Source organism: Xiphophorus hellerii, chromosome 18 (assembly GCF_003331165.1).
Source record: "Xiphophorus hellerii strain 12219 chromosome 18, Xiphophorus_hellerii-4.1, whole genome shotgun sequence".
Lineage (NCBI taxonomy): Eukaryota > Metazoa > Chordata > Actinopteri > Cyprinodontiformes > Poeciliidae > Xiphophorus > Xiphophorus hellerii.
Genome location: NC_045689.1, coordinates 29847787 through 29969682, shown reverse-complemented (window position 1 = coordinate 29969682; position 121896 = coordinate 29847787). Strand labels below are relative to the sequence as shown.

The following is a 121896-nucleotide window of genomic DNA, read 5'->3' as shown; positions in this document are numbered from 1 at the left end:
AAATCTGGAAAACTCTGGTTTTCTGACTATTTCTTTTTTTCCAGCACGATCAGCTTTGCCCTTTGACAGGAAAAGGTTCTTGATGTCACCTACAATATTCTTCAAGTTAAAATGAGGTGCACATGGACAGTGTGGACCGACCGGTGCAGCCGAACCCTCAGCCTTACAGTAGTGAAGGTCGTCGATAATTGTTTTGCTGATTCCGTCTGCAACTTCATTCACTTCGAAACTATCCGTTGACAGAGAAAACCCTGCGTCATCGCCTGCCCCGTTGCTGGTGCCTGATTCGTCTGAATATTTCTCTAATATTTCAGTGACGCTCTCACAGACGGAGGCCACAGAAAAGATGGATCTTACATCAGCAGAAACGCTTTTCTCTGAAAGGTCAAAAGCAATTTCTGACTCGGCTGCAGGTCCGCCTGAGATTCGCTTTTTTGTGAAGGCACACCAGTATCGTTCGGCGCATTTCGACCTGACTATGTTTATATGGTCTCGGAGACACTGAGATGTGTTGGAAACCATTTTGTTTAAATTTTTCAGGTTAGAAATGCAGCCACTCGCAAATACCGCAGGTGATTGAGGAATACTAGAGGTTTCTTTGATGCCGTTTGTGATGGACGTTACTTTTTCAGAGACCTCCTGCTCCATCAACGAGTTTAGCTCCACGCCATGGTCACAGACCTCTGGTGGCACCTCCAGGACGGTGGCCATTTCTGTGGAAATCATGTTGGTCAAATGCACGCTGATGTCTTCATCCGGAATTTCGCCCTTCATACCCGGCACAATGCTTTCCTCCATTACTGGCACCAGGAGTGTCAATGAATTTTCCACACAGTGCTGGAAAATGTTGTTAAGTATGTCAGACATAACGCCGGTTATATGTGAATCCCTTAAGCCCTGTGAAAGCAAGGTCCACTGTGCTGGTGACAGTGTGTTTAAACGAGGTAATATGATGTCCTCCAAATTGTCGATGGAAATGTGGATGTTTCTTTTCTCTTGCTTGTTGGACTCGGCCATTTTTCAAAGTTTTTACTAATATTATTATTTCAATGTTTTCTGTAAAGATATGACGATCTACTCACTATGGCTTCTCTTTTCGGAATGACGTTTAACTTAAAACTAAACAATAGGTCGCATTTGCCTTTGACAATTGTTCACGTCACAATCCATTACGACGTAGCCCTCCTTTCCACAAACCTTATCACGCATGCGTATTAGACAAGACTTGTTTACCGAGCGCCCTCCTGGGAACAGCCGGTGGAAGCGCATTCATGTCTATGGGTGGAAGATTGACGCCTCCACTGTCACGTGGTCTACTTAGCTCTGTAACCATAGAAACATAAACTGCGCCTTAAAGCTATAGCGTTCTTTCTGACCATTTAACGTATCAGCCTAGATTGTGAACCCATAAACCAAGTTGTATAATTAAATTGACAGGTTAAAGTTTCTACCTGCTAAAGTTCTCCACATAAAGCGTCAGCTGCTGCCTCCGATTATAAACTAGTACGCGGGAAGTGGAAGGAAAATATAATATAAGGATTTTGACTTACAAAATACCCAAGATGGCGTCGCGGCAGAAGCGCTCCAAAGTATAGTTACATTTCTCACACACAAAGAAAGGAAGGAAGGAAGAGAAGATGATACCAGGGCCAGTTGCAACATGTGCAGACCTTTAATCACAATAAAATGTAAAGTGTTTCATACGTTGCTTAGCGACCGTGGTGATCCTCAAAGGGGGCAGTGGGGCGAGGTTTGAGCACATCGTCATCCACAAGTGATGAAGGGATGGGAGAAACTGAGCACTCAGGCAAATATTGTGCCGTCAGAACGTTTTCAAGATGACTGTATAAAAGCGCTGTACAACTGAGCTGTTTTATATGTCGTAGTTCTTTAATTTAATGTTACAGCATCAACAATCCAATTTGTCTTTAACACATTAATTTATTCAGTGCATTTACTCATATTCACTTGGTGACATTGTAAAGTAGAGCTCCGTATCAATTATAGTAACTTACCTTACTACATGTTATAGTCGTGCAGATAGGAAACAACAAGGGCCCCAAGATGGAACCTTATTGGCTCCAATGAGAAGTTACCTGCTGAGTCAAAGAATCCCTGTTTTTCAGGTAAAAACTCCAACCTGTCGAGTACCAGAGAGTCCAACCCACACGTAAAACACTCGTAACTTTGCGGATGTAACGTGACAACATGTGCGAAAGACGAGGAGGTTTGAATACTCCTTTTTGGTTTTGGATGGAGTCGGCTAAAAGACAAAGTTGTTTTCACATCTGAAATCTCTGGCCTGTCAGCGGGGTTTAAAGGTGAAGTAATAGACTCGGACATCCAAAAGAATACAAAGCCAAGTTTATTAGCAAGTCTCATGAAAGTCCTGAAGTGATTCTCCCATGATCCTGATTGCCCTCTGACTCATAACAGGGACACAACAAAGAGTCTAGTGTTCAACAGTCTGCTCACGCAGGCTGGAAACTCCCTCCAGAATGTTTTACTTACATAAAATTAGTTTTCTAAAGGTTCTTTTTCCTTTCAGCAACCATGATCAATACATACAAGCTGTCATATTTGACTGAAAAAACTTGCAAAACATAAAGCCAAGAAATTAATAATAAAGCTAATAAATAAACAATAGTTTGTAAGTTTTCCAATCGATAAGGCAGACTTCCAAGTAAGTGTAAATTTATGCAATATCTCTAGATATAAACTTTACATAAAGGAACCTTAGCTATGTACAAAATCTGAAGAAAGATGCATGGTTGTCTGTTGCAGCAACGGCATGAAATGCTGAAATTGTCATAATAGTGGAAAATAGCAGTTTCACATTCTTTCTTGTACTGTTAATATGGACATTTATGACTGTGTATTAGGGATTTTTGTAGATAGAAAGGAATCTACTTCCTTTCTAAATCACTGAACAAAAGGAAAAAAAGGAATACATTTCTGCCAAAACATTTCTGAGCTCCAAAATGAAATAAAAAAAAAAATCAAAACTTTCAATAATAATCAAATAAATTTTCTAGAAAAAACATGAAAATTTCCTATGTTGTGATGACTTCCTGAAGGCGGAGTTTCAGATAGAGAAGGAGCTTCTTAAAGAGACAAAGGCCCAATTTCAAGGCAATAAATTACAAAGTCAATTTTCTTTAAAGTCATATTTGAAATATTTATGTAGCATTTTTATCAATCAATCAATCAATCAATCAAATTTTATTTGTAGAGCATATTTCAGCAACAAAGCATTTCAAAGTGCTTTACATCATAACAAACACAAAAACACAAAGTCATGCAACATAGAATCAACAATCTAAACATGACATTAAGTCAAGTGCCATAGTTAAATTCGTAATTGATTACGTTTCAAATACAATCCTAAACAGGTGGGATTTTAGTCAAGATTTAAAGGAAGTCAGTGTTTCAGCTGTTTTGTAGTTTTCTGGAAGTTTGTTCCAGATTTGTGGTGCATAGATGCTGAACGCTGCTTCTCCTCATTTGGTTCTGGGGATGCAGAGCAGACCAGAACTGGAAGACCTGATTGGTCTGGAAGGTTGATACAACAACAGCAGATCTTTAATGTATTGTGCTGCTAAGCCGTTCAGTGATTTGTAAACTAACAACAGTATTTTGAAGTCTGCCCTCTGAGCCACAGGGAGCCAGTGTATGGACTTTAAAACTGGTGTTATGTGCTCTATCTTCTTGGTTTTAGTGAGAACGCGAGCAGCAGCATTCTGGATCAGCTGCAGCTGTTTGATTGATTTGTTGGACAGACCTGTGAAGACGCTGTTGCAGTAATTAATGTGACTGAAGATAAACGAATGGATAAGTTTCTCTAGATCTGGCTGAGACATTAGTCCTTTAATCCTGGAAATGTTCTTCAGGTGATAGAAGGCCAACTTTGTAACTGTCTTTATGTGGCTCTGGAGGTTCAGGTCAGAGTTCATCACTACTCCCAGGTTTCGGCCTGATCGCTAGGTTTTAGTTGTAATAACTGAAGCTGTGCATTGACTATAGATCGTTCCTCTTTATGTCCAAAAATAATAACTTCAGTTTTATAACAACTGAACTAACAAAGTTCCTTGATTATGTTATGAAATGATCCTATGTGGCTAGAAATTACTGGCCCTTTAACAATATCGGAACATTAGGAATTCTTTATGAAGTTACCTAATTTTACCGACTTTAAAGTCCAGCTCAAACAGCAGAGTGAATCTGTAACAGAGTCCAGTCCCACCCACCAGCCCCAGTCGCCCCTCTGGAATCTGAAGAGGGGCGACTGTCTCATTCCCAGTCCGGCTGGTTTTCTTCTCCAAGTTTCTCCCTCTGGCTGCACAGACCGCAGCGTCGCATCTACTTCAGATGGACGTGCTGGATGTTCCCGCAGACCGCCAGAAAGGATGGTACCTTTCACTCATGGCCCCCAACACAAAAGGACCAGAGTTCGCCTGGCTGGACCCGTCCAGACTCTACTGCAACTCGCAGGTCCGATAAGAGAGAAGCGGCGCGCGCTCCGGTCTGTAGCTGGTGGTTTATTAACGCTTTGCATGGTGTGAATTCTCCCTGTCGTTTTGGACCTGATCCAGGCTCTGGCAGACTGCGTCAAAGACCTTCTGGGTCCGTTTCACAGCGACCCCGTTGACCTGGTTGCCGGGATCGATGCCATGGGATTTATTCTTGGTGAGAAAACAAAGTCGTTTATCTTGAATGGGGAAGAGGGACGGTGGGGGTGAGGGAAGCAAACACAGTTCAGACCGATCTTATTCAGAACGGCTGCTACTGTGTGACTGCAGAAGACGGGGAAACCTGACCCCTTCAGGGTGCAATGCTAAATTTAGATATAACTAATATAAAACTTGTCTCTCACACATGGTGTGACTGTGAGGGTTTTCTGTCTTTCTTTCTTTCTTTTTTTAAAGGGGCGTCTGTCGCCACGACTCTTGGAAAAGGTTTCCTGGCCATTCGTAAAGCGGGTCATCTGTGTGTAGCGACCCGAAACCAGAACTACACAGACTACACAGGAAGAGAAAAGACTATGGAAGTAAGACTGGATGTGCTAAAACCAGGTTAATCATCACATTTCACTTAAGTTACACAATCACTTCTTAGAATAATGTTTAGAGAAAAAAAAAGACAACTAAAAGATTTTAAACCAAAAATTCAACCAAATCAGTTCAGTCATGTCAAACGAACAATGTTTCACAAAAAAACAGTCAAAAATAGCTGCTTAAAATTTGAAAGGAAAGCTTTATGTATTGTTTTCTGTCATTTATATGACCATATTAATGCTAAAGGGAACATTCAAAACTAATGAGCACTATTTGATGATTGTTAGGGTAAGAAAACATCCCACTAAATCGGTGGTGGTCGCAGTAAATCAAAGTGCAGTCATCATTCAAAAATGGCGGCAAAGTTGTAAAAAGTGAAAAAAAATGCTTTTTGGTGAGAAACCGAGAAACACATTTTCATAACTAGAAATTTTAAAGCACTAAAGGAATTGAGATATTTACGTTTTTATTCCATAACCAAGGATTAGTTTGACTCAGAGCCGTAAGTGGGTCACGGGAAGTGAAGAATGCCGTAATCATTTGCATGCCGTTGTTTGCCACAGTGCCATCTAGTGATGGTGAGAGTGTATTGCAGTTTACATATACCACATAGACAAGTTTACCTTTTTTCTAACTGCCTAAACCTGACTAAAGGCAAGTCAGAGCAAACTTCTTGTTTTATGTCAGTTAGTTACTAAATTATTTCTATTTTTAGATGTGTGAACCTCTAACTTGTTGACAATCAATAAATCAAAACTTTTAATTTGCAACACTTGACCTAATGTAGTTTTTCTACACCAGGACTGGGCCAAAATCATACTTGTAGGCCAAATAAAATAAAATTTTTAAAAACTGAAAAGTTTTTTGTTGTTTTGTAATTTAAAATTTTTTATTGTAGGAACAGGATTGTAGATCCAAAACCTCAAACGGTTTCTGTATGTTTTTCTTGTGAAACAAAAGGCTTCCAGTTTTCTTTTAATTTTGGGATCTGGAAAACAGAAAAAATATTTCTGTCCTCAGCAACTAAACCCATGTAAGTCAGTCTTCATTTGAAAACACTATTTAAATATAAATTTAAATACACTAAGGTGTTTTTTAGAATACAGGTCAATGAGTGAAACCAGAACACTCACTTTGTGTTTCATCTAACATTTCTGTATGTAGATTTTGATTTAAAAGTTGTAGTTTTGTCCCAATCTATTCTTGAATTCTGGTCCGGCAAAAGATCGGCCCAGGGTCTGCACTTTGACCACCCTTCTGCTTCAAATGCTAAAACTGAAGATCCTTTCGGACGTGTTCTGCGGCAGGTCTGAGGGTCTTGCTGGTGGACCAGTGGATAGAGACGGGCGGCACGATGAGGGCCGCCATCCAGCTGGTGGAGAACCTGGGAGCCACGGTCGCAGGTCAGCCGGCCGCGGAGACCTCGGTGACCAATCAGAGCTCGGCAGCTGAATTCGAACTTGTCTCCTCGTTTGCTGTGCAGGTGTGGCAGCCGTGGCCATCGAGAACACGGAGGGAGGGAAGTGGATCAAGGAAAACTACAAGTTCTCCCACTGCATCCCAGAAGGGCTGCAGGGCCAAGTGGACGGGAAACACCTGGACTCTTTCAAGAGCCTCACCAAGTAGAGGCGACCCTCAGCGAAGACGACTAAGACGCATTTTACCTGAAATGCTTTAATTTGCATAGAGATACTGTGACGTAGTAGGTTTAATTTTTTTTTTTTTTTACTAACTAAAATTATTTGACATGATTGTATTACTGGCATGAAATAAAAGATTAAACACTTAATGATTAAACAGCAACGACTAGTCAATGCAAACAGAAAACAGACGCTACAACAAAATTCAGTCGCTGATTTGATAGAAAGTCGTGTAAAACGTACCCATCAGGATTCCTGGAAATGTTTTTAAAGTAGGGAGCAGCGAGCAGCATGAGGCGTGCCAGAGAAGATGGTGATTATCAAAGAGTGTGGTTTAGAAATGAATTTAGAAATGAATTTATTCACTATCAGTGTTTACAACGCTCAGCCTAAGTCTGTAATAAATGCTGAAACGACAGTAGTGTCCCTTTGTGACGACTTTTATTGTAGTAGCATAATCTCACACTGATCCAACCTTTAATGTGAGCACATTTTTGTGGAGGACAAAGAATGTAGAGCAGTAACAATAAAATCACAAGCCTTATAATAATTTGAAATTGTGTAACATTGTTAAAAATAACATTATTTTGGTAACACTTTGACGGGTTTGTGTAAGACATTCCACTTAATCTTAATCATGACATAACACCTGTCATGGTGATGAAGGAGTCTTCATGAATGTTTACAACTGTTGTCATAAAGTGTAATTAGGTAAATAATGACACATTTAATGAGAAGTTGCATTAAAACTTTCCTTAAAAGTCCATTAAAATGGTCAACTTTGCATTAAAAGCGTCATAATTGACCAAATGACACTTCATGACAACAGTCACAAACATTCCTGAAGACTCCTTCATCATCATGACAGGTGTAATGTTATGATTGCGACAGTGTCATGTCAGTCTTATGCATGTCAAGTAAAGTGTTGCCATTATTTTTTCTTCTGTGGGGGTCAGCGTGTTCACACATCCTTTGCGAAGTCTTAAATGACTTGAAGAATGTGTAAGTTGGCCTTAAACACATTAATCACAGGTCTGACATGTTCGTTGTGGCTATGAAGGTTTTATTCTTACGAGACTTTTATGTCAAGGTTAGTACAGTTAACAAAACCTAACAAAATAAAGAAAAGTGAGATTGAGAAAACATTTTTTGCCAACTGAAATAAGTAATGGTAATTAATGGTGAAAGACTATAACCAACTGGAACTATATTGTTTGTTCATAAAAGTAACTAAACACACTGAAATTAGAGAAGTTCTTCGTTTTAGTGTTTTGTTTCAGTTGTCGGCAAATTACAGCACTCCGTGACCCCAAAAAAAAACCTAGCAAACACACTCTAAAGACTGACTAAAACTAACTGAATTAGGGAAACAGAAAGTCGCAACAAAATCAAACTAAGCTACAAAGAAGAACCTAAACTTATTACTTCTAAATTATTGCATTTTTTTGTCGAAATGCCCTGACTTTAAACGACACGTAAATATGGCATCTCTGTCCTTTCTTTCCTATTTTGAAGAGAAACTAACAGAAGTGGGTGTATAGTGAGGCTTCAGGCAGACAAGTACTCCCAGGCTAGTAAGTAAACGTTCACAGCCACTATAAAAATGAAAAAAAAAAATTACTGAGAAAAATGAATAGTGTCATTCAGTTTAAAGTAAGGGATTCCAGTAGTTTTGTATAAAAAAAAAAAAATTCGCCCACGTAACAATTGCACTTAAATTAAAGGTTGAATTTCGTAATTTTTTCAGTATGAAAATGTGCCACAGCCTTAAAAGGTGCATTCATACTAAGACGATTTACACATTTTTATCAAGTTGCCAGAACATCTAAACGGCAACGAAGGAGTTGAGGGGAAGAAGTAACGATCTAAAAAGCGGGAGTTGGGAAAAACAATCAAAACTTCACCTATGTGTTTGAGCTAAAAACGCAACAAGTAATTGGTTGTGAAAAACTCAGCAGCAAAACTGGAGCTATAAGCTGAGTAAGCATCTGAAAACTCTTTGGCAGTTTGATGGCAGCACTATCGCTCTGTGTTTAAAGTCCACCACAAATATTCTCACTTTTCCTGCTGGTCAGGAAAAAAAGAAAAATAATAATACAGATTCTAAACATGCCATGAAATGCTCCCCTCCTTTTCTGGCCACAGAAATCCTCCCAACTAAGCTGGACGGCAGCCACACTCATCCACCGCCGAGGAAAAAGTCTCATTCAGAGTCTGTGCGTTTGTTGTTTTTTTAAAAAAAAAACCTTTATCCCATCCTTACTGACAGCAGTTGGCCTGCTTCTTCTTTGTTGTGGTGCACAGATTGCTAGAAGTGCTGCTAATTCCTAAACGCAACAACAAAGAAGAGCGTTAACTTGTGGGACGTTTGTTTAACTTCTCGAGACAGTTCACATCACATACTCACTGACAACATCGCCAATCTGTCTCGATCCGCTTTTCTCCAACTCGGCGAGAACGTTTGTCTCAAAGGCCAAACCGGCGACTCGAAAGAAGAACTCTTTGACGTTTTCCCCTGAAGAAAAGTAGCCACAGATCTGTTAGAGGCTAGTTAGAAACCACTGCAGTGGCTAAGTCACACTTCACATGTCTCTTTATTTAGAAATATTTTTCCTAATTTCCTAAATCTTTTTTTAAACTGCTTTTGACAGAAGCCTTAAAGTGTCGGAAATTATGTTAGCATTTATGCGTCTGTACTCTGCCGATATTTAAATTATTCTGTTAATATGACTGGGTTCTCGTAGTATGATGGCTTTATTCTTGTATATTTGAAAATAAAAATCTCTTGTAGCTACTTCTACTGGCTGGAACAGGCAGCCTGTTGATTAGTTTGAACACTGCTGCCACCTAGTGACCGGAGGCTTGTTTATCAGTCAAGTATGAATAAAGACAATTATAAAGTCCTGCTTCTTGACACTTCGCCACCACTATTTGAGAAGTACTGCATAATGTATATTATGTATTATGGTATATCTGGTGTTTGATTTATTATAATATATTACAAGCGTTTTATGAGTCCTCTTAAGTGTTCAGAGTGTCGCTGTTCATAGACAGTTGTGCTTTTTCACCCTCAAAACAGTCAGAATGTTAAACTACTAGCATAAAAGCTAAACAGTTAGCATGATTACTAGAATACTAAACTCAGAGGTATTATTACTAAATTGGCCATTTGACTTTGGATTCATTATAAACTGTTGCTTGTTATAGATGCTAGTTGTTTTATGACTTGGAGAAAATAAAGCTATTTTACTTATTGTCAGCCACAGATTACGCTAAACATCATAAAGGGTAGACAGAGACTTGGTGTTTTATCAACAAAAACAAAGTCAATATATTTTAAATACTTTTATCTTCGTGTTAACCCGCATGCCTGTCTTCTGTCACGTTGCTGCTGTTACACCTGAATTTCCTCCCAAGTTGGGACAGTAGAGCATATTTTTATCCCACTTTTTGATTTATACAGAGAGTGATTGGCGAGCTGTGTATGCAAAGGTGGAGTGTCAAACATGAAAATAGTTTTCACAGGAATGAAATGCATCGACTCACCCGTCAGCGATGAGACAGCCCAGTACTCGGCATGAATCTCTCTCGCAAATTTCACGGCATCTTGTTCGATCCGGGAATACTGAGCAGGAGACTGTTTGAAATGGCAGGAGAAACCAGAGACTGCTTTCTAATATGTATTAAAAGCGTGCTCATTTTCATTGGAAATATGTACAGTCAAATTGAAAAAGTTACAGTATCCGCTCCAAAGAAGCTTATTTGTTTCAAAAGCACCACTTGAAAATCAGAACGTTCAAGGAGGTATTAAAAATACTTTTCATTAAGTCAATGTTTCTACGCTATTATTAATATTATTGTTAAATTGTAGGTCTGTGTGATAATCTAATATTAAATGTCATGTTTCATTAGTTATGAACAGAAAATCATGGTAATTAACAAAACGTGAAGGATAAAGACCAAAAGACTGTTAAATTAATCTATATGACATGTTACTTAGTGAACTCATTTACTGAAATATTCAATTCAATCCAATTCAAACTTTATTAAAGAAAAAGTATTCTGATTCATAGTAGAGATCAAAAAATAAAATAGGGAAATAAGAGAGAAGAAAATAGCAATCAAATAAATGAAGTTTTTGATATGATCCTAACTTATTGAATATATATTACTGTGTGTATTTGGTAGATAATTTGATATGCCAACGTTTCTTGAGTGGAGAACTTACCAAGAACTCCTGCAATGCAATGTAACTAGATGAGTGACATGTGAGAATACAGAAATTGCCACATATTTGTGCAAATTATGTATAAAATTGTAAAAAATTTTAAGATTGACAAAACATCCATAATTCACCACTAGCAGCAAAGTAAAAGAGGAACTTTTACGAGAATCAGGCGGAAGTTGAAGAGCTGAGACTCATCTCAAAAACAGCCAATATTCCTGCCTCAGTCAGAAAAGCTTTTGGGGTTTTTATGGGGAGGACGAAACATTCCTGAGGTTTCAACCAGAAGAAGAGCACAAACTGTGTGTGTGAGTGAGAGTGGGAGTGTGTGTGTGTGCCTGGCGTTGACCCAAGCACTTCCAGAAAAAAACCCAACATAACACATCCACAGGCAGTGTCCACTTTAAACAGCGTTAAGACTCACACTCAGGTCCTTTTTTGTGCCGACGAGGAAGAGCTGAACGCTGGTGGGGTCGTTCTCCTTCAAGGCGTCCTCCAGCCACTGCCTGCAAGCAATAAAACATGGCAGGACATCAAACCGAGCGAGACAGAAATCATGAGTCCAGCAACACTCCCGCGATCAGAGAGCTTACCTGGCGTGGCCCAGAGAGGCGATGTCATTCACGTCAAACGCGATTATCACAACTGAGGACAGAAGAACATTTAATTTGAAGCCTTTTTGAATTCCCCCCCCCCCAAACACCTATTTCCTGTTTAATCCGCGGTATATTTGGAAAAGCTGGACGGACGAACCCTGAGCTCCTCTGTAGTAAGTGGAAGCGATGCACTTGAACCTTTCCTGGCCTGCAGTGTCCCAACTTTAAAGGAGCAAAAACTCAGCAAAGTCACAGCAAGCGGATTAAATAAATAATAATAAAAAAAGAAGAAATAATCAGACTCACAGCTGCAGGCTGAAAGGGACGCCGAGCACCTCGAAGCGCTCCATCTCAAAGTCAACACCGATGGTCGCCTTGTAGTTCTTATCAAAGGCATCCTTGCAAAATCTAAAGCAGAAATCTGGTTTTACTTTCTGGATCACTTGGTCACGTTGCTCACACTTTTTCTTTTCATGTAAATATCTACTATTAAAAATGTGTTCTCACATTTATAGATTTCATGTCTTTTGTTATCCAATTTTTTTTATATACTTTTGCTTACATTTTTATTTCGAAAGCAGGACTTCATGCCTTTCTTCTCAAAACTTGTAATGCTTGTACTATGTTGTCTTAGGCAGGATTTTGTTCACCCAGCCAAAGATCAGTAGCTGTTAGCGATCAGTAGCACACTGCTGGCCGATGTTTAGTGTACTACGGAGAAGAAAGCTGACTTCGTTGTTTCTCCCTACATCCAGTGGGTGGCGCAGGTTGCTACAATCGATAGTAGCCACACAGGCACACCACTAGAAGGAAACAAACACACCCAGTACAACACTTTCATTCTATTGGCTGAGAGGTTACCAGGCGACTGCGCCAAAAGGCAGTTCTATGTTTCATAGAACTGTGAGCGCAAGGAGAAGTTTTGAGTACAAGCGTTACAAGTTTTGAGACGAAGTCTTGCCTTCAAAGTAAAAATGTAGGCAAAAGTGTTAAAAGTTTTGAGAACAAAAGACATGAAATCCTGTTTTCAGACTGAAAATGTGCGCTCTTGGATTATGGCAGAAACATTCCTCCATATTCCTGGTTACCAGTTATGTTTGACTGGACAACAGTTAACACAGGTTCACTCTCCTTCCTGCTATCTTTAATAATTTAACTACAAACACAGTCACACTCACTACTCATACTCAACAATGTTTGCAGATATTTTCAGAGGTAACAAAAATAACATCCAACTCTTAATGTTTGCACATTAGTAAATATTTTAATGAATAAATCAAGCTTCATGCATTCATTAGCCTGCAGCGTTTACCTATTAATCAGGCAGGTTTTCCCCACAGCCAGATCACCGACCACGATGACCTTGGAGATTTTAAATCTGACACAAGGAATGGTAGAAGAGTCCGCCAATGAAACATAAATAATCACGTCAAGCCGAGCTCACAGAGAGTTCAGGTGTTCATTCTCACCCCACAGTGCCGGTCCGCTGCTCCTGGCAGGCCGTCCTCACTTTATTGTTGAATTCTTCCGTAACGTGAAGAGCCGCCTCCTTTCTGAAAGCCTAAAATCAGAAGAGAGGAAGAGAACGTGAGAGCGATATTGATTCTCTAAAACAGTAAAGTTGCTGCTGACGCTCCCGCTTTTGATTGTCACCTGAGGCAGCTGAGCGATGATCCGGTCCCGGCGAACCGGAGGAAAAACGCTCATGCCCGAAACTCTGAGAGACATGAAGCCTCGGGGTAAACGACGTCTGGACGAGAAAAACACAAACGTTTCAACTCTTTGGGTTTGTCACATTATGTTGCTGTAGTGCAGGGATAATGAAATGGGTGTGTGTCGTGTGGATCAAATAAATTGACAGATTTGACAGTTTTTGAAGTGCATGTGTCACTTTTGATGTCATCTTGCTCAGAATAGTGAATGTATATTGGAATCAACGATGTGGTTGCAATACAGGGTATTTGCAGGTTACAGCAAGTCGAATTTAAGACTTTTTAATGCCGCGCCGAATGAAATTTAAGACAGAAAATGCTTTAGATATACAGTGTTCTGGGGGATCCTTTGTCCTTCTCACACTGCATATGGCTCTCTACACACTTAACCCCCATACTGCCAAGCTTAAAAGTTTATTTTGCATAGAAAGCACCCAGACTCACATGGGTTAACAACACAAGTGAGACAGTGCCGTAAACAAGCTGTTTGTCGGCTGTTTTTGCCCTTAAAGGGGCAGGAACATAGTGCCATTTCATAGCACAAAATGTCATGGTCAGGCTTTATGAAAACGCTATACATATCAAATATGACTTAGTAATTTAATGCTTTAAAATTGGGCCTCTTTAAAAAAAAAAATCCAGCTCTTTGGATTTTTTTTCTTCTGTTGAATAAAATGACTAAAATCAAAGGTATTTTTTCTACATTTTTCAGTGGAAGACAATGCTACTGCAATAAAAATAGATTTTAAGGCTTTCCACATACCTTTACCATTTTGGACGGTGTGGTAAATTATTATATTTGTAAACTGGGTATCAAAACACTATCAGAAATACTTTAGTGTGGCACTAGGTTATAACTTGTAATGCTTTTTTTTTTTTTAAGTAAACAAAAAACGTAAAAAATATGCAGTGTTAATTTTTTTTTTTTTTTTACATATATAACATCAAATTCCTCGAGATTAGTTCATACAGTAAATAATTTGAATCAATATTTCTGCTTCTAAATTCGTACATCTTTACTAGGTACTATTGCAGCTTTACACCCAGAGGCTATAGAATACAGGCTCCTACTACTACACACATATCCCGAGACTTCCTAAGAACTACGGCAGCCTAAAGGAGCCAAAGGTTGATTACTCATGAAATGAAAGGTAGCCGGGGCAACTGTAATCAGTCCCGAGCCACTCACTGTCTGTTTTAATCCTATTGTTCATCAAAGCTGCGACTGAAGACAAAAGAAGTACAATTTACTTCATTCAGTTTCCTTCTACGTTCAGCTGTAGCGACTTTTTAAACTTTTACGTACCAACAAACCGTAAGTGAAAAGCGGAAAAGAGAGAAGGTCGCTGTGAGTTTTCTGAAGTAAACTGTAGAGAGGTAGCGTTTTAGCTGCAGTTGATGTTACAGGATACCTCAGCGGTTCAAGATGGTCCTCTTCAGTCTCACTCCCCCAAAAGACGCCTCTTGCTCCGCACTAACGCAGTTCACGCTTTCCGTGTTAAGTAAAAAAACAGAGTTAACATTTATTAATGGGGCTTAAGTCGAGCCACGGAAGTTGTGGGGAGCAGCCGAGAGGGATCACAGCAGCTGCTGACTCAGTTCCCCTGGATTCATTCTTTCCTCCCACATTTTCCCCTGCTCGGCCCCCTGCTGGACAAAATGAAGAACTGCCAGGAATCTGTTGATCTAAAAGTCTCCACTACTGCATCCCTGACAAAAGCTCAACTTTAAAAGAACAATTATAGTTTATTTACTAAATTTGAATAAACAAAAGAAAATCTGGCTTCAATCTCAGATTTCTACTGACTTTTGGCTCTTTTAGTGCCATTATTTGAGACAGGGGTGTGTAACACAGATTGACCAGAGAGCAGAGCTGGAATTCTGACTTTTTAAAAGCCCTATTCTGAGCAAAAAAGTTAGATTTATGAGATGAAAGTCTGATTCCATATGTAGTAGCATAATCTTACATTGAAAATTTTAGAGAAATCCAACCTTTAATCTGAGTCCTTTTTAGTAGACATTCTGATGTTTATATTGCTGTTTTCTGACACTGAATTGGCCGCACAACAGGATATTTAATCATCTGTAGCTGCATTTCCACTGGAAATGTGCTCAAAGCTTTGTCTGTATTCCCTAACCCTAACCCAAAACCCCCAACTCTACCTAACACCTAAACGTTTTATCAAAAGTCGAGTATTCTTGAAATTGCCATGTTTCCATCCATCCGTCCATTTTCTTACACCTTTACCTCATCGGGGTCGGGAGGTGTTCCGGTGCCTATCTCCAGCTGTCAATGGACAACAGGCGGGCTCAACCTGGACAGGTCGCCAGTCCATCGCAGGGTGTGTTTCCATTGTGCGAAAAATATTTTTGTAATGTAAAATTACGACAATACTGAATTATATGGTCAATGGAAATGCTGCTAGGAAGCTTTTTTGATTGTTGTCAAGTCAAGGTTCTGATTTGTTATATTTAGCATCCAATTGAACAACGGTATTTTCTGAGCTGAACAATTCATTGAACTCAGTTGTCTCAACTTTTGGCTTCATACATTGGATGGGCAAATTTTCAAGATTTTATTGGTAGAAAGTGCTGTGAACAAGAAAGTGCTTATTCAGCTTTCACACGCAAACTGAAACACAGAAAGAAATCATGACCCCTGTGATTTTAAACACTTTTTTTATTCACTCAGTGATTCGAAAGACACTTTTAATACAAGAGTCATTTACATTATTGTGCTGATGATCAATTGAAATAACTGTCGCAACTCCTTCCCTTCATTGTGTGGGAAACTTAGAGTTATTGTAGACTCTGCTTATGTTCAAAAGGCACTTTGGTACAAAGGCACAACAGCAAAGGTCAGACGCACATCAGCTCCATCTATGCCTTTTGTTCTTGCCGTTGGTTGAAATATAAAATAAAGTTTACATCGATCAGCCACAACATTATGACTATTGACTATTGGTAAAGAGAGTTATACGGGGGTTGTTTTGTTATGCCCTGATGATTTAGTACTTGCAACGTCCTCATGCCTTTTTGGAAATAAATCAAAGGTTATATTGCTAATGTCTCAGGATCCAAACTTGTCCATGTTTCTCTCCATGAGAAAGACTGGAGGGCATCTAATGTTGTGTCTGAGGAATAAACTTGTCAGTAAAATTTTACTGTCATCAGCAGTTACGACTTATGCAATGATCAAGTCCACTTAGAGCCAACAAACACGTACATCTTTAAAAATGAAAAAGACAAAAAGATCTAAAGGAACGTGCACTTGAGGACAAATATTTACAAAGTGTTTTACATCCATTTCTCAGGAAATAAAAGAAAGAGGAGACATACGTCAATCAGGTTCAATCTTTAAAAGTTGATCATCTCCAAAGTGTCGCTATTAACCAGACCAGCAAAAGAGATACACAGTGTCTGACCACACAATTGTGCTGCTGCCTGCTTGGTATGAAAGATTTTTTTTTCAGAGTTCCTTGTGAACAAATGGCAGAAAGATCCGGTTTCAGCTCCACTGGAGTCAGTTAGAAACAGATTTGATCAAAGAGTCATAGAAGAAATGATCCTGCATCATAGCATGTTAGCAGTTCAATTGGTCATGAACAACTCTGTCCGGTCCAGCATCTCTTCAGCCATACCTGGAGACATGGCTTCATAGAGACAGAAGGATTGGCCCACATACAATATTAAAATGCAAATTCAGAAAATTCCAAGTGTCAACAACATTAGTCAAAAAACCCTATAAAAAAACCAACACTTTTTCTTTATCCAGATGTAAAATATATTGCAACATACCGTATAGTGAGTGTGCTGTACAAAAAGCAGCAGACGAAACGCGATTACCCATTTCAAATACATACTGAAATATTCTTAACATACACTTCAATGGACAAGTGTAACATTACCACAAGATGTTAGCATTCCGGCAGCAAATAATATAGTTATAAATAATATCAGTACCTCGCTTGTATCCAGCGCCCATTTAAAGTAGCAAGCAACAATCAACCTACCTCAAAACATTAGCAACATCACGTTAAATAAGGAAATCCGTCTAGCACCTATGAAGGTAAATTGTAACTGTACTTAAATGTCTTTTACTTTTTTTTTTTTTGCTTTAGTTATAATAACATATTGATTCTGAGAGAGATTTTAATGAAACTATCAGTACCATTCTCATGCTTGTAAGCTAAATAGGCAGCTCACTTGTAGCATTTAGACAGGGAATGAATAAGAAAAAAAATGCTTTTTGAAAAGTAAACAAAAGTTGTATATCATCTGCTTTAAACATACTACCTAACTAATTAACTACATTTCACTAATTAGTGTCATATTAAACAATAAAAGAGAAGCTAGCTACCTGTAGCTTTAGCGTTTAGCTCAATAGCTGCCAGTATATACATTAATAGTGTCAGGAATGCAACACTTTTCTTTAAATTAGCCAAAGGTTATTATAAAATCAATAACTGGATTTTTTTTTTTTAAAGTTAATTTCTAATCCGCAACCATTAATTCTGTAATCTCATATGGGCTATGCTAGCTTCTGTGTTTCATTCACTCACTGATAGTGAGTGACAATGGTCACTCTGGTAGAAGTTGTCAGGGTCTTAACATAATTTATTTTTATTCATTTGTTTTCTCTCATTGGTATGTTTCCATTGAAAACTAGGCGGTACAAGTTGTTTGTATTCTTGTCCTATTGCTGACATCCCAACTAGTTCCATCCTTAGTATTAGTACAAAGGAAAGATCTGTGGCATATTCTTTATATTTAGCTTACAGACATGGGATGGTCATCATTCTTTTCATTGTTAAGTAAGGCTAATGAATGCATTTTACAAGCATTACATTATCAAACGGTTAATAACTTTAAAGGTGTTTTTTGTCACCTCTACATAGACGCCAGTGGATCACTTTTTAAAAAAGAATTACTGCTCATAGAAAACTAAACAGACCAAAATCTATTTACATCACACTGCTTGTTATTATATTTCCATTAATGTTTTGTATGTCAATTTAAGAATCCCATTCCGTAAAGCCAAGCTTCCCCTACTTCTTATGTATGCATACTAATCAATAGCACACAATGCTTATACACAGTTTGATACAGAAGTTAATCCCACTCAGTGCTATCGCTACTTAGTCGACTCTGTACATTTTATTTATTATGTAGTTACTTTATGCTTCATATGAGCTGGTCAGAAAAATTGATCTAAAGGCCAAAAGCTTGAGTTCTTCCAAACTTCCATTTTAACCTTCAGTAGGAAAGTGATCAAGAGAAATGCTGATCACATTTTTACAAAACATCTAAGAAACCCTATTGGTATTCCAACAAATAAAACATTGTCCGTTACGCCAAAACTTGTACAATTTCAAGGATTTGTCAGTTTTCACTTAAACTTGTGTTGAATTTAGTTGAAATTTCCTACTTTAAAATTTCTGTGTAAAAGCAGCCCCCGAAAAAGGCTACGTGTTTTGGGGAGCTTATTCTTTGGCAGTGAATCTGTTGTCAGGAGCATATGTTAGTATGAAAACACAACAAAATCTGTAAACTTTCCGTCTTAAATTAAGTACGTGGTGCAGTCCTGTAAACCGCTCCCCCCGGTCAGTCGCTGAGAAACTTCTTGGAGTTGTTGTTGTGCGTGCCGTTCTGTCCCGCGTACCTCTTGCTTCGGGGAAAGAAGTCAGTGCGGAGCAAACGGTAGAAATAAATCACCATCATGATGTTCATCATCATCATGGAGACGAGGAAGTACCCGCCGCGGTCCATCTGCGAGTAGTTGTCGACGATGTACCAGGTGAGGTAGAACTGGGTGCCGAGGCGAAACATGACGTAGGTGAAGAGGTTGGCGATTCTGTTGTTGTGGTACATGGAGGAGGACTGAGCGTTGGCCAGCTTCAGCATCAGCCGCAAGTGCAGGGTGACGCTGTTGACCTCCACGAAGAGGGCGATCAAAGCACCGGCAATGTAGAGCTGGGTGTAGAGGGCGTACAGGAAACACCAGATCACCTGGAGACAGGACACCACGGTGAGGGTGTTTGTACTAACGGACGGCTAACCTCGGGTTTGGTTTTGGACAATAAATCATTAACAATATCAATCACAATATCAATATCAGTATATAATCTGATAGAACGCTCAATAGCTTCCCTGAACTCTTATCCAGAACCGCACGGCATTCTGGGGGATGTATTCAAAGGAAAGACTATAGCTGCTCAACCTTTCACGGCTAGCTAAGCTAGGTTGGTGGTACCAACAGACCAACTGACTCTTTGGTTACCTAGCAACAACGTGTTGAGTAACTTGTGGAGACGCAGTTAAATGTTTGAGAATAAAGAAAAACAGCAGCGTGGAGTGAAAGCTGTGGCTAAAAAAGGAAAGATCACGGCACCAGTTTACTCTGGAAGTATTTCAGATATTTAAAACAAAAAAATAATCAATAATTATTAGGGCTGTCAACATTAACACATGTGATTAATCTAAAAAGTTTAACGCATTAATATTACATAATACCAATTAATCGCATTACCTATAAAACATCTCTCCCATGGAGGGTTACCTAGTTCAAAGCAGTAGGCCTTGTGCTGCGGTCAGCAATGTAGAGTCGTAAACGCGAGTGAAAAGATGAGTGAGGAGATTGAGACTGGTGTGCCAAGTAGGATGTACTTATTGCAATGATGAATTAACCTTCCACCGAAGCACAACCAGTTTATTGTTGACATTTCTAAGTTACTTTTGAAACAAAATGACTTCTTTTAAACCATCCTGAATTCACAACCCTGGAAAACTGAGATGTTTGGTTTGAGACAAAAAAAGATTTTCGTGTATTTTTACATTTCAAGCTTACATGGTTAAAGCGCGGTAATAAATCGTGACTAGTAAACACGTAAACAGAAACACACGTAAGTATGACGTCTCTGTAAACGAAATTGTTCTATAAAAAAAAAGGGCTAGTTGAGACCAAAGCATCATCCAATCTTTGGTACAAGGAGAAAGAAAAGAGAAAACCGATAAATCACACAAATGGAAATTATTGCGTTTGTTTTAATTGATCAATTAATTGATTCATTGTTTATTGCAACAGGCCTAGACAGCACTAATAATGATCTATGTCTACTGATGTGAAACCTTTACATCGTAATACATTTTTCAGCCATATCGTCCAGCCCTATCTAAGAGCGCCACAATCTGTTTAAAAGTTGACTTTTTCATTTTTTCGGTGTGAGATTATACTATTGCAGTAAAGGTTGAATGTGTTAGCTTTATTTGACACATTTTGAGTAAAAATTCTACTAGCATTCCTTAATATTTAAAGAAGAAAAAAAAAACATTAAGCGGGACAAAAGTCTAGCAATGTTTCTGCATCAATGGAAATCCTGTTTTCTTTTGTCATCTACACCTTGTTTGATAAAAAAAAGAGGAAAAACGAAGCTCTCTCTGTTAATAACCTATCAAGTCAACTTCAACTCTCCTATTTTTTTTTTCCATGTCCTGGGAACCTGTCCAACGCATTGCAGAACTTGTTGTTATCTTTCTTTTGTCTTGTGACTCAGATATTCTGTCGGAACCAGAAACGCCAGCTTGATCGAGTTAAAAACAAAAGCACGAGCACAAACATCTTACCAACGCATGATGGAGCAGGAACTCCCACGATCCTCTGCCGTGTCCCGTCAGAATGATATCGCCTGCATCGTGCACGAAGTAACCTGGGGGAGGAAAAGTAGTTTTGTATTAATGTGGTGTGAGGTAAAGACATGGACCTTCCATTAAAAAATAACTAAAAAAGTAGCCACTGCTTGGTGCGCAGCAGTCTTAATTTTGGACTTAATACCCCTCCGTAGTTTACTGCATTGGATTTATTGCTTTTTAAAAAAAACAATTAGATAACATTCCACTTTTTTGTGTGACTGTTAAACAAAATGTCTCCAGTCATCATATTCCAGACATGTAAACTAAACGTTTCTCATTTGGTTATTAAACTGTGATAGTCTGATTCAGCTGAAATATTTCCACTGCCTGGGATTTTTTCATTTATGCATTTATTTATTTATTTATTTATTTATTTATTTATTTATTTATTTATTTATTTATTTTTTACGAGTGCCACTCTGAGGTGAGCATGACACACAAACAGCTGCTCTGTTAATGCGCCTAACCTCTCATTTCATTTGTGTTTGGGCTCTGAGGAGCTGTTTGCAGTTGTTGGGGTGGGAGGGAAGCTCTCACCAGACTTGTATTCTCCTAGAGACATGAAAACCAAACCACACACAACAGGGAGACGCGAACAGACCACCGAGGCTCGAGACGGTTGTTTTCGGTGGCCATAGCGTTCACCTGTCAGGATTAAAGGAGGAGCTGCCGACTGCTTCAAACGACAGAAAGTGAGATAATTACACGCTTCTTTTGTAACAGGAGGCAAATGCAGTTGAACTCCTCCCACACTCTGCCATGGGTGCAGTAACATTTCAATATTCTCACGTACAGATCAAATAACTTGGCTGTTTTTAAGTCAAAACCTTTCTTCTTTTTTTTTAATTGCATCACCTTCTCAGATATAGACCTCCCTTCGTATTTTAACACAACGACAAACGTACGGTATTGTGTTGTGATCTTATGTACATAATTGTTGGGTGCCTGGAAGGAAAATGATCAAAGGAGTTGGAACATAAAAGTCTGAAAAGTGGCCTTCAAATTTCAACTGCAAATGGAAAACTACAGTCATCAGCTTTAAGTTTCCCAGAAGATCAGCAATGATAACAAAACAAACATCTAGTCAAGCGTTACAATTAGGCGCTTGTGTAGGAATATGGAAAAATGAGTCATGGCTTCTCCGGTAAGTATGAAGCCAGATGTTAAATTTAAAAAGAAAAATGTTCGTTTCTCCTCATGTTTTTTTTTTTTTCACATTCAAAACGACAATAAAAAAAACACTCTTTTTTTTTTTCCTTTTTGTTCCCTTTTGTTCTGGAGAAAATCCAACTGGATTTGGTTTTCTCTTCATATTTCACAAATTAAAAACATAAAACCAATTGCCAAACGTGCACAGATGATAAACAATTTATATTTTCACATTTCACCAATAAAATATCACTTTGTGAAATTTTAAAAGTTTCAACTTTTAAAAAAAAGCATCAATCTTCCTTAATGAAGTTAGCAACAATAATATTTGCGTTGCTTGATGTAAAGCATTGCGAGGCATGAACAGACTTTTAATTTGATCTCCAAAGTGAAATCAAATTCTCCATAAATCCAACCTGATTAACTAACAGGTTAGATTTATGTTTGGTGTGGTGCTTCGACTATGGCTCCGTGCCCTGGGCGACACTTTATCGGGGGCGCAACGAGGCTGAAAAACAATTATAACGTTTGGTTTTTTTTTTGGTAGGTTTCCATCTAGATTCAAACACAGACTATATTTAACACCGTTGGAGTGCTTTTGCTAATAAAGTGACTTCTGAATTCAATCGTTTGAACTGCTTCTTTATTTTTTATATATATAATGAAGCCTAGGCGCAAATTCAAACTGGAAGACTCTTTTATCCCCACCGGGACCCGTTAATTGAAGCGACCTGCCCACAATCGTCGACCTATCAACGCCGGACCAAGCCACGTCACGTCCAATCATCGACCAAGTCCCAGCTGATAAGGACCTTCATTCATGGTGTCCTTCGCTCTCCAGCCGAGCTCAACCCACCACCACCCCTTCTCCTCCATTCGCCCGGTCCTGAGGCCCGCACCCTTCTTCAACCTCCACCACCAGTGCCGGGCCCTGGGGGATGACGTTCCTAACAGCATCGGGGATGCTCATCTGAAGCCTATCGCTAACGCTGCGATAACCGTTATCCCCAGCCGGGGCCTGAGCGCCAAAGACTTTAAATTCTGTTTGTCAATAAACTCTTCTAATTGTCTTCTTATCTCCGTCTGAGTCTCTCCAGATTGAATTGTTTATATATATAATTTATATCGATCTTCTGTCACTGCACAATTATATGCTACTTATGTTGCTCGAACCAAAAATCAAACTAATTAATTACATTGTTTATGTTTGTAATGTGACAAAAAACAGAGAAAAACTATAAGCGACATGGATGTGGTTTTGGCACATAAAACAGACAGAGGTGCGTTTACTGACCTGTGGAGACGCAGATGAGCAGGTAGGACAGAGGGGTGTGAAACGCGCGGATGTTGCTGAGCGTCTCGGGCCAGATCACCACGCTGCGGAGAGGGACACACACAGGACGGATTAACGACTCTGAATATTCACCTGAGTCAGACAGGCAGCGGCTCGTTTGCGGACAGAAAACCCTGACTAAGCAGAGGCGTCGGTAAGAAAGGCCTTTCAAAAACCTTCTTCCCCCAACAACAGCTATCAATGCTTCCAGGGGATGTTTTAAAGGTACGGCGCCTCTCTGAGCTGTATACACCAGAGGTTTTTTTACTTAGAACATTTTGACAATGAGAAAACATATTATGAACATTTTTCCACACTTGATGTATGATTATGTTTGCATATATCAAACATGGCTTTAAAAATTGACTTTGCAATGTAACGCCTTGAAATTGGGCCTCTGTCTCTTTAAGAAACTCCTGCTCTTTCTTCTGACACGCCAACCTCACAACATTGCTCCTCCATTAACCCTTTAGCCAGCGCGCCACTGAGAAGCAGCTCCTACAATGAGCTCAGCAGATGCACAGTCCAACAAATGTTTGCTAATTACTGCTGGCTAGTCTGAAGGAGCTGAGTGGTGTAGTCGTAGGGGAAAGGTTCTCTATGGATTACAGTCTGGGAAGGTTAGATCCTCCAAAGAGGCAAAGCTAGGTCCAACCAGGCGTTTTGCACAGCTAACTGGTTGCCATGGAGATTAAAAGATTTCTCAAACATGCATGGAAGAATCAAGGCAACACTCCAGGTCTGTTTTTGATGAGGGAACAACATTATAACTCGAAGTAAAAGCTCAAAAAAGTCCATTTTACATGATACCGTCCCTTTAATAGCCCAACGTTTTGTGTGTGTGTGTAAACACCCCACAGTGAAAGCTTGGTTCTAAACCCTGCCATGCGTTACTGAGTCATTCCTTCACATTTCTGATTCAGAAATTAAAGAAGTATTTACTTTACTGTTGACTCTTAATGTGGGGAGATAAGTCACGTGCGTGGATTCCCCGCCCATCTTTTGATGCTTTCACAATACAAAATCAGGTTTTTCCAGTTGATTTTTTTTTTTTGTCTTTTCTTATTCTGTCTGTAGCTCAACCGCCGTGCGTTAATTCAGCAACAGAAGCAGCTCCGCGTGTCCCTCCCCACCTAAGAATGCCATTGTCCCAGTTCAAGCATGCCCTTCTTCTTCTTCTTCTCCCGACTGCCACAGACTGTCACTGCTACACACACACACACACCCACACACACACACACACACACACACACATACTCCCACACGTTGTACTACATCATGTGAACCGGGAACAAGACAATGCCACCTCAGTGTGGAGCAGCGGGTGGATGGTTGGAGCTGTCACTCACCAGGTCAGAGCCCAGGTCCCGGTCAGCACCGAGTGCACCATGGACACGGACAGGTTCTTCCACTTCCAGGAACGGAAGGCGTCCTGCCGGACCACCGTGGGGACGGGCAGCCTCTGCAGCAGCTGGTGGGCCACCCTGAACAGCAGAGAGCAGAGCAGCACCGCCGGGCCGGGGTGGCTCTTCAGCACAGGCAGCAGGGCCTCCATGCTCTTCTTTACGTCCCTGCTCCTCTAGAATTAAAACAGTTGTTTTTGTTGTTGGTGTTTGTTTGTTTTTGTTTTGTTTTTTGTTTGTTTTGTTTTTGTTTTTTGTTTTTTTTATGAGATAGATTCCCTCCGTATGTGATGGGGAGCGTCGTGCAGGAGAAAAAGAAGAAGAGGAGACGATCCTCCGCTCAAACCACCGCGCAGCGGATGTCTGGCTGTTGCCGCGTCTCGCGTTTTTACGCACAGGTCCAAGTCCGGGTCCGGCAGGGGGAAGGAGGGGGGATTCCGTGTCGGATCATTCCAGGGGGACGACGGTGGTTTTCTCCACGCCGCGCTTCGTAAACATGACGAGGCGAGCCGCGCTCAGCTCGGCTGTCCGTGCAGAATGACGGAAGAAAAGGAGGAGGGAGGAAGGCAGTGGGGGTGGGTGGTGTCGCGGCTGATCCGTCGGCTCGCAGGAACAAGGAGGGGCAGACACACCAAGATTATGTCACGCAAAAAAACAAACTCCCAAAAGCCAGATCTGCTGCTGGTGCTGCTGGAATGCGGTTCGGAAATATGCTCGTCACAAATAATAATAATAATAATGATAACAAAAAGAAAGAAATGGCATCAGTGGAGACCGTTCAGAAAGAATGATCCCCGGTGATCATGGGCCGCACGTGACGCGCTTACCAGGTCCGAGCGTGTTTGGGTAATTGGGTTTTCTCATCAGAAACAACACCAAGCTGCGTTTCCATTACAAATGCGCGAAAATCCTTGTTTATATTCTGATAATGTAAAAAAAAAATAAAAAATAAAAAAATAGAAGAAAAAAACAAACAACAAAAAAAAAAACAATTTTGTAGATGTGGCGTTTCCATTAAATAAGAAATTACACTAAAATCACATGTAAATAAGGTTGTTCACGCGATAAGCCCTTACAAAATCATGGCAGCGACAGACGTAAACAGTTACACGAGATACATTCATAACTCAGCTGTGGCGCTAGCCAATCAGAGGAGACTTTGGAATCTTATTCAGGTGGATAAGCCGCTTAGGCCTTGGGGGAAATTGTAGTGATTTTGCAGAGGAGCTATGGATTCAACACTTTCAAATGACTCTCTGGTGGAGCCAGCTGCACGTTGACGAGAGAAAAAAAACAAACCTCATGCTATTTCTTCTTCGTTTTCGGAAGTAGCAACATCCGGTTATACATCGCCTCATGTGATGGGAAAATGTGTTTCCGATGGCTCAGAAACCAGCCCAAATCTAAACTTTTATCGAAAAACGTGGACTCTCCCCCAACCCCCCCGAAATTGTCGTGTTTCTATTAAGCAAATTTATTTTTCGTAATTTCAACTTGGAAATGACAAATTAGAAACACAGATAGTGGCACAGATAAAGAAATGGTTTTAAAGAATTTTGTCAAATATTCTTAAAATATTTGACAAAATATTTCATCTATGCTTGTTTTTCTCCTCACAAAACAAACATAGACGAGAATTGATCAAATGTACATAAAAAATTCATAAGAGGTTTGGAGGGGAACGGTTCCGATTTTTTTTTTTAACTGATTGAAGTCCATCATCCTGTAAAGAAGAATGAATACTCCCAAATTCTAATTTATTAACAACTTATGACATGACTATTTCAATATAAGTCATTCATTTTTGAAAACTGGAAACATTACAGAATTGATTTACTAAATGTAGCCGGGTTTAAGGTGTTCTACTACAGCAGCAATGCTATGACATCATTTTGTTTTGTTTATGTGATTTTATTTGCCATCTGCCTGTTCCGCACACTTCAACCTGCCCATGTAGTCGGTCTCTGGTGTTGCACATTTTGGCCACTAGAGGGCAGCGCAGTGCTTAAAATTGTTGACCGTTTTCCCGAGGCTGTGCCTCAAATGTTACGGCTTCATTTCAAGAACATCGTTCAAACCGTCAACTTCGCCCATCAAATTCAGCGGGCGGGACGAGAGGAACGTTCTATAGAACCTGGCCTCTGATTGGCTGTCAAGACGACTTCTTCCAAATTTGCAATGACTCTGAGCAGAAACAACTTCATCCACGTAATTAAATCGCTCCAATTTGTTTACCACAAACGTAACAGTAAAGACACATCTTATTTATTGATTGATTCGTTGTGATTTGGCATTCTTCACACGGGCAGATACATCAGTGTGATGCTTGTACAGTTCTTTGGATTAAATTGGATTTTATGAGGAATGTTGTCACGCGCCTATTTTACAAGAATACAGATTACTAAATTTGTGCAGTGACGTCAGAAGACAGTTTGCTTGTGAAAGATAAAGTGTGGAAGATGCCAAAAAATTTGCAAATGACTTTGGTAATTTTATTTTTTTGTTTCCATCTGAAGCCAGTAATGATAGCACAACAAAACATCTAGTCAGGCATGATCCTACCTGTGTAGGAATATGGAAACATTGGTCTTTTCTTTTTTCCAGTAAGATATTTTAAGTAAGATTTTAAATATGAAAATATTTCTATTGCTTTTCTTAGTGCTTTACTTACATTTCCGACCACTGGTGAGTGGATGCCCCCCTGTGGCAGTGTTGTATATTTCAGTCCTTCATGTTTCTGTTTCCCTGTAATTCATACAGGAATCGCCAGTGAAGATACTGGATAAGAAAGCTAAATAATTCTTTTGCAAACCCTTAGAGTTTATTATTTCAGTTTCTCATTAAGATTACACTATTATTAAAGGTAGCTATGGACAATGGTGATTCTGAGAACCTTCAGACTTATCTAGGGAGTTCGGAAAAGTGTTTACAGCCTTTTCATTTTGAAACACTGTAAAATTGTAATTATTTTTCCTCTCATTTACCCATCAACCATTTTTTTCTGTTGTTATGTTTCCCTCTACGGTACACAATACAAGTAGAGGGGAAGCATCCTATCAGATCACATTAAGCTTCATACAAACCTTGGAGGCAATGAGACTTCTTTGTCATAATCACATTTCGAATGATTGCATTTTGTGTTTTATGTGTTTTCATGTTTGTATTTTTTTTTTAATTACACACTCTGTCTTTAACTGAAACTTATCTGCTTCAGGTCTTGACAGCGTGCAGCCTGACTGCACAAACTCTAAGGTGTGTCTGGAGTCTCTGAGTCAACCGGAAGGGAGCGACAATCCTTGAGTATTAGCCCTGGATGGCCTTTCTGCTGTCTGGTGATGCAAGGAAGTGCACCTCATCATTAATGAAATAAATCAGTTTATGGGCAGAGGGGTTGTAGAATTTTTTTTCTTCTTTCTTTCTTTCTTTCTTTCTTTCTTTCTTTCTTTCTTTCTTTCTTTCTTTCTTTCTTTCTTTCTTTCTTTCTTTCTTTCTTTCTTTCTTTCTTTCTTTCTTTTTTTACTTTAAATCATATTATAACATTATTCCCTCATCCAAAACATACTAGTGTTGATTTGATTCTTCATGCGTGTTTAAGAAACCCTTGAATCTCCCATGGCAACCATTCTGGGGTGTCAAAATGCTTGCTCTCACAAAGCTCCTCCTATTTTCACAAAGCTCCTCTCCAGTCAGGCTTCTGCCTCACAGAGTACCTCAGCTCCTCCAGACTAGCGGTAGCAGAGTCAGCAAACACCCGGTGGGCTCATCTTATGAACTACTTCTCAGTCAGTCTAACAGTCCTAAGAATGGTTGCATACAGCAAAATGGACTGTTGTGATGACATGCTAAGGGCAGGGTGTCAAAAAGAGCAGGAGCTTCTTAAAGAGACAGAGGTGCTAAATTACAAAGTCAAATTTTTTTAAAGTCATGTTTGATATATACACAGCAATTTTAAAACCGCTGAAGCTACCATCCTTACTTGATTGTGCTAAAAGAAAATGACACTATGTCCATGGAAAATACAAAACACCGCCATCTATCCATCTGTCTGTCTGTGTCTATTATGGCAGCCAGATTTCCCTTGAGAATCACACATCTGCATCCACTTAGTTACCTATCACACCACCAGAGGGCGCCCTCCACTTCAATCTTCTTCTGTGACTTACTAGAAAACTTTTTTTGAGGATTTCTTTAATTGATTTCAAAACAACCTATAATCGCTTGGCTTTCCAACGGCTTCAAGTAATTCATGACATGTAACCGTGCTCCATTAGACGGTGTTTGTAACCTCTGCAGATGTCAGACCTACCGGAACTCCAGGCGTGAAAGACGTGTCATGTAACATCCTCAGGCCCCGTGGAACAGAACAACCTGCACTAAATGTAACTCAACACTGAAGACTCGGTTTCCTGGCCGCCTCGCCGAGAAACGCCAAAGGACTTTAGCTCTCTTTGTCCTGTCGAACAACAGAAACTTGTAATTTGTCAGGATTTCTATGAACCTCCAAGTCTGGAGCAGAATGTTTCAGGACAGGCGCTGTTGTTCTCGGCTCGAGACGGTTTGATCTGTTGAGGAACCCGTATGTGTCCGGCTGGTTTGTTTTACTTCTTTGTGGAGGCTTTGATTTCTAAATAGAAAGAAAAGGTGGACAACAAATTTATACAAGCAATTTATCGGTTTTGTGAATATAAATAATTCGAACTTCGATTTTTAATTGATTTTGCTTCGAATTACTTCTGATTCGGATTCAGTGGCACCCCCAAAGAAGGGTAACGGGGGCCGTAGCCCCCACTTGAAATCTGCTGAAAAATGTCTATAAATTATAGATTTCCATTATTACTATTATTATTATTATTATTATTATTATTATTATTGTTGTTGTTGTTGTTATTGTTATTATTATTATTATTTACCTTTTTTTATTTTAGCTGTCCTCCCCTAAATATTTTAGATATTTAAATTTTCTGAGGCTGCCACCGTTCTGATTAGGTCTGAAAATTCTGATTAATAATCTGTTTCATTATCAAATAACTATAGTAGAGTTCCTCAATATGGCTAACTTAATATCTAATGCTATTTATAAGCAGACAGTAATTTAAATTCTTATTTGAATTCCTTCTTAAATGATAAGTGATTACAAAGTTACGTTAAGACAAATCTGATCGCTCTTATTGGTCTGTTGTTGCAAATCTCAAACCTGAACTCCTCAGCAAACTGAACAAAATTATGTTCAGTTAGCGCTCTGATATCTCCACCACACCCATGCGTCCGGTGGGGTTCTCAGACATTTGGGGGGGTCAGCTGCTCGAGAGGAAAGAAAGGGTATTTACTGTGAGAATGAATACAGGCAGAGTTAAAAATGTGGGACACTTGATATCATTTTAAATCTAGAAAATGCTACATTGAGACACAGACCACACACTGTCAAGAAAACAAACTAAAAAAGATTTTACAAGGGCACCTTTTTTTGTCCAGAGAAAACGGAGAACAAACCAGAATAAGGGAATAATGAAAATAAAAAAATCCAGCCAAAATAAAATAAATCAAAATTTGAGTTTGTCACCTGACAAAAATGAGGTATGAATATTTTCTCCAAGGCGCTGTGTTTGCACACGTTCCCAACTGACGCGCGGGCACGCGTTCAGAAGGCTTTCGTCACCTTTAAAGTTCACGGTTCTGATTTATCTGCTGCTGAAACCTGCTGTGTCAAATGTCAAGAGGGACTTTGTGACGTGTAAAAACAAAACAAAACAAACAAAAAAAAAACCAGCCACCCACAGCTTCCTGTCATTATTTTTAAGAAATCTCCAGAGATTAAAAAGATTAAGCTCCTCAGGCGTGGGCTCATACCTTATAATCGGAATCGGTTTCTCTGCGCCGCTCGCTCCATTCCTGCAGGATGACTGAGCGGCGGGCCTGCTGACAGAAGGTTAAATATGTGACTGAGCGGGTCGGAGGAGTGGCACGCCGAGACCTCGAGGCTCCTTCAGGTGCTGCCATACTATATTCCTGAGAAAGAGCAAACCATTGTTTGTGAAACCGGCGACTAATCTGACTTCCATCGGAGGAGCTTCTTTATTGAAAGAAAAAAAAAGAGAGAGAGAGGGATTGAAGAGAAGGTTCGGTTACGCGCAGATGATTGTTTGTGGCAATGCATGATTATTTCAGATTGATAATGACAGAGGAAGCATGTACTTCACCACACAGAGCGGGCTTTGTCTCTGCACAAAGCATTTATTATCCCATCGTGGCAGACAGAAGACACAGTGGTCGCAGACCCTCCTTCCTGCGTAGGAAATGGGGAGGATGCTTAATAATTACCAGGTATATGGAAGCAACACTGCAGCACTTGATGCCCCACTAATGACAAAATGACATCTCAACCTAACTTTTCACATACCCTGTTTATGTCCGCGTGGGTAAAGAACATATTTCATGTTGTAGACCTAACGGCAGTCGATTGGAAGGTTAAAATAATGAGTAACTTTAGAAAAATGGCAGCTTAGGTTGACGACATTCTGAAAAAAATGTAAATTATACGTTCACTAGAGTGAAAATACTAGGTTTTAGAATAATACATGCTTTTATCTCAACTCGTCTCGACTATTGCAAAGCTGGTGTCAGTCAGACATCTGGCACGATTTTATCCCTCCTATTTATAGCTACATGCTCCTGCTAGCATGTAGCTTGTTTCTAGCTTGCTGCAGCTAGAAAGAAGCAATAAGATTACTTACCATAGCTATGCAGATGATACACAGGTTTTCATTACGATGTCACCAGGTGACTCCAAAACAATCTATGCCTTGAACAAAGGCTTAGAACAAATCAACGTGTGGATATGTCATAACTTCCTCCAGCTGAATAGAAATGAAGATTAACTTGTTTTCTTTGGCCCTAAAGAGGAATGATCTAGATACGTAGAAAGTCCAGAGAAAACTTATTTAATCTCATCTAGCAACCCAGAAGACCAGAGCATATTTCTACTTACTTACACTTATTTAGCAACCCAGAACAGGGATTAGAACAAATTTAGAATCCAGAAAACTACCTTAGCAATTACGTTTTAGACTTCTATTCTTCCAACCCAGAAAAGGAATTAGACCAGAGGTTACGTACTTATACTTATCTACCAACCCTGAATAGGAGTATCTAGTTTATTTAGTTTGGATCAACATTATTAGACTACTTTTTAGACTCCTGTTCTTCCAACCCAGTCATGGAATTAGACCAGAGGATAGTTAGTAACGCTGAACAGGAGCACCTAGTTTATATACTTTAGATCAGCATTAGATTCTTTTCCTTCTTCTGCTCTTTCCTTTGGTTTGTTATTTTGCTTGTATTTCCTTTTAATTCATGTAAAGCACTTTGTATTGCCTTGTTGCTGAAAATGCGCTATATAAATAAAATTACATTTACCTTCACCTCTAGAGTCAGCTCGCAGCTTCAGCTTGATCACAAGCCAGAAACGTGTGATCAGGACCAAAATCTGGGTGCAGTGATGGACTCAGATCTGAACCTTCAGAGTCACATGAAGGCAGTTGCAAAGTCGACCTTCTATAACCTGCAGAACATTTCCAGAAATAAAGGACTGACGTCTCAGTATAGATAGGTTATAAAGTTTCTCTGCTAGTTTTTAAATCACTGAACGGCTTAGCACCAAAATACATTAAAGACCAGTTTGTCGGGTTTGTCTGGGTTTTGATTATTTGTCTCCAGCTCCATTATTAATCTGTGTTCCTTTGTCTCTTTATTTGATTATCAGCCTTGTTTCTGTTTTTACTTTAGTTCTGTCCCTTCTCAGTTTATTACGTCTATTTCTACCCCCCCCCCCCCTCCCTGTGCCTTTTCCTCTCTCTCTCCTCAGCCTTCCTTCTGCTCTCTCCCCTCACACCTGCAACCCATTTCTAATCATCCATCTGTTCTTTGTTCTAGTAATCAAGCTCCCCAGTACATATGCAACTCATTCTCGGTCACACCTTTCTGGTTCCTCCTTTCAAATCCTGTTACTTTCCTGCTTCACCCTGCTGGTTTTTGTCTGTGGAGTCCTGTTTTTTTTCTCTCTTCTCTGACTCCATGAGTTCTCCAAGGTTTTTGTAAGTTTTGTTCTTCCTTTTTTTAAAATTAAACTGCATGCTTGTACTCTGTCATTTTACACCATGATATTTTTTGTACTGTAGCTATCGCAGCCTTATAAAGAGTATCAGCTGACACTCAAGGGAGAGGCAGAGCCAAGTGATGGAAAACAGCAGGTTTTAGTTTCATCGATGGGACAAGAGGTCAAGCTTGTGCTGATAAAATAGCAGATGTTCCTTGAGTTTTGTTCTTTATTGTGTCTACAAAGGTTTAGACCACACTGTTGTGTAGCTTTCTTGGTGACGTTTTGTACCTTTAAAATGAAAACAACACTACGTGGATATCTAAATGAACCTTAGTAGACATTTTTGTTAAATGTTATTTAAATCATAACCTGATGGACCAACGTCTATTCCCACTCTATCTCTCTTTCTTTCTTTTTCTCCTTTTCTCTTTTTCTCTCTCCAGGATCTGTTTCAGAGAAGCTTCCGGAACACGACTGTGAACATTGTCAGAGACTCCTCACACCCTCTCTGTGAACTTGATGAACTGCTGCCATTATGAATAGTGTGATTTCATAGAGGCAGAACCACCAGACTGCTGTACAACTTTCTACCTTAAGCTGTTGAAGTTTTGACACACACTCTATATTATTGCACATTTTGTTCCAGCTATTTAATACGTTTTCCACAAATCTGTTGAGCATTTCAGAGTTGTTCTGTGTAATTCTAAGTTATGCCATGAATGCATAACTAAAAGCAGAGGTGACCTTTTTTTTTTTTTTGGAACAAATGTACTTTTAGGAGTCTTTTTCTCTCCAAAAGAATATGTTTTACGTTTACTTGAGCAATGATATCAGGAAGTAGCTAAACCAAATAAAGAACAAACATGTTTGAGACATTGACATCTAATTTTAACGTGAGATTTTTCTTTTCTTATTTTTGTTGTTTTTCCACACAATATTTGTTCTGTTATTTTCTATCTGCTGAGCCCGCTTGAGCCATTTTGAAGTTGTCTATAAAGTACGCAGAGTACTTTATAGACCATAAGTACTTTATTCTGTTATAGCATATTAGTATATGTTTTAGGTTGAAGATGATTGATTTGAAAAAGTTTCTTCTGCCTGAATTTTTATAATCATGTTAGTGTTTATTTGATTCCATAAATAGATAATAAATCAGATGTGGACAAACTGTTAAAGTAATGCTTCTCTTATTTGAGTACAATCTTTGGTTACTCTATACCCGCCTCTGGAATAATGAAAGGCAGTAGAATAATGAATTATTTATAAATTGCTGTACTTGCAACTTGTTAACTGCCAAACCATAAAGAGAAAATGAAGCAAAAAACGAGCCTCTGTTGTTGCCAGTTTAGTTACCTAAAAAGGAGGGGAAAAAGTATATCTTTTTGATTTTAGTCCCTCGCTGGTTGCCGTAGTGCCGTCGCTCGGTTGCCAGGAGACGGGACTGGAGACGTTTGAAGCGCAGCGACGATGGAGAAGTATGAGAAAATCAAAGTTGTTGGGAGAGGAGCTTTCGGGTAAACTCTGCTCTTTCACACACATTAACATTGCTTCGTGTTATAAACTTTTGTCTGCCTGAAACAACGCGGCTGTCTGGAGTTTATTAAGAGAGCCAGAAGTCGGTAAAGGTCCACTTTTTTTCTTCAAATCCAACGGAATGTCTGTCTTCTGCTGAGAGGAAAAAGAGGGAGGAGATAACGGAGCGTCCGGACACTAAGAAAAAAGTGAATTATAGTAAGCAGCCGTGATAAAACATGGCTGTCTTTATAGCTAAAACTGCCGTTATGTATGTGGAAAAGTATTCACACCCCACTCTTTGACGGCACAACACAAAGTACAACATAATTAGGCATTAAAAGTAAAATGGCATGTTTGTTTTATTATTATTTTCCACAGAATAAATTCAGAATTGCCCCATTTACTCACAAATGGAGTCCCAGAACAACCAGAAAGGGACACAACAACAGCAACATCTTAAGCTGTCAAAAGTTCATCCAAAGCTGTTTAGTGGGTTAAAAATGGAGATTGCGGCATAAAACAGACCTATTTATGGGCCAGGGGAAGGACCAAGACAAGAAGGAATTTGGTTGTCATGTAGAGAACAGCAGGCGTGGCGGAAGAGACGCAAAACGCTTAGAACTAACACTCCACACAAGCTTGGTGGCGGTAGCTTCATATAGCGAAGCCTTTTATCAGTAGTAACAGATATTGGTCAGAGTTTATAGACTAAGTTAAATACAGGGCAAACCTGGACAAACTTGAATGGTTTCGTTCAGAGAACTGCCCAGTCAAAGTAAATGTAGGTAAATATTTGCTGTCCATCCTACTGAGCTGAACTTGAGGTAGTGAACGGGCAAAAATGGCCCCTTTGTGTGTAAAGTTGGAAGAGACACACCCCCAAACGGAGAGCTGCGACTAACTAATATTTTAGTATTCGATTATTCGGAGATTATTTGGACGATTAATCGGATAAAACAAAATTGGCACATTCTGCAGATTTTTCAATTAACCACTAAGCCTTATTTCATACAATATTAGTGTCAGGATCTGTGTTTTTCCGTGTTTAGTTAGAGTTTTTTGTGTCCTTGAGTCTCTTCGTTGTCCTGTCCTCCCCTTGATTGTTCCCAGGTGTGTCTCGTTCTGTGATTACCCTCCCGTGTATTTAACTCCACCTGTGTTCCTTGTTCCTCGTCGGGTCCTCGTCAATGTTTCGTCAACGTCAATGTTAGCTTCTTCGTCGTTCTGTGTTTCCTTGTGCCTGCTGCTTGTTCCCGGACTTATTTATCATTAAAATTCATCATTCATCATACCTGGGTCCGCTGCGTCTGCCTCACCACCAACACCGCACCGTAATTCATGACAGTAGGACCCGACCAGACCGATCGGTGAGGCTGCTAACATGGACCCAGCACTCAGGAGGTTACCTCCTAAAGGGCAGAGCGGCCCGAGGCGGAGGTCCGGCAGGGAGGACAGGGAGCTGGCTGAAGCCCTCGCCGACCTGCAGCGGGAGCTATTCCGGGGGACAAGACTGGTGTTGGCACCCCCCGGATATGGCCCCCGTCGATACCTCCGTCCGGGAAGCCAGCGACCTGAGCCGCCGGTGGAGCCGGCCCCTCGTCGCTTTCCGGAGCCGCCACCTCCGCTGCCCGCTCGGAGACAGCGACGTGAGTCGCCGGCAGACCCGGTCCCTCGTCGCTTTCCGGAGCCGCCACCTCCACGGTCAGCCCGGAGACAGCGACGTGAGCCGCCGGTGGACCCGGCCCCTCGTCGCCTTCCGGATCCGTCACCTCCGCTGCCATATCGGAGACAGCGACGTGAGCCGCCGGTGCACCCGGCCCCTCGTCGCTTTCCGGAGCCGCCACCTCCGCTGCCCGCTCGGAGACAACGACGTGAGCCGCCGGTGCACCCGGCCCCTCGTCGCTTTCCGGACCCGCAGCCGTTTCCCAGGCTTCGCTCCGGCTCACCTCCGCAGCCGTTTCCAAGGCTTCGCTGCGGCTCGCCCCCGCGGCCGGTTCCAAGGCTTCGCTGCGGCTCGCCCCCGCGGCCGGTTCCAAGGCTTCGCTGCGGCTCGCCCCCGCGGCCGGTTCCAAGGCTTCGCTGCGGCTCGCCTCCGCGGCCGGTTCCAAGGCTTCGCTGCGGCTCGCCCCCGCGGCCGGTTCCAAGGCTTCGCTGCGGCTCGCCCCCGCGGCCGGTTCCAAGGCTTCGCTGCGGCTCGCCCCCGCGGCCGGTTCCAAGGCTTCGCTGCGGCTCGCCTCCGCGGCCGGTTCCAAGGCTTCGCTGCGGCTCGCCTCCGCGGCCGGTTCCAAGGCTTCGCTGCGGCTCGCCTCCGCGGCCGGTTCCAAGGCTTCGCTCCGGCGCACCCGAGGCCGAGTCAGCCGGCGTTCCAGCCGGCGCACCCGAGGCCGAGTCAGCCGGCGTTCCAGCCGGCGCACCCGAGGCCGAGTCAGCCGGCGTTCCAGCCGGCGCACCCGAGGCCGAGTCAGCCGGCGTTCCAGCCGGCGTTCCTTCCGAGACTCCCAGTGTTCCTTCCGAGACTCTCAGTGTTCCTTCCGAGACTCTCTGCGTTCTGACTCAGACTCTCTGCGTTCCTCCTGAGACCCTGACCTCCAGCGTTCCTCCTGAGACCCTGACCTCCAGCGTTCCTCCTGAGACCCTGACCTCCAGCGTTCCTCCTGAGACCCTGACCTCCAGCGTTCCTCCTGAGACCCTGACCTTCTGCGTTCCTCCTGAGACCCTGACCTTCTGCGTTCCTCCTGAGACCCTGACCTTCTGCGTTCCTCCTGAGACCCTGACCTTCTGCGTTCCTCCTGAGACGCTGACCTCCAGCGTTCCTCCAGAGACCCTGACCTCCAGCGTTCCTCCAGAGACCCTGACCTCCAGCGTTCCTCCAGAGACCCTGACCTCCAGCGTTCCTCCAGAGACCCTGACCTCCAGCGTTCCTCCAGAGACCCTGACCTCCAGCGTTCCACCCGAGACCGAGACTCCCTGCGTTCCACCCGAGACCGAGACTCCCTGCGTTCCACCCGAGACCGAGACTCCCTGCGTTCCACCCGAGACCGAGACTCCCTGCGTTCCACCCGAGACCGAGACCCCCAGCGTTCCGACCGAGACCCCCTGTGCTCCACCAGAGACCCTGCCTCGGGGGGCTCGTCGTCGCCGTCTGTGGGCGGTCCCCGGGACTCATCGCCACCTCCAGCGCCGCGGACGGCCGCCGGACCGCCTCCGTGGTTCCCGCCTCCAGCGCCGCGGACGGCCGCCGGACCGCCTCCGTGGTTCCCGCCTCCAGCGCCGCGGACGGCCGCCGGACCGCCTCCGTGGTTCCCGCCTCCAGCGCCGCGGACGGCCGCCGGACCGCCTCCGTGGTTCCCGCCTCCAGCGCCGCGGACGGCCGCCGGACCGCCTCCGTGGTTCCCGCCTCCAGCGCCGCGGACGGCCGCCGGACTACCTCCGTGGTTCCCGCCTCCGGGGTTCCCGTCTCCGTGGTTCCCGCCTCCAGCGCCGCGGACGGCCGCCGGACCGCCTCCGTGGTTCCCGCCTCCAGCGCCGCGGACGGCCGCCGGACCGCCTCCGTGGTTCCCGCCGCCGCGGACGGCCGCCGGACCGCCTCCGTGGTTCCCGCCGCCGCGGACGACCACCGGACCACCTCCGTGGTTCCTGCCTCCTTTGCCTCCGCCCACCCTGTGGGTAGTTTTTTGTTTGTTTATGGACTCTTGGCCCTTCTTGTGTTTCCGCCCACGATGGTGGGTAGTTTTTTGTTTTTCTGGACTCTGGCCCCCCGTCCAGCGCCCCTCCGCCCACCCTTGTTGTGTTTTTGTTTTTTCTGGACTCTGGCCCCCCATCCGGCGCCCCTCCGCCCACCCTTGTTGTGGTTTTTTTTTTGGGCGTCTGGTAGCCGCCCTTGAGGGGGGGGTACTGTCAGGATCTGTGTTTTTCCGTGTTTAGTTAGAGTTTTTTGTGTCCTTGAGTCTCTTCGTTGTCCTGTCCTCCCCTTGATTGTTCCCAGGTGTGTCTCGTTCTGTGATTACCCTCCCGTGTATTTAACTCCACCTGTGTTCCTTGTTCCTCGTCGGGTCCTCGTCAATGTTTCGTCAACGTCAATGTTAGCTTCTTCGTCGTTCTGTGTTTCCTTGTGCCTGCTGCTTGTTCCCGGACTTATTTATCATTAAAATTCATCATTCATCATACCTGGGTCCGCTGCGTCTGCCTCACCACCAACACCGCACCGTAATTCATGACAATTAGCAATACAAAGGTGCAAATAAACAAATGATCCAATTCTGTTTTTAAATAATAAAAGAACAATTTTATTGCCTAAAGTAAAATAACAGAGCATTCCTTTAGTGTATGAATAATCATTTGTAGATTAGTTGGCTAATTTTAGCATTACCCAATTAATAATTGGACAGCAAAGCTGCTTGATAAGGGACTTTGGTTTTCACAGAATTTGAAGCAGGTGAAGTTAAAACTAGGAGTTCTGGATAGAATATGTTTGCATATTTACATTTTTTAAAATCTTAAATGCAAAATGTATATATTTTTTTTGCACGGTTTTGGCTTAGTTTCTGCTCTGAGTGTGATGTTTTTTCAGCAAATGGGCTTCTTTTTTTGGGTCTGTATTCCCCATTTAACAGTTAATCGGTTACAAAATTAGTAGAAAGTCATTTCAATAATTGATCAATCATGATTAATTCAATTCATCGTTTCAGCCTAAAACTCCGGTTCTACAAACTCACTCAGGCGAGGTCGACATACACTTTACAAAACTTTATACTTTTCCCGGTCGTTTGATAAAATACTTTAAAAATTATATTTCCCTTTCACTTAATATTTTTTGCTTCACTTTCGCAATGCATTGCAACTATATTTGCAATGCAAAATTGTCCAAAGATGGATTTGAAATACTTAAAGTTAAGTCAAATTTCAAATATTTAATCTTGTAATAGATGTGTGCAAAACTTTTTATTAACCCAGTTAAAGATTCTGAATCTACATTGGAAATCTTAGTTCATAAAAAAAAAAACAATTGAGGAACTATTGACTCCATGATAACAAAGAGAAACTCAACCCATTTTTTTTCTAAGTGAGATGCATCTACTTCAGCTACATTAAGTCCCGATGACTTCACCAAAACTGAGCTGCCACAAATTATCATCTCTCTTGTTATTTCTTTTTTTTTTTTGGTTTTTGTTTTTGAGGACATTTTTCTCGTGTCCTCTGGTCGGTCAGGATCGTCCACCTGTGCCGCAGGCGCAGCGACGGGGCCTTTGTCATCCTGAAGGAGATCCCGGTTGAGCAGATGTCACGGGACGAACGCTTGGCGGCACAGAACGAGTGTCAGGTGCTCAAGCTGCTCAACCACCCAAACATTATCGAGTACTACGAGAACTTCCTGGAGGACAAGGCCCTGATGATAGCCATGGAGTACGCACCAGGTTAGCTCGCTGCCGGATACGGTTACACCGTGCTCTTTTGTCTGGGCAAACCAGTTTACTTTTCCCATGCCTTAGGGTTCCACACACAGACCACTTGAGTGCATCTTAACATCTAAGTCTGTGTGAAGTAGGTGTTTTTCAGGACTGTGTAATAAGGGAAATTACATAGCTTTGCACCGGTGATTCCACAGTTCTTTGCCGTAACTAACTTCTTTACCCCCTGAAATCATCAGATTAAAAGCTTAAACTGTCTTCATTTTCAGACTAAGAGAAAAAAAAACTTTGAATACGCTTTAAAAAATGTTTTATTATCTTTCTGAGCACTTAAATCACTTAATTGGGATTTTTAATGTTGGTCTCTTAATGATACCAAAATAATTTTAAGTATTATGTCCCCATGTGCGGATCACTTCCTGATTTAGCTTCTCGTCAACTGTCTTTAATATTAGCTTGTCGTTGTGTGTTTCTTTTAATTCTTTTAAATAAAGTAAATAAGCAGATTATACATCATTACAAAGGATGAATATGTGGAAAAAAAAGTATTTTATATCCACTGTAAGATATGGTGGAGGATCATCTGATGCTGCGGACTTGATTCTTTGCTCAGATCCTGAGTAGTTTATTGTCTAAGTTGTGGTTTGTTCAACACTTTGGCCTGTTTTGAGCCCCAAACCCTTGTGAAAATTTAGGCCAATTTGGATATCAGACATTAATATTCTTGTTATGCCCGATAACTTGCCAATAAAAAAAAAAAAACACTCACGTTTTTTGATAAAATGGTGGTTTTTCGGCCGTGTCTAGATGGACACATTTCTCAAAACTGCGACCGAAACACTTTTTTCACACCCCACGAGTTATGTGATCAACAGTCAACAGTGAAGTGGTAGTGAAAATGCCGAAGACAAAGACAGGAAGTAGTAGGAGGACGAGGGTTTGTTTCTCAATCAATGGAAACACCACAATTTAGAAATTTGTGTTTTTTTGACATTAGAGGAATATCAACAAAGACGCGTCAACACACTCGTAATTGAATCAGAGCTACTGATGACTACAAAACACCACGTGATCAACCTCAGTTAAAGTGCCAGATATTCATGTTCTAGATTCTATTTCCTCTTAAGCTGACATTAAGGCTTCCCTCACAATATGAAGAAGAACCCTGTTCTGTTCTTATTGTCTGATTTGATTCGTTATCCCTCTCTGTCATACTCCAACAACATTTCACCTCTACAGTGTGAATGATGCGTTTCATTCGTTCCCCTGCAGGTGGGACGCTGGCTGAATACATCCAGAAGCGCTGTAACTCCCTCCTGGACGAGGACACCATCCTCCACTTCTTTGTGCAGATCCTGCTCGCTCTCTACCACGTTCACAACAAACTGATTCTGCACCGCGACCTCAAGACTCAGAACATTCTGCTGGACAAGCACCAGATGATCGTCAAAATCGGAGACTTCGGCATCTCGAAGATCCTCGTCAGCAAGAGCAAGGCGTACACGGTGATCGGATCTTTCCTCCTGGTTTAAGAACGTAAATGAATGAATGAAACGATCGATCAAGTTTATTTGTCTGCCATATTTCAGTAACAAGGCAGTTCAATTTGCTTCACATCAGTTTCATAAAAACATCATGCAGTCACCAATTGTGAAACCAGTAACAGACTTCACATTTTGTCAATTGCTGTCATTAAAATCATTAATACACATCAAATATGTTGGTCAGTGTTCCAGTTATTATGGTTCAAAAGCAACTCTGATCATTTAATTTAATCTAATTTAATCATCAAGCGCTGTTCCCAAATAGTCTGGAAAAGTCTGGAATTTGTTTTAGGCATTTCCTGTCTGTCTGCCTGTCCGTCCATCTGTCCATCCATCCGTCCGTCCGTCCGTCCGTCCATTTATTTTCCCATGTCTTGTTGCTTTTTTGTAAGTCATAGATATGTTGGGTAAATTTGCAGTAACCTTGTGTTTATAAAAGTTGACTGAATGCTATCTGACTTTGGGAAACTTTGATATAAGCAATATGTATGAAGGCTGGTTGAAGGTGTCAGTTGATCCTACCGCCGCTAACAGTGGCTGCTCTGTGTGTGTGTGTGTGTGTGTGTGGGTGTGTGTGTGTGTGCAGGTGGTGGGGACTCCCTGCTACATCTCCCCAGAGCTCTGTGAGGGAAAGCCGTACAACCAGAAGAGCGACATCTGGGCTCTGGGCTGCGTCCTGTACGAGCTGGCCAGCCTAAAGAGAGCTTTTGAGGCTGCTGTAGGAAAACAATCCTTCATTCTGCTTTACTTCTGGCTTATGCAGTCACAATAATCCTACTGCTTTATAACACTGTGATACAGAAACTCCTAGTGTTCGGACAGGACAGGAATTGCTCCTAACCAACATGACTGCTACGCTTTTCCAACTGTACACTGCAGTTGGTCTTGCTTTCATTATTGAAATGTTTCGTTAAAGCTCAGATCTGTCTTCATCTAAAACCTGTTTTCTTTTTTTCTTTTCCCCTTTCAGAATCTTCCCGCCCTCGTCCTGAAGATCATGAGCGGAACCTTCGCTCCAATATCGGACCGCTACAGCCCAGAACTCCGGCAGCTCATCCTCAACATGCTCAACCTGGACCCATCCAAACGGCCCCAGCTCAATGAAATCATGGCTTTGCCCATCTGCATCCGGCCGCTGCTTAATCTCTACACAGACATAGGCAATGTGAAAATGCGCCGGTACGCAACGGACAAATGATTAAAGTAATTGTACTCATTTGTGACAAAGACTCATGAGATTTTTTTTTCTTTTCTTCCAGGATTGAGAAACCGCTGTCGAACGTTCAGCCGCGAGGCAGACCAGGAGGGAGAGTTCCTGCTAACCGGACAAGAGGTTATATTAGACTTTGCGTAGGCCGGCTTTCACTCTGTGATTCTTATCATTCCTGTTTTTTGTTCTTGCCGTTAAGCAGACGCATCTGCGGGTTTGGGATCAGGGAAGGTGCATTCTCTCCCGCTGTCCTCCGTGTATACCTGGGGAAGTGGGATAACGGCGCCTCTCCGGCTGCCGATGCTGAACACCGAAGTGCTTCAGGTCTCACTGGGCAGGACTCAGAAGATGGGAGTCACCAAGTCCGGCCGCCTGATTACCTGGGAGGTAAAACAGCATTTTCACACTTCCCTCACATCCTAAAGGGACAAAATGCTTCACAGAAAGTCCTCTGGTCAGATTTTTTCCCCCCTTCATTTTCCTCCTTACAACCGGAAACTCCAATGTGTTTTAATGGAATCATCTGTGGTAGGCCATTGCAAAAATAATAAAAAATCTGTTAATTTATGTTCAGCTCTGTTAAATCAATACTTTTCACTGCAAGGGCACAACTACAAACTAAAGTTGTTTCCCTTGCTTCTTTGCAAAAGAGTTCATGTTCTGTTAGATTCTCAATTTGATCCAGATTTGGACTTCTCACACAGGGAAACTCTTTAATTTAAACCCTTCTGTTTTTCCTCTGGCGATACCTTTAGGGTGGTTGTCCTGCTGGACGGTGAACCCTTCGCTTCAGTCTCAAGCTCCTCTGCCTCCTCTCAGTGATCCAACTGCCATCTGCAGGAATACTCCAATTTGAAGCGACCAATCAGGGGCAGGAGGAGGTTCTTAACTCTGTCAATCATGTTTGTCTACGCTGCTCAAGATTGCCAGTTAGCTACTCAGTGTGGCGTAAAAAAAATGTACAGTTCCAGGAAAATCATTTGTCTGCCATCAGCAGTGGCCATGCTAACGAGACGTACAGTAGCTTTAGCAGAGAGCGAAAGGGAGGCTGTGAGCAGCACATTACAGCAGCAAGATTGACAGCGCTAAGATTCTCCCCCTGGCTCTGATTGGTTGTTTCTCACAGAGCGGTATATTTCTGCAAATGGAATAGGAGCACAGGGAGGAGCCAGAGGAGCAACGGTTTTAAAAATGTTTAAAAAAAACATGTTTTTTTTGTTTTTTTTTATAAGTTACCTATTGCAGCAATGAAGCAACACCTAAGTAGGACCAAAATATTCCAGACAATGCGTGATGGCGTGCGTGGCTCTGTGTGTGACCTGGTTCCAGGCTCCCTCCGTTGTGTCTGGAGAGGCCAGTCTTCCAGGCCTGGTGGATCAGATGCAGCCGCTGTTCATTTCCCGTTTCCTCGAGGGTCAGTCAGGGGTCACCATCAAGTCCGTGTCCTGTGGTGATCTGTTCACCACCTGCATGACAGGTGGGTCAGCTCTTTTTGCTTTGAACCCAACAGAGACAAACTAAAGGAAACTGGTGATTGGGTTGTGGTCTCTTAACCTCTCAGGCTGCAGGAAATACTCCATTAAAACTGAGGCACAAACTGGAGGGGATTAAAAATTATTTTCTTAGTTGTTTTTTTTTACCCCCTTTTTTCATTATATTTTATTAGAGTGACACAGATAAACATTTCCTAAAAAGGGATTATGAAAATTCTGTTGGTCTGTGCAATAGTTCGTGCCAGCTCATCAACTAAAAGTGCCGTTAATCTCCGGTTTTTATTTTCCCTTTGCAGACAGGGGTATTATCATGACATTTGGAAGCGGAAGCAATGGTTGTCTGGGACATGGCAACTTTAATGATGTAACACAGGTACGCCCTCACATTTCTGTCCGCATAGTTGTTCAGATACATTAGAAAAATCATTTACCACTAAGTGAAACACTCTTTTTTTGACCCTGGGTGTCAAAGGCAATCAAATCAAAAGTACTAACTTGCCAAAAACTGTAACTTTTTTAAGAGCAAACGCTGTAAAAAAATTGTCAGTTTTCTTTTACCTCTTCAACAACAAACTGAGCATGTAACATTTTAATAAAACAAAGTCGTCCAATTTTTTGTAAATTTGATGTTTAACTAAATCTTGAACCAAAACCTAAGAAAGAAGTTTTGCATTTTTTCCTCATTAAAAAAAAGGCATCCATCCATTTTCTAACACTCTTGTCCCTAGTGGGTCAGGAGGTGCTGGTGTCTGTCTCCAACTAACGTTCCGGGCGAGAGGCGGGGTCACCCTGGACAGGTCGCCGGTCTGTCGCAGGGCAACACAGAGACAGACAGGACAAACAACCACACACACTCACACCTAGGGAGACTTTAGAGAGACCAATTAACCTAACAGTCATGTTTTTGGACTATGGGAGGAAGCCAGGAAGTACCTGGAGAGAACCCACGCATGCACAGGGAGAACATTTACGAAATGCAGATTTGGGTGCGTTAAAGTTTGCCTTAGATTAGAAGTCACTGGTTCAATGTGGTTAAATTTACTATACAATTTTTAAAAAATTTTAAAGGCTGGGTATTAAAAGATGAACATTTTTGTTGTGCATAACTTTTTTTGTCTAGTGTTAATAAAATAACTACTATTTCTGTCAACCACTCACCTTTGCTGGGAGTCCAGATTTGTCAGATTCTGAAATTGCAGTCAGGGTTGATAAAAAATCAGTTTAGGGGCTGGAAATGACCCCCAGGCTGCAGTTTGGACACCCTTGATATAGATTAATTACACACAGATGGATGTTTGAAAGCCTTTATTCCTGTTAATTATAATTCTGATGATTTTCCACTTATAGCTAATGAAAATATAACATTTAATATTGGAATATCACATCACACCATTAAAAAAGACATTTGTAATACAGGAATATGTTTAGTGCCTGGGCAACTGTCGTTTTCCAACGGTACTTTTAATCTAACAAGCTTGCTCTGAACGTGTATTCTAATTTATTGAATGTGACTGTAAATTATTAATTGTTCCCTGATTTCAGCTGCTTTTTTCTTCTTATGACAATGAAACTTTAAACACTCCACTGGGGAGTCAGACATATATACACATATAGAGTATTAGAAAAGTAAAAGTCCTTTCAACTGAGATTGTAACATTTCAAGCCCATTTTACCGACAAGTTTCACCTCAAGCTCACCTGTTCACACTCGATTTCACTTCGTTACTCTACATCCACACTCAATACGTTCCGTTTGCTTCAATTTACCCGCTTTGCTTGAGCTTCTTCTTCACATCAACTCAGTCATTCAGCATGCAGCATGTGATACCTGCATCATTTCTTTTTGTGTTTGTGTGCGCAGCCTAAGATTGTGGAGGCTCTCCTGGGCTACGAGTTGGTCCAGGTGTCCTGCGGAGCTTCTCATGTCGTCGCTGTGACTAATGAAAGGGAGGTGTTTGCTTGGGGGAGAGGAGACAACGGTACAACAAACGAACCACTTGTGTTTTTTTTTGTTTTTTTTTAAGGTTGTTTGAACACCAGCGATTTACGACGACTGATTGTTGGCTCTCTGTCCTGAAGGTCGCCTCGGCCTGGGCACCCAGGACACACACAGCAGTCCCCAGCAGGTGTGTCTGCCTGCAGAGTTCGAGGCTCAGAAGGTGGTGTGTGGCGTGGATTGCTCCATGGTTATCAGCACGCGGTGCAGCATTCTGGCATGTGGAAGCAACAGGTTGGTGCTCTGCCTCCCTGACACGAACAATGACTTGCTAGTTTTACACCCTGCAGACTTGTGTTTATGTTATGAGGGTGTGTGGGATGGCGATGGATTAAAGGTTTAAAGAAATAGTTCATCTGTGTATAACCTGTGAGACGGCATTCTCCAAAACTTTTTCTGCTGACAGGATGTAGATAAGTGTATTAGTAACGGGGAGTGAGAGCGAGGTCTGGTGTAACGCTTAACTTCTGTTACATCTTAAGTCTGTGTTTAATGTCTATGTTTAATAATCACTGTGAGTGTTAAATGATTTTTGGACATTTAATGTGTGTTTAAATGCTGATTTAACCAAGGATCAGAAATAGACAATGAAAATGCTCAATTCTGAATTTTTTTTTTTTTTTTTGCTCAAATCCAATATTTTTTTTTATTTTTGCATGGTTGTTTATCCATTTATGCATTAATTATGATCTTTTATGTCAGGATTTTTTTTTCAAACTGTTTTTGATTTTTTTTAAAGCATAAAAAGAAAAGAAAATTTGGGAATTTAAAAAAAATATATATATATATAATTTTTTAGGATTTTTTGGTGATGAGTTGTAATTGTCTCCAAATACAAAGTTGCTATTTGGAAAATACATAAGTAGTATTAGTTTTTAGGGGTTACTTGATGTCGCAATAGTTTTTCACCTGTAAGAGTCTTCTACAGTGGAAGGAGGAAATGTTCATTCCTGAGTTGCTTTTTCGTCTGTCTGCCATATTGGATTTAACAAAAATATTCTTCCACTTGCAGTGGATGGACAGTAGCTGATAGTGTATTTCATGATGCACTAGTGGATTATAAAAAAATACATTATTTAATGTATTTGCATCTAGTTGTTGTTTTTAAAACTATTTAAAGATTTTTCATAAATAATCATTCTACTCTAAAAAAAGAAAATAAAAAAACAGATCAAATTATTACAAAATTCATGCCTGTGGTGCATGTTACTTACATGAGACTCTATATAAGTAACTTTTGTTGTAAACTGTTTTCGTTTCAGGTTCAACAAGCTTGGTCTGGACACGATTACAGCTGGGGAGGAACCAAATCCTGTGAATCAGGTTGAAGAAGTCCATTCTTACACTCCAGTTCAATCAGCCCCACTCAACTCTGAGAGGGTAGCTTACGTCGACATTGGAACGGCCCATTCTGTTGCTGTCACAGGTTGAGAACTCTACTATAATGATCACATGCCTGAAACAGATTTGTTCCTGCAAGCGTCTGACCTGGTTAGGTTTATGTATTTCCCACAAAAACGAAACCCGATCACTGTTTATTGAGTATGAAGAAGTTTTGATCTCATCTGTTTATTTAAACTCCTGCCTTTTCAGCTGTCCACTTTGTTAGTAATCATTTCTGCGTTTTGTCCGTTTTGCTCTCAATATGCAGAAGAGGGCCGGTGTTACACGTTTGGCAGCAACCAGCACGGTCAAACGGGCTGCAGCTCCCGGCGCAGCAGCAGCCGGGTGCCCTACCAGGTGCTCGGCCTGAAGGACATCACCTTGGCCGCATGCGGTGACGCCTTCACCCTGGCCATTGGAGCTGGTGAGTGGATGATGTGTAGCATCTTTAGCGTGACAAAAATCATAAACTACGAGCAAATTTAACAGCAAGATTTAAACATTTGTTCACTCCCAGGATTAAGAGTTACTCTTTATAGTGTTTAGGGTTTAGTCATACTGTAAGGAAGGCTCATATTTCATCTTGTATATTCTCGTACTTTTTTTTTTTTCCTTGTGGGACTTTTCCGTCAGGCGAAAGTCTGAGTCGTGCTCAAACATCTTCATTAGGTTCTATGGCTAGAAGCGGTTGAAGCTACCTGTAACTAGTGGCTAATATACTGTGCCATCTAACTGGGCTGCAGCGGGACTCACTTTCAGCCCTGTAGTTTCAAGCCTCAGACCGGCCCACTTTGGAGAACGACCTATCATCATTAAAATCATGTAATCATAATTTTACATGTTAACTCCACAGTAAGGTCTTGAAATTCAGTACATTTTTCTATAGCATTTCTAATTCAGTGCAGATACTTCATTGACTTGATTGAACATTTCATCGTCCTCATTTGACGTCCTCGTTTTTGTGAAAAAGTTGCAGTGTACATGATCAACCCATGAGTGCACAGCAGGCCGATTTTTAAAAAATCGTGGCCAAAATGTCATATTGACATACTGGGATTTGCCCAGAACCTCCCAATTAGCCAATTTGTCTCTGTTAGCTAGCTAACTAGCAGTTTGTGTCTGTCATGGGTGACGGGCTGGATGGAAGACAGTGGCAGGCAAAAGCCACATGGTGTGAAACCCAACACAGAGGCAATGGTTTTAACATTTTTCAATTTTCTTGCATCTTGTCTTAACTCAACTCCAACTCAGAACAACAGAGTAACGGAAAGCGCCAAAAACACACACAATCTGTAAACCGTAACATCCTGTAGTTGAGTGAAGCCCCCTAGTGGTTCACCACAAAAATGATATAAAAAAATCTGTTTGATATGAAACATTTCAGTATATTCTAAGATTAAAACTGTCCCTGCGTGCAGATATTTAGTCATTCACCGGCAAACTAACACCACCTCCAAAACAAAGGCGATTTGCTGAAATGGACAAAAGAACCACTTTCTTTTTCTCCCTCTTCTGTTGTTACTGGTCTCTATGTGGCGCACAGGGCTTGTCAAACCTAATTAGATAAATCCATTTATACACTGGAACTGCCCTTTTACCTTGTTGGCCCTTAGATGGGTAACAGATGTCTATTGTTTGTCTGTAAGTTTTGTTGTTGCAGTTGGGTGTAAAACAGTAAAAAGCTGTATGGTGACAGTGAGTGGCTCCCTGTGGAGAGGCCAGCAGTGCCTGTAGGTCTCTCTTTGTCGAAGAAGTGCTTTGTTCAGCTCAGACCTCCTATAGATATAGCCATTATGAATCCAAGACAGAGCTGTCAGTTAAAGATTTGAGTGGATTAGCCCCTCAAGAGGAGGTTTTCCTACAAATTTGGTGATTAACTCGTTTTTTTTGGTGTTTTGTTTTTTTTCTGGCAGAAGGTGAGGTGTACACGTGGGGGAAGGGGGCCCGCGGTCGCCTCGGAAGAAAAGAAGAGGACTGTGGGATACCGAAGCCGGTGCAGCTCGACGAGAGCCACCCGTTCGCAGTGACATCGGTGGCCTGTTGTCATGGCAACACCCTGCTGGCAGTCAAACGTAATATTTTTTGCTTATTGCCCCAACTTAAGAAACGGCGTGGCGAAATGTGACTAATCCGATGAAAGGTCGTCTGAACTGCAGACAAGCATCTTCGGACGGAGCCAAGCGCGTGAATACTTCTGCCGCATCTGCTGCTGCTGGAGTTCATTTTGCACTGAAAGTATCTGCAGCGTTGCAGCGGCCAACTGGCCTCCAGACCGAGCAGCTTTGTTTGAAACTCTGAGACACAAACACAGTGACCTCTGGAAAAGACTCTGACAAAGAGTCGATCCATGACCAGCCTGTTTTTGTGTGACATGTGAAAGAGAACAAAGCAGCAATTAGTGTAAAAGGGGAAAATAAGTAACAGGGTTTAATGTATAGAGCATTTTTACAACAACCAAAAGTAACATATGGAAAATTCAGAATACCGTACCACCCCTTTAACATATTTTGTACCAAAAAAACTGTATTGTCCATCACTACATCGTTCGCCAGCTTTCCTCAACCCCACCACATGATGTCAGTAAGAGGGATTGGATCCAAATGAACACCACGCCTTAAGACATTTATTGGTTAAAAGAAATTAAATATATCTAATCATGTTCTTCCATTTTATAGTTAAGTGATTTCTGTGTTTGTCTCTGATTTCAACTTTACAACTGTGGAAAAAAAAGTGAAAAACTCTCTGGGTGTGGGTATAAAAGTATTCAACAACACACTGCATCCATACAAATCTCATTTGTCATCTAAATATAACTATATATAATATATTTTTTAGTAATTATATATCTTTGTTCTTTAATCAGTGGTTCCTAGACACACATAAAGGTTTTCTGGGAAATTCTTTTAGGTCTTGCGCAGAGACTTGCCAGTTGTGCTTTTTTGAATAGTCTGTTAAAAATATGATTCCTCTTCCTTCCACTTCAAAATGATTCACCGTATTGTTTTGGTCTGTCTCATAAAACCCTAATAACAGGGTGTCTAAAACCTTGTAAATACATGCATCTAAAATGAAGGTCTTGAGATGTCTTGAATTCATTTAAAAAATGTATGTTGGCCTTAACTAGGTTGTTCACAGGTCTTAAATTTTGTTGTGACAGGACTACTTACTCATATATTCTGTGTAGACTATTTTTCTTGTGAGACTTTCCTGTCAGGTAGAAGTTTGAGTTGGACACAGACATTTTGTGACTCGAGGTGGTTGGAACTACCGCTAAATAGCTGCTAATAAACGCTTGCTAACTAGCTTTTTTGCGTCTATAAATGGTAAGTGTACGTTGTTGTCAGTTGGCTGGACGATGTTTGTCTTCGCCACTGGCTCACTTCTGTTGACAATCCGTACGGTGCTATGTACATACTGGTAAAAAAAAAAAAATTACAAATCGGCACTACGATATAAGATATGCGATTTTCTTGTCATGATACAGGTCTTAAATTTCATTTCAAGTGGTGTTAAAAAGTCTAAAATTAGAGTTGTGGAAACCTGCAGAAACCCTGAATAAAATACACTCAAGTTTTTGGTTCGAATGTGACGGAGATTGAATGCAATTAAGGTGTGTGAATACTTTGACAACGTAGTTTTGACATTTTAGTCCTTTTGAATTTAGTGTTTTAAGATGTTAAAGCACCCTCTGGTTTTCAAACTCATATATTAGAAAGAAAATGTAAAAAACTTGATGCTCATATCTTCATCACTTGGCTTCTTTCAGATGTACTAACTTTACCTCTTTTGTGTTTCAGCTTTGTTCGAGGATCCTGGTTCCAGATGACTTTGAGCTGAACGCTTTCGATGGAGACCTTCCCTACTCCCTCCTCGATCCTCCTCTGCATCCGGTCTTTTTTTTTTTTTTGCTAATGAACAAATATTCGTTTTGGTTGGCGAACACACACAGAAAGGTCAGTCGGAGGAAACAGGCGCATCGCACTCCAGACACGCCAAAGGAATGTCGCAACACCGATACCGAAGCTGGATTACTGCAGCTCATTAGGCCGCTTCTCATGTGGTGAGCGATTGTCTTCCCTCGCGCGCGTCTTTTCTGCCGTCAAAAGCCAGCGAAAGTCAAACAGGTTTTGTTCCCTCTTAAGACGGCCGGGTGAATGAGACGACAAGAGTGAAGGATGAAGTCAGGAGACGAGAGCGCGAGGAGGGAGAGTCGGGTTTTTGGGCTCTTTATTGGATTAGTGCTGCAAACACAAACAAGCAGCGTTCAAACTAGATAATGAGGAGGGAGTGGGGGGGGAGGGGGGGGGGGGGCCGTAAGGGGACATGTTACCCCGCTTGTTCAGACACATTCACAGCTTCTTCAGAGTGGAGAATAGCAGCCTGTAGAGTAAACAGGCAGCTATTCATGCCACCGCCAGCGGTAAACAACGTACTATTAACGCCGTTGTTTTCGTTCCACCGCAGGAATTTTTACTGGCTGAACAGCTGAGACAGTTTTCACGCCATAGAAACCGAAAATAGCGAGAGGCATATAACGACGTCTTTCCGGCTTCAAGTACATACCTCCCATTGAGTTGAAACAAGATATTTGCGTGTACTGAATAAATAGGCACAAGCACTTTTTTGTGTGTTTTTTTTCTCAGTGTCTAAAGTTAAATCAGACCAAACTGTACTTGTTCTAGGCTACTTAGAATTACCCAAATTATTTCTATTTGCTCAATGCCAGAAAGCTTGGCGAGAACATTTTTTAGACATTTTTTTTTTGGTTTGTTTTTACTTTCTTCAAATTCAAAAATGTGCGTACATTTGGTCGCAGACAACTGTCCTTTTTAAAACTGTACAACTTAAATTTGAAGAAAGAAAAAAAATCTAAAACGTTTTCCGGCATTTAGCAGACACAAATTATTTTGGTCATTCTAACTAGCCTGAATCAAGAAAAGTTTGGTCTGATTTAACTTCAGACAGTGATGAGGGGGAAAAAAATGTGTTTGTGTCTTTTTATTCAGTGTATGTAAATAACTGGCTTCAACTGGATTTGTGGTAAAAAAAAACAAAAAAAAAACCTAACAGATTAAACAGAATAAACAACTTTGGTTTCTGTAGATCAAAAACATCAGAATTTATAAAGACAATTCCCCCCCCGGGGCAGAACGAGCGTCGAAAACTTCCCGTCTTCATCTTATAAGAGCTGATTAGAGACAAACGGAAAAGACGTAAAACATTGTGAAAGAATAGGGTGCCTTGTTATTTAATGAGGCTTCAAATTAGTTAAATAAAACTCACGACCTGATTAATTTGACAAAAAAACAGCAATAGAACAGTGTGGAAACTATCTATAATACATTAGATTACCACAGAGTCATATTTATTATGCTGGTGATTAATGTTTAATACGGCTGCAGCTGGTAACAGTGAGTAGATTAAAGTTTCATACTTCAATCTTTAAAGGTGAATTATTGATTCCTAGTTAATTATGTCATCATATATTCATTCGAATGCTGATTAGTGAGTTAAGCAAAGTGAAGAAAATCTTTTTTTCATGTGAAGTAGAGCATGAGCAAAAAGTAGAAAACAGCATGTTTTTTGAACTGCGCGATTAAAAGTGACTTTGAACATTGGTGCAAATGAGGCATTTTTGACTTTTTTTTAAATAAAAACTTGAGAGTAGAGAAAAGAGAAGAAGAATGTGAAATGTCAAGTTTAGTGGTTTAATAAAAAAATAAATAAAAAAAGCACCATGAGAGAATTTGTTAATAAAATTTGCTTTGTTCAAACACATTGCACTGCAAAGTGTTTATTTATGTATTTGGTCACTTTAAAATCACAAATTGTAATTTTAACAACGAAAGCAGTGCAAAACTGTAACTCATATTGCCCAAAGTTGTTGGCTGATGGGAAGAAGAATCTCCTGTCTGTATTTTGGCGGATGTAAAGAATAAAGATGCTTAGAACAAATCGATTTGTGGATGTGCCATAACTTTCTCCAGCTGAACAGAAATGGAGATAAAGTTATTCTCTAGAGAGGAACGATCTAGTCAGCTTCAGTTATTGCAACTAGAAACCAGCGATCAGACCCAAAATCTGGGTGCAGTGATGGACTCTGACCTGAACCTTCAGAGTCACATAAACACAGTTACAAAGTCGGCCTTCTATCACCTGAACAACAATTCCAGGATTAAAGGACTAAAGTCTCAGCAAGATCTAGAGAAACTCATCCATTCGTGTTGATTACTGCAACAGTGTCTTCACAGGTAGACCTGCCAGGTTCTTAGTAGGAAGAGTTTCGGGGGGTAAAGGGGTTCTGTCTAAGGCCCCATATTACCTTGGGCCGGCCCTGCATGAACAGCCGCTGTGATGCTCATCTCTGGAATCCACCTGGAATCTACCTGGAATCTACCTGGAATCCCCCGGTGGCCTCTATGTCAGTCCCCCGATGCTTTGGGGACATTTTGGTTCATTTAATTGTGGCATGTTTGGCTTTTTGCTGCGGTTCTACTTATTGCTACACTATTTTCTCTGACGTTTATTTTGTGAAGTAAACTTCTTAATTAAATCCTAAATGTACTTTTTTTCTCAGCTGAATGCATTAAATAAAATTTAATAACATTGTCATTCTCTATAAATGATGTTACAGGTTTAGATCTACGGTCTGTGTTACAATTAGACCATTTCTAAGGGGCCCCGAAATGTCTGGAGGCCCCTGAATGGCCCCTACCAGCAGCTACTGAGTTTTCTTTGCCTTGATATCTCAGTCTTCAGAGGTTTAACATCAAACTATTATATAGTTTTAACCCCTTTGAGCTTTTTTGATCTACACATCAGTCTGCACTCTGGTCTGTTTAACAGCTACAGTCTCAGATCAGCTCAGACCTCCAGGACTGTCAGCAGCAGAAACAGAAACTTTATACCTGTTGGGGAAAATATAGACTAGATTTGCTTTGCATTGTCCCCACATGATGGCAATGACATAGTAGGATCTAATTAGATTCTTGATCAATATGGTTGTTGCTATGTTGTTGTACGGAGTTTTTGTTCAATGTGCCCCTTTTTTAACTTTGAGCCCCTGCCCCTCCAAAGGTCTCTGCACGGCCCTGTCCTAATACGACAAAGGTGAAAAAGTTCAAGTCGTATGAACACTTAAGCAACGCATCGGAAAAATTACCACAAAATTTTTATTTACTGATCCTAAGCTTGGGGTGTGTGTTTTTGACCAATATGAATTCTTTCTCCCAGCTATCAGGCTCATGTTACTCTTCGGAGACACCTTCTTTTTGTGGGGACATGGCCCCGCTGCCATTGTTGTCCTTGTCCCGGTGATGTAATGGTGATGTAATCCGGAGCCAATGCAGCAGGTGAAAGAAGATCCAGATGTGTGGGGTTGAGCGCTGGTCTGCCTCTGTTCCTCCACCTCACAACTGCGGTGTTCGTGTTTTAAATCCGCTGTAGCAATGTCAGCTGGAGGGGATTTAAAGCGCACAGGTGCTGGATTTTAACCGAAATCACAAAGATTAATATTTAGTTTGTGCATTTATCCGCCACCAGAGGGCGTAGTTGTCCCTCTTTAAAGTCTGCTCAGATGTATTTAAGTCAAAACCCTGCTTTTTATTTATAATCTCTCACCTTTTTTTTTGCTACGTTTTCTCACAGGTGAGCGTATATGACCCTGTACGTCGGGTGAATGTGAACCAAAAAAAAGTCTAATTGAAGATCCTGGAGAGGAGAGGCAGCGGAGGTACAAGGCGACTCCTCCCGCTTGGAGGAGGAGGAGGAAGAGGCGGAGGAGGAGCTGCGTGTGCACCTAAACAGACGGTGAGGGTAATGCATTGTGTTCAGTGTGTCAGTCCTGCACGCAGCGCAGTCAAGAGAGCGGCCCAGCCGGTCAAAACAAACCCAGCGGAGGGGAGGTGTCGTTCCTGCTGCTGCGGCTGTCCTCTATCGGGAAGGAGCGGCGGCGGAGGACGAGTGCTCCGTAGCTTTGACGTGAGCTGCTCTTCGCCTTAAACGGCCCCCCCCCCCCCAAAACAGCTCCCTGCTCCCAGAAGGGAAAAACAAAACAAGAGGGCATCAGCTGTATCATTTTTTTTTTTTAACCCGAAGGCCCCGAGAGAGGGATAAAAAGCGACCGCGAGCCCCGCAGACATGCCCGGCTTCGACTACAAGTTCCTGGAGAAGCCGAAGAGACGCTTCCAGTGTCCGCTCTGCAGCAAGGCGATGCGGGAGCCCGTCCAAGTGTCCACCTGTGGACACCGGTTCTGTGACACCTGTCTGCAAGAATTCCTCAGGTAGGGTCTCCGTGTGTGTGTATATAGCCTATGTGTGTGTGTGTGTAGAGAAATATATATATATATATCCAGTTATCTGCAGGTGATATTGTACCCTGCTTCTGTTTGGCGCGAGCCAGGGTAAATAAAAGCTCGTGAAGGTGTGTCCTGCTCACCTATTTTTATAGTTAGTCTTTTGTGCTTCTGCTGCACAAAGCATCTGGACAACCCGAGGCCTGGTGAGCAAGCAACCGACTGTAATTTCACTCTATTTTTTTTTTTTGATTGATTTTTGTTTTTCCACATGTGCAAAATAGCTGGAATAAGCTATTTTTCTGAGTTATTGTGCGCTGCTGCAGGCCGGGGTTTTTATTTCTGCCAATATAATCTGTAGGTTGAGGTGATTCTGGAGTTTGCAGCTCTCTTGTTGTGGTGCTCGTGTCCTGCAGAGGGCCCCTGTGTCCTCATCCCTCGCAAAGGATGTCTCAGTTAGTAGTCCCTGTGTCTGAAATTAGACAAGATCTTTTCTCTTCAGGAGGGGGGAGTCAGCGGGGGCCACTCTGAGGGGACCTTTCACTTTGGGGTCATGACTACAAGAGACCTCCTCACCCTCCTAATCTGCTCCACACTGAAGTCTGTTTTAAGACTCCTACAAAGACAGCCTTTGTTTTAACAGTTTTAAGATGGCACCGTCAACAATTATCTCTCTACACTTAAAGGAGACTCGCATTACGCCTAGAACTAGAGCCGTATAGTTCACGTGTCCCTTTTCACATTAATCCGCTACATCGGTCCATCAGCACGTCTCTGCTATAGATGGAGCACATGTGACTCCTTGTTTGTCTTTATGGAGGTTTTAAAGGCTTATTTTTTTTTCCCCCTCTCTCCTTGCATGAAGGCTCGGTTTGGTCTCTTTAAAAACTCTTGGAAAAGCACGACTTTGTTGTGGCTAGAATCAAATATTCTTTTCCCAGAAACCAAATTTTTGAGTTTGAGTTTTGCGGCTCAGGCTTTGACCTGTAGATACAGATTTTGGCTGACACAAGGACATTTAGGGGTTTTTTTCCTCATGAAAAGCAGAAGTTTGCGGTTGTGAGAGAACAGCTGCTCTAAAACAAAACTTGACTTAAATTTTCTTTGTAATTTTCTTCGTAAAATTACAAAGAATGATTACAAAGTTTGACAGTTTAAGGTATTTAGCGTTTTGTAGTGTTGTAGTCAAAACCTCTAATCTAATCTGAGTCAAAACCAAAGACTTTGAACGTGCGGTCTTAAGACAGCTCTAGAGTACGACACACTATTTTTAATAGCAAGACTAATTCAGCTAGCATTGCTAAAATAGTTGTCACTGCTTTGGATAATTTTGAAAATGTTGAACCTGACCTTATCTTTGACATATGAAAATGTCTTCACAATTTAACAAGCTCCATAACAAGTACAGATAGAAAACTCTAAAGAAGTCTTGCTCTCTCTCGCTCTTTTGCAGCCTGAACGAACCACAGGGCATCGAACAACTTTATTAACGTCATTAGCATCCACTCGGATAACAAAGTCTTTATTAAGAGAACACTTGATCGTAGAGTTGTACTTTAAGTGTCTACAAGTTGTTTTTATTGAATGAGTGCCGACGGAGTAATTTGAATCATTTTATAAACAGAAAATCTTCTCGTATGAAAGGAAATGCTAACAAATCGCTACCTCCTGATTCAGTTAATTACTTTAACTTTGAATTCCACTTTAGGAAGCTCTTTCACTTTAAACAAAATGATAAGTTCTGCATAATACATAGGGAGATACCACCAACTGAGTCATGGACCTCACCTGTGCTGACTCATATCTGACTGCCAGTGATCAATTAAAAGGATTAGCCTAGAAAACATAAACCAGATGTTTACAGAACTGATGGATGTTAAATTTGACATTTTATTTGTAAGTCTTGTTTTCTTTTTCTATTTTTTAAATACTTTTTAGTTTATAATCTATCAATAGGCTAAATACTTGGCAGAGAAATCGGAATATTTGAGTCTGGAAAATTATTGAGAGAGCATTTTGATGCAAATGATCTGCAGTGTCATTTCAACTTCACTAAAGCTGAATATCGTAATGTTTTCGGTTTTGACTTGATGCAACGTGAAGAAAAAAAGCTCATCAGCAAACAGAACTTTTCTTAAACTCCCCACTGTCTTTTAAGAAAAACAGGAAGATCATGTTTGGTAATAATTCTCAGCAAGTGCGTCTGCCGGTGGAGTGACGCTGTGAATACATTATCCGGTCGTGAGTTCCCAGTCTGCAGTGGTTTTTGAGTCATCAGGAAGCCTCCTCTTGTTTATTAAACAGCAGCATCGTGAAGCAGAAGTGGAAGAACCAGCGAGAGCGAGGGAGGAAGAGTTTTCTTTTGCTTTTTTTTCCCTGATCAATGAGTTTTGCCCGACGCTTTGTCTGCATCATCCTGCTCGCCTCCATGCGCCTCCTCCTCCGGACTACGGTCCATTTTCTCCTCCCACGCGCTGACTGAAATTACAGTTTCATAACTTTGCAAAGTTTTAGTATATAGAAGTTGTGCTGCTGTGGGGCGTCGCAACAGACACGACCTAAAGAAGAAATGATTTGGTGAGAAGTCTGTAACACTTTTTGATTACAATGCAAAACTCTATCTTGGCCTCACTACCGATTAGAACAGTCTTTGAGCAGCAAAATTGGGCAAACTCCTACTACTACCTAGGGATGCACTAATCAGTCCAGCTGTGGTATTCTTGTTAGGGAGCACAACCACTCACAAAAACTGGAAATCCTCAAATACATAAGACCCTGTCTAATGACACTAATAACTGCGTATTTTAATAGTTCAAACACCAAATATGTTTTAATATGCATTAATACACAAGGTGGAAATCATTCTAGCACTGCTGCAGAAGCTAACGTCTACAGTCTGTCTTATCTTCGCTTTTGTCGCTCCAGCCAGTTGATGACAAGGAAAATAAATGACGCTCCTGCATTGGTTGCTTTGTAAATGGCAGCCAATAGTGTGCGAAGTAGTATTGTGTCTGTGTAGTTCAGTTTCCCACAATGCATTTAAAGAAGGTAGTCACAGTATAATTGCAGAGTTGACATTTTAAACTGTCTTTCGCATCTTAGCACTAGCCTGGTAAAAACCTACGTTTTGCTCATACAGAGTGTGTGGACCCTCTGTACGAAGTCCAGACCCTCGTACAGATTGAGAAACGATTGTTTCCTAGAGGCATGGAATCTGATGAATTTTCAATTTAATCTCATTGCTAATGTTTTGATCATGACATGTGTAATGATTAGCCAGCTGACAACGCCAAAAGTTGAGGTGAAGTTTGAGTCATCAGGAAGCCTTATGTTTACCAGGGAACTCAAGCTCAATGGGAGAAATCCTAGTAAAGTAAGATGAGACTCCAGCGGAATTGCGTAGAAAGTCAATGGTCATGCTAGCTTAGCGCTAGCTTAGGACAGTCAGCATCACAAAAAAACAATCGTCTCTTTGTGTTTATTGTAGAAAAATAGATCCTTACCTGAACTCAGACTTCCTAAAGGTTTCCAACATGTTCCATGACAGACGTCATGTAGATGTCTATTATATACGTGGATCTACTGGAGTGAGAATTTATGAGGAACAGAAAATCTTGGTGTATGACAGAATGGAAGATGGCTTGAAAGTCTCTGACCACAGCTGAAAGTCTTTCTTCCACTGTCATTTAGTAGCAATAAACAGGTTGAAAACATCAATAAGAAAATCAGTGATAGTTGCTTTAACATTGTATTTCCTGGTTCACTTCGCCAATGTATTAAAAGCAAATAAACATCAATAACGGCAGCAAACTCGTGGGCGCTGACAGATCCACTCGGCCGCCTTCGTTTTCACCTCTTTAATTAACGAAGTGTGCCGGTCGAGGCCATTGAGCCGGGGAGCGCCCATTGTGAGCGGAGCTCAGGTTTATTGAGACTGACAGACAGTAGTTGGCTAATGCCGTGCCCATTGTGCAAGCACGAGTTGAACCTCTTTCCCACTAACTATTAAAGGTTGTGTCACAACCAGTCCAGGCCTGCCAACCCAGTCAGGAAACTTTCACACGTGCAACTGATTGTGCACTTGTTTTCATAAGCCTTTTTAACATTTCTTCCATGTTACAACCTTACATTTGAGAATTTGCATTTTTCTTCAGCAGGGCCAAAGAGCTTGTAAAAACAAAAAAAAAGTTGAAATGCCTGCATCCTTCTTGCCATTTCATAATTATACACTACTTTTATGTTGGTCTATCTCAGAAAATCGTAAAAAAAAAAAAAAACAACAATCTAAAATTAATGGTTTATATTTGCCAGAATGTGAAAAGGTTAAAGTGCTATATTTGCTTTAGCTCTCATTCAGTTTATTACATGACACAAAGTCCCTGTAGTTTGGAGTACATTCTGAAACTCATATCACTTCAAAATAATGTCTTTTCAACTTAGTTCCAGCTTCAAAATGCTAAAGAATAACTTTTTTTTTTTTTTAGCTGATGTTTAGCTTGATTGGGTCTCGGGAGGCAGCACGTGAGTGGTTTCTCCGTGTTCTCGCGCCTCCGTTAGCATGTGATGCTAATGGACGGCGTTTCCTCCCGGAGCAGAGCAGAGAGGAATGTGCAGCAGCAGCAGTCCTGCAGGCTGCCCCCGCTCCCAGGGAGAGTTGTGGGGTAAGAGCGGGTCTGCCTCCCTGCTTCAAATATGAGTCACATGCTTTAGCGCTCGTCAGGGGCGGGCCTTTGTTTTAGCTCCTCTGCCTTGCTAAATAAAGGACAATCGATGCTTAATAGCCGGGCTTAGCTCCGGGCCATGTACGCTGGGTTCGACGGAGACGCGGTGTGACAGCGGTGCCCGTTGTGGGTGCGAAGGCCTGGACGGGGGACGGAATTGGGTCGCTCAGCTACTGCTGACTTTTGTGCACTGAGACACTAGGAACCTTTCTTATGCCTCAGTCGCCCTCTGACCTGGAATAAGTGGAAGATTCAGTTTCATGTTTTAACTTTGCAGCTGGTCTTACATGCGGTGCAACGTTTGCATCCATCACTCATGCTGCTTCCATGTTCTGGTGTTAGAGGTACGCAGATGGGAAAAAAAAAACTGCTTGTTCTTTCCTTCTTCTGCCTCTATATTTCAGTGTCTGTGTAATAAATGAAATGGGATGAACTGGTTTTGTTTAGATGAGATTTTCTTTTAATTTGTTCAAACTCTCTTAAAAAAGCATAAAATGAGCTCCAGGTCGACAGTGCCAGAGTTACAACAGTTCTGATCAGAAGTTTGCATACAGAGTTCAGTTGAATGAATGATGATACAAGAGATGAACATAATCCACTTGAAAACAGCAATTAGGTTCATTCATTTCAATTTTGGATTTTATGTAACCTCCCACTGTGTCAAAATTACAGATAACAGTTTATCTGTTTGTCGATCCATCTTTCTGGCTGTCTGTCTGTTTTCCTGTCATTCTAGCTGTCTTTATCTCTGCATTTCTACATCTGTTTGTCTTTCTCTCTGTCTGTGTGCCTTTCTAAATGTCAGTATTTCTGTTCTGTCTCTATATATCTTTCTGGATATCTATGTTCTCTGTCTGTCATATCTATGTTCATTTGTTCTTAACTAGATTAAGAACAAATGAACTGCACCTGGAAGCCATTCTTGGACAAGGAAACCAACCAGTTTCTACAAATCCCCCTCAAAAATCGAGTCACAACTTCTCCAGAAGCTCGTTTGCAGCTCCAAGACGCTTGCAGTTGAGGCGCTACTTTCTAAAAGGCGTTCAGCCAACTATTGGTGGGGGTGTGACTATTTGTTTATGACTGTTAAATCAAAATTAGCCATATGAACGTCCAACACAAGTCCAAATTTGCTGAATGAAACCTCAAATGAACCAAATAAGGAGACGATAGCTCTTCTTCCTCACACACCAAAGTGCTGTGCGGAAACGTTGTTTGGGCGTTTCTCGAAGTGCCTGAATGGAGTTTGTGTTTCATCAGCGCCCGGTGTTGTGTAGACGTCTGCCACTTCGAGGCAGCTGGGCCTTTGAATCTCAGTGGGTATCTGTGTCTAGATGGCGGCAGCGCCAAGGAGGGCTGATGAAAGACCGCCTTCTCATCCCTCCCTGTCCTCACAGAGACGCACAGAGCCTCCGCAGGTGTCCTCGGGCGTCCCAAGTCCAGATCCGGAGAGCTCTGTCCTTTTCTGTCACAGAGAGGCTTTTTGGGCCTCCGTTCGGCACATCGGGGCGACAGAGCTGGAAGTGGCCCAGTAAATCTCAGCGCAGTCAATGCAGCAACAGACACATGCAGAGATCAGAGAGGTTTGGGAACAGAGCGGTGCTTGTTTGAGGAAAAGAGGTTTTAAGATAAGTGGGCATCTTTTTCCTTCAAGAAGCCTTAATTTACCTGTAAAGTTAAAGAGGGGAACGCTTCTATAATGTCAGCAGACTGAATGGACTTTGCACTGCAACGTTCCGTTGATGTTTACTTTCTGAACTGCAGCCAAAATAGCATAAAAGTTCACTCAGTTTCAGCTTTAAGGGCTTGATTTGGAGCAACTTATTTGCATTTAATGTCATCATGTTTCACGGCTATCATTTCTTTTTCTATGAAGTTCTTTAATATATAACTTGGAGCCAAAAATAGTCCGTTTGTTTTGAGAGAAAGTCCAGAGAAACAACCGGAAACACCTCCAGATTACAGGGTTTTATGGAGTTTGGGAGTGGACGTTTATCCCCGTTACCCTCGTTTAGTTTGAAAAAAACTGAACCTGCAGTTTGAACCTGCAGCATCTTGTTTAAAATGGAGGGTTTTTTTCTTGCCAGTTTTTCTATCTGAACCGTTGTGCTCAATGTGACCTTTTGTTTCCATGCCTCTGCATTTCTCATAAGCAAACTCTTCTCAGCTTTTTCTGGGATAAAAACTGGCTTTTCGCAGAATTAACTCATCTCGACGATGTACCTTAAAAAGTCTGGAATATCTCAAGGTTTTCCAACATAGGTCTTTAATGTAATTTATTTGCGTAAATTGAAACGTTTTCAAACCTCATGTAAATATTCTTTTTCTGCGTTTTGTAGCTCTAGCTGTCGAATTTGTGTGTTTTAATGCTAGTAGCTTGCGTCGGTTTTTAAGGCCTTCAATGTAAAACTTTGCTAAAGCCTTTCTGGACTCATCGACATATACTCCAGAGACTGGCAGATGTAGACCGGCCAGCTTTGGGATTAGATGATTGTCTCCTGAGAGGAAGCAGAGAGGCTTCAAAGATGCAGCTGCATTGATGAGAGAAAACAAACCCAAATATTTCACACAGCTGCAGAGACGCTCCGAACACAAGAGCGATGGCCAATGCCCTCTTCTGCCTCGGATGTGAACGAATGAGAGCAACCTCACACAAAATTGACAAAACCTTCATGTCAGACTCATGCTGGCAGACTCTGTGTGAACCTTGACAGTCCAAAGAACCGTTTTTGCCCTCGGTCCAGCCAATTAAAACTCATTTAGAGCCACAAATGTTGCGTTACTTTTCGGGGTGGAAAAAAAAGACGGCCTATAATCTTTGCTAAATATCTACCATGGGGATTCTGTTGTCAGTTTTAAAAGGAGCACCATTTTACTACTAATTTTAGGTTTTAAAATATTAACCTAAAACCTAAGCATTTTCTTTTGCGGGATGTTGATATTTCTGGAAAATTATATATATATATATATATAAAGCAAATTTTCAACCCAATGACAAGAGAAGTCGATCTAAAAAATATTGCTGTTAATTTCCACGACATTCTGTTGTGGAAATTAAGTCTAATTACTGATTGAGAAGCTTCTGTAAGCTGTATTAGTTATTATATCTACGTTTAAAAACATTAGTTAGTTCTTTATTATCGCTAGCCAAAGTTATCGAGAGCCATTTTGGATGGTCCGAAGAGCCACTCGCGGCTCTGGAGTCTACATGGAAATACTTGCAGCCTCTGCCGTTTGTTGTAAGTAGGCATAATGAAGGCAGTTAGTGGTTTACAGGAAGAATGTGAGTCAGTCTTTACACCTGGATGACATAGATTTGTTTCACATTACATGCAATGAAAAGCTTACGGAAGAAGACGAGTCAGGCTATTTTTAGTTCGTTTTGTTTAGTTTTTAATCAATTGATACTAAACACATCTGACGGGTTGAGCCAGTTCTCCGGATGTTTTCTGATTTGTCCCCATAAAGTTTGCTGTGTTATGCAATTAGGAGGCAGTTCAAGGTGTCTTGTTTGTCTTGAGCATATTTATTGGTTAAGTCTTTTGTTTTTAGCTTTACCTTGTGTAAAATCTTTAAAATTTAATAGTAGTTTATTAATACTGAAGGTAAAGAAAACAAAAATTCCCCAGGAGGACATTGTACTTTAAAGCCTAGACTGAAAAGTGTTTTTATTCTGCTTACTGTTTTTTGTAGTTTTCAGCAGATTGATCCATCTCAAACTTAAAGGTATAATTGTGAATTTTTGTAATGGTTAAAAAGATTCCTCCCAATTTCTCATGGCGTATTTTCTTGGCTTAAATCCAAATTAATTGGTCACAGATGTCAAAGTTGGTTTGAGGCCGGCAGCAACCAAAGCATAAACTGGCTACATGTTGGCACTGGTTGCAGAGACTGCCGATTATTTTCTCTGGAAATCCAACTGAGCTGGTGCAGCACCAATGAGCCTCCCTGTGAAACAGGTTGTGAGAACAGAACGTGTTGTTAAAAGATGTAGAACAAGTGTTTCCAGAGCAACCGTTTGATGTAAAAGTAGTTTTTCTGCTTCGGTCCATCACCCGCTTCGGCTAGCCGTTAGCTTGAAGCTTTGGCATCAACTTGCCTGGGTTGCTGCTGGCAGATTTACAAACTGTACCCTGACGACACATATCTAGAGTTGGATTTTGTCATCAACAAATCTGTTTCTGATTTCTGGATTTTAAAAAATTGTAGATAAAGAGATACTAGATTATATGGGTGCGGGTCAGCCAGAAATCTGGGGAAACTTTTTTTATGCGTTTTGGCCTAAAAATGAGCATGTTTAACTAAAAACAATTATTTCTAAAAAAAATAAATATCCAACCACAGTGAAAATGTAAGAAAACTCAGTATTTGTGTCTGCATGTGGACATGGAAAAACAGAGATTTATGGGCAGATATATCCATCTACTGACATGATTCCCAATTGACACTGTCTTATGTTTTAACATTGTTTTATTCTAACAAGATATGTAAAATCAGTTAAAACCTATATATTGGTTCACACAAATGAACATCCTGTCGCCATGTGTAATTAGTAACAGCAAGTTCTGATTGTTTTGAAGCAATCCGATTGGCTGACGTAGGTTTCAGCTTTGCGCTACACTGCCCCCTACGGGTTTGGCATGTTTAAACAATGTGTGCGGGTTCACGTGGCTGAAAACATTTCTGAATCCTTTCCCATGTGCGATGTTATTTTTTTAAAACGATATGGCGGACATGTTTATTTTTTATAAAGACCCGGCTACATGTGGACGAGACGTATGTTCTTACTCTCTGGTTTTGGGGGTAAAAGTCAGACATTTCCTTCTGTTTTTTCCCCACCAAATATTTTCCAGCATGCACCTTTTACTGATATTCTAGTCCCTCTGGTCTCTTTAAATATTAAGTAACCTTCATCAAGGAGTAGGAAAACCTTTTGGTTACTTGAAGTGTTTCCTTGCTGGCTGTAGTTTGCTGCCCACGAAGTGAACAGCATCTCCCCAGTAAAAGTAGCAGTCTAGTCTGGACATGTCTCGACTTGCCCTTTTCTATAAAACCTCCTTTTAAAATGAATATTGCTGCCTTTTTGGTTAAAAACAAAGGCGTGAAACATTCCAGCTATGTGCTGAACCACCTTCCCCTCCGCTCAGCGACCATGCTGGGACGAAGCGCCTCGCCTTGGCCCGGCCCCGCCGCTGGACCGCTGCCAGCTGGCCCAGATCTGCCGAGCGGCGTGGCTGGCTGCTTCCACATGCTCGGGTATGCACGTTATGCGAAAAGGCAGCCCAGACACAGAGGTGTGTTTTGTAGAAGCGCACATGCTCCCTGCATGTATCCCATTGCACAGCGTGCGAGTCGAGGCTTGCGTCTCCGGAGCTGTGGTTGTTTTTAGATGTTTCGTAGCATCCGTGGTGCTTTATCTCTGCTTTTCTCTACTCCTGCCTTCAGACCGCGTTTGTGTTGTTTATAGGTCAATGAGCAGAGTCACTGCACATGCATACGGACACACACGTGCTGGAGCTCCCACACAAATTACTTCTGCTTTCTGATTTCAGGATTTAAACGTGTACGTTTCAAGAGGACGTTGCAGGACGTTGGGCAAACTCTGTGGGCTTATTAGTTGATTAAGTCGAGTAATTTATAATTGATGGAACAAAAGATTTCTCTAGTTGAAAGTTGAATGTTTCATATCTTTAAAATGAAAAAAGTAACATTGGTTTAATGGTATTTATATCAAGATTTAAAATCAAATTAATATACCTTTATTGTTTTTTGTTTGTTTGTTTGTTTTACTACAGCTAGCAGTTCATTTTATGGCAATCATAGTTTTAAACAGTTATTTAAATAGAAGTGATGGGTGACCCTCCTTTAGTTTTCATGGTACTGGTTTTGAAATGTCATTAGTAAAAGTTAAATCATCTTAAAATCAGGCCTTAAAATGTGTTAAAACAATCAGATTTTCGGTGCAAAGTCTTAAATCATGTTTTGTTCAACCTAAAAAAAATTTGCTCAGTCATTTCTTAAACCTTTTTATCTGAGATTTTTTTTTTTTCTTCTCACTTTATTTCCCACCGACTTCTTCATATGTTGTAAACGAAAGCGGTTTTCTTCTTCCGTTTCTCCGACTATAGATAGACTTCTGAGAAATGACCCAGATGAAGCAACAGGTACCTTGATCCTTAGCTTCTCAAGAATCCAACTCTTAACGGAGATGCCACCGTTGCTCACGGAGCAGCGGAAGCTTGTGTGACGTTTAACCCCCAGCGTTTGTGTCAGGAAGTCATTCTGTGGCTCTGATTCAGCTCCTAATGTGGCAGGAAGGCACGTGAGGAATGTGTGTCTGACAGCAGGGCAGCTGGGGCAGGAAGCTCCGGGGAAAGCGGGCGGCTCGCTGCCGAGGCACCTGTCCTCAGTGAAAGGCTTCTCTGTGGAGCCGAAACAGGTGTCGGCAGAGACGTTTAGCCCCTCGCTAAAGGCCGATGCTTACTGAATCAGCCATTTAACCAACGGGGGCCCTCGTCAATGTTAAGGTCACTGCCCAGTTGCGTGGGTTTTTTTTTTCTTTCCTGTTGAATTCAGACAACTGCTTCCTTCCTGCCAAGGTGCCTCAGCCCTGCTCGCTTCAACTCAATGAGAGCCTCAGTCAGAATAGCTTTAGCGCTCTGAGCCGCCTCCATCCTGACTGAGCGGCAGATCCCATGAAAGGACGGCGCAGGAAATGCTCGGTCAGGTGCAGCTCCAGATGTCAGGGTAGAGCCACTATATTCCTAATCTATACTGAGAAACGGGAGTCATTTAGTGATAAACTACTGATTATAAATTACTGATTATGTTGAATGAATGTGGTAGTTAATTTACTTTAAAATGTTATTTATGGTGCTAGAATAAAAGATAAAGGTGATTTTACGGCTTTTCACATGTTTTTATGAGGATGCCAATAAATCTAGAGGGCAGTGTACACATTTGACATTTGCTCTAACTCAACACTTGTATTACAGTTACGCTACAAAGTCATCTTTGGGTGTTTCCTCTTTGAGTACATTTGGTTGATTGGGGACCAAAATTGCAACATTTGTTACATTTTCAGCTGGTGCAATCAAATAAACCATTAGTCAACAATTCATTGTAAGTCAATTAATTCTTTTCATCCCTTCATCAGTCTATTATTTTCTCTTTTGTGTTTTTATTGTATTTAGAAAAAAGAATCAGTGCTGGCCAAGAAAACCCCAAAGCAAGCCTAGAGCTGAGGACCCTTAACGTTTTTCTTTTTTAAAGAAGTTATTGTGAGTTGTGGCAATGTCAGCAACCCACCAGCAGCACCTTTTGTTTATTTATCTGCCTTGCTGCTTTAAATCACTGTGTTGCTCCTAAAGCAGCCGAAGAGGCTCCTTGTTTATCTGCTAGGATTCAAAGCGAAAGCACTTCCTCCTGACAGTTGCCGTGAGAGATGGGTGACATCTCTGTTTGTTGCTAATTACTCCCATTGCTCTTTGTTTTTGTTTTTTTTATCATTCAACAACTGAAAAATCTTGTCATCTACCTCATTGTTGCTCCTGGAAACGGGAGGGGGCAGGTTGCAGAATTTCATGCCTCGTGCGAACAATGCAGCTGAGGCGTTCCGAAACAAAGGAGGCGATCTGACGTCAGCCCCCCTCGCCTCGCTGAACAAAGGAGCCGCATCCACGAAGCAGAGAGGTGGACAGCAAAAAGGACAGCCAGGCGCTTGAGCGAGTGCGGCTCTCCGTGCTGTTTTGGTCTCGCGTCACGTGCGTGCGAGTCTTCGCAGACGGTGGCTGATAAGGTTGGCCTGCAGCACGTCTGAGATGTGACTGCACCAGCTGATCCATGCCTGTTTTTTTTTTTTTTTTGTCATGTAGCCCACCGATGTGTGTAAGCCATCCCCTTTCCCTCCCTGTTTCCATGGACACAAATCTAAATTTGTCCCCTGCACACCTCTCGGGCGTCAATCGAATCACCGACAGAAGCCTTTATGCAAAATTCAAAATAGGACGGATGTTCGGGTTACGTAAGGCCACGCTCTCCCAGGGGATGGAACAGCGGCGACGAGGCAAAGTTCAGACATTGCCAAGAAGGAAAAGTTTTTTTTAAATTATTATTATTATTATTTTCCCCGAGAGGAACCGGAGTGACTCACAACACATCAGACTCACAGCTGTGCCGCCAGCACTCGCCGCTGCAATAAGGCTGAATCACAGCCTGGCAGATCATACGCTCTGATAGGGGAAAATCCAAATGATAAACCCTGGAAGTCTGCACCTTTGAGCTCATGTGATGCAGCAACAAATGTGCTTATCGGTTTACCAGCATAGAGGCTGAATCGTTGGGTATGTCTTCATAAACACTGTATGGGTTGGACTGGCTGCCCCCTCACTAATTCATCTGGCCAAAGGTGCGCTTCTGGGATTGGACCGGAATAGTTCGCCTGCACAGGAAAGCTGATAACGGCTTATTCACACCTGCTATCTCATATGCGGGTCAGCTGGAAAAGGTGCGGGTTCGCCTTCGTGCAGAGTCGTTTCTGTTTCCCGTTCCACGGAGATACCAACCTGTGTAGAAGGGGAAACAAAGATGACTCGTGGATGATGGCGGAAGCCGGCGATCTTATGTAAGCGGGGATTTCAGAGCGTTTCTGTGCCCCAGAAACATTCAAATACTCAAAACCGCGCAAACTGACACGCTTGGCTTTTTAAATCACCAGCTGGTTGTGTTCGTTCAGTAGTCGGGTGCCATTGAACAGCTTTGTCGTTAAATCTACTTCAAACGTACTCAATTTCACATACTTACTGCACAAAAACCATTTAAATTTCAAAGTTAGGACAGACCAGAACCTTGTGTCTCAGGACCTTTCCTTCCAACTTGGGTTAGTGTTAGAAAATATTTATTTGTGATAATATCTATTATAATCAACCAGTTTCAAGAAACATTTGTCTTTTCAGTTATGTAATTTCCTTACTGCTCTCCATGGATTTGAGCATCTCTGGCCCTAGATAAATACTCCTGTTAACATTAAAGGATGTTAGAGGGTTTGACACTTGAAATATTATATCCCACTAATTATCTCATACAAGTAGTTCCTTTTGATTACAATATTACACACACGATTGCAATCTGATTGTGAAGGTCTGGCAACGACATGCTTTCAGGTCTTCTTATGAACATTTGGTATTTACGGGACTGGAAAGATTTTAGTCACTTTGCTCCTTCAACATTTTATACTATTGTTCTGGTGATATTGTACTGTTCAAAGCAGTGCCATCTGCTATTGGACATTTTGTTTCGAGCATTTTGTTTCATACTGGCATCAACTGGCACATTGCTCTCCCACACTATTTTTAATACTTTTTTTTCTTTTCTTTTCTCTGGTGGGATTTCTTGCTAAATTCAAGAATTTAGAAATCGCCAGCTTGCCCTAAAATTCTCAAATGATCGTGCTAGGGTCATTCTTGTACCCAAATATTTCTGGTGTGGTAGCGTGACCTGCCTTAAGATGTTTCCTTTCTTGCATGCTCTGTCCACACCCATCCTATAGACACGTTCCATGTTGTTTACGTCTGAAAAATTTGTACATTCGCACAACACCGGAGGGCCTTAAGACGATTCCTTTACTGCCGCAGCGGTGGGACAATTCCGTTAAAATGAAACCCGGAGATGTAGATATTATTAATTTAGTGCAGTGCGCCACAGTAAAGGGAGAAGAAAGCAGAAAAACGTGTTGAAGAACAGCTCAATACCACTCGTATTCTTCTTTTTCTCGTAACGCCACATTAGTTAGGATAGCAACTGACTTACAACAGCTCCACTAGTGCTTTACGTTTCAACACCAAAACAAAAAACAGGCAAAGAACAAAACAGTCAGCTGGTTATGTTTACAGGCATGAAACACACTGAACTCTGCAGCACATCTACATTTTAAGGTTGTCAACATTAAGCTAGCATAACTGACCTACTTCCCTCTCCCTCGCTATGTTTCTTTTTATATGAAAACTTTTTTCTGACTTTTGACATGTGATACCCTTGGACCTTGTGATCTAGTTGTAGTGTTGACAATTAGTAGCAATTAGCTTCTTTTGCATGTCACATTTAAGGTTTATTGCGTTATTGTTGACAACTTGACAGCGAAAACCAATGGTCATCATCGTCGTTTTCACAGTTTTGTCCTCTCCAGCAGGGAGCTGATGGACGGGACGTTGCGCCCGTGACATCACGTTGCAACGTGTCCACAGATATTTGGTCTCTACATTGACGTCATGACATCACACGTTGTTACACAATGGTGGCCGACAGCTAGCGAATTAAGTCTTTTTAAATTACTTTTTTTAATCAATTTTGGAACGTTTTATATGAATTCTAAATTTTAGTGAAAGAGAATTGTGATTTTTATTTGAATGATTTTTTAGGCACACCCCTAATGAGTCATCCTTATAACTGTCTATTTTAAAAGTTCAACAAACAAAGCATGTTTAGAGGGGGGTCTCAAGTATTTGCAGGTTTCAGCTATTGGCCGGCAGTTTTGGTCCCTAACCTCTCCGGATAGCGATCTGTCTTCCTACGCATGCTGACTAACGCAATTTAAAGACTCTTTAATCCACAGCAGCACCTTCACGTGTCTCATTGACTTGAATAAACCTCCTCCTACTCTTCAGCAAAGTATCATATGTTTGTTCCCTTTTAAACACTGATTCATCATTTTAAGCCATTTACACAACTAACACACTTGAATATTGCAAAATCTTGCCAAACTCGATGGTTTGCAGGTCACAATGTCATTTTATTGGAAATGACGAGCTAGAATAATTATTTGCAGCTCCGAATATTTAAAAGCCAATAAATCTTTGATTTGCGGATTTTCTTTCTTCATTTTTTTTTCCCACCCGCGTTTGGTAAATAAAAATAAAGCAGTTGATTTGTTGTGTGTGAAAAGTATTATCAGCTCCGTAAGTGCTCCCTGGAGACAGGCGGATGTAGCAACAACAGCTCTACTCAAGCATTTAACACGACACGTTACGGTGGTCTGCTGTTTTTGTTGTTTTTTTTCTCTCTCAGCCTGTTGAAAACACACTTCTTTGCACATGTTTTTCAGAGGTTTCAGTCATGCAGCACTCAAAGAACTTTCTTTTTAACCGGAGGACGATCAGAGCTGTGTTTCTCTGAGGCTCCTTTTCCCCTTGGGCATACAGAAGATCTGCACAGATTAAAAAAACAAAAAAAAAAACAACAGTCGTCTTTGTCCACGTTGAGCTTCTTGAGTGAAAGTCGTCCCCATAAATAAGCAAACCAAAGACTTCTCTGTAGCATTCAGTGTGATTTATGAGGAGAGCGGCAGCTCATCGTCCCGTTCCTCTCCTGAAACAAACTCTTGTCTGTTGGTGCTGCTAAATGGTAAAACCTTTGCTCTAAGTGGCCTCTGATTGATGTCACAGCTGTTGGCCAAGCCTAAAATAAAATGTTCTTAATCTTTCCCTCTTGGTTTGTGGTGTTGCTGGAACTAACCTTGGCCGATTTTGAAGACGGAACTAAAAGGTGTTGAGTTTTTCTGTGTGTTGATGTAGCAAATATGCTGTGTAACGCAATTATATGTAAAAAGAAAATGTGTTCCTTTGCATTAGATAATCATTGAATAGTTTTCATTTTTGCTGAATTCATAGCCGATTAGCTTTTTCTTTTAACTCAGGGCTGCATCTCCCGCTCTGCCTGTGTAACAGGATTTATTGTGAGATTTGAATCCTTAGCTAATCCATTGTTTTCGTAGAAGAATGGCTTCATGTCTGGGATCATAAATGGTAAGGGAAAGTTTGCAAATTTTGTTTTATAATAAGAAAATCCTTTTCTTTGGACTTAGTGGGCATTAAGCTCCTAACCATCCCATGCACCATCTGTCAGGTCTTCTGACAACATTAAATGGCGGTGCTGTGCGCCACATGTTTAGAAGATCTAAACAGGTCAGAGGATTTATACCACGTATGCTAGATATGGGGCTAACATTACAGCTAACAGCTTTGTTTAATACATAAAGGTGTTAATGACCTGATTTTGTACAAAGGCTTTTATAGGATTGAACAGACAGACTATGTAGTGGTAGATTATTAAATAGAGGTGTTTGTGATTTGATTTTTATTATTATTGTTGAGGCAAATCAGATGTTTTTTTATTCTCTGCTAATTTAACCTACAATGAAAATTCCAGTCTGAGAATTAGTTGGAATAGAATGGAGCGTTTATCATAGCGCGCCTGTCTACAAATTAAATTGTTTGTGTTGCGCTAAAACAAACTAAACTTAATAAAGCAAGTTTTAACAATTCCTAATTAAATAATCAAATAAGAAACAATCAATTTATCAATGTGCAACATATGCCATGTTAAACAAGCTAAACTCAACCAAGATGATCTTAAATAAATTCAGCTAAGCCAATTCTGAAATTATAATTAATTTTCTACATTAAGCCAATAAGTCATGCAATGCTAAATAAATCTAAGCTAGCATCTTTCTAAAAGTGATCAAACAATTTGTTAAAGAAAGAAAAGAAAAACAACAATCCATTTAATAATAGTCAACTTTCCGAAGCTTTAGTGAGGTAAGCTAACGCAGTTTCTAAGAAGTGCAGGTTCATTTATTGTCTTTGTCAAAATAAAACATGGTAAACAAAGCTAAGCTAAAGACAGCTAACTCGAGCTGAATGTTTTCTAAAATAAGGATAACAAATTGTTTAAGAAATAAAAAGTGAATAAAGCAGAAAATGTCTACCTAGAGTCATCTTTTTTAATATGTAATTCGAGATTAACAAATTTGTTTGTTCCCAGTTTTTGTACTACGCTAAGCTAAGGTGAGATGAAATTAACTAAAATAATAATAACCCTTTTTTAAAAAGAATATTTATTTAAAAAAAGGCAAATCCACAGCAGATACAACCAATCCGGAATTATCCAGTACAATAAATCTGTAATCCAACACTGGCAGTCATTCTCGTTACAATTTTTGTGGTGAAACAAGCTACAAAAGGCTAAACCAAGCTAAATTACAACAAGCTACGACGAATCAATATGAGCTGAACCAATCTCAGCAAATTTAAAAAAAATAAAAATATTCAATAATGTCTCCCAATATCATAGTGTTTTAAATCTTTTTAAGTTATTGTGGTTATTGAGTTATTGAAGAGGTGGTTTAAAAAAGGATCTTGAAATCCAGCATTGGTACGTTTAGCCTGCATCCTCTTACATAACGCATTAATTTTAGAGACATGGCACCGATTTAAAAAATGCATTTCATCTCGTCTTTCTTGATTTGACTGACAGCTTGAGCAGAAGCTGGAAATACACTTCTCCCTTCACACTTAATCTGTGTTAGAGCTGCGATTTCACGCTGCGCGTCGGGATGATTGTGACTCCAGTAGCTGATTCATTGATGCTGCTCGGAGGAAAAACGACGCGACTGTGTTTGCTGCTGCCTTCCCATCACCATATGCAGCATACAGTTGGCAGCCGCCTTCCCTTTTTACTAACCCACTTTTTTTTTTTCTTTTTCGGGAGATTCTTAGATCGTTTAATTTCATGGCAGGCATTTAAATCCGACTGTCGTCACTGCAGATAGTCCTTTTCAGCAGACATCTGCCCTCTGACGTGAAGCTAAAATTAGAACAGCCATCTGTGATTAAACCAGCCAGAATTTACATGTGCATGAAAGAAAAATAAACTTTTATAGGCTGTAAACGCTTCCATTTGTCGCTAAATAACACTCTTTGGTTCTTTGGTATAGCATTTGAATCCTCACAGTAGTGTGAAAGTGAGTAGTAGAATCGAGAGTGGGACGTTTCACACCTTCTACAACCTTGACGGCAGCTTTTAACACTTCTTTGCGGGCCAGTAGGTCCTTCTCACGTCTTTGACATGCTAGAGCTACGGACTTTTTATTGATCTCCAAATTTGGTCCTTAACTAACCGCTCTTAAACCACATCAGATGTAAAGTGTGTCCTTTCAAGCCCTCCTTTCCTTTCATGTACGTAGGGCAGACCATCGTCTGCGTGGGTACGCTGCAGTTACGGAGGTCTCTTCTGGGTACCATGTGGGTGAGGGCGATCGCTCTCACACATCGGAGGGGACTTTTGCTTTCTATCATCCACTCATCCATTAGGATCAGCAACGATGGGGAAAAAGGTTTTGGTTTTCCGATACTCTAAGCTTAATCCGAAAGCAGAGAATCCACAGTCATTACGAAAAAGGTATTTGTTTGATTTTAAGCCGTTTCTTGGATGTATTAACACTTTGTGATTAAATGACCTTTGTTTTAAATGGAGCTCTTTTTTAATAGATAATTTCATATTTATAACAGTTTTATTTTTTAGTCTCTTGCGACAGAAGGAGGTCACTCAAATGGGAAGATGCCATTATTAGGCTCCATAACTCCCAGGCCTTTTGTGATTCACCCATTTTACAACGTACTGCATGGTCTCATTCTCTAACCAGTAATGTAATACATATGTTTTATGTCTGTATTTATACATTGTTTGTCAGAGCTCCCAACTAAAGACTAAAGGCTTCCACATACTTGGAAGTACCATGCAAACTCTGTTAGTCACGTGGACTCCATGGACACTGTCCTCTGACAGTTCAGATTCTATCGCTGAACCTCCCAATTGTGACAAATTCCTTCATTTCCAAGTTTAAGGAGCTAGTTAGACGCCTAGCCTTGTTTCTTCTCCACTAAGGCAGCTACAACACCCATCAGTGCAGCACACAGTGATAATCATGCTAGTTGCGCCGACTCAACTTTAACAGCATCAAAAAAAACTTTCTTTATGCTCGGTCTCGCATTAAAAAAAAATCTCCACGTGAACATTGTTTCCTGCTGAGCAGTTTACTGTGCGACAGAGAGTACGATCACGCAATCGTAAAACACTCCCGCAGTCTTAACAGACGGAGGCATTTGGACCACCCAAGTTTTTTTTACTCTGCACTGATCCCTAATGCACTTTTATGAGGGTGTTTTTGTGTGTTTGTGTGGTTTCGGTAACTGACAATCTGACATGACAACCTTTCCCGCTGTGTGACCGTGACATTTGCTTCACTCCTCCTGAGCATCGCGCCAAGACTGCAGGAATAATCCCGGGTCGTGTCTATTGAGCTTCCTGATATTGCTGATTCAAGTCCTGTCAGTACTGCATATAATAAATTGATCATTCTTCAGCTACATTTGCTGAATGGAAACTGAACAACCAATCGCAGGAACAACCAGTTTCACTTGATGAAGGGACAACAGTGCCAGGGGGATTATGACTTGTTCATCACAAAGCCACAAGTTAAGGTTTCTGTGACTACGGCAGCAGCCAAGAACTACACAAAAAGCACCAGAGCTTCACAGGAACATCTTCATTAGCATGTTAATAAAACAAACTCAAAAGGAAGAAATTGTGTAAATTACACGCAAATTACTTGGAGACATGAAACTTATCTATGAAAAGGCCACAAAGCTACCAAGGCTGGGAATTGACCTCTCTATATGGGGTTCTTGCTCTACTTCTACATCAGACGGTGCCTCATGATGAAGTTTAGTTGTTGTTCTAATGTGTCGTTTCGTGGGCTCTCTCTTTCATTTGAAACGAAGGGGTAACTCTACAGGGTTAGACTCGGACTCTCTCAAGACATCTTTCACTTGGCAGAGAGCCTAAAATAACTTGTGAACTTTTGAACTGTAAATCGTGACATGATACTCAGAACTTGAGTGGAAATCTCTCTAGATATTAGCATATTTAGCTCCCCTAAAGTCAAACTAAGCTTACAAGCTTTTAGTATTATCGTAGATTAGAGGAGTGTATTTTTTTCCTCTTTTTTAAAATGTTTTAGGAACTCCCATTTAGATCCTAGAAGTCAAAAAGTTTGAGTCCTGTAAATTCATCAAATTCCCAGAAGAAGCTGAGAACCAGGATGAAGCTCGTCGGGTCATGAACATTCCCGCAGTGATATGGGCTCCATGTCAGAGTCCAATCATGCTGATGGAGGACAACAGTGCGATGGGGATTATGACTAGTTATAAGCTGTGTCTCCCCTCCACTCACACTTAAGAGTGGATTATGCCAACTCGCAGGCTTTTCCTCTCATCCTGCAGATGGCTTCTCCTCCTCCCTCTGACCCTTTGCGTCCAGCCTGTCCTTCATTTCTGGAGCCAGCCCACCCTCAGGCAGGTGGCTCCCCGTCTACTGATGGCTGCAGTCGTGTGTAGAGCTGCATTTCTCGTAGCGTTATTATGTTTTTAACCTATCACTAATTCAAACTGATTTCAGCCATTAAAGTGAGGACGGCCGTCCAGTAAAGGGAGGGTTTTGGTCAGGACTGGAATCGCCAGATAAAATAAAATACATTTACGAAGAAGCATTAAGGCCACGCTAAGAAAAATAATAAATAAAACATTGCGAATAAAGTCATAATATTATGAGAATAAAATGGTACATGAATAGTCATTCTATGACTATATTCTCATAATATATTGACTTTGTTCTCAAAATACTGACTTTCTCATAACAGCATGACATTGTTCCCGTAATTTTCTAACTTTATTCTTATAATTTTATGACTTTTCAAACTATTATGACTTTATTCTCATATTACGATGTTATTCTTGTAATACTACAAACTTATACTCGTAATTACAACCTTATTGTCAAAATGATAACTTTATTCTCATATTATTACTTTATTCTCATATTATTACTTTATTCTCGTATGACTTTTTTCTCATAGTACTATGAACTTGTACTCGTAATATCATGACTTTATTCTCGTGATTTACGAGTTTGGTCTTGTAATTTTGTGTTTTTATTTTTTAGTTCTTCTCACTGCGGCCCTGATACTCTATTGTAGAATCTGAAAGCCGACCTCTGAAAACTGGTTCAGAGTCAGTCCATGCAACATAAACACGGCATTAGTAGTCTTTATCTGGTAAAGGTGACATTTCAGGAAAGCAAAGCAAGGTTTTTCCAGCGACCTCGCTCACAGATGGCCCGAGCTCACAAACATCAACACGGCGAGGTGCACCGGCACGGAGAAACCAAGCTCATTACATAAGCAGTGACGGCAGACGCAGCGATCGCGGCCCCAGGTGTTCTGGCTCAGTGCTGCGTTTTACACAGCCGGAACATACTCTCTGTCCGAATCAAAGTCCAGCAGCATCAGAATCCGATTTGTATTTCGTTCGGTTCTCTTTTTAAACTGTGTGGAGCTCGTAGTAAAAGCATCCTTTCATGTGTTCCTATCTGGAGCCACATCGCTGTGAATGGGTTGCATGGGGCGCAGGGAGAGAAGCCAGGGAAAGAGGCCAGATATCCACCCCCACACACACATGCACACAAACACACACACACACACACGCACACTTTAGTAGTAGTGCCTTTCTTCCACTTGCATCATTTTTTTCCCTTTTTGCCAAAGCAACAAGACAAAAATAGTATTTTTTTTTTTTCTTCCTAGAGAGAAGCGTGAACTAGAAAGGAGCTTCAAAACGAACATAAAACAAATGTAGGCAATGAACGGATCGTTTTCCACTTATCCTTTCAGGCTCGTCTGACAGAGAGTCGGGCGTGATTTATTTCGGTCTTTCCGATGAGCGTGACCTGCAGACTGTCAGCCATTGTTGCTTCATTTCAGACGGCTGTGGGGAGGAGGGAAGAAGGAGGGTTTGTGGCCAGAGATGATCCTGCAGGTGTCAAATTTCAGGATAGTCATTTCACTGCTGGCTCCCAACACGCGCATGTCAAAAACCACAACAGAAAACTAGCATCAAATTTCAACTGAGAGCCTGTTAATTTGTTAATTTGAATCTTCTAATCTGCTTGGTTGATTTACAAAAGCGATTTAAAAAAAATAAATAAAAAAGCACAAGATCAGAAACCAACAATTAAAAGCGAGAACTATTGTTGTTTTCTTTGTCAGTGCATCACATTTGCAAGGTTAAACATAAAAGGATGCATGTGATACTTTTTGCTTTATGTTTTTTTTTTTCCATGTACAAATCATTTGCCAACAGCTCAAAAGCTACTATTCTAAAGGACAGTACAGTCCAAAAGTCTTGAGTTACTTGCTTATTTTGTGGCACCAGTCGCTTTTATTATTGTTTTTTTAGGCGGCAAATTGGCGGAGAGAAGTGGGCTTCCTTCAAAGCTCCAGAAGTTGGTAGTCAAACCATGGATGTAATATCCTCCATCTGTTACCGTTACACCTCCTACTCCTCAGACTGTGTTGGAATCTCTGTAGTGGACTTAATAAATTGTCCCTTCAAATTTTCTATTGTCTTCTTGTTACAATACTTGGAAGAATGTTTCTTTGTGCTTGTTAAGCCACTCAAATCTGACCTACGATTTGATGTTTAGGTATAAAAATTCCAAAAACTACTAATTTTGGTGTTTTTTTTCAAATACAGTCCCTTTTTGTTCATAGTTCTGAGACGTGTTGATCTCATCACTTTGCAGTCACCTTTTTTATTTTTTTACCATTTGCAAAGACATTTATTGGTGACTATGTTAAACTGGACATACAGTAGATTCATAGATAAACATGCCATTGATTTCAATGAATTATCAATAGAACTGGAACTCTGCATCTGCAAATACCTTGTCCTAAATAAATCAAATGTGTCAAAGAACGAGCATTTCTGATGGGGATATTCCCCATGTTAACAGTTGGACAGAAAACGAATAAAAAGCCGTTCAAAGGAAAACTTTGAACTTTGTAAAGGTTTTATTTTTATTACAGGTTTTAAATGATCACAAAAAAGTCTGGCTTTTGGAAAGTAAGAAAGAATACTTTCAGTTCCAAACTTTTCTCAGGATTATGTAAAAAAAATAAAATAAAATAAACGATTGCTTGTTACTAATATGTTTGTCCATGACCGGTTATTGTTAAATCTTTGGATATCGGTACTTACTTATACTTTGCTAACAGGCTGCTAACATGGCTCTGACTTCCTGTTAGTCTTTAACAGGAAATAATCTCCTTCACACCACAGGTCGCTCATTACGTAGGCATTACATCCCACATGTAGAACTGCATCATTTTGCAGGGACATCCTGCACAGAAAGAGAAGCTGCTTTCAACCAGTGGGCAGGTACGGGGATACGTTCTGTGAAAGTAAAGCTGCTCCTCCCCGTCTTTAGTCTAATAAATTCAGTGCAGTTAAACAAAACATACCTGCCGAGCGAAAGCCAATGTTACAACTCTTTCACATTTCAATTTCTGTGACACAAATGTCTGGGTCACTTTTGTCCCAGTTTGCGCTGCACTGAAGAAATGCTAACCAGTAGCTCATTGAGTGTCATTTGGAAGAAATTACAGCAAGTTTATGGTTTGTGGTCTGACAGCTTCAAAGGTTTCTGGGAAAACACAACAATCTACTGTTAAATCTTTGGAAAAACATTTAGCTTTCTTTTGAGTGAAGTTTCTCTTATTAAAGTGGAAGAAGTCGGGGTATAATTTACCCGAAGATTTTTTTATTTTTATTTATGTGGAAACATGCCGTACAAACTTTTACAAACAGAACACCAAAATGTTGAGGCAGTTAAAGCTGAATCAAGACCCAAAAATGTATCTTCTGAAACATTTCTGAAAGACACGAAAGAAGAGAACAGCTTTGTACAGTATGCTGTATCATACTGTTCAAGGACTCGGATACATAACAAACCCAAAAAGAGACAATTTTATGGCCCATTTCCAATTTCCGACTTTGATCTATTAAAACAGATTTGAACCAGTTATATTTCATTCTAGGGACCAAAATATGAGAAGATAAATGAGCAGGATTTAAGAAATGTTCTGCCATCAGTGGTTTATCTCAGGAATGGTTTAATATAAGGAGCAGATGTGACATCAGGTCATTTGTATGAGAAAACAGCTGCTATAAAAATGGTATTTACTAATATTTTAAACAAAGACAAATTGGGCACAGAGTTGACATGTTAAAGTATCTTTAGCATCTTATATTAAGAATTAGCATGATTAGCAGTGTTATCATAGCAAAGACCAAAGTCTTGCTAACAGGATGGACGTTAGCAAGTCCATCATGTGCCATTACACAGGTTGAAAGCTCAAAAAAAAAAAAAAACTTAAAAGGAAAAAATATACTTAAATTATCCCACGTCATAATCTACCACGGAATATTAAGTCACTTCTAAGGCACTTCTGCTCAATAGGACCACAAATGTAAAGGTGATAATCAGCTGATTCCAGTTACCAGCCAATTTCTTGATTCATTTCTAATCTATACGTCATTAGTTTAGGTTGTGCCACATTATTTTGCATATCAATTTGAACTCCGTTGCCAAACATCCCTCTCTCCTGGCTGTCTCAAGGAAAACAGCCATCGTCATCGATATAAACGGGAGGATCAGACAAAAGGAAATCCGGACTTTTCACACAGATTTTGAGGGATTACAGTAACCTGTGTGAGATGAAGCAGAAGTCTTACTTCTCTCCAAACTTCCTGAGCGAAGGGTTGGGTTTCAGCCTGCAAGGCAGCTTCTGTTTGAGAAAATTAATGTTAATCCCAGTTGTAGCTTGAAAAGGCAAGAAGGTTTGGCATAAGCATGAAGATGAAAGTCGGTAGAGCTAAATTGGTGGTTCGGACGAGGCTCCCGACGCCTCCCGGGTCGATGGCAACGGTAAGTTCAGCCCATCAGAGTGCTGCAGTCTTGCGCTCCCGAAAGCGTTTGGTTGGGTTTGTTCAGGGCGTCTCGTCGGTTGTTCCTACCTCTCTGGTAAACATGGGGGTTTGTTTAGGAGTCTCTCTGTTCTGTTAATCGATAGACGGCACTTCAAGGTTCCTCATGGGACCCTGACTGTCACCAACTCGTCCTCCGTGTGTGTGGTTGGGGCTGGTTGCTGTCACTTGGAAAAACAAAACCCTCCTCCCTCCCCACGATTCGGTCTGCACCGGTGAAATTAATCTGGAGGGATTTGTACCTCTCGCCGTCTGCCTGTCAGGAGCGCTGCGCAGAGGGACCAAAGGATGTTGTGACGGTTGTGTTGGTGGTGTGAGCTGGATGAATGGACGCTGCCTAAGAAGATTTGGGGATGAGTGGGGAGAGAGAAAGGGCAATTATACAGGGGAGAGGGGGCAGATATGATGTGAACGTGAGTATTTGAGCAGCCGAGCAGACGGAGGGAGGTGGTTAAATTTTAATGATGTGATTGTATTATACAGTACGGAGTCCAGTCAGAGCTGCTCCCCTCGTCCCCACACAGAAGAATTGCTGATGAATTTGTCCCCTGATGCTCATTGACTAGACAGTAAACGGTAGCTGTTAACATATCAGCCTAACTTGGTTTAGATAATTTATTATTTTTAGAGGCAATTTTTTACCATTGAAGCCTTCACGACTCTTATTATTGGTAGAGAAATTTCTTAATCCTGCATGTTTTCTGACAGACCTGCTTAAAACGTAAGACTTTCGGTTTAAAAGGAAACATGAGAAGAAATTTGTTGTGCTCCATGTAGTCTCCCTGTTTTATATTGGAAGTCCTGCTCTCTCTCACTCTCTTGCAGCCTGAATGAGTTGCAAACATTGAACGTGTCGTTGAGAGTACTGTTTAATTTACATCCTATAACGTCCTGTTTCACCATTCGTGCTTTCTCTGGCTTCACTGGTGAACACCTACTCACAAACATATAAATTTGTTTGTTTAATTAATTTATTTTTTTTCACCAAACCGGTTCTGAAGCTCAACTGCTGCCTGTGTTTGCTTTACACCAGCTCTTTGTGTTTACACTGAGGCTAAATCTGGCTCTGGGTCCCCATCATCAAATAATAGCCTTTTTCAATTACCCAAAATGTTACTTTAGTTTTTATTCTTCTTAATATAAGACAAACCTGTAAAACCACCAATCTTCATAATTAATAAAAAGTCTGATTTGCATCAGACTAACAGAATCTTACTGTCTCTTTTCATCCAGCTACTTATTTTTTTAATCATCCACCACCGAGTGCTGCATAGAGTTGCTCTGACAGGGGAAGTTTTCCGCTGAATCCATAAACATAATTTCAGAGTCAGTTTTCCTGTGTTTTAATATTAGCAGACATTGTTAATAACGCCTGGTGTTAATGCTGTGGTGTTTGCTGTTTTTCTAGCACTGCTGGTAGCGATCACGTCAGAGATCAGCTGATTGGGAGATTTTAAAAGATGTAAGATATTTGTTTGCAGGGATACTGAGATAAAACAAGATGAATAGTGCAGCACTGCATTCCTCATGGTATTTACTGCATGAAACGCTCACAGGGACACAGTGATCCGACTCAATGTCGACTCCAGTGTCAGTAATGGTTGGCCTCTGGAAATGCTTTAGAAGAGAAGCTTTCGTCCTGTAGACTCGGTTCAATTGGGGTAATTGAACTCCAACACAATTCCAACAATTGTTACATTTTCAGCTGCTGCAGTTCTCTTCCACACTGTATCGTGTCAGACAAGCCAAAACTTTTCAAAACCTGTTCCCCTCTTCCTATCCACCAAGAAGCACTGAAGGAAATGACTCAAAAACCTCTCAGGAAGAGATTGAGCGTAACTTCCTCTTTATGAAATGTAAACAGAAAAAAGTGGCATCAGATTTTAGCGGTTGTAGGATTTCTCGTTTTGTCTTAAGCAAAAGACCACAAGCTATTTCTCCTGCTCACGCAAGACTCGCTTGTTTTGTTTTGGTTGTATTTACACAGAACGCCCCGTTCATTAGTCGACTTCCAGCTCCGGCCTGCTTTGCTTTCACATATGCATTTGAACCGCGCCAGAGTTCACTTCAACCGAACCGAGACTTTGGTTCTTAGGCGAACCACTGAGCAGGAAAAATTGTGGCCATTAGCTGATTTCTAACATACAAATGAAACCGTAGCTCTACCACATGTCATTGTGGTTTCACCGAGTCGATGTGAATTCAACCCATGAGTGAATTGCGTGCAGTTGTTTGCTAGTGGTGCTAGACACGTAATCGTCTCTGCAGCCAGGACAGGAAATCATCCTGACTCTTGGTGACTCGGCTCTTTTTCGCCTTTCTGCCTCTCCGTGTCTCAGAGTTGGACGGCGCGGGGCCGTCCCTCTGCGTTTCTCCCATCGGAAGCCGAGGCCCTGTCACTTCCCATCTCCTATCGGGGTCTACTGTCGCGGGACATTCGGAGCTGGCTGGCTGGCTGGCTGTCGCGCATTCTTCGGCGATGATGACGATGAGTTCAGTAAATGGTTTCACACAAGAGATGCTGAGTGGACTCTCGCAGGCTTCCAATCGATCGACCCTCCCTCACGGCCCGTTGTGGTTTTGTTAATTGGTCTCTGGCTCACTGCTGACACAGTAACCCTAATGGAGAAGAATTACTGCTGTGCCGTCATGCATTAACCTCCCTCCTCCACCCCTCTTTCCATCAGCCCTCCCTCGCTCGCTCTCGGGCCTGACCTCTGCTCCCATCCCCCCTCCCGTCGCCGTCAGCATCAGCAGGCGCGTTTCACAGCTGGGTAGACGGAGAGGGCAGTGCACACACACTCCCGTCCCGTGTTCCTGTGCCTCGGGGACCTAAGGTCAGGTGACGCTGATGACCGAATTAAAGCACTAAAAGGCAAACACTCTCTGAACAGCACTGCTCCCTAATTAGTTTAGCTGTAACCGAGGCATGGTCTGGGTTAGAGGAGGCAATTTTAGTACCTTTGTTGCAAGATTTGAGCTTATATTCAATTCATTGTGAAAATATTCACACTGCTTTAACTTTTTCACATTTTGTCACATTAAAACCACTAACTTCAATGTATTCTATTGGGATTTTATGTGAAAAGCCAGGTACAACTAAAGTATAGGGGAAATGAAAACTTGAACGATGTGTTACGCATTTATATTCGTCCCATTTTACTCTGATACCCATAGAGGTAAACATCTAGTGCAACTAATTGCCTTCAGAAGTTGGCAGATTGGAGTCTATCAGTGAATAAGTTAATCTCAGGCCTCAGAGGTTTGTTACAGAACATTAGTGAACAATGAGCTTGATAAAGACAGAGGAAAACAGCAGACAGGTCAGGGAGGAAGTCGTGGAGAAGTTTGAAGCAAACTTTCCAAGACGAGAATGAGTTAGGGTGCATTCACACCAACCCCGTTTAGTCTGCTTTAATCAAACTCTGGTTTGGGTTTGTCGACGAACCTGTCGACTGCGAAGGCGTGAATGCACAATCGAACTCTGATGCAGACCAACAAAAGCAAACTCTGGTCTGCCTAGAAATCTACGTCTTGGTTCAGATGACGTGTGTGGTGCGGTAATACCAAGCAGACAGGAGACTGCTCCAAAAGTAAGACTCGGACTAAAGAGTAGGGCATTCTGGGTAAATACAACCACAATAACATGAGAGTCTAGCACTACAGGGAGAAGTGGCTTTTGGTCTTTTGCCCAAGACAAAAAATAAATCCTATAACCGCTAAAATCTGATGCTTCTCCATTTTTGTTTACATTTTACGAAGAAGGTTTTGCTCAGCGTCGTCTTCAGAGGTTTTTGTGTCGTTTCCTTCAGTAGTTCTTGGTGCAGTGCCCCTACAGGTTTGGAGGTGAACAGGTTTCTCAAAGGTTTTGGTTCGTTTGACGCAGTGTGGTTTGAAAGCGAACTGCAGCAGCTGAAAATGTAACAAATGTTGCAATTTTGTTCCCCAATCCAACCAAGTCTACCAGACTGTCGAGTATGAAAACACCATGAGTAAGAGAAGCAGACAAATTGCACATCGGAACTATCAGGACAATTACCAGTTGTAAATTGACACCGTTTTAACAACCTCACAGTCGTCTTTTTTTTTCATATACTTTGTACTAATAATGTATAATTGTTACATTACATATGTGAAAGGTCGATAATGAAGTTAATTTTCTCAAATATTTGTGTTTTATTTCCATTTGTTTTTTTCTTCTTATTCTTCTGTTTTCTGTTGTATGATGCTTCGATGCTTCCTGGCCAGCTCATTGCTGGAAATGAGATTATGTTCTCAAGGAACTTATCTGGTTAAGTAAAAATAAAAGTGAACAAAATGTAGTTTTTAGCTTCCTCTGCAGCAGCTCTATAGCCGCTCTACAGAGCACATCGTCTGCAGGGGGGGAGTGGATAAAAGAGCTTATTAAAGTCAGTTTGCTTCATGGCGCATGGAAAAGTGTGTTCCCTGTACGTCATGCAGCCTGATGAGTCAGAGGAGTTTTCAGAGTAAGGGTGAGCTTGAAAAGACTAAAACTCTGTGCTCTGCAGTGATGCTCAGAAAATCTTTTTGACTTTTTGACAGCACTTTGTGGTTCATTAATACCCGTACTGTGTAATTATCTGCGTGTTTTTCATAAACCAACATTTTCTCTGTTTCGTTTTGCAGTGAGGGCGTCTTCAAATGTCCAGAGGATCAGCTGCCTTTAGACTATGCCAAGGTACGACGGATACACCGGCCTGACACTAATTCACACCACAAACTTTTGAGTTGTTGAGCTAACGACGCTTTAAAAACTTGTGTGCATTTGTGCATATTCCCTGGAAGTCTTGGAGCAGTCCAACCCTACTTTTAATATTTACGCTCATAACAAGCTGCAACATGTATTAGATTGAAACAGTGAATATGGCGTCCCGTCTGTTCGATACTCTACAAACACAGATGTAGCCGTCTGTGGCTTAGGCATGGGCTGCTACGGAATTGTTGGAATAATACAACCTTGAGTAAAACATGCCGGTTTCACAGCATTTATCCAAACATTTAGAATAAACGTAGAGCATAATCAAATTTTTTTTAAAGCAGATAAACAACATTTATTCCTACTGTTGCTAAAATACTCAAACATTTTGAGTAAGTTTACTCAGTATGATTTATCTTTTGTTATTTTGACTTTCACACCAGTACCTAGAGAAGGCACCCACTGATTGTAGTAATACTAGTGTTACTTGGGTTTTCTTTGTTGTTTTAACAATTATGTTATTTGCTGTTTGACAGAAACAAAGTTCATAGCTTAGCACCTGTGATTGTTACTGAACAAAACATAACTCTGAGGCTCCTTTAGTTTCCACATCATGACTCTCTCAGTGTTTTACATTGGATATATTGTCAAACTGCTGAATTGTTTTGGGGGTTTTTTATAACAGATGGACAAGTTGCGTAGAGTCCTTTTGGCAAGCTAACAGGCAGTGAGAATGAGCATGTGGACATTAGATGCATTACTCTATGAAAACTCTGTGATAGCAAAATATTGACAACCAGAATTTTAAACCCCTTTAAAAGCATGTTCACAAAACAATAAGCAGTGACTGAAAGGCAGCATTGATTTAATTTTTTTCTTCCAGTCGATGACTCTGTATTCAGCCTATTATAGATTGGTTCAGAACGTACTAGCAGTGCTAAATCTCAGCGAACAAAGATCACATGTGGAGTTCCTCAAGGCTCCATTCTCGGCCCACTTTATCCAATATCTGCATTCTCGCTGTCAATGTATCTTACCATGTGCTGATGACACAAATTTATATTTCTGTGTCACCAGATAACTGCTGTTATTATTTCTGTCACTGAGTATGCGTGTCGGTAATATCATAGATTAGACGACCCAGAGTTTCCTCATAAAAGACCAAATTTGTTGTTTCTGGTGCCCAAAAATACAAGGTTAGCTGTCCAGTTCATTGCTTTGTTAGTTGTTTTTAGGGTCACTTTGTCAATTTGTTCAAGTTTATGACATAGGATCCAAAAATCTAGCTTTTAGTTTCAAAAAAAGCATAACAATGACAACCCAAGATGCTGACCTCCGTCCTCTAGAATCTCGTCTCCAAACGAATAAACAGTCTCACAGACGTCGCATCAATCAGCTTTATTCAGATCAAAATGTCTACACAAGTGGGACATTTAACTGAATAAATATGCTCTGCTTTACATTTTACTGTTATATGACTTAATGTGAGCACTGTATCAAATCTCTTTAGCGTTTTATATCACTAACATGAAACAAATACAAAAGTGGGTTGGAAACAAGACAAAGCTAATCCAGTTAAAATGGATGTTTGTTTGTTTTTTTTCCCACCCTAAGAAAATTGTCTATCATCTGCTCGTACGAGGACAAATACGCTGTCTCAGAGGAGACGAGCAGTTATTATAACAAACCTAGTGCATGTGAAAATGTGAACTCACGCGAACCCTGCAAACATCTGGTATTGCTTTATGTATCTTGTACGAAGGCATCGGGCTTTGACAGGTTCGGACTGCAGCTGGTTAGACGCCGTGACTTTTACTTCACATTAAAATAAAAACCTGAGGGTTTGTGTCTCTGATTTACTGTAGTGCATAAAGGCAGTAAAACACATCTTTGCCCCCAAGTTAGAGGTTGCAGTTTATTTCATTACACCAGAACATTTATTAAAACCATTGCACTCAATCACTCCCTGAGCAGATTGAGAAATAAAATTCAGCTGTCCTCCAAATGTAATGTAACCAGATTGTGCTCAGGGAGAGGACCACATTCACAGTCAGGACTCTCTCACGTCTGATCTCTGCTTTTCGAAGCAACTACATTTCAGGGATAAAGGACACGGAAGGATCATCTCTCTTTTTTTCTTTTCTTCTACAGCTTTTGGGATATTTCTCTGATGCTAGACTTTGTCTTATTCAGTCTACAAAACTTAAACAACAAAATCCACAATCACAAAAAAAAAACCCATTAAACATAATAATGTCTGCAGATCTCTTAAATAAACGCTCTCCATTCTGATATCTCACCAGACTACTGAAAAGATGTAAATAAATCTTAAATATTTGTGTTGTTTTTCATGAATTCTGGTGCTGTATAGTGGACACAGGTAATTAGTTAAACTGGTGCAGATATTATTGGGCAGAATGTGATGATGTGTTGTTTGATGGCTGTAAATCTCAGCTGCAAAGAACAAACGTGGTGTTCCTCAAGGCTCCATTATCGGGTCTCTTTCTTTTTTTTGCTTTAGTGTTGAAACAAACATTTTAAATCACACAGACTGCTTATTCGAGTATCTTGAGTGGCAAGCAGTTTTTGGAAAAATATTTAATAACTTCTCTTTAGGTAAAACAAACCACGATCCGTTTCTCCCAGTAGCACTAGACTCACATGTTTACCCAGAATGCCCTGCGCTGCAGTGTCCCGCTTTTGGAGCGGTCTCTGGTCCGCTTGGCGTTCACATATTCATTCAAACCACATCAGATTTCACTTCAACTGAACTGAGAGCTACTGTAGGTTTGTAGGCGGAGCAGAGTTCAGTTTTTGGGTTTGCAACACAGTTTGATTATGCATTCACTCCTTCCCAAACAAGCCAGACTTTCTAGACTTTAGTTCGCTTTAATCAAACAGGACTGGCGTGAATGCACGCATAGTGTTTTCAGGATGAAGAATTAAGGGAAGGGGACGTTTAGCTTGGATGTCCTCAGCTATGTAGCTGACGCCCTGAAAACCTGAGATGTGCAAAGACTGGACAACACGACATGAAGAAAAAACGAAAGTAGAGATGTTTATGTTCAGCAGTGAACCTGAACTGCTGCATGATCTGCAGGCCCCAGTGCTGGGAGCGATGAAGGCGCCTCTAATAGCAGGAACTCCCCTGGGGGGGTGGGAGGGGCTCATGGCACACCTGTCAGACATTGTTATTTACCAAGGCGCTCCCAGGCTCCCAGTCGCCTGCAAATTACCCCCATCTTGGTGGTCTCCTGTCAGGGTTATTGTAACGCTCACTGCACGCTGTCCCTCCTTTCCAAAAAAAATAAAGTAAAAATGCACAAACACAACCACATAAGAACAGCGGTACAGTCATTAAAGGATTGTCCTGCTGCCACTGCTGCTGTAGTTATGGAGAGGGGCTGAAATTGCTGCTGCAGACAGAGTAAACCCCCAACTTGAACCGAAGAGCTTAACATCTCCCCGATGAGCCGGGGACTAAGTTATTAAAAGGTCATTATTGCAGCCTTCCAAGCAGATTCTAAGACTGGAACAATGAGAGATGGTTCTTTAATTTCCGCCAAAAAATAAGTTTATTACAGCAAAATACTTTGTGGACAGGAGTGAAAAGCTTACATATCTGCACTTGAACATGACCCGAGTGAGCCGAGTTATTTTAAGACATTTCCAGGTGCATTGTGTCTTTGATTGGACCGTGCTTACTCATGTTTCAGTGTGGGTGCACGTGACTGAACAAATCACAACTCAACAGCCAGGCTACAGAGGGCCGTTGTGACATTTGTTAGGAAGTGGCTTTTCTTGTTTGACTGGGTTTTTATTTTCCCCGGCGGGGGCAGGGGGGGACGGAGGCTTAAAAGCCTCAGGACAGCGACTTGATGGAGAGGATTTGAGGGGATTTTAGTAGGATGCAGTCTCTTTCTCATTGTTCAGTGACCACGGATAAATATTTCTCTGCCTCTTTGCTGCTTATTTCTCTCTCTGAGGTCCCATAAAGTCCTAAACTTCTTCATTATCACTGCAGTGGCAGGCCTGACTCACTGCTGCAGTGTAGTAAAAAGAGAAGAAAAAAAAATTGATGTGAAATTCCCTCATTTCTCTGTGCAGCTTAGTGCAAGCAGTGTCGCTTTTCCAACGTTTTGGCGCAGCGTAACTTTTATTTCTGCCGACAATCTTGTGGTTTTAGTTCAGTTGGGGATGTTTAATGATACTCGAAGAATTCTCGCGTAAGCTTTTTTTTTTTTTTTGGTCCTTTACTACCACCGTCAGGCTGCCACTGTTTCTGGTTAAACTAGACCTGGCAGTCAGGCTTGATTACGTGTCAAAGTCCAAAAACAGGGTGACGTTATCATCAATCAGGTAAATATGTAAACTTTCCTAAAAATGTGACAACTTAAGAGCTGAAAAGAATCTAAATATAAGCTCACATGTGATTAGAAAATGTGACAAATAACTTGTTTAACTTCTGGCTTTTGCTAATGTAACTGTGGGAGCTAATTCTCAAATGATTTTTAGTTTTTACATTTTCAAAAACATACTTTATTGGTCTTGTGCCCTCATGCTCGGTTAAGTAAAATGTGTGGCCGTTATTTTATGTTTTTTCATTGTGTTGAAAGGTTAGGGAACTGTATGTATATCGGTAAATATAATTATTGGGCATAACGGCAATATTAATATTGGATGTCGACATCCCAAATTTTCACATTAGTGCATCTTTAGAAATTAACATTTAAAATATTATTTTCCAACCTTTCTGCTACAAATCCTCATTATTTACTTATCAGTCCCTCCAGTTTTTCGTGGATATTCATGCAAAATCAACAGATCAAAAAGCCACACTTACTGTCACACATAAGTGCAGAATTTCTTGAATTTTTTTCTAAAGTAACACCACAAAATCGGATTGTGATTGCAAAAGATTACAAAGACATTTGTGAAATTGGATTATTTTACATTGGTGAAAAAAAACAGTGTGGCTAGCAATACAAAAAGAGCAGTCTTTATGTTCATTCCTTAAAAATGTACATGCTTATCTTTTTTTTAAGCTTTACAACCATTTTCAAACAAAGCTAAGCATTTGCCTAGCACCCCTTGTTTGGGATTAGCACAGTTAGCGTAGTTAGCATAAGCTAACGAAATTTCTCTGAGGTTTTTTAAAAGGTTTCTAACATTTCCAGATCCAGAATGTTCCATGACAGACAGATAAACAGAGCACCTTAGCTGCTCTCTGTTTAGCCCCTTTTTTTTGTTCTTGAAGTCTTGCTCTCTCTTGCTCCCTTGCAGCCTGTATGATATGCAGACATATTGTTGGATATCCAGCTTCCATTTTGAAGTTTCCATCTCTTTACTTCCTCGAATTTCGTTTTTAACACCTCACTGAGGCTCAAGTGATCCATCTTAACTAGTTAGACTCTTCACTCATAATTGGCAAATACATCCTAAGTGTTATCAACACACGCTTCTCAAGCTAATGTCACATTCAGCCTGGTGGGCGGAGTCTTACAGGACACACCAGACACAGATGAGATTCCTCAAAACGCTACCATTGTTAGTGAGCAGCAGCGGGTGTCTGTATCTGTTCACCCTGACTTCATGCCACTTTGTCACCCTCAGATCTACCCGGACCCGGAGCTGGAGCAGCAGATCCTGGCGCTGCCCATCCGCTGCATCCACAGCGAGGAGGGCTGCCGCTGGACCGGACAGATGAAGCAGCTGCAGGTGAGAAGAAGCTCTTGCTTCTCTCTCTCTCTCCATCATTCACTCGCCCACTCCGGTGCCCAACACATGGGGCAGATCTTCTGAATGTGTGGCTGGTTTCTCCTGCGCCCTCAGGGCCACTTCTCCACCTGCGCCTTCAACGTGATCCCGTGCCCCAACCGCTGCTCCGTCAAGCTGACGCGCCGCGACCTGCCCGATCACCTGCAGCACGACTGCCCCAAGCGCAAGGTCAAGTGCGAGTTTTGCGGCAGCGAGTTCACCGGCGAGGCCTACGAGGTAAACGCTGCTTTTTTGGTTTTTTGTTTGTGTTTGTTCTTCTTTGTGGTTGTGTGAGTTTGATGGAAAAAGAAACACCTGGAGAGAGATGACTCATGGCGTCAAATGAAAGAAGTACCTGTTAAAAACAGCTGGAAGAACGCGGGCCTGTGCGTCACCATATTAGGAAAATATTTTCTGGTAGCACGAATGATGGAAGAGGAAACAACTTTTTTATGTTTTTTCCTCAGCAAGTGAATGGAGGGGCCTTTTACTCCTCACTAACACCTCTGTTGGTCCTGACTCCCTTTTATTTACTCTCTCTCTCTATGTACACATTTCTAGAACCACTACCTTTCACTTTCAAATAAACAACATAAAAAAACTGTTAGCAATGTTATATGAAGGTTACTATCATTCTGGTCTATCTTCCCTCTTTCTTTTCTTTGCTTCTGCCATTGTGACCTGCCTTCTTTCTTTCTGTGTTTGGGTCTTTTCTCCTTTCCTTTCTTCCCTTCTTTCTTCTTGTCTCCAGTTTTGTGGATTCCATCTTATAAGTGTAAATGTCTTACATAAATTCACTGATTATTACTATTATGTTGCATTTTAAAATAAGCATAAAGAACTGAGACGTGTTGGAACCCTTACAGAAAGACTAAACCTGTGCGTACAAGCTAGCAACGAGACACAAAAAAGTTGAAAATTGTTCAAACTTTTCTTGCTGTCTTTCGTATTGCCTCCAATGAGTTGGGTTTCACATCAAGTGGCAATTACTTTTTCCTTTCTCAATCATTCGTCAAGCCTGTCACTCATGATAGACATAAAGTTCTAGCTAGCTCTCTTAGTGGCTCTTAGCCAGCTACTAGCTAGCTAACTGGTGCCTAGCTAGCTACCTGTTACTGGTAGCCTCGCCTGCCACAGAAGGCGAAGAGGTCGGTGCTCAACTCAAAACTTTCGCCTGACGGAAAAATACGTACATATACAAGAATATATGAGATTAAATGGTTTTGTCACAACACAATGTAAGACTTATGATTAACATATTTAAGACCAATGCACATTATTGTAATGTATTTAAGACTTTTTAAGATCTTCATTTTAGATACGTGAATTTAAAACTTTTTAAGGATGCGCGGACAACCAAAGTTTGGATTTTTTTTTTTTTTTTAGTCATCAATAATTTCTCTAATCCCATTTGTTTCTGTTTTGTTTGTTTGTTTGTTTTGGTCAGAACCACCAGGGCGTGTGTCCTCAGGAGAGCGTTTACTGTGAGAACAAATGCGGAGCGAGGATGATGCGCCGCCTGCTGTCCCAGCACAGCATGGCCGAGTGTCCCAAACGCACGCAGCCCTGCAAGTACTGCGGCAAAGAGTTCGTCTTCGACACAATCCAGGTGAGTTTCGCTTGAGCCAAAGAACAAAAAAGAAATGGGTAATTGTAAGAAAACAGAACTGACCTGAATTTGACACAACAACGGACAAAGACGCATTTATTTTCATCTGAGTATTCCTGCAGCTGCTTTCTGTCTGAGGCCTGAGCGGGGCAGGACAAAGAAGAGGTGCAGCAGCGGGATGTTTCCTTTCAGGGTGTCTGTGTCCTTCTCCAGCTGGATGCGGTGTGAGCCGCTGCCATTAGTGCTTTTAAGTTGAGCTCTCTTCCCCTCAGCACTTCTTTGACAAAGGCAGAGCTGTGATTTTCCCCTCCTCTCACATGCTGGGTCAAGATGTGCTGACGTGACCAAACGTCGGTCGCAGTGCTGAACAGCTGATTTCCTGTTTTTTTTTTTTTTTTCACGGATTTTCATTACAGTGTGAACACAGAGAAGCTTTAAAGTTGTTGAAACTGCTGAAACTTTCTTCTCTGCGAGCGAGAAACACCATACGTTAAGTTGCGTACAATTCTTCTGTTGTTGGCAAATGATGCAACTTTTAAGCTTTGTCTACAGCGAGTTCAGTATCCATCAAAACAACAATTTTATCGTTTATCGCAATAACTTTTGGGACAATTTATTGTCCAGGACAACCATAAATGTTTCTGCTTCACTTTTAGCTTTTTCGGCTAATTTAACCAAATCAGTCCAATTTAAAGCATTGCAATAAAAACAGCAAATTGTAGTATTTTTAGCATGCAAAAACGTAATCACTACTATTAAATTCACAATTTACCCCAAATTCACCAGAATTACCATCTAAAGTCAGAATACAAGACAAAATTGATCTGATTTATACAAAACATGTAGTCAAATCAACCCCTCCATAGACTTGTATTTTCCATGCATTTATTTTCACTCTTGGTTACAATACAGTGCAGTTAAATTCAGTTTGAAGTGCCAAATTGCAAAATGTTTCCTATTTAGGGAAACCCAGATGATTATATTGATTCACTGACTTTGCAGCAAACCCGGAGGGTCTGTACCTTTGTTTGTCACCTCGTCAAAAGTGAACAAAACAATATGCATTTATCCCGAAGATACCTTCAATGAATGGAAAGCATATCGTCTCTTTTTCATTCATTAAAACCAAAATAATGTTTCCGTTTCTGTTCTCTTGGACGCAGAACCACCAGTATCACTGCCCTCGCTTCCCTGTCCAGTGTCCAAACCAATGCGGCACTCCCAACATCGCCCGGGAGGACCTGGCCAACCACGTCAAGGACAACTGCGGCAACGCACTCGTCCTCTGTCCTTTCAAAGACGCCGGCTGCAAACACAGGGTAAGACTGACCTGCATCTGTTCTCATTAAAATTCTCCTGACTCTGTAGGAATGTCCTTTTAACACGCCCATTGTTGTGTTAATCATTAGCCAGGAAGCTTTTTCAAAAAAAATAAATAATCTTTATTTGGCCTTGGTTACCAGGTCCAAAGATCCAGGTTGTTGCCTCATAACAGGACAGATGCAAACAAACTGACATATCTATCGGTGTCTTTTTTAAAGGTACCAAAGTCTGGAAATGTGGAGACATCAAATGCTGTGATGTCATTTTTCCACTTTTTGTAGACTCTGAGAGTCAAGAAAGCCTGAACTGGAAGCAAACAGAAATACATATAAGCAATAATAATAAAGGTAAAATTGAGACTATATGGTAAATATGAAGAAATATCAGATGCAAATTGGTTTTTAAACAAGCTGGTTCATGAACGTTCTGATATGAATAAATGTTTTATAAATCATGAAGGCAACCAAGAGTTCTAATAATGTTGGGGACTTACAACTTTTCCAAATGTAGCCTAATAACCTGAGAGTGTACGTCTTGTGTAGATTTAGATTTGTTGTTCCACATTTTCCAGAGTTGGCTGCTGTTTAAAAATACAAAGAGTTTTTAAAGAGACAGAGGCTCAATTTCAAGGCATTAAGTTACAAAGTCAAATTTCCTTTAAGTCATATTTGATACACATGACATTTTTAGAACAACTGAAGTTAACATAGTTACTTGGTTGTGCTATAAAATGGCACCATGTGACTGGAAAGTACATGATACTGATCTCCTAATCAAAAGAAACTTCTGGATAAAGTTACAAAGAAACTTAACTTAAGATATGGAAAACTTTAATTATCTTGACCCATCAACCTATTATGTTTCAAATCAACCTGACGCATTGTTTGATTGAGTCACATGAACAAAATGGTTTTTTTTTTACTGAACAAAGACTCATGAAAAATAATCAAACGTATTCAGTAGAGAATTAACTGTATTTTATGAATTCTTAAACAGAAGTGATTTGTTTTTCTCCCTGCAGTGCCCTAAGCTGGCAATTAGTCGTCACTTGGAAGAGACCACCAAGTCGCACCTCACCCTGATGTGCAACTTGGTCGGTCGCCAACGGCAAGAAATCCTGGAGCTGCGACGAGAGATGGAGGAGTTGTCCGTCAGCCAAGACGGCGTCCTCATCTGGAAACTCAGTGACTACTCCCGCAAACTCCAAGAGGCCAAACTGCGGAGCAACCACGAGTTCTTCAGCCCGCCGTTCTACACGCATCGCTACGGCTACAAGCTCCAGGTGTCGGCCTTCCTGAATGGCAACGGCAGCGGCGAGGGCTCCCACCTCTCCGTCTACATCCGTGTCCTGCCGGGAGAGTACGACAACCTGCTGGAGTGGCCCTTCTCCTACAAGGTGACGTTCTCCATCCTGGACCAGAGCGACCCGTCCCTCTCCAAACCCCAGCACATCACAGAGACCTTCAACCCGGACCCCAACTGGAAGAACTTCCAGAAGCCCTGCAGCAGCCGCAACTCGCTGGACGAGAGCACCCTGGGCTTCGGCTACCCCAAGTTCATCTCGCACGAGGAAATCAAGAAGAGGAACTACATCCGAGACAACTGCATCTTCATCAAGGCCTCTATAGATATTCCCCAGAAGATAATGGGTTGAGACCCAAGTGTTCGTTTTTCTGTCCATGAAGGAGGAAGATGGGTTAAAGACTGGAACTGACGCTTAACCTTGAAAACTTCCACACGTTCACCCTTTAGATCCTTCCTCCCCTGATAGCCTCTCCGCCGCAGAGCTTGAAGCGAGTTTGGTTTGTGCGAGCTGACTTGGAGGAACTCGCATCACGAGAGGGGAGAAAATGTTTGGTCTGCAGAACTGTCACTCGTTGACGTTCCTTTTTTACGTTGTTTTTTCTATGCGTTTGCTGACCTTTTGATCACCCTCTGCAACTTAAAGCCTTTGAAATCAAACAGTGCCTAGAATGTTTATCTTGAGTTATACTTCTGTTTTTGTTTCTGCAGTACCAACACAAGAAGAATGTGGTAAAGATATAGATGTATAAGGTTTGAAGGGCATCTGTGAGTGGAACGAAGCAAATGTTCAGCACCGCCCCAAAGAAGAGGGACCTAGCAGATTCACACTCAAGCCCAACTGACTTTTGTTTACACACTCAGACAGTATCATGATCCTTTAACAAACACACCGTCCCCCATAACTACTACCAATAAGGTTTATGTAAACACAAACATACAAATACTTTTAGGTGACCTTAAATATCTAGATGTTTTAATAAAATGTCTTTGGCAATTCATGACTCTCCCTAGGCCATGAAAACTCTTACGATATGCTAAATGTGAAATTTCCGTTCCTTGTTTGTTTAACTTACCTTACAGATTTGAAGACTGAAAAACAAAATGATTTTGTTAGGGGAAACCACAGATAAAAATTGTAATCTTGAATCTAAACATAAACTTAAGACTAAGCAACTTCCTGTTTTATTGATTTTCGGTTTATGTACCTCCACCGAACTTGGAATTTCAGGTTAACATGTCTGACCTTTAGCAGAATACTGACCACAGCGTCCAGAAACTTATTAAAAAGACTTAATAATTGAGGCTTTATAGTTTTTACTATGCGAGAAAGAAAATTCATTTGTGCTGATAATGAAATTAAAGCTGGCTTCAGAATCGCTTAAATATCTTTAATAAGAACCAGAACTGGGAAGAACTTATAAAACCTCTTTTCATTTATCTCTAAAAAAAACTCATATTTTATTTCCCTAAAACTTGACAAAAGCACATAAAACTAAAACTAACATCCATTTTCAAATGGCTAGGTTTAACTTAAATATTTGAAGAATAACCAACATGAACAACTATTACCAACATTAAATGTGAGTCTCACTCCTGGACCTAACCCGTTAAACTATCTGCTCTGATTTTATGTTTTTATGCTAAGCTATGCTAACTACAAATTAGTAGCATAGCTTTGCATTGACAGCTACATACACTTTCATTTACTTTTTGTAACAGTAAAAAGTCATTTTGAGTTTTGTTTTTACCTTTTAGCTTTCCAAAAAACACTAATGCAAGAGCGTTGCAATTATACAGCTGAAGGCGATCTTTGAATAGCTAAGCTTAGCTTAACTCTGAATAAAAAGTAAGAACCAGCATAGCTTTTACTGAGCAGTTACCACCCAGCAGTAGATGTAAGATGTAATTCCTCCATACATATAAATGGAGCAAGTTTACTGTTTGTTCCAGATTTCAGTCCTTTAAGGGCTTTGCACACTCGCAAGAACTGAGAAAGATTTTTATTTTCTCAAGGTGTCAAGATTTTACAGACAAGAAACGGCACAATTCTTGGGACGTCAGCAAAAACTTTTCCCCATTAAACACATCCTGTCATTTTAAATTTCAAAGGTTTTCCTAGAAATTTGTTTTCCGAGATGATTTGTTGAGAATACTCTGCATTCATTTCCTACTGCCCTGGAATTTCTCTGCTCTTGCGTAGTATGCATAGCCCTTTAGGCTAACGATTGCTAACAATTTTCATTAGCATAACTTACCCTAAATATTCACACATCTGTTCACTTGCGTCCTCTAACAGAGAAAGACTGACTTTATGTACTTTTTAAAAAATATTGCCAAAACCAAGACTACACTTAAAACAAATTACACGAGAATGCTGAATATGTGTTGGTTGTTATCGTAGCAGGAACTAGCTTGCGCTCTTGTGTAAGTTGTAACCAGATCAAAGTGTCAGGGGCTCTCTGGTGTACTGAACACACACACTCACTCACACACACACACAACTCTAACTGGCTCCATATTTACAGAGTCCTCACACTAATAAGAGAGGTTACCGTACCTTTTGTCCACTTCCTCCCAGCTATCGGGATACACACGCGTTTTAAGAGTGAAGGAAAAGCCATGTGGCCTTTTTACACAGTATGTCTTCGCATGAGAGTTTTAAGGGTGAGCAGGCAAACGCATGCTTCATGTGTCAAAACCTCCTTCTCACGTTTTTTGTTTTTATTTTATGTAAGCTGTATTCTTGAAATCCTCACTTGTTGATGACTTTTTGTTATTTTTCTTTAACCCTTTTCAGTTGACAAGAACCTGTCAAAAAAAAAAACTTTTCTGATTTTGTTTTTATAAAATGTGAACCTTGGTGGCATAACCTATAAGGACAATGAACATTTGACATTAGTGTGTTGTTTAGCACACGTGGGGAATGGAAAGGCGTTCAAAGGCTCGGTGTAATGGGGGGGGACTGTTAGCTCAACACACAATGTGACAACGAGCAGCGCCGTGCTGTACGCGTGTTTTCGTCAAAGCACCATAAGGAACTGAGAAGACTTTTGCAGTTTACTTATGATATATGTGAATACTAATGTAAAAAAAAAAATGCAGAAGCACATTCTGTCTTTTTATTATTATACATGGGGGAATTCTTAATTTCTTGTCATGAATACCAGCTGATATTTTACAGTGACACAAAAAGGCAAGGAAATAAAAAAAAAAAAAAAAAGACAAAAAAAACCTTTTTTGTAAGATTCTGTATTTTTCAAAACGCTTAACTGTTTTATACAAGCTCTTTATGTTGGAGAGTCGGGGTTGACTTTGGGAGTTTTCGGACCCATTCGTCTTTTGAACATTTGGATAATTTGTTTGTCTGTGTGGTTTGAGCCTGTTCTGTCCATATTGTTTTCTCTTAAAAGTATTTATTTTAAGGAGCCATCTGGAGTCTTGACTGATGGCACAAATGTTTTATTATGTTGATTGATGAGTGCTTGTCAATTTCTTATGTAAAATAAAATACCGTATATCAGTTGTTTTACTTATTTCCATGTGTGCTCCACAATGTATTTTAATTGCTTCATTGTGTTATGGAAACACTAGTTGACATTTTATCACCAAAGTAAAGGTAGTGTTATTGTAAAAGTAAACCACTAACTTAAAAAAGGCCTCCAATATGCAATTTTATTTGCATAGCACGGAGTGTGCTTTACAAGAAAATAAAGAAATGGAGAGAAAATTACTTTGAAAATAAATATGACGGAACACTTGCATAAGAGGGAACATTAAAATGAAATTTTAAAACTGGGAGTTGGTTTTAAAGTTACGCATTACAAAAACTAAACGCTGCCTGTCCTTGTTTAGTTCTACGACATGGAGGGTTAAAGGAAAACGAGCAGGAGGTGCGTTCCTTTAAACCTCTTAGAAATATGGCAGTCCTCCGTATCTAAAATCCGATCCAAGCTGATTTTAAACAAAAGGGAACATAGAGAAACTGATAACGGTAATAAAACTTTGGCCTCTGATTCTTAGACGTACATCTTACTTAATCACTGATTTACCCAGCAGGTTAAAGCCAGTTTTTTTGAATTTGAACATTTTAGAAAATAAAGCAGAGTTCAAGATGTGACTGTACTGTACCCATACTTCAAATACTACACTTGATGAGTCCCTGGCTTCCCATGATGCTAATTAAAAGCCTGCTATTAGCAGTGGTGGCGGTTTAATGAAATGTCCCCATGAACAAGCAGTGACTTTAGCTTAGCCACTGCATTAGTTTAACCCAAATACAAGAAGTCCCCCAGTTAGTGTTATTGCTGTTTTTTTCTTGAAACTGTATTTAAATTAATTAAAATAACTAATTTGTTTGACTTTTAAGTATGCTTATGCAAAATACGCAGCTCAAGACTGCAGTTTAAATCTGCTCTGAATTTATATTGTGCTACTTTTTTATCGGTGGACCAGGAGTTTGACGACTGTTTGACAGAAATGTGTGCTGGAAATACAAAATGTTTAAATTGTTAGACCAGCGCATTAGCTGCCACCATTACATTTAAAGTATCAACATACTTAGAGCTTCACTAAATTATTGATTAAATATACCACTAATGTTAATACTTAATGAAACTGAAAGCCGATAAAGCTCATCTAGCCATCTGTCCTGTTGGGACTGCTTTATAAAAATTAAAGCAGTTGCAATATTCATCTTCTATTGACCTAAACCAGTACAAAACGCTTATTCAGTTACGTAGCTTTCCTGTAAAAAACATCTTAAGTTTGTGCTGTTGAGAATTTCTTTTGCTTCTATCTAGATATCTAGGTCGGGGGTCATTGTAGTTTTGCAAGTTTTTTTTTTCTTCAGTATCTCCAGTCAGAGATGGTGGGAATTGAAGCAGCAGAGGAAGTGAGGCAGACGGGAGTTTGCATCAGCTATCCATTTGGCTCTGGTGCGAGATTACAGAAGAGGAAAGTGAGCTTTTAATATCGAAATCTCTCTGCAACCCCTAAAGAGGACAGTCTTGCATTTCACTTGCTGTACAAACGCGGGCCAAGGTCCTGCAAAAGCTATAATCTCGCTTCTCTTAGTGCTCATTTCATGGCTCAAAGATAAAAACATCTGTTTTTTTAAAAGAAGAAGAAGAAGAAAGGGGTGGGCTTCTTTTTCAATTCAAGAGCCAGTTATTCAATAACGCAGAGAAAAGTTTGTAGTTTTAAATTGAAAGCTTCGCGGATTCCTGGCATGGAGCGAACAACCAACAACCCTGTTGCTCCTTCACGGCGACGGCAGCATCAAAATAGTAACAGGCTAATTACATGTTAGCGGAGCTTTTTCCTCCCCGCGCAACATGTGGAGTCAGAGTCACGTGCACCTCGCCGCATACAAGCCCGCTCTCTGAAGTGACCCTCTGTTCCCTCCGGTAAATCATTTGCAGGTAGTCACATTCCCAACACTGTGAGCACACTAAACGTAACCTTTGGCCAAAATACACACTGGAAGAAAAAAAGAAGAAGAAAGAAGCAAGATGCCGGCGGGGTCGGAGGAAGAGGAGGCGGTGAAGATGGAGAAGAGCCCGACCTCCTCGTGAGGCTTTCCTTGCCTCGTGAAACCCGGCACATCAAAGGGGAGCTGCGGCTCGTGAAGCGGTGCCAGGCTGTCGCTGCTCATGCTGGAAGTTTAACAATCGCGCCTCAGAGCCGAAGCGAACCGGACTGGTTTATGAGTAAGGTGGTGTCCCATGGCGGCTTTATAGAAAATCTGTGCCTGGATTAACGCCAGAACCTCCCTAGAAGATTAACAGGACGAGTCAGAGCAGTCATCTAAAGAACAAAACTCACAGCGTGTGTGTCACTGACAGCTGACCTGGAAATGACAATTTGATTTAAAAAAAAAAAAAAAGTCAGAATGTAAGTTTTATTTTAAGAAAAAATATGTCACCATGTATTGACAGTATAATATGACGCAGATAATCTGAAATTATTGCTACTACCAAAAACAACCAATCAGAGCCAAGAGGAGGGTCTTAATGCTGTCAATCATCCTCATGTACTCTGCTCAATTTGCTAATGCCAGAGAAACGATTGATGGAGGAAAAAACATTTTTTCTTTTCTAGCTGCAGCGTAGCTGAGTGAGGAGGGTGATTGACAGGAGCTACTGTATATATATTTTTTCACATACTGTGTGCTCACACCATACTATCACGACTTGGTGACAGTTTCTACAAATGTGTAATATATATATGTATATGTATATATATATATATATATATATATATATATATATATATATATATATATATATATATACTGTATATATATATATATATATATATATATACAGTATATATATACATATATATATATACTGTATATATATATATACAGTATATATATATATATGTATATATATACAGTATATATATATATATATATAAAAGCTGAAAACATTTAGTCAACTAGGGAGACAGAGTCTGGGCCAAGAGTCAGCATCAAAGCAATCAACAGTATTCAAAAGCTATTCCTATGAATACTATTCAGTATTCATAAGAATAACTGATTTTCACAAATATGACATGAGCAAAAGAGAATGTCTAAAAGCAGCAAATCTGTAGAAACAATTGATAGATGTGCAGAAGCATTGGAGCTTCTTACAATGACTGAGAAATCGCTCCTGTGACATTTATCAATGATTAAATGTTGCGTTATATTCCTCATAACTTAAGAGTTATGAGGAATATACTTCTGTTCAAAACGTTCACCTGAAAACTTGAATTGACTTAAAGATAATGAACATAAAGATAATGAACATTATCTTTAAATTTACATCATCTCCATCAACATTTGGAGCCTTGTTGGTCAAAAGCTGAAAGGTTTTAGAATTATGAAGTCTTTTTTTATTTAATCTTTTATTGCATATTGTATTCATTTGCTGCATTATTATTATTATTATTATTATTATTATTATTACATGTTTTATTTTAACTTTGACAGTAGAATTTAACAGCTGATACCACCTGGACAGCTTTGCTGTAGCGTTACAGTGAGATCGTTACATTTCTTACAGCATAAAACACACATCTAAATATATTTATTCCTCAACTGTCTAATAATCACAGAAACCCGGTTACGTCTACCTTTAAACGAGAACTGCTGCCTGACGCTCAACGGTTTTTACTGAAAGGTTTCAGATTATCAGATCTTCTCGTTTCCATTTGTTCTCTACGCCTCAAGACTTCCTCCATGATCCTTTCTTTCACCAAGGCGGCTCCACCCAACCCGTCCCTCTAATGACTCACTCACATTATCCCACTTATCTTTGACTCACTCCTACAGATCCAGTGGCATGAAACACAATTGACACGCAGATCATTCATAACCCAAACTTTATAATCCCTGTTGTGGTGATGGCACACATTTCCGTTTCCAAAATGCCTTAACTACTTAATGTGATAATAAAGGTCTGATTAAAACTGTCCAAACATTCACACAGGTCCACTCAGGTCTCCAGCCGGATCGTGAAACTTTTGAGACAAAAACAAACGTGTGGTCCATCATCCACTGCATTTTTTCTACGTATCCATGCAGCAGCAGAATAATAAAGTTCAGCTGGGAAACTGGAAGCTATAGCCCCAGGTCAAAGGTCAGTGAGATCCACTGTGGCTGCCTGCCAGTAGCAGCGCTGCCAGGCATGGATCAATTACTGTTCTGGGTTAATCAAAACACACAGAGGCGATTTTTATGAACGAAATGCTCCCCCACGCATCTGACCGAGTTTTCTGACTGATCATAACTCTCATGCTACAGATACACCAACCCACACGTTTAATGGCCCACCTGGTAAAGACATGCAAAATGCCTTAAAACAAATTTAAGGCAGTCGGAGGGGAAAAAAAAAAATCAACCTGAAATGACGTTTTTTTAAGAATCGGACTTGCTGCTCCCTCAGCTACTGAAACGTTTTATTTTCTAAGGCTGACAGTCCATTTTAAACACCATGACCGTCTTATGTGACATAACACAGAGGAGACAGGACAGCATTCCTCTCGATTAGCTTGGAGGAGGGTTGACCATTACAAGTCAGGAAACGACCCCAAGGAACAGCTACTGTATGAGCGATATTTAAAACTTTTCAAATAACTTAAACTGCGGATAGAAAACTCTGAATCAAGGGTTGAGACTTGGAATCACCATCGGCAAGGAAAGATCTATGTCTCACCTTCACATACGCAAAAACAATACATTTATTGAGGTGGAATGTATTCCTGAATAGATAAAAAGTTAGATTTTTATTACTGTTTTATGACTTATAAAGGTATATACAGTATTTGTGGTTGTGACAGTGGTGGTTACTGGCGTTGTTGCCTTGTAGCACATGAGGCTTTCTGCACTGAGTTTGCATGTTTTCTCTGTGCCTCTATAGTTCTTATACGGGTACTTTCTCTCCAACTTGCCCAGATTGTAGGTATAAATGTGTGGAATACAAAATTGTTGGATGGCAGGTTGTTTTTCCTCTCCATTGTCGCTACATGCGTGCTTGGTATGAGGAATTGCTCCTGTAAAGTCAACTACACAATGCCAAAGAAATTGTCAGCTGTGGCTACAAGGAGCTACAAGTCAGTGACTTCATGTGATCCACTGGGTTTCCTTAGATAACTTTAAATGCATTTGAATGATGACTTGAACTGAATTTACTGTTTGGTAGCTAGAATCAAGTGGAATCTTCGTGTGATTGAACTGAAATGACTTATTTTGCAAGCTGCCTCAAAAGGACATTTGTTGTGAATTAGTCCTGTACAAATAAGCCGAATTTAATTGAACGTAGTTGTGACTCAAACATGGCAAAAATATTTATTCCATGTGTTATAAAATCCATCCATCCATTTCCTAACACCCTTGTCCCTAGAGGGGTCGGGAGGTGCTGGTGTCTATCTCCAGCTAACGTTCCGGGCGAGAGGCGGAGTTCGCCCCGGACAGGTCTGTGTTATAAAATATCCAATATTTTTATGAACAGCATGTTTTTATTCTTTTTTACTTTTACTTGAATCAAGATGACATGTTTTGCCTTTCTTATTATTTCCACCTGTTGCAGTCAAATCCACGCGGAACATGAGCCACTGATCTCGACAGAGTATTTTTATGAGACACGTTTCTCATAAACTCCACAGACGCGAGGGCGATTCATCGGAGAAGATGTAAACACTAAGAGGTGCAAAAAGCAGTCAGCTACTGAGAAGAGACTGTGAAAAACAGAAGTGTGTTTGCAGCATCAGTCAATAGACATCTGTCGCTCATGTCGCCGAGTTCTGTTCGCTCAAATATGAGAGTTGTAACACGGATCAGCCTGCCGGACCGACAGGGTTCTTTATTTTTATTTTATTAAGGCTGCAAATCAAGGATAGGAACATGGAGTAAAGAAACAACAAAAACAAACAATAGCATGACTTTTTTTTTTTTTGAGCTGCTATTATAAACTGTAATGTCTTTTTATTGAATCTTGGAAAATGGATCATCTTATTTTCCAACATAGGGTTTCAAGACCAGTAAGGACATATTTACCGTATATCTGGTTATGAAAAAATGGTGGATTCACAAATTTTGTACCAATTTTGTACAGTGTGCTGCAATAATATTACATAAATGTTTCACAAATCAAGATTTCACTGGAATATTTGTAAGCATGGGAATGGAAGTTAAACTGAAAATGCTTAATTGGGATGAAAGTATGCAGATTCTTTGTCTTTGTGTGTTTCTGTGTGGATGTGATGTTTTAGATTTAGATCATCCAATGGCCGTCCAGTTCAGATTTCCATTTAAAACTCCTGGTATTTTAAAGACACAATGATAAGAAGGTTTTCAGGGCTTTAGGGGTGTTTTATTATAGTTTTTGTTGCATGTCTAGTTAAAGTATTTTGTGTTTTATTACTCTGTGTGTGCAATGGCACTGCTTTATGCATTGTGTACAGCACTTTAATCTTTGTGATAAAGTAAAATGCTTTGCAAATACAGCTGGATTGGATTGGGAATATGAGCGGAGCCCACAGCATCACAGATCCCCTACCTTACTGAACAATGAGCCTAAATGTGGGTGGGTTTGTGTGCACATAAATGATTTTATGTGTTGTAAGTTTGCAATAATTCGCTAAAGTAGCTTAATAATTTTGGGTCGGATGGATTTAAAATGTATGTGGCCATTTAGATGAGATAATTTCCCCACGCATATTAAGAAAATTAATGAGGATGAATGTTTTTAAGAACAGCAACATTTGGTACATTTTCAGCTGCTGTGGTTCGCTCTCATACCGCCACACTGTCTCAATCAAAACCCTCGGAAAAACATGTTCCCCCCGCGGCCTGCGGTGGCGCTGCGCCAAAACCACTGACGGAAACAACACGAAAACCTCCGAAGAAGACACCGAGCGCAACTTCCTCCTTCACGAAAGAAGGTAAACAAAAATGCGTCCGATTTGAGCGGTGGTAGGATTTCTCTTTTGCCTTTGGGTAAAGACCAGGAGACATTTCTGTTGCCATCACGATAGACTCGCGCGTTTGTTTTGGTTGCATATTTCCCGGAACACGCGGACAAACCTTCTCATTAGATTTCTAATGTGTCCTTAACCAAAACGCTCGCCGACCACAATTAGCTCAATTCAGCTGTTTCCATTCTGCAATCCTCCCAGTGATAAACACACTGTTGTGTTGACACGCCAGTGGAAACAGATCCCGCTGGCCAGCGGGCCTGCATGTAATCTTAATTCCAGCCTTTAGCTCATAAGTAAAGCCTTTCTGTGGCGCCAGTCATGCAGCCCGTAATCTGGCTGTATGCTCAATGGCCACATGGCAGATTGTCAAGAAAGAGGGGGAAATAAACGAACGTAGACTAAAAATAGAACTGTGACCCAATTTATTAAAATCTATTTTTAGCTGCCTGTTTTATAAATAACTACTGAAGAAGGTGTTTCTAATAACTACAGTTAGCAACACAATCCATTTTCTCAATCTGGCACTTAAATGTTATTTAATAATTGCATCCATTTGTTATAATTCCATTTGCTCACACAGTCAGGGTACGAGTCAAAGAATACCTTTAAAAATATGTATGGTGAGCGAAGATTTTTACGTTGCTAGATCTATAATTCATGCGCAGCAGTTTTTGTGATCTATACTTGGACCCCTCACACTTGGGAATGCTACTCAAGAAAGTATAAGTAACCGAGGTTACTGTAATTGAGTACAACAAGCAATATAATATATATACAAAACAATTATTAACGGTGTAATGAGAAGTATTGTTGTGACGACGCTCTGAAGGTGGAGTGTTGGAAAGAGTAGGAGCTTCTTAAAGAGACAGAAGCCCAGTGTTAAAGCAACACATTTCTTGTAAGTTATTTTTGACATATATACAGCGTCTTTATAACATCTGAAGGTAACATAAATAAAATGGCACCATGTGCCTGAAATATACATAATACCGGCCCTTTAAATGTTGTTTGCTTGAAGTAGACTTGTCAGTAAAAAAAAGACAGGCAGAAAATTAAATATCACAGTTTATGAACTTCAGACGTTTTCAAGGCCAGATTAAAATAAATATTTTTTTTCCCCAAGCATTTCTCCTTGCATATTTAATTTCAAGCTCACTCATCCGCTCTCACATTAGCATACAAAAAAATATGTTTTTAAACACAAAATACTGCAGTTAAACTGTAAGGAAGTTGAAGTGGAGGTTTCTCTACTTCAGAACGGAAAGGAAGTGTTTGTTTTTGTTGGGCATTGTCTTCTTCTCCGGCGAGCGCCTCCTCACTTCCAGGTTTTTCTTCTTCTTTGTAGTTTCAAGGCTACGGCAGGTCGTACATCACAAGGACAGGAATCGTGAGCTGTGAATTATTGGACTCTGCGATGTAGTCTTACAGTTTGAGCCAGAGCGGAGTACAAAGACTGAAAACATCGTGCAGCCTTAAATATCTGTCCAGTCCAATTGAGAATCCGTTGCCAGACTTAAAAATCACTTCACATTCAACCAGACCGAGCTATTGCGATAATACAATTGGGAAAGACTTCACTAGATATACAATGTATGGGTGTATTACTTACACGTATATATTGTCAACTTTTAAATTCCTTAAATTTATTCAAGTGACAAAATACAGTATAAGAATAGAAGGGATTAAACATATTATGATAATTTTCAAAGCAGCTTTAGATGATTTGGTTTTTATTTATTTACCTGTTCATCCCACTCACCTGTTCCCAGTCCATCAACTCCTCCAGTACAAACACAAACAAGGAAGAAAAACATTCCCTGTATTGGCTGTCATACAATTCAAATTTGGTTGAAATGGTAAATTCATAAGAAGCTCACACTCAAAATGTATCAAATCAAAGTCATAAAGCACAAGTTTGGGGTAATTTTCTCTTTAAGCGAGAAAGACTTTACCTAATCTTCTGAGATTTATGTGGCAACGTAAAAAATAGATTTGTGGCCAATCACTTTTGGAAAAAAAGTAGACATTAGCTACGTTTCATTACAAATGTACACAAAACCTTGACATTATTCTGTTAATGTAAAAAAAAAAAAAAAAGTAGCAAGTTCACAATCGGCGTGTTTCTATTGATTAATAAAGACAATTAAAGTCACACGTAAATAAGTTTGCTCACGTGATAAGTCATTGAAAAACATGCTGTGCCATCATCCTCCAACAACTACCTTTCACCTTCTCTCCGACATCCGGTTGCCATCTTGGCTGTCGATCATGTGACTCGTGAGTTTCCATCGCAGTTTTGTGAGATGAACCGTTTTGATACGGGTAAAAAAAAAAACTCCACCTCATCCAAGCGGCAGAACTTTTTATCGACAACCGAGAGATTCTTCGATGTTGCCGGGTTTCCACTGAGCAAATTTATTTTCAAAGTGTCAAATATGGTGGAAACGCAGCTGTTGAGAAACATTTCATCCCTCCAGTGACATTGGAGATGATATGTGGAAACAATATTGCTTCTACAGTAGGGTCTATAGAAGCAATGTCACAACAGTGTCAACTGCGTTTAATCCTATTACAACCACTTTCCTAATCACCAAGATTTCTGGATTAAATTTCCCGTGTCAGCGGCAATTAAACTGGGAGAGCAATGGGATTGCCGTTGCTTCCAGATGGGCTGACTCAACTGGAAGTGACCAGTGGTAGCATAAGTATAGATTATATGGTTCACCGCTGGCTTGGGGTTTTGGCGTACAAGCTGCTGCCTCCTCCAACCAACGCCACCAAGACGCATTCGCTTCAGAGATGTAAATCAGACGATGTCCTTACAAGAGGACTATGTTTTTGCTCTGATCCTGGGGAAAATCCAGGGAGAATCTTGACCAGATGGCCCGGCTGAGATTATCCTCTAAACATGTCTCCATTTCTGTCACTCAGCCGCCCTTGGCATCTCGACGTTTCTGTGAAGACGTGGAGGGATAAACACCCAGTGAGCAGGTTCCCCCCTGTGTACCTCCGTTGCGTGTTTGTTGCCGTGTGCTTACATGTGGCCGGGGAAGACTTGCTCAAACAAGCGCGGTTTGTTCTCTGGCCCGGCCGCTTTGAAAAGCTCGGCACCACCCACTCTTGTCTCGAGCCGTGTTCCCACATCTGTGCAGTGGCTCAAATATCACTCCTTCCCCCCACCAGCATCTGCTGCAGGCGGAGGACTCAGTTCTCCACAAACTCTCAGATTATCTCATGCTTAACTCATTTGAACCCTCGGAGATAACCTCGCCGATCTAAATGATATCAGGACGCCCAAAAAGAAACGGCGATGGGGAGGGGGGGAGAAAGAACTGGGGTGTGTGGAGCAGTGGGCCGGTTTCGGTGGACCGGTGGGTGTTATCCTGTCATTCTTACAGAAACGGTCTGAGGACTGACAGTGAGCAGAGGTAGAGCGGCGCGGTTGCCACAGAGAACAAACTGAGTTTTCTTCAGCCGGCCTCTGATTGGCTGAAGCCTCCACTGAAGGAGGTAGACTCTGCCAATGGTAAACTATTGATATTTTGTTGCCAGGCCAAGCTGTCCTGATACAAAAACTCATGTTTATGAGCAACAAGATCACTCGTCAGGTTCAGAAAGTTCCTGTTTTCACGAGATGATTATATTTGAGTGTATAAATGTAAATAAGTCCATATCTAATTTTCACAATAAGTCCTATTTCTTCTAAACTGTCAAACCATCTGCTCCTTCACATCAGACAGGCTTTTTAAGTCACTCCTTATATCACATTTGTACTGTCTGGCTTTTAATACGGTGCAAGAGATGCATTTGTTGGGATTTTTATTTTTCTATTTCTGTCTTACACATATTTTCATTTATGTTGGAATTGATATTACGTATTTGTTGTTTTTGTGTGTGGCACTTTGGCCAACTGCAGCTTTTCTTAAATGTACTAGATAAATACATTTTATTTGTTTTGATAAATTAACCGAAAATCTACTGTAAGATGTAAATGCTCCTTTTAATAAATTACAGCGACATGTACTGCTTTCATTAAAAATGTTGTTTGACTCCAAATAAAATACTTAGCAAGTCAAGTAAACAAGAAAACAACAGGAGATACACAGAACAGAAGCAGAGAAAAGTAAGTCTTAACGGCCTCAGTAGCTCGTTTAGTTGCTTCATTTTGGAGAGAAACGCACATTAACACCTCTGTGTGGCGTTTAAAGGCTGTAGGAAACCATGAAATGCTTTAGATCAAATAATAATGAAGTTCTAATTCAATAGAAAGTGCTGGTGATAGATGTTCTCCATCCAGTCTGACTAAGCATGAGCTGTATTGCAAAGAGAATTGGACAAAAAAAAAAAAAAAAATCATATTTATCAAAATTTCATACAAAATAAAAGAATAAAAAAACATTATTTTCTGATCTTTGTCTCAATAACTATAAAGTACTTAGTGTTTGTCTATGACAGAAAATCCCAGCTGAAGTTTGTGGTTGTAACTTGACTAAATGTGACGTTTCAGGCCATATAAGTGCTTTTGTAGGCGCAGCCTCAAACCATTCCCCCACAGCCTGCTGGCAGGATGGAGCTATAAGTGTGTGTGTGTGTGTGTGTGTGTGTGTGTGTGGGGGGGGGGTGTCTGGGCGCAGGTTGCAGAGCGATCCTGTTGGTACCTGGCAGGTTTCTTATGGGAATTTGCTGTTGACATATAAAGGGTGGCGAGGCCCCCGGAGGGGTAAAATAGCAGGTAAAAGCCTGTCGAATAAACAGAAGGCGTGTGACTGTGTTCACTCTCACTCAGAACTAATTTTCTTTTAATAAAAAATAAATAAGTTAACTAAAATAAAACTATTAAAATGTTCATTTGTCATTGACGCACCAACTGAACTACTTGCTTTTCCTAATACTGAACCGTAGACGTTGATTTCCATCTCTTTTTCAGTGGTGATGCTGGTTTTTCACCATTTCACCATGGGTAAAAAAATATTTGCTGTTTTGAGCCGACTGTTAAATATCTCGGAACGATCCAGACCAAAATGCACATATCAGCTCACGCTTCCTTTTTCTCAGATGCTTTATTATGTTTGATCCGTTCATGCAAACAGATCCTCCCGGTTTTTAATAAAGTGTTTTCTGTCTGAGTTTTCAGGGTGTTTGAGGCTGTGGGGCATTAACTTTATGACGTTTATGAAGGAGATGGAAAAACAATGAGCGCGCATTTCTCTTTGGAGATTTCATTTTCTTCAGTGTATCCTTAGTTTTTAATATGCCCTTCATAACCCGGGTGTGAACAGGAAAACTTTTGTGTGTATGTAGAAAAATAAAGTTTTAAATTTAGCCAAGTGTATCTAGGTATCTCGCTAGCTAACTATCTAGCCAATCTTGAGCTAGCTAGAAAGATATGCTAGCTAGCTAACTAGTCTTGAGCTAGCTGGATAGATATGCTAGCTAGCTAGCTATCATTTGTTGAAAATAAGAAGAAAATGAAATTTTGTGGACAATAAGGGGAGTGCTTAAGCGTCCAGCCAGAGTTATGCTGGATGTGTTGGATGGTTGACAAATGAAAGTTTTGTAAGAGTTGAAAACATTAGCTTAGCATTCAAATGACCAAACAAAAGGCAAAGAATACAGCTGTATTCAGACTGCAGATCAAACTTTCTGCTGAAGTTTTACATTTTTATTACATGAGGATGTTATTTTCCAATATCTGCAACTGAACTGAAGTATATGAAGCTCTCAGACATTCAGACCCTCTCAGTCGATAAAACGCTGACTCATGCTCTCAGCAGCTTTTACTGAATTTTTCCCCGTGTCTAAGTAAAGTGATTATGAGGTGATAAAAAGGAAACTGCTTGAGGTAAATGTGGTTTAAAAAAAAAATAACTAAAAATATTCAGGACTGAGTGAGGGTTAAGGCACGACTCAGTACTGTAAATGTAGCTGTCATTTTGTTTTGGAATTTATTTTCTTTTTATTGTAAATCCCTCCAAACAGACACCTGAAATTGTCAAATAATACAAAAACTTTCACGAAGGTAACAAAAACAAACAAACAAACAAAAAAAAACATTTAAAATCTTCAAATAGCAGCAGCCAGAGGGAGCGATGTTTCTGGTAGCTATTAAAGGGGCAGTAGAAAGTAAAAGCAACAATTTTGAGCTTTACATCATGTTATAATATTCTCTCATCAAAAACATACCTGGAGTGTTGTCTTGATTCTTTCATGTATGTTTGAGAACTTCTTTAATCTCCATGGCAACCATTCAGCTGTGCAAAACGCCCGGGTGGTGCTAGCTCCGCCTTTGACAAGGTAGCTCCTCCTTGGCATTGCAGTTTCCAAGCTTCTGATCTTCTGTGCTCTCACTCGGCTCCTTCAGACTAGCCAGCAGCAATTAGCAAACACCTGGTGGAACTGAGCATCTGCTGAGCTCGTTATCGGAGCTACTTCTCAGTGCAACGCTGGTAAAAACGTTGTTAAAAGGTTAATAGAGGAGCCATGTTATGATGACTTTCTGAAGGCAGAGATTCAGAAAGAGCTGGAGTTTTTAAAGAGACAGAGGCCCGATTTTAAGGCCTTAAATGGCAAAGTCAAATTTCTTTTAAGTCATATTTGATATATGTACAATTTTTAGAACAACTGAAGTTAACACAGTTTCTTGATTGTGCAGTTGTATAGCACAGTGTGCCTGGAAAACTCCGACAATTTTAAATCCCTAAAACTGAGAAAAGTGCACGTCGGCCGTTATTTTTCCAGCATCCCGTCATCATGCGAGTGCTAATCAGAAACAGGCCGGCTGGACCGGGTCCAGCTTTCGCATGGCTGCGTCAGAGAGGCTGAGAACAATTAGCGTGCGTGAGGGCCCGCCTTCCTTCGGCGAGGGAGGAATGACACGTTCATTTCTCAGGACTCATTTAAGGAGCTCCACTTAAGTGACAGGGATTATTTAAGAAGTGGAGCGACTCCATTCCTGCGTTGTTGAGTCAAAACTAAAGCAGTTTCTCAAAGTAGGAGAGGATCCGTTCGAGTACTTCCGTCCTCCTGCTTGCATAAATTAGAAGTGGGTGAAACAAAAAAGAATGAAAACTTTTTGATGTCACCACCCAGGAGCATTTTTGGGTGCCACAGGGAGGAGGTGTGTGTGGGTGTGTGTGTGTGTGTGTGTGTGTGTTTGCGGTGTTGGCTCGGCTCGGACTGGCGCCATGTTTGGCCCCACGGCTGTGGCCGCTCTAGATGTGCTTTGTCTTTCTTTCGTTAAGGATAGGCTCAACAACAACGAAAAAAACAAAACAAAAAAACGTCCGAGCAGGAAAACACGGAGTCTGCAGCGGGAATGACGTGGAGCACCAACGGCTGCGGGGATCTTCCCACCCTCCACCCCGGCACTAAACTGCTCTGTCCTGGGAGAAACTCCAGTCTCTGTGGTCTGATGCTTTTCATAAAAAGTTTTTTTAAAAACTTTTATTACTTTCTAATACCAGTGCTTTGTATCAAGCCTTTCCCGTCACTTTATTTTATCACTCTGTGCTCAGTTTTTCCCACAGTAAACTAGTCCACAGCCTCTTCTCTGTCTCCATGGCTGATGAGCTGGATCCAGAACTCCAGCACTGAAGGCTGTAGAACTCAATCTGATTGAGCTTAGGGGTCTAAATTCAAAAAATTAAAAATAACACTTAGACTATGTCCTTTCATTCTGTTCCCCCAGTTGAATAAAGGTTTATTGGAAACGTTGAGCTGATATTAATAAATCTCAGTTCAAGGTTGAATAAACCATGTCGAAGTTCAGGTTTGAGATTCGTTGTTGGACTAAAAACAATCAAGAGTCCTTAAAAGTAGTGAAATGCCGCTTTAAAATTCAACTTTTTTTGAGCTTTGCATCATGTTCTAATGTTATTCTCTCATCAAGGGTTGCCTTGATTCTTTCATGCATGTTTGAGAAATCCTTTAGTGTCCCATGACAACCATTCAGCTGTGCAAAACGCCTGGGTGGACCAAGCCCCGCCTTCGAGTACGAAGCTCCTCCTTTAAGCTGATATTACAACTTTCCCTCGTGACTCCCTTCAAACTAGTTAGCAGAAATTAGCAAACACCTGGTGGAAATATACATCAGCTAAGCTCGTTAAAGGGTTAATGGAGGAGCAATGTTGTGATGACTTCCCTAAGGCAGAGTTTTCTCTCTGAAACTCCGCCTTTTTAAAGAGCCAGAGGCCCAATTTCAAGGCGTTGAATTACGAAGTAAACTTTCTTTTTAAGTCATACAGCGTGTTTATATTTTTACAACAGAAGGTAACAGTTACTTGATTGCGCTGTAAAGTGGCGCTGTGTGTCTTTAAGTATCATTGGGCTCTGCTTTGAATATTGGTGCTTTGTACAGAACATTAATTTTTCATTTTTCGTTTCAAAAGAAAAACCTTTAAAAAACAAAAAACAGAGTAGTTTTTATTTCAGACTAACAGTTTAAGTGCCGCCTCGTCCGTCAACGGGAAGCTGTATTGGGCAGCCTGCAGGTGTCAGCTGAGCCGGGTAATGAGTTTAGTCATCAAGCGGCGCCGTGTCATCCTGATGGGCCGCCTGGGAGTCCTCCATCACCTACGGCTCTAATTGTGTCGTCGTGCTCCTCTCTCAGGCACCGTGCCGTTCCACTGGATTAACCAGCCTGGATGTGGCACTTCGACGGGGTGACGTCCTGCCCGCCACTTCCTGCCCACTGGATGCTTTGTTTGCTCTGTAAACACGCCGAACGTTCAAGACCTGTTGTCGCAGGACGCGGCTGTTTACTGAGGCCGAGGCCGCCGCCGTAAATCAGACCGAGGAATGTCGCTGAAATTCAAAACCTCTGCAGACTTGTTGATGGGGAGATGTGGAGAAATCTTAAATTCATCCTGTTGCTGGGACAAGATGTTAAGACCGATTCATTTTGAAATCCAACCTTTAATTTGAGGGGGTTTTTATTCAGTGGGTGGTTAAAAAGTCCTAAATTTACAAATAAAATCCAAGAGCAAAAACCTGTTAGGACATGTGGTGTTGATCCTTGGTTCTCTTCTAACATTTCACCAGTTTGGACATTTGACCTCTGTGAACCGTCCACATCTGGGAGGGTCAGAGGTGCTGCCAGTTCAAAGTTTTGCTCTTTAGAAGAGTCACTAATGTCCTGTTCTTTTTGCTGAACTTAAACAACAAAAATTTAAACAATTGACACCAAATATTTAGAACCTGTCTTTGTTTTTTTAAATAAATTAAACATGAAAGACTTTATAATTATTTGCAAATCACTTGTGTACAGTAACCCTTTGAAAAAACTGTTCCCCTCCTCCTGTGGTGGCGCTGCACCAAGAACCACTGAAAGAACGACACAAAAACCTCAGAAGAAGAGACTGAGCGCAACTTCCTTCTTCATAAAATGTAAGCAAATCTTGAGTGGCATTTTTCTTTTCTTTATTGTAGAAGTTCCTCATTTGTCTTTGACAGCAGACCACGAGACATTTCTTCTACTAGCGCTGGACTGTCGTGTTTGTTTTGGGGCTTTTTTTTCTTACCCAGAATGCCCTGGGAGTGTAATCCACTTCCTGCTTTTGGAGCGGTCTCCAGTCGGCTCGGCGTTTACACATGCATTCGAATTGCGACAGGGTTCGTCGAATTCAGAGACAATTATTTATTCATACTTTAACAGTTTTTTAAGGTTTGTTTGATCAACACATTGCGCCACAACCGTACTTTAAAGAACATTCTTCATCTTGATGTGGCTTAAAATGAAAATAAGTTTTAACACTCCTGATTTAGACAGAGATTCTCTTTATGAAACATTATGCAGAAAAAAAATCCCCAATAAAAACGGGCTTCAAGTTTTCTCTTTTGGTGTATAATTTGATCCTGGTATTTACATTGCTGTCCCGAAGAAAAACAAATGTTTACGAGGACTTCTGCAAACACAACCACATCAGTAATTTATATTAAATCTTGACGGTAAGGGCGTCGGCCATCTTAATGCTGGTTAAAGCTTAGCTGCCGGTTTCTGTTTTGTTTGCACTTTTGCTCATGATAAACTGCGGTGATTACAGCACCTTTCCTCAGCAGGGGCATGATTCACACATTCCATTAACAGAAAGGTAAACTCACTCACATTAAACATTAACAGTGCCATTAACAGTTTACATCGCTCACCCACACACTGAACTATTTATCAGCTCAGAAACCAAATAACTTCTTTTTGTGTGTGTGTAGTTCTGTGAGGGTTCGGCCTGGACACAGTGAGGCTGGAAGTGCTCCCACTTTTTCATCTCTGAGCTTTAAATTCAGATCTGACATCTCGACTGAAACTCTGGTGGTGGAGGAGGGGAGGAGGCGGCGGCCCTGAGTCTGACTCTGGGTGTCCGCTTCAAGCAGCGCTCCGGCTCAACGTACAGTGAGTTTAATCTGAGGTCAGTCAGCTTTCCAAAGGGCATCCTAACCTAAACCGCTATTTAAAAAATCCCAGCAGAAAACACAGCACTTCTCAGCCGCATTTATTGATCAATCAAATGGAGCTTTTCTGAAATGGATTGTTTCTCATAAAACAATTTGGTTAATAAAACAGTTTTATTCCATCGTGTCATAAAGTTAAATCAACCCCGGCAACAGGTTGATCTCTTCCAGAGATTCTTAGGTATATAAAGCGATATTTAACAAATGGACATTGTTGTCTTGTACTTTTCCAAATGCAATGACTTTAATTTCTCTTTATTTTCAACAAATTAATGTGTCAATTTCATCACTGATTTGTATGGACCAAAACAAACAGGATCAATATGAACCATCGATGGTTGTGCCAACTAGCCTTAGCATTCACAACAAGCTCTGGGTTGAGCAGTGTTTACAGACGGTTGATTGACAGCGGTAAGACCCTCCTCCTTATTCTGATTGGTTGTTCCCGATGGAGCGGTGTGTTTCTGCAGACGGTAGCGGGATCGCAGGGAGGAGGCAGAGGAGCTCGATCTTTTCCCAGATTATCTTTCAAATTATACAGCCATGACATAATAACAGTTTTAACATTAGCTTTTTTTAAACCCACTTTTTAAATAAAATTGACATACTGCATCTTTAAAGGATGCTGCACTTACCTGCAGAATATTTAACTCTTCAGGTCTGACAGAAAGATAACGACCACTTTCAGACTACAAAAACGATCAAATCAGTGTTATCGAAAAAAAGACCACGTCACAGCGCCGCTGCATCGGCCTTGAGGGGGACATAACTCTGTCCTCTGGGTCTCCTCCGACATCTCAGGACAAAACGCACGAGGTCAGACGGCCGAGAGCTGACCTGGTGAGTTCATGAAATCACAACGCCTGACAGGTTGGAGTTGACTCATTCCTCCACGCCTGACCGCATACGTCTCCTCTAAACAGAAAATGAAATATTTGCACATTTAGATTTAAATGTATTTGCTAAAAACAAAATCAACATATTTGAGAAACAAGAAGCAGGACAGAGCGGAAGAGCTTTAAACGTAATGAGTTGGGAGGTCTTCATCTGTGCTCCGACTGTCAGGGCGGGTCGTGACCCTTAACCTCAGCTGGATACCTTTCCTCCCCGCTGCTGCTGTGCGTCGGCTCCTCTAACTTTAGGAAAACGGCGTCGTCAGGGGAAACGGCCATGTGTCTTCCAGCTGTCTCCACCCAGAGACAATGATCCGTGCCTCCTGATCGTCTGCTGTACAGCTGACAGGATTGATTTTCTGCTGGAAATCGACATCAGGTGTCAGACGTGGAGCAGATTTACGTCAAACAGCTCCTGTGACCTTTGACCTGTGCTGATGGATGCATTTAACCTCCGGATACAGACGGTCCTCATGTCCCTGTGGGTTGTGGCAAAACTTGATGTGAGAAATGTGGCTCACCGCCCAGGGCGGTTTGTCCTGTGGGACGACACATCGCTTGTCTGCATGTTCAACCTTCGCCTTCAGTGTTATAGAAAAAAAAAACAAGCTGTTTTACAGAAATGATGAAAACCTTTAAGACTGTGGAGAAATACCGCCACAAACAGGAAGATGCATCTCATCTTTTCAGGCAATTATTTTCTTTTAATCTGTCCCCATAAAAAAGTTTTCATGGATGTATTCAAAGACGAAATTAAGAATTTAACTATCCCTAAAGAAAATTCACACAAAAATATTCAACATCCAGTGTTACAATGAGCATTCAAGGATTCACAGAGGTTATTGTCATTTTAACCCATGCTAAAAACCTGATGTGAAATTACATTAGTTACTCTGGTCCTGGTGAAAGCCTAATATGGCTTCAATAAAAATGTATAAAATACAGTAAAAAAAAAACAGCTGAATAAACAAATGACATAGCTAAACTAATACAAGTATCCAAAATAGCAAAATGAGTAATTACAGGAAGGGGAATGATGTAAAATTGACTTTTTTACATTTAATTATGCTATAATGTTATTCCTTCGTCAAAAACATACCTGGAGTGCTTCATACGTCTTTGAGAAATCTTTGAATCTCCCATGGCAACCATTCAGGGGGGTGCCTAAACGCTTGCTTTCACAAAGCTCGGCCTTTTCCGTGAAGCTCCTCCTCAGAGCTGCAGTCTCCAGCCAAGCTTCTGCTTCACAAAGCCAAAGCTCTGAGTCGCTCCTTCAGACTAGCCGGCAATAATTGGCACACACTTGGTGGAACTGTGAGTCTACTCATTACTGGAAATACTTCTCAGCCCATTAATGGTAAGAACGGTTGCAAATGGCATAATAAGAAGCATTGTTGTGACAACTTCCTGAAGGCTCCATCTCTTGAAGGAGCTTCTTAAAGAGACAGAGGCCCAATTTTCAGGTGTCAAATTGAGAAGTCCATTTTCTTTTATGTCATATTTGTCCCACATAATTTGCCCATATCTTATTTTCATAATTTTAAAATTCAGTTTTCAGTTCCACCAGTAAATTGTAATTTTTATTCTTTTCTTGTTATTTTTAACTAATTTTTGCTGATACGTTTATTTTCATTGCCAAGTTTCCTAGTAGATTTTCTCCCTTTAAACAGCTAACTGATTTCCAAATCTTCTGCTTATGTTTCAGTCAATGTCATATAAGTGACTGGCTAACTTGTTTTGTTAGGCTGGTTATTGTAAAGAAAATAATTATTGTTTGGTGCTTAATATAGCTAATCCACGACATGTGTAAAGGTATAGCCAACACTTTAATTTGGAATAGTTTTCTGTTGAACATTTGGGAATTCAGCTGAAGAAGCAGGCCAAAGCAGGGCCTTTTTTCCTCCCCCTTTTGACAGACACAGCAATAAAATTTACAATTCCGAGAGAGCAGAACAGACTTCTTGGCGCCTCTCGGCCAGGTCGGACGGAGATGGGCACGAAGTGGTTAGATAAAAACCAGACATCGGAGCTGTAAAGAAGGGGAGTTTCCGGGAGTTTCTAAGTTTCTAATTGGTCAAAGAACGGAACGCCTTGACTGCATATATTAAATAGGGAAACACCTCTTTCATTAAAAAGTACAGGTCAGCAAGCCAGAGAGAGAGGTTTTTTTCCATCTTTTCCTCCACATTTTGGGCGCCTTTGTCTGTCTTTTGTGTTTCGTGTTGTCTGTTCTCTTGTCTGTATAAAATGTATATCTCTGTACCTCTGCAGCTTTGTTGTCGATTGCTTTGTATGAGATTAAACTCCGTGATCTGTGACGTCAACACGTTTTGTTGTTGTTTCGTTTTAACAGCACGCGGTTGCGGGTCGCTCATGGAGAACGCCGCTCGATCCCGGGCAAAAGGAAAAGAGGAAGGATCCAAAGGTTTTGTCCAAAGCTAGCATTTAATGATCCTCATTTTTTAATATTTGGGGGCTTCGTCCGGTTCTGGAATCTTGGCGGGTGGCGGTTTCTCCCCGATCGATCCGTCCGGCTGGTGCGGTAAGACGTTTTTTAATTACTCTTTTGTTGTGCGCAGCCACGCGGAGTTTCGGAGCTGCAAGGGTGGATAGTTTTGCTCTTAAAATAGTCTGTTGTTAGTTATAATTGGAATTTAACGATAGCCTGCGGTAGACTTTCAGTGTGTGGTACACTGTATGGAAATACGCATGTACAGCGGACCGTAGCGGGTTCAGACTGAGGATTTTGCGCTCCCTCAGTTGTAAAAGCTGGGTTTTCTTAAGTTTATGTCTTTTTCCCTGGAGACCCATGGCTGTGCTCCTTAAAGAAAGAAATTTAGGAATTGTGTATTTTGAAATAACCTGGGGTAGGTTTATTCAGTGTGTGGGACACTTTAAAAAAATGGCTTGCGGGAAGCTTTGACAATAGTCTGAGGTAGACTGTTCAGGAATCAAGTATTAGTGTTTGGCACACTTTAAAAATAGCTTGCGGGAAGCTTTGACAAATAGTCTGCGGTAGACTTTATAAACGGCCTGCGGTAGGCTTTGATATGGTGCATTTTTTATTTTTTTGCCGGCATTTTATTTTTCCCCGTCTGTCTGTTACGTTTGTCTGAAAACGTGTTTATGTTTCTCTGTGTGTCGCGATCTGTGCTTGTTGCCGCGACACGTGGCTGTCTGCTCCAGAGCTCTGGGTGTGTGTATGTGTGTATGTGTGTGTGCGTATGTGTGTCTGCGTGTGTGTCTGTGTGGCCGTGTGTGTGCGCGTGCACGAGTTCGGGCTGGCTGTGTGTTTCAGCAGAGTGTTAAGTTGTTTGGATAGCGCTGTGTGTGTGAATTTGCATTGATTTTGCTGCGTTTTATTGTGAAGTTATTATGGACACTGAGTTGCGACACGTGCTATACGCTATTTTATGGTCGGGGTTCGTCTTAACGGGGAAAGTAGAACGATGGCGAAAACGTGGTCGTTTAGTTTAAAACATAAATAACTAAATAAAATAAATAGGAGTTCAGTACATAACACTGGTACCAGAAAACAAAATTATTGGTTGTGGTTTGATTTTAACATAACTTTGAGATGTCTCTTTTTAAACGTGCACGGGGAATTAAAAGGTTCCTGACGATTCGATTTTAAAATTAATTAAATTGACACATGACAACATTGGACAATTTCTGAAGCTTCAGTAAATTTCATATAAATTTTAGTAAAATTGATATAAATTACAGTAAAATTTGATAGAATAATGACCACAGACTGACACTTGGGGACTGATGAAATTTTGACTGACTATAAAACCTGGCCAGATGTGTGTGTTTTGTGTTTTCTGTAATGTGTTGTGTGTTTTTGTTTGTGTTATAATTCATGTTGGTTTGACAGAGTGTGTGATTGGAGATAAAATACCATTGGGTATTTTATGTCATATAAATACTGAATTTTTCTCAGTGCTGTTTGATGGTGCAAAATTTCTAGTTTTTACAAACATCCTCTGTGTTAAATTGAACTAACTTCTTAAAATTAAACAATAACAGCAGTAACTGTGACCTGCAGTGTACAGTTTGGAAGGTGATTAAAGGATAGAATCTTGATAAAATACATTATCTGAACAAATTGAAATTACAATATGGGTTCTACGGTTAAATAAATGAATAAATAAATAACGAAAGAAAGAATAAGCCAAGAAAATTAGGTCACAGAGGATTCTAGAAATGCTG

The 121896-nt window shown here is 40.8% G+C and overlaps 5 protein-coding genes across 7 annotated transcripts; 3 read left to right on the top strand and 2 right to left on the bottom strand.

Annotated features, from left to right (window-relative positions):
- The first annotated feature begins 4026 nt into the window (after positions 1-4026).
- LOC116708168 (adenine phosphoribosyltransferase) lies at positions 4027-7115 on the top strand. Its single transcript, XM_032545994.1, has 5 exons — positions 4027-4491; positions 4593-4686; positions 4926-5072; positions 6362-6457; positions 6538-7115. Exons 1-5 carry the CDS (start codon positions 4369-4371, stop codon positions 6678-6680), a joined length of 603 nt encoding a protein of 200 aa, XP_032401885.1. The 5' UTR covers positions 4027-4368; the 3' UTR covers positions 6681-7115.
- Positions 7116-7740: 625 nt separating this feature from the next.
- Positions 7741-14854, bottom strand: rab34a (RAB34, member RAS oncogene family a). 2 transcript variants are annotated; one of them, XM_032545992.1, is made up of 11 exons: positions 14640-14854; positions 13169-13265; positions 12985-13076; positions 12828-12893; positions 11822-11923; positions 11673-11737; positions 11513-11564; positions 11344-11425; positions 10241-10331; positions 9102-9209; positions 7741-9021 (listed from the first exon to the last, which is right to left on the bottom strand). In XM_032545992.1, exons 2-11 carry the CDS (start codon positions 13241-13243, stop codon positions 8954-8956), a joined length of 801 nt encoding a protein of 266 aa, XP_032401883.1. In that variant the 5' UTR covers positions 13244-13265; positions 14640-14854; the 3' UTR covers positions 7741-8953. The 2 variants fall into 2 exon arrangements, with proteins under 2 accessions (XP_032401883.1, XP_032401884.1); XM_032545993.1 differs by having other exon boundaries at positions 14534-14642.
- Positions 14855-15889: 1035 nt separating this feature from the next.
- On the bottom strand, positions 15890-25357 carry tlcd1 (TLC domain containing 1). Its single transcript, XM_032545312.1, has 4 exons — positions 24748-25357; positions 23360-23442; positions 20851-20933; positions 15890-19236 (listed from the first exon to the last, which is right to left on the bottom strand). The coding sequence occupies exons 1-4, from the start codon at positions 24951-24953 to the stop codon at positions 18832-18834; spliced, it is 777 nt and encodes a 258-aa protein (XP_032401203.1). The 5' UTR covers positions 24954-25357; the 3' UTR covers positions 15890-18831.
- An 8965-nt stretch (positions 25358-34322) lies between these two features.
- Positions 34323-54164, top strand: nek8 (NIMA-related kinase 8). Its single transcript, XM_032590666.1, has 15 exons — positions 34323-34410; positions 39620-39825; positions 41092-41324; positions 41950-42081; positions 42334-42542; positions 42623-42696; positions 42776-42960; positions 43903-44050; positions 44363-44439; positions 45927-46044; positions 46145-46295; positions 47324-47487; positions 47713-47868; positions 49358-49516; positions 51242-54164. The coding sequence occupies exons 1-15, from the start codon at positions 34364-34366 to the stop codon at positions 51268-51270; spliced, it is 2088 nt and encodes a 695-aa protein (XP_032446557.1). The 5' UTR covers positions 34323-34363; the 3' UTR covers positions 51271-54164.
- A 182-nt stretch (positions 54165-54346) lies between these two features.
- Positions 54347-99407, top strand: traf4a (tnf receptor-associated factor 4a). Of its 2 annotated transcripts, XM_032590668.1 has the most exons (8): positions 54347-55424; positions 55542-55726; positions 85821-85872; positions 91504-91608; positions 91723-91884; positions 93095-93256; positions 94420-94575; positions 95601-99407. In XM_032590668.1, exons 2-8 carry the CDS (start codon positions 55584-55586, stop codon positions 96231-96233), a joined length of 1413 nt encoding a protein of 470 aa, XP_032446559.1. In that variant the 5' UTR covers positions 54347-55424; positions 55542-55583; the 3' UTR covers positions 96234-99407. The 2 variants fall into 2 exon arrangements, with proteins under 2 accessions (XP_032446559.1, XP_032446558.1); XM_032590667.1 differs by having other exon boundaries at positions 54347-55726.
- The last annotated feature ends 22489 nt before the right edge of the window (positions 99408-121896 follow it).

Bases quoted from the DNA above. Each gene is read 5' to 3' on its own strand.
- LOC116708168 (XM_032545994.1), top strand. From the start codon at position 4,369: ATGGACGTGCTGGATGTTCCCGCAGACCGCCAGAAAGGATGGTACCTT. The intron at 4,687-4,925 runs GTGAGAAAACAA...CTTTTTTTAAAG, and splicing joins TGCCATGGGATTTATTCTTG to GGGCGTCTGTCGCCACGACT. The intron at 6,458-6,537 runs GTCAGCCGGCCG...TTTGCTGTGCAG, and splicing joins CCTGGGAGCCACGGTCGCAG to GTGTGGCAGCCGTGGCCATC.
- rab34a (XM_032545992.1), bottom strand. From the start codon at position 13,243: ATGTCTCTCAGAGTTTCGGGCATGAGCGTTTTTCCTCCGGTTCGCCGG. The intron at 13,077-13,168 runs GTGACAATCAAA...TTCTGATTTTAG, and splicing joins TCATCGCTCAGCTGCCTCAG to GCTTTCAGAAAGGAGGCGGC. The intron at 10,332-11,343 runs GTGAGTCTTAAC...CATTTCAAACAG, and splicing joins GCACAAAAAAGGACCTGAGT to TCTCCTGCTCAGTATTCCCG.
- tlcd1 (XM_032545312.1), bottom strand. From the start codon at position 24,953: ATGGAGGCCCTGCTGCCTGTGCTGAAGAGCCACCCCGGCCCGGCGGTG. The intron at 20,934-23,359 runs GTCAGTAAACGC...TTCCTCCCCCAG, and splicing joins GCTCATCTGCGTCTCCACAG to GTTACTTCGTGCACGATGCA. The intron at 19,237-20,850 runs GTAAGATGTTTG...TCCTGTCTCCAG, and splicing joins TCCTGCTCCATCATGCGTTG to GTGATCTGGTGTTTCCTGTA.
- nek8 (XM_032590666.1), top strand. From the start codon at position 34,364: ATGGAGAAGTATGAGAAAATCAAAGTTGTTGGGAGAGGAGCTTTCGG. The intron at 44,051-44,362 runs GTGGGTCAGCTC...TTCCCTTTGCAG, and splicing joins GTTCACCACCTGCATGACAG to ACAGGGGTATTATCATGACA. The intron at 44,440-45,926 runs GTACGCCCTCAC...TTGTGTGCGCAG, and splicing joins ACTTTAATGATGTAACACAG to CCTAAGATTGTGGAGGCTCT.
- traf4a (XM_032590668.1), top strand. From the start codon at position 55,584: ATGCCCGGCTTCGACTACAAGTTCCTGGAGAAGCCGAAGAGACGCTTC. The intron at 85,873-91,503 runs GTACGACGGATA...TGTCACCCTCAG, and splicing joins TGCCTTTAGACTATGCCAAG to ATCTACCCGGACCCGGAGCT. The intron at 94,576-95,600 runs GTAAGACTGACC...TTCTCCCTGCAG, and splicing joins ACGCCGGCTGCAAACACAGG to TGCCCTAAGCTGGCAATTAG.